This window comes from Erpetoichthys calabaricus, chromosome 7, assembly GCF_900747795.2.
Source record: "Erpetoichthys calabaricus chromosome 7, fErpCal1.3, whole genome shotgun sequence".
Lineage (NCBI taxonomy): Eukaryota > Metazoa > Chordata > Cladistia > Polypteriformes > Polypteridae > Erpetoichthys > Erpetoichthys calabaricus.
Window position 1 is genome coordinate 122,712,544 of NC_041400.2, and position 144,179 is coordinate 122,856,722.

At 38.8% G+C, this 144,179-nt stretch overlaps 2 protein-coding genes across 3 annotated transcripts; both read right to left on the reverse strand.

Moving 5' to 3' along the window:
- Positions 1-33,767: 33,767 nt before the first annotated feature.
- pdzph1 (PDZ and pleckstrin homology domains 1) lies at positions 33,768-103,080 on the reverse strand. Its single transcript, XM_051929471.1, has 14 exons — positions 102,952-103,080; positions 91,560-91,650; positions 81,524-83,050; positions 80,507-81,484; positions 77,251-77,433; positions 71,236-71,400; positions 65,692-65,793; positions 64,967-65,077; positions 61,708-61,886; positions 58,447-58,604; positions 54,480-54,522; positions 48,168-48,354; positions 40,907-41,042; positions 33,768-33,916 (listed from the first exon to the last, which is right to left on the reverse strand). The coding sequence occupies exons 2-14, from the start codon at positions 91,612-91,614 to the stop codon at positions 33,817-33,819; spliced, it is 3,924 nt and encodes a 1,307-aa protein (XP_051785431.1). The 5' UTR covers positions 91,615-91,650; positions 102,952-103,080; the 3' UTR covers positions 33,768-33,816.
- An 8,640-nt stretch (positions 103,081-111,720) lies between these two features.
- On the reverse strand, positions 111,721-121,365 carry nudt12 (nudix (nucleoside diphosphate linked moiety X)-type motif 12). 2 transcript variants are annotated; one of them, XM_028805315.2, is made up of 7 exons: positions 121,299-121,365; positions 119,343-119,558; positions 117,521-118,089; positions 115,620-115,787; positions 115,072-115,185; positions 113,766-113,965; positions 111,721-112,120 (listed from the first exon to the last, which is right to left on the reverse strand). In XM_028805315.2, exons 2-7 carry the CDS (start codon positions 119,528-119,530, stop codon positions 112,013-112,015), a joined length of 1,347 nt encoding a protein of 448 aa, XP_028661148.1. In that variant the 5' UTR covers positions 119,531-119,558; positions 121,299-121,365; the 3' UTR covers positions 111,721-112,012. The 2 variants fall into 2 exon arrangements, with proteins under 2 accessions (XP_028661148.1, XP_028661149.1); XM_028805316.2 differs by having other exon boundaries at positions 121,104-121,344.
- Positions 121,366-144,179: the final 22,814 nt, after the last annotated feature.

A 144,179-nucleotide genomic window follows, 5' to 3' on the forward strand; every position in this document is an offset into this window, starting at 1 on the left:
TAAATAGCCCTTCAGGCACCATTGGTGACGTCCCGTTCTGGGAGGATCCCGCCCGAGTACACTTTCGAGCTGCCTGAGGCCGGCTTATGGTTGCCATAACAACCGAGAGAGGCAAGGATTTTCGGCGGGAAACTTTCTCTTTTTAAGGGGAATGGCGGAACAAGAAGAAAAAGGAGAAAGTAAGGAGGAAGAACAAAGACACAATTTTCAAGGCATCGCAGCGACTATCTACGCTCTAGAACTATTTAGGATTTTACTTCACCCAGGGACGTCTGCTTTTCATGGGTGGCCACCCCGAAGAAATATTTTAAGGACGAATCCCCGAGAAGAGGCCAGGGTCTGGTGTTCTCCGGGTGCTCCCGTCTGGTGAGTCGGATTCCTGAATTTCGTTTCGTGATAGTCCGCAGAGAAGCCGTCCCGCTAAAGGACGGTTGTGTTTCCTGCTTCCAGGAGGAACTAACTGCAGGATTTCGTGTTTTCCATATCTTTGGACTCAGTGAAACTAATCGTATCAAAGAACAGTTTTTTCTTATTTATTTTTCTTTTTCTTTTGTCTGTGTCAAACCGGGGGTTAGTATACGGGGCGCCAGGGAGGGCGTCTGGGGAAGGGGTTCACTTAGGAGCACTCAAGCACCGGTTAAGTTTATGTAGCAGCACCTGTTAATATATTTTTTCTGTTCCATTTCCTGTTGTGTTTTATTGTTGCAAATTGTTAAGAAGGGGATCGTGGCGAGAGGGGACGAGGACCGAATATGGTTGTGCTCTTATGCTTTCAAACATCATCCACCCCCTGTACGGGTGGTGAAGTGTAGGAATCGCGTATCCGTGTTGTGCGGTTGCTACAACTTCCCCACAGGATAACAGTTTATTTCCTACCCCATCTTTCAAAGATTGTCCACGGCCCGCTCCTCCAATATATCCCCTTCCAGCTTATCACTAGTGACAGGAACACATCTCTGGAATGTGCAGCACAGGACTCTGTCCCGATAGGCCATATTTCTTCTGACACGTAAACAGCTTCTCTGTTATTACATTGCCACTGTGATCCTCTGCTGTAGTGGCTATTTCCTTATAAGACCCTTTGTAGGAAATGTTGTGTGGTGTGACAAGAAGAGTTGATTGATTGATGTTAATCAAACAGTTACCTAAAAAGATTGCAATATGCAAGCTTTTGGGGCAACTCAGCCCCCTTCTTCAGGCAAGATGTAATCAACATCAACATTGATCACATCTTGCCTGAAGAAGGGGCCTGAGTTGCCTCAAAAGCTTGCATATTGTAATCTTTTTAGTTAGCCAATAAAAGGTGTCATTTTGCTTGACTTCTCACTACATTCATAATGGCTAACAAGGTACAACACCCTAGTACTTTAAACAGTTAATTAATTTCCAGTGTTGCCTTTGGTAATGGCAGTAATTAATAAAGAAAAAAATTTGGAAGATGTCCACCCAGGAACGCCAAATTAATGTAGTGTGTGTGTGAGGATTTTACTGTAACTTCTGCCTACCTAATGACCTCTGTTCAACTTCCAGCCAGGCCACCGGACATATGAAGAGATGTGTACAATTTATAAATAATGTTCATAAACTGAAAGTCTACATTAATTAACTTTAACTTTCTCTTTTGTAATCCAGACGTGTTGATAAACCAAATAATACAATTTCTTCAAAACATAAAAATACATAAAAATATAAAAATATATATATTTATGTGTATATATATATATTGTGAAATATGGCCGGCCATTCATCCCGGCCAATAACCCCAGGCCACTAGATGGAGCCCTCCCTGTAGCATGGGAGTGCCCCAAAGACCAGCAGGGAATCATGGACAATGGAGTTTTTATTCCCAACCCTGCTGGACACCGTGGGGCCCACCAGGGTACGCTGCAGGGAGGCCCAAGGACTTGTATGTGCCCTATAACCTGGAAGTGCGTCACGATCATATGACCGGAGGGAACGATGTGCTTCCGGGTTGAAGAAAAGGACTTTTAATCTGACCTGGAAGTGATAGGGACTCATGGACTGCTGGGCTGGAGCCACTTCCAGGTCAGGGAGTATAAAAGGACTATGGGAAAGCCCAGACGTTGAGCTGAGCTGGGTGGAAGGGTGGCAACGCGTCTGGGAGAGGAGGATTGGCTTATTGTATTGATTATTGGTGATTATTTATGAATATTGTGGAGAGAAGGGTGCTTGGTGCACATTATTATTATAAAATAAATAATAATTGGATTTTTATCTGGTGTCTGACATCTGATCTGAGGGTTCAAGGGGACAACAGTGCCTCAATCTTTCACAGTGGCGTAGTCTCGGCAGGATTCTCTGGCCATCAGTTTGGCAGAGGACCTGAATTTAAAAAATTTCTGTGGACAGAGAACCCCAAGAAGACAGCGTCAAGACGCATAGAAAAAACCACCATACTCAGTGGGCTGCGCTACATAATAGTAAGCCTCCGTAAACATCGATACGTGATGGGGAAGAAGTCTGGGAAGAAGAATGGGGATTGCCCAAAGGAGCAGACCCTAGATGATGCCGCGCGTCTATGGACATTCCTTACGGGAAGTGAGGAAGACAGAGCAATGATTGATGCCGAGAAGACCTGGGCGTTATGGCAGTGGGAGGGCTGTCGGACTTCGGATGCACAGGACAACCTCTATGATATAAGAGGACATAATCGGAGTCCGGAGGTATGTGCCGAAAAAATGTCCTTACTTTAATTATTTTTCAGAGGCCTGTCTTCTTGATTCTGACGAGGAATCGGAGATATTCTTCCCACCTAGGCAAGATGGCCGCAATGACGAGGAGTCTAGCCCATCTAGGTGTCGAAAGCTGGGGATCCTATTCGACAAGAGTAGTCACGTGGACTATCCCGGAGCAGGCTGGGGAAACCAAAAGGACTACAAAGGATCACCTGACCAGGATGAAGTCCTTTCATTCGCCAAAACTGGACACGTGATCGCTCCCTCAGGATTGTGGGAAGGAGAAGGTCAATGTCAGTCCATAGGTGAGGTCGTCGTTTCCCCAATGGAACGAAGCTCCCTGAAAGGGAAAGGGGAGGCAAACGAAGCAGCGCCAGCCGTAAATAAATTTAATGAGGGACGGGATATGACTGATCTGTCCGCCGCTAAATTAGAAAAGGTGGACCGCAGTCGGCCAGTGGCGCCACCCCGGCCCTCTAAAATGTGAGACTCCAAGTCCCAAGAGCCTCCACGAAATCCGTCAGAGCACGTGCCGACAGTGGACGTGCTCATTGGCTCCCGGCCGGCAAGTAAGGAGAATGAGGAAGTGATCCTACCTTTGGCCGAATTAAATAACTTTGTGGACGTGCAGGCACTCGAGGAGGTAATCGAGCCCGTATGCAGTTTATTACAGATGCTGATGGGATTGAAAAGACAAGTCGAGGAGCTGGGAGTAACAGCCGAAGCGCCACTGAGAAGAATGGAGGAATACCTGCGGCAATTAGGCTGAGAAGCCCCGGTCTTGGTTAATGATGCGGTACAAGTAAGTCCAACCAGTACCGTATATAATGAAATAGGGACGCAGTGTAAACCGGGCCCGCGATTAATAAGTATCGGGTTCCAAAGCACTGTGTGCCCTACAGTAGAGTGTGGAATGATAACCGAGTGGTTGGGGGAAGGACCGATCGAGCCGGGGCAGCTGCATGAGATGGCTCCTCGGAGCGATGCCGACCTCAAGACTCCGACCCGCGCGATAAATGAGTTAATGGTGGTAATAGAAGGGGCGGGGGAAGCGCCGATCGAACCGGTGCAGCTGAAAAGTGCTGTCACCCGGAGCGATGCGGTGCTGATGACGCCGCCTCCGAAGAAACGAAGGTAAACGGGCGTGCAAACAGAAAAGGGGCTCTCTGCTTCCAATAGAGAGACCCAAGCTGTGCACAAGCCCCAGAAAAAGCAGGAGATCCCAAAAATAAAACGGAGGTCTCCTGACAAAGTAGAGCAGCGAGGCGAGAGCTCAGGGAAGGCCGTGGAACCCTCCTCAGTGGACAAAGGGGCGGAGCGGAAGTTTCCAGACTGTTTCCAGACTCGCAGAGGGATACAAACAGGAGGACGGCTGCTGTGCTACGAATGCCGTCGACCAGGCCACCTATGGCGAAGTTGTCCTTGGAGGACAGGGGATAAGATGCCTTTTTTTATATAATATTCCCCCAAGGTTCTCCCGGGAATATTTTGGACATCGCCAAGGCCCGACCAATAGCTCCTCCTGGAGGAGGACGTCCCTCGCAGGGCTGGATGCTCCGAATCATGATTCTTCGCTGGGGGTGGGGGGGGGTGGGGGGGAGTATTGTGAGATATGGCCAGCCATTCATCCCGGCCAATACCCCCAGGCCGCTAGATGGAGCCCTCCCTGTAGCATGGCAGTGCCCCAAAGACCAGCAGGGAATCATGGACAATGGAGTTTTTATTGCCAACCCTGCTGGACACCGTGGGGCCCACCAGGGTACACTGCAGGGAGGCCCAAGGACTTGTATGTGCCCTATAACCTGGAAGTGCGTCACGATCATATGACCGGAGGGAATGATGTGCTTCCGGGTTGAAGAAAAGGACTTTTAATCTAACCCGGAAGTGATAGGAACTCATGAACTGCTGGGCTGGAGCCACTTCTGGGTCAGGGAGTATAAAAGGACTATGGGAAAGCCCAGACGTTGAGCTGAGCTGGGTGGAAGGGTGGCAACGCGTCTGGGAGAGGAGGATTGGCTTATTGTATTGATTATTGGTGATTATTTATAAGTATTGTGGAGAGAAGGGTGCTTGGTGCACATTATTATTATAAAATAAATAATAATTGGATTTTTATCTGGTGTCTGACATCTGATCTGAGGGTTCAAGGGGACAACAGTGCCTCAATCTTTCACAATATAGATATATATAGATGAAAGACAACATAAAACATAAAATTACAATTGAACAAGAACTTTTTCTTTCCTATAGAAAGCATTTAATCATTTGACTTAGATAGATCTTTCTCAGCTATAGAAAGAGGCACATAACTAATGAATTTTGATCTTTCATGTCATGTATTTAAGATGGATACATTTTTTAGCTAGTTATTAAGTTTCTAGTGTCTACACTGTAGCATTCATTTGCTCACAGCTAGTCTATATTGGGTTATAAACCCATTGCAATATGTTTATGCAGGTAAACATGCAAGATGAAAGAAATAAAATTGAGTATGGTGATGACTGGGGTTCTTGGAGGACAGAGTGACCTTCTTTAAGACGGTGGCCCACAACAGGAAATTGGGGATAGGACAGCAATGTTGCCTCAATGAGAACAAGAATTTGTAGGAAGCTTTGCGTGATGCACCAAGTAGAGTGGCAACTGGTAAGAGAAAGATGAGTAAAGACAAAAAACAAATGAGGAGGAGCGGAAGAGAGTGACACACCACATGTCCTAAGAACTGACCTCAATTAAACAGAACCGAAAAACAAGAGGAAAAGATGGAGAACCTAGACCTTAATGTCACCAGGTCATCAAAAACATCCCCAAGGTGAACTGTATGAATATTTTAAATTTCCAAACTTCCTCTTAAACACATTTTTGAAACTGTCTGTCTTAAACAGTGAAACATTCTGCACAGCCTCAGAGCCTGAATAATATATGAGTTCAAATTTACCTTGAGGGACATTATTTCATGATTTATTTATGCCTTTTTGATGCTCTAAATAAAGCAAGGATTAAAATGCTACCAGTTTGAAAACAGTTAAATAAGTACCTAAATGTCCCTTGTTATAATCTGTAAATTAAGAGTTCAAACAGTTCGGGTGACATTTTAAAGAACTGTACACCTCCTGCTTTGTCTATAACAACAACACGTATGTCTATAGCCCATTTTCATACAAAGCATGTGGTTCAAAGTGCTTTAAAAGAAACTTAAGAAGAAAATTGCACTTACAAAAAATAAAGACATTAACAAGTGAAATACAAACAATCCACTTCAATAAAAGGATAAGTGTCTGTGTGTCTATCCGATTGCTACTGTACGTCTCTGTCATTCCAACAGATGGCACATCCCATACATTAACACTGTGTGACAGTGTGGCTAGGCTCCATGCTTCTGTGGCCTTCAGGGACTGTCTTGAACCTGCCGCTGCTGATAACATAACGAAGATGAGTCAGACAAATGAGAACACATACCTAGCAAGGGGTTCGATGCAAAGTGAATTGTGCATTTTTTAAAACTCCAAAAACAAACAGTGTCCAAATTGAGGTGCAGTGCTTCAAACGTTCAATAAATAAATAAATCATCCTTAAAAACAGTGATGATCTGTGACTTTAAATTCCAAAATTAAAACGAGACTAAAACCAACACAGTCACAGCTCTGTACCACATACCACAGGGACAGTGACATGGCAGAGAAAAGCGGTGCCAGATTGGAGGTCCACACATTTCGCAGGTATAAATGCAATGATCCTAAAAAAAAAAAAGTATAAACTTACAAAATATGGAAAACAAATAAGTAGTAGAAATAGTAAAGGAGTCCTTAGCTAATCCTTTTAGAACCAAATTACTAAGTTAATTTTTTAGGTCTCTAATGATTATAACAGTAAATCTGATGCTATGGTCAAATGAATAGGGAGGACTGGAAGATCCTGAAAGAGCTCAAACTGGTGAGGTGCTGGAGAAAATAAACCTGAAGGGGTTCTGAGACCAAAAAACCTCCCAACCCCCAATGGGCATCCTACTAAACATACCGTATATAGTCGCATTTAAGTTGTCCCATGGATAAGTCGGGGCTTGATTTTACCGTATAATTTCCAGTATTTTATAATGTTGGTCGTATAAATTGAATGCGTAAAACTCACGCTATTGGTCCAAGAGATTATGATATGCTAATGCCCACCTGAGAGAGTAACCATGGAGCACACTGCCTTTTTTTCTATGTATTGTGCCTACATGACCACACGGTAATACCTGAACTATTCCGAAGTGACGTTTGCACTGTTTTGTGTTTTTTGTATCTCACACCCTCATACACCATTATCATAAGAGCATCCCTTATCTACAATGGAGCGTTCGATCAGAAGAAAATATGAAGCTGGTTTTAAATTAAAAGTCATTGAAGTGGCAAAAGAAATTGGTAACTGCACTGCTGCAACAAAATTTGATGTGTCTGAGAAACTGAAGCAAGACTGGAGGAAGCAATACGATGTAAAAAAATAAAAAATAAATGTATTTTTGAACGGGCGTATAAGTCGGGGCCTGATTTTATGATCGATTTTTCGGGTTTCAAGACCCAACTTATATGCAAGTATATACGGTAAATATGCTAAAGAATTACATTGTTTGAATTAACTATTGTAGAAGCTTAGACATGGTGGGTCTCATCACAAGTTCGAGTGTCCACATCCCCTTCCACATACAAGTGGCACCAGAGTACTTTCATCAGATGGCAGTGGCACAAGATGCCACCGCAGAAAACTGAAAACAGAGATATGTAGTGGTTAGCAATGATTGTAAATCTCTGAGGTGTATGATATTGCAGTACTTATTATAATCTGTTAGAAATGGTGCCAAATAAATCAACAATGAAAAGTCAAATTAAATATATGGCATTTTAGAAGTTTTCTTTAAAATAACCCACAGTATTAGCCTGGCATATCTCTGTTGATAAAACTGTCAGTGTACTGGATGTGATGATTTTATTGCACATGTGCTGCAACTTTCATTAAACCGTTCTTAGCCCCTCTTCACTTGTGGTCACAGGTGACCGTATTCTTGATGTTCTGCTAGTAATAATTTATGACCAGAAGAGGAAAACATTTTGTGGGCATATGGTTGTGATTATAGATTGGAGACACACATGGTTTTGGCTCCCAGGAAGCAGTATTCTACGGTGAGTGACCTCGATCATTTTAGGATCGTCTACTCATTAACAAGTAAGTGACACACAACCAATCACTTGGAACCAAAAAGAAAAGTAAATGGCATCTGGGGCATCAGTGAGGATGGTTGTTGTCTGGATAAGAAACTGGAATTTATTTTTGTTCATTCTGGTTTAAATGTATGTTATATTCCACATAACAATTTAGCTATCTTCCTAATGTTGCAATTTTACCAGTCCCCTAGCAAAATACTTATTTGTACAATTTTGCAGTTTTTCCTGTTTGATCTCCTTAGCTGAGTTTATTGTATTCTAACAGATCATTTATTAAAAACTGATGGCTAGATCACAAATTCTAAATCCTTCAGGTTCCCTGATTGTAATTTAAAATGTACCATCTTTACAGAAGAGTTTGTCAGCTCCTCCATTTAGCATAAGGTGTGATCTGACATGAATTTTCTGAATTGGCTGGCTTGCCTGTCTTGAAATGCTGTACTCTCAGACATGAGCCCACTTTAACACACATACACACACGTGTCTGTTACAGAATATGTGGGAACCAGTAGAAACACTCACATCTGGGATGTTATGTTTGAGGATGTCTTCTTGGATCCCTTATAATAAATAAGCATTCATTCATTTCTCCTTTACTGATTTCAGCTGTCCAACAGAAAGCAGTGACACATGTATGTTTCAATATTTACAAATATTCATTCATTGGGACTCTTTCTGTTCAATAATTTTGTTAATCTGAGCCTGACACATTTGTATGCTGCATAATTAAAATTAATTATCACCTGCACATCTTTCTGCATCTGTATGGCACTCCAAAAAGAAAGAGAAGATGAGTTATACAAGGGAAACACATTGAAAAACACCACCGTGTATGGCTACAAGATAAATTGCTAGAATGATTTGTTTCATTGCTGTCTGTGTTGCTTCTCTTGTCGCTTGAATTATCAGAGAGCTGTCTGCCCTTTTCACATTTTCCTGGAGTGTTATAATTCATCATGGTCATTGTTTGTAATTTATCAAAACACTTAAATGTTCCACTATCCATTTGCAACAGTCACAATGTCACTCCAATGTGGAAGACAAATGTCACGGTTGCTTAAAAAGCCTGTTTATAGTCATAGAGTTTGGCGTTTAGAAGAATCACAATGCATCCCTCTGTCTCTTCAAGAAGGGACAGCTTTGTAAACCATGATCTGGGGCCTCATGCATAATGCCATGCATAGAATTTACACTTAAACATGGTGTACAGACAAAAATAGAAATATGTTCACACACAAAAAAATTCAGTTGTATAAAACTGTGTGTAGGAAAAATTCCATGCACTCCCCTTTATAAATCCCAATCGATGTGAATTTTAATGCACATGCACGTGCCTACAGCCCAACCCTAACTCCTCTCAGAATTTTGCATATTTGACTATGCAACTCTATATAAATAGCCCCTTCCATTCAGTATTTTTGTTGAAAGACAATGGTAAAAGCATGTAAAAAAAAGAAGTGGTCAGTTGTCAAAGTCAATGTGAAAAGGCGAGTATTTGAGTGTCATAAGAAAGCATATTAGGGTCACAAAGAACAAAAAAAATAGGAACACAGTAAAGAAAAAAGGTTTATGTCGAGATTAAAGTTGAAATGTTGACTTGAATCTCAAAATTTTCACAGTTACTGGACATTGTAGTAGTTGAGATGAGCTGCTCCAATTCTCACTGTTGTTAAAATGATGATCTATATCAATCAATTAACAAACAACACATATGTATAATCCCACCCAAAATCCCCTGGCGGTGATAATTATTCAACAAACACTGAAGAAATTAAATTGAATGAAACACTAGGCACTAAATGATAAACAATTAACATGATACAGTCCAAACACAGTCTAGTACAACAGGAGTGGATGACAATGGTGAGTAGAAAGAAAAACACCCTGTGAACAGCTCTTTGAATAAAATGTATAGTTTTGTCCTACCAGGTTCAGGTTGTTGCATGAAGATTTGGTGTGATTTTGGAGCACTCCACAGACGAAGACGTATCCAACTAAGATGATCAAACAAACAAGTACATAAATCCAGAAGGAACTGTAATCCACGGTAGTTGTATTTGTTGTCCAACAGAGTGTGAGGTGTAGAAACAAATATATAGATGATCGCAATTGCTTTTGGCCTCTTTCGACACTTTTTTAAAGACAGCACCTAATTGAGTAATACTACCAGGGCTGCTGGCACTGCTACAACATACAAACTTAGCAACCCAGATAACTCTCATGTGAAGGAGTAGACTATGGTTGACATTAATTACATTGGAGTCTGTTAAATGGGGGGATTTACTATACTAAAGGGTCGTTTCAGAGAACAAAATTATACCAACATTTATTTTATAACGGCTTTTGCAAAACCACATGAAGAGTGTTCATATGAGGGAAAGGTGGGTTTTGATGCTGAAAGGTATGCTGCAAGTAGCTGGGAGGGTGGGGTTGGGTAGCTAAATTCTATTAAAGAATAGATTTTAGTTACATTGTAACAATTGTCCGATATGGGACGCGATTACTACACTTCACCACCCGAGAGGGAAGCGGACGATATTTGAAGGATAAAATAGCATTCTCATATTCGATCCTCTGCCCCTCTTTTCCCTTATACGTGCCCCTAAATAATTGGCAAAAATCAGAAGGAAGTTCCGATTGGATAAGTATATTGTAATCCAATTATTTAATTTATTTGACCGGTACCTGAGTGGTCATTTGTGAACCCTTTTCTCCAGATGCCCTCCCCAGCGGCCAAATCTTAATCCCTGGTTTGAAACAGACATAAAGAAAAAAAAAAGAAAGATGAAACATAGTCCATGAACACAGTGAAGAAACCTGCAGTACAGTTCCTATTGTAGGATGGAGTGAAAAAAAAACAGTCCTCCTTCCTGGCTAGTTACCCCGAAGAAACTTAATCACGAGTCAGACTCATCAAACAGGAGCACCCAGGGAACACCAGCCCCTGGCCTCTTCTTGGGGTTTTGTCACACTGATTCAACTTCGGGGTGGCCACCCACAAATAGCAGACGTCCCTGGGTGAAGTCTGATCCTGAAGATTCTTTTAAGCGTAGATAGTCGCCTCCTTGCCTTCTGCCTTTTCCTTTTTTTTTTATCTCCTCCTCGATCCACCATTCCCCTTAAAAACAAAAGTTTCCCACCGAAACATCCTTTCCCTGTTTAGTTGTTATAGCAACATGATGCGGCAACTGGCAGCTGGAATAATTACTGGGCGGGGTCCTTCCAGCACTTGGTTGTCCACAAAAGTGCCTGAAGGGATATTCCTTAGACACCCTCCCAGCCACATTATATAGTGATGACCAGTCCAGAAGGCCAATCCACCTGACAAGTTATGTAGCCTTGCTACAACATATCACAGCAAAATGAATGAATCATGAGATCTGTCACCTCACTAGTCACTTTTGATTCTTAGGTATCCATATTCATTCACTTATTTACCTTCTGAAGCTACTGGTTCCAATTCACGATCACAGGGAGCTGAATTTTATCATGGCAGTACTGAGCACCACGCAGGTGTGCCAAGTTAATTTCAGGACACATTCACAAACACATCCCAGCTCCTTTGCAATGCATCACCTTGAAGCTGCCAATTAGTGTAGTCTAAATGCATTTGGGGTGTACAAACCAAAACCTGACTTCAGGACACTGGACATTTGAGCCAATAGCAGTTATCTCAATGCCACCATGCCTTCAAGGTATTTAAACAATGTTGAATTCCAAATTTTCCAAATCTTAAAATCTTTTACGTGTGATGCTTGGCCACCTAAAAAATATACTACAACAGACAAATATATTTGGGATGTGACATGTTTAGAACTTTATATTCAAACAAGGCTTTCAATTCAGTGGCACAGATATATTGTGTTAATGGCTCCATTTCTGAGTTAAGCTCTGGTTAGTTTGTTTACATGTCAGCATCCCTGGAGGCCTAACCCCTCATTGCAGATTCATAATACCAGGCAGGGAGATAAAATACCCAGCCACGCATTCTGCAAGATCTTGTTATGATTCCTGGGAGAAAACTGAGTGCATGAATCAGCAGCTGAGCGCCTTGAGAAAAGGATCATTAAGTGAAGGAAACAACATGAACTCTGAATCAGGCGATTTATCTGGGGAGTGGATGCACAAGGACAGATACTTTGCACATAGTGTTTTCAATATGTCTCTCAGAGGAAAATAACATACCACTTCATTTTATACATTATTAAAGACTAGTTGTTTTAGCTGATTTTTCTATATTGAAACTTAAAAACTAAGGAAAATGGCCATGTTAATGTAATACTCTTAAATGATATTTAGGGTTATCAGTTAAGCTGGAGAGTTAACAATTCTCAGAAATCAAGACTGCGAACACTTCATCTGACATTTTTGATAGATTCCATAAATAAAAGAATTGCCCATGAACGTTTACGACACAATTTTTCTATTACTAATAATTTATTATAGAATTGATTGACCAGGATAACTCGATGTATTAGCTATGCGCCTCTTTTTTCCACATAATCTTGTTCAACCTCAGCTACCTTGTGTCAGTGAGAAGCAAGAGCAGATATCTTCTTTTTATACCAGCCTGAATCCTGCACTCACAGCCCCATCTTCTTACTTTGTCACCACTCCCAAACATTTCACCACAACTGGCTCCTTAGAAGTGGAAATATGAGGAAGCAACTTCTACCATATTGGGTGGATGGAGAAATGCAGTCCACATAAGTTTCATGACTGCTTCCTCGATTTTCACACTTTCCTGTAGTTGTGTGCTGTTGTGGTAAAAAATGATTTCATCAACATTTTAGTGAAGTTGAACTCTTAAAAACATGTGCAACTTTCTTCTATGAGTGTGAGGCTTTCATCCTAAGGGTCGTAATGGGACAGCAAAACTGAACTTTGTCCAGTTTTGAGATCAAAGATTTAGCTTTCTAGAACTGAGTGTTTGTAGAGCAGGCTATTGAATATCCTAAGGCATCATTACTTTACTGTGATATCAAGTGGGGCGTTTGAAATTAAGCAGAGAATAAATTGCAGACATTTCCTGGTAATTTTGAGTGAAGTATTAAAAGTAGGCAACTTTGATATCTTGACTGAGCTACATCACTTTTATTCCAACAGTGGGTGAGCTACCTAAAATAGCCATACAAAAGATGGAGAATCCATTGGCACTCGGCATTAGCGAACATCATAGTGACACAACACTACATTGGTGTCAACAGTAGGATGAGGAAAATGCCTACAGTCCGACTTAGCAAAGCCCTGAGTGCTGAGGAGACCTAAAATGGACGTGCTGGGCACTTCTTAGGAGTTGCTGCAGAGTCTTGAGGGTAAGATCTGGCATTTGTAATGTCAGTTGCAGCATCAGTACAGGAAGGAAGACAGTTAAGTCGTTGATACCTCTGCAGCTCCGAAGCTTCTCCATCTGCTCAAGTTCATTAGTCTGGGTATGTGTCACTGGTGGAGCTTCATGCTCATGAAGCTGGGGAAAAGTGTGGGAAATGGAGTTGGTCAGAAGTAAAACTGTGCAATCAAAGGACAGGGCATATCCCAGGGGCATTAGAGAGAAGCCAAGAAACAAAAGTCTCAGAAGTGAGATCCAGAGCTAGAATGCTATTTCACTTCAGGGCAGTAGATAGCCAAAAGACAGGTACATCTGTAGCTCCACACATGCCAACATACAGTATCATGAACAGATAATCACACAGAAGTATAGCGTTTAACACCTCTCAACAGCCCTCAACATTCCTGCTGTGCCAGCTGACCAGTAAGTGTTCAAGACCACCAGTCATGTATATTTTTCACTGGCTGCAAAACTGCAGTGGAAAGGAAGATCACCATGCTGTTTCGATGAGCTTATTCACCGTTACAAGGAGTTGGAATTGGCAATTGGAATCATTGTCTTCAAAGGGAGAGATGTGTAATGACTCTTATAAGTTGCATCAGCCTGGGGATAAGTGATCACCACTATGAGCTGGCATTACATCATGTGAATAAGCAGCTTCAGTGCCAGAAATATGCCAAGTCTGTCAAAGGCGTAAAAGAATTTCAACATGTGTGGTAACCACGAGCAGTCCTTCTATGGACAAAGAGCAACCTAAAAGAGCAAAGGGAAAAAGCAAGAATCCATTGGCACCAGCAAGCACTGCAGCAGCGTGGTACTACAATATAATCAATTTTTAATGTTGACAGCTACTAGTTGCTTGTGTAATCAGTTTCTCTTTACTCTGGTGGTTTTCAATGCACAGTGTGTGAGCTTAGGTTCGCACCCAGTATGAAGTACAACTGCCTTAGACAATCGGGCCGGAGGAGAACTCCATCAGTTCATGTGACTAATCAGGCCTTGAAGTGGGAGGATATCTATATAAGTAAATTTAATAACTCAGATGATGGTTAGGTTGGACTCTAAATTGGCCACTTCTGAGTCACAAGTATGTATATGTCTGAGTGTGGGTGTGCAGGCCCTGGGATGTTAATGGCACTCTGTTGAGAGCTTGTTCTTTCCTTGTACCTGATGCTGCTGGGTTAGGCTCCAATTATCCATACAATAAAATACAATACAATACAATTTATTTTTGTATAGCCCAAAATCACACAAGAAGTGTCGCAATGGGCTTTAATAGGCCCTGCCTTTTTGACAGCCCCCCCCAGCCTCGATTCTCTAAGAAGACAAGGAAAAACTCCCAAAAAATCCTTGTAGGGAAAAAATGGAAGAAACATTGGGAAAGGCAGTTCAAAGAGAGACCCCTTTCCAGGTAGGTTGGGCGTGCAGTGGGTGTCAAAATTTGGGTCAATACAATACAACACACAGAACAGAACATACAGTAAGTATGGAGCAGAAGTTAAACCCAGCCACAGGAGATGCACAAACCAGTGTGTTTCTTTGTGCCAGTCCCAAACCCAGATAAATGGGGAGGGTTACATCAGGAAGGGCATCCAGTGTAAAATTTTGCCAAATCAATATGCGGACAACAATACAAATTTCCACACCGGATCGGTCGAGCCTCGGATAAACAACAACTGCCACCAGTACTGTTAGCCATCAGGATGCTGGTGCAAATTGGGCTACTGTTGGCTGAAGAAGAAGAAGGAGAAGAAGAGGGGGGAGATGTGTCCGGTGGAAGGAGGAGAGGAGGAAGGTAAAGAGAGTGAAACTGAGGGTAGGAACTTGGAATGTTGGCAGTATGACTGGTAAGGGGAGAGAGTTAGCAGATATGATGGAGAGAAGAAAGGTTGATATACTGTGCATGCAAGAGTCTAAATGGAAGGGGAGTAAGGCCAGGTGGATTGGAGGTGGATTTAAATTGTTCTATCATGGTGTGGATGGGAGGAGAAATGGGGCAGGAGTTATTCTGAAGGAACAGTATGTCAAGAGTGTTTTGGAGGTGAAAAGAGTGTCAGACAGAGTAATGATTATGAAGCTGGAAATTGGAGATGTGATGATGAATGTTGTTAGTGCATATGCACCGCAACTTGGGTGTGCAATGGATGAGAAAGAAGATTTTTGGAGTGAGTTGGATGAAGTGATGAACAGTGAACCCAAGGGACAGAAAGTGGTGATTGGAGCAGATTTTAATGGGCATGTTGGTGAAGGGAACAGAGGAGACAAGAAGGTGATGGGTAGGTATGGTGTCAAGGAGAGTAATGAAGAAGGTCAGAGGATAGTGGATTTTGCCAAAAGGATGGACATGGCTGTGGTGAATACATATTTTAAGAAGAGGGAGGAACATAGGGTTATGTACAAGAATGGAGGAAGATGCACACAGGTAGATTACATCCTATGCAGAAGAGTCAATCTGAAGGAGATTGAAGACTGCAAAGTGGTGGCAGGGGAAAGTGTAGTTAAGCAGCATAGGATGGTGGTCTGTAGGATGACATTGGAGATCAAGAAGAGGAAGAGAGTGAGGGCAGAGCCAAGGATCAAATGGTGGAAGTTGAAAAAGGAAGACTGCAAGGTTGAGTTTAGGGAGGAGGTGAGACAGGCACTGGGTGGTAGTGAAGAATTACCGGACGGTTGGGAAACTACAGCAGATGTAGTAAGGGTGACAGCAAGAAGGGTGCTTGGCGTAACATCTGGACAAAGGAAGGAGGAAAAGGAAACCTGGTGGTGGAATGGGGAAGTACAGGAGAGTATATAGAGGAAGAGGATGGCAAAGAAGAAGTGGGATTGTCAGAGAGATGCAGAAAGTAGACAAGAGTACAAGGAGATAATGGCAGTGGAGTTTTAAACCAGATTGATTAATGGAATCTTGGAAAGTGAGAGGATGCCTGAGGAGTGGAGAAGAAGTGTACTGGTGCTTATATTTAAAAATAAGGGGGATGTGCAGAACTGTAGTAACTACAGGGAGATAAAATTGATGAGCCACAACATGAAGTTATGGGAAAGAGTGGTGGAAGCTAGGTTAAGATGTGAGGTGATGATAAGTAAGCAGCAGTATGGTTTCATGCCAAGAAAGAGCACCACAGATGCGGTGTTTGCTCTGAGGGTGTTGATGGAGAAATTTAGAAAAGGTCAGAAGGAGTTGCATTGTGTCTTTGTGGACCTGGAGAAAGCATATGACAGAGAAAGTCGGGAGTGGCAGAGAAGTATGTAAGAGTTGTACAGGATATGTACAAGGGAAGTGTTACCGTGGTGAGGTCTGCGGTAGGAGTGACGGATGCATTCAAGTTGGAGGTGGGATTACATCAGGGATCGGCTCTGAGCCCTTTCTTATTTGCAATGGTGATGGACAGGTTGAGAGACGAGAGTAGACCAGAGTCTCTGTGGACTATGATGTTTGCTGAGAACATTGTGACCTGTAGTGATAGTAGTGAGCAGGTTGAGGAGACCCAGAGAGGTGGAGATATGCTCTAGAGAGGAGAGGAATGAAGGTCAGTAGGAACAAGACAGAATACATGTGTGTAAATGAGAGGGAGGTCAGTGGAATGGTGAGGATGCAGTGAGTAGAGTTGGCAAAGGTGGATGAGTTTAAATACCTGGAATCAACAGTACAGAGTAATAGGGACTGTGGAAGAGAGGTGAAAAAGAGAGTGCAGGAAGGGTGGAATGGGTGAAGAAGAGTGTCAGGAGTATATTGTGACAGACGGATATCAGCAAGAGTGAAAGGGAAGGTCTACAGGATGGTAGTGAGACCAGCTATGTTATATGGGTTGGAGACGGTGGCACTGACCAGAAAGCAGGAGACAGAGCTGGAGGTAGCAGAGCTAAAGATCATAAGATTTGCATTGGGTGTGACAAGGACGGATAGAATTAGAAATGAGTACATTAGAGGGTCAGCTCAAGTTGGATGGTTGGGAGACAAAGTCAGAGAGGCGAGTATGCGTTAGTTTTGACATGTGCAGCAGAGAGATGCTGAGTATATTAGGAGAAGGATGCTAAGGGTAAAGCTGCCAGGCAAGAGAAAAAGAAGAAGGCCTAAGCAAAGGTATATGGATGTAGTGAGAGAGGACATGCAGGTGATGGGTGTAAAGGAAGCAAGATGCAGAGAACAGAAAGGTATGGAAGAAGATGATCCGCTGTGGCAACCCCTAATGGGAGTAGCCAAAAGAAGAAGAAGAAGACGGAGCAGAATTTAACAGTAGATGATATTACAAAATATGATTTGGATTTGTTTAGAGTCCTGGACACCTCAGCCATCAAGCTGCCTCCCCCAATTGGCCATTCCACAGCTTAGACAGCGCTGGGCAAGTCTGAGAATGATACGGTTTCATGACTGCCTATCTGAACTTCAGAGAAAAAAACAGAATGCATAAGGTACATTCAATAACTTTTTAAACCCTCATCACGGTTTCTTTTAGTACTGTTTTGAATCAAAAGTCTATTGCCTTTTCTAGCAATCTGTTTTCTGAAACTACAAGATGCTGCACCTCCATGAGTTGTGATAGGGGTTTATTAATCCCCCTTGTGTATGCAAGTAATGGTGTATTATTGTGATTCTTTTTTTGTTTTGTTGGTTAGCTTGTTAAGGCAAATTGACATCCACTCAGAATCAGATCCTGACGAATAGGGCTTGTCTGCCGCAACATGCAGGTATTGGACCCCAAATTCCTTATAAATCAACAGATACGTGTCCAGATTAATTCTGTTAAAAATCCAACACGCTTTGCCAATTCTTGGATTTTGGTCTCCTCATGTCCTTGAGTTTATCAGTCTTCTAAACTACTTCATCACAGCCTTGTTATTTTTACTGTGATTCTTATATATTTATACTACTGAAAGACGCTGACATACAGTCCAAAAATAACATGCTACAAAAGGCTAGATATAAACAACAGTAAACTCTCTGCCTGCTGTCTATGAACGTAAGATCTTACACTTGATTATGAATTATGAACATGTATGTATCGTGTCCGGAGGGATGCTGTCATTTCAAAAAGCTTAATTGTCACAAGTAAAGTGCCCATCAGGTTGCTGCTACCTAAAATTTTTTGGATTTCTGGAACATATCAGGTCATGGAGTGGCACATTGCTACAGTAGTAGTGCTACCACCTTGCAGTAAGGAGACCAGGGTTCGTGTCCCGAGTCCTCCCTGTGTGGAGTTTGCATGTTCTCCCTGTTTCTGCATGGGTTTCCTCCAGGTGCTTCAGTTTCCTCCCACAGTTCAAACACATGCAGGTCAGGTGAATTGGTGACGCAAAATTGGCCCTGTTGTGTGTGTGTTCACCTTGCAATGGACTGGCTCCATGTCCAGGGTTTTCTCGTGCCTTGCGCCCTATTCTAGCTGGGAAAGGCTCCAGCACCACATCCACAACACTGGTCTGGATTAAGTGGGTTCGAAAATGACTTGACATATCAGATCATAAGCTTTCAAGTAAACGGACATCATCATTTTATATATTTAGATATGTTTGTTAATTATTTACATTATATTTGTCTTTTCTGCTGCTCTTTATTAATCGCTCCATATTTGTTCTTATGCTCATATATGATGTGATATTTATGTGTGTGTGTTATTAGCCATGAACCACGGTGGTAAAGGCTTTGGTCTTCAAACACTGAGATTGTTGGTTAAAATCCCAATGCTGACACCAGTTGACCGTGAGTAAGTTGCTTTACCTGCCTCTGGTTTAAATGGGAAAACAAAAGAAATGTCATCAATTTTATCACAGCTGTTTTAAGTCAACTTGGATAAAGGCATCAGTCACATAATAATAAAATAATAAAAAGAAATAAAAAATTATTTCTGTTATATTTATTTTTTCTGTCTTATTAATTTATTTTATTACTTTATATACTGTCTACATTTTTCTTATGATATAATGGAGTATACAGTATATGTCTACTATCTCCAGTCATTACTATGTTTTTTCTTGCTTTATTTTCAATCATTTACAGTATCTCTATTGTGTGTTTGTTACAGATATAGTTTGTGTTACTTTTTATGCATTTTATATTATTTCAGTTCATATAAATTCAGGAGTATTTATCTTAACACACTTGTGGTTTTTCTTGATATTCTGTGCTGCATATATATATATATATTTTACAGGTTTTGTTGCAGTACAGTTATGGCAGTTTTCTTTTTCTAGTTAATCCGCTTCATAACGATTTTCAAAGCAACTTTGTTGTCTCCAGTGATTCTTGATTTAACAGACATGTCCGCCCTAAGGAAATCCCCTTGATTCTGTTAATATGCACTGTTGTAAGTTACTACTAAATTTTTATTTCTGACAATGTAATAATTGTGAACTATATACAAAAATAAGATACTGAAAATGTGTTGCTTTTCCTGTAGTCTGTTTTTATAAGATGTGTCTCTTAACAGCTTGTAAAGGTCTCTGAGAATTTTGTTTTTTCGCTGGCATTCATCCATTTCCTGAAATTCTTTCATCCCCTACAGGTTAACGTGTGCAGTGATGTTATCTTCCTGCTAGATTCAAGGTGAGGAAGACAAAAGTTTCAAGGTAAAGCATTTCTACTTGCTAATAATGAGCGACAACATATTGTATGTTGATTTGCATATGCAAGTAAGAATTTCACTGCATTCTTTATACCTGACAATAATGAGCCTACCCAGATAGTAGATTGTTCTGGGCTAAAAGTGGCTGACTTTAGGCACTTAAGATTCAGTTATGGCAATGGGAAATATTTTGTTGTCCAGAAATTGCCCATATGTAACCAGCCACATTTCACAATTTTCATGGTATTTGGATTGTGGGCCAAACACAGCCCAGACTCAATCAACTGCATGTCAAGTATGTCTAAAATTACAATTATGGGTCAGTTATAGTCCAACTGTAACCAGCTGTATTTAATAATGTTCATGTCATTTGCATATCTAGAATTAAGGCCATGTTATATATTTTTGGCAACTTTATTTTGGGCCAAAAGCGGCCTAGCTATATTCAGCCATATGTAAGGGTTGAATGCTATTTAGATTGTGGACCAAAAACTGCTCAAATGCAAACAACCACAAGTCCAGCATGCCTGGCATTACAGTTTGGGCCAAATAAGGCCTAATAGTAAGCAGAGGCATTGAGAGGTTTTGATGGCATTTGTATCCTAGGCCAGTTGTGACGCAAATGTAATAAACCTTAAAGTAAAGTGTGTGTGTCATTTCCATTTGGGCCACCAATGGCCCAGCAATAACTAGCCACTTGTATCTCTAAAAGGCCTCTTTGGTTGGGACAGTTTCAATTCAATGTCATTGTGCTGCAATGTGCTTCAATTTTAATGTCAATGTCTAACAGTGCTGCACAAAGGTTTTAGGTACTTGAGATTAAATGCTGTCAAGTGAGGATGCTCCCAAAATAATGACATGAAGAGTTTTTGTTAATCTACACACTTCCTAGAAAGAACATTGAACAAAACATTACATTCAATGAAGATCAAGACATACGTACGTAAGGCTAGTCTGTCAATTCTGCGATCCAAATTCAAGGAGCTAGGTGCCAAGCTGAGGAGCAGAACTGACAAGGTAGTCTTCTCCGAAGTTCTGCCTGTGACATGCACCAGTCCAGGTAAGACTGAGGAGATTAGAAGGTTTAACGCATGGCTCAAATCTTGGTGCAGGGTTGAAGGGTATAGGTTTATGAGGCATTGGGACTCCTTTTGGAACAGATGGGACCTGTTCCGCCGTGACGGGTTACATCTGAACTGGAGGGGAACCAATGTATTGGGGAGGCGTATGTGTAGGCTAGTCGAGGATTGTTTAAACTAGGGAATGGGGGGGGGCAGGGAGTTTAGGCCAGGCCAGGTTTAGATCTATACATGGAAGAACAAACAGTGGCGTAGAAATAAAAATGCATAGTAATGTAAATTCTAAGCAAACATTTAAATGTAGAAGGAGTAACACATTGCCTTAATGCTAGAAGTATCAAAAATAAGGTAAGTGAGTTGGAGTTGTATGTAGCAGAGCATAATTATGATATTATAGCAATAACAGAAACGTGGCTAAATAACAAAGATGGGGATGAGTGTAACATAGAGGGATACACATTTTTTAGGAAGGATAGACAGAACAGAAAAGGAGGTGGGGTTGCTGTTTATGCCAAACAGATTTTAAATGTAAGTCCTCTTCAGTTGGATGATGAGCCCCATCTTAGTGAGGACATGTGGCTTCGCCTGGAAAATATTAGGGAAAGAGGTCTAATTTTAGGAGTGTGTTATAGACCACCCAATTCAGACAGTAATTTCAACAGACATCTTTTTAGTAATGTCAAAAAGACAAGTTTACAGGGAGATATTATAGTCATGGGGGACTTTAGTTATTCAAATATTAACTGGGATAACCTTGCAGATGGAGGAGCACAAGAGCAGGAGTTTTTAGAAGTAATCAGTGACTGTTTTTTAACACAGCATGTTAAAGCACCAACAAGGGGTGAAGCTTATCTGGATTTAGTATTTTGTAATAATCAGGATAGAATTGAGGGTGTAGAGGTAATTGAACCACTAGGGTCAAGTGACCATAATGTAATACAATTCTCAGTATTTTGTAAGAGAAGCAAAGACTAAAATTGTTAAGTTGAACTTTGGCAGGGCTAATTTTGAGCAGATGTGACAATGTCTAAGTAGGATACACTGGGATAAGCTTTTAAGTGTGGAGACAGTCGAGGAGCAGTGGAACAGGTTTAAAAATGTTTTACATGTAATGCAGAACAGATACATAACTAAATTTGGAAGTAATAGGAAACTAAAAAAAATCCATGGTGGATTAATAAAGATTTAAAAAAGAAGTTGCAAAGGAAAAAACTGCTTTATAAGGCATATAAGACTAATGACTGCAAAGTGAATCGTAGAGCGTATGAGAACATGAGGGCAACCATTAAGAAGGATATCAGGGAGGCTAAAAGACAGTTGGAGAGGAATATAGCAGATAAGGCGTAAAACGACCCTAAGAGATTCTTTCAGTATTTTAGTAGTAAAAGAACAGTCAAGGAGGAGGTCAAGTGCATCAGAAATAGTAAAGGGGAATTAAAAGATACAGACATTGATAGCGGATGCCCTAAACTTACATTTTTCTGAGATGTTTACAAGTGAGCAAGTGGATAACCTCCCAGAGGTAACAGGGACTACTAAGGAGGTACTGGGGAATTTGGAAATTGTAGAGGGAGAAGTGCTGCTCAGATTAAATAAGCTGAAATCAAAAAAATGACCAGGACCAGATAATATTTACCCTTGAGTTCTTAAGGAGGCTAGCGAGTACATATATAAACCCTTGACAGATATTTTTAAAAAGTCACTGCACACTGGAGAGATTCCGAAGGACTGGAAAATGGCAAATATCATCCCATCATATAAAAAGGGTGATAGGGCAGATCCAAGCAACTATAGGCCAGTAAGCTTAACATGCATCACAGGAAACTTAATGGAAGGAATTATTAAGGATAAGATAAGACTGAGCAACACCTGGCAAGGACAGGAGTTATTCAGAACAGTCAGCATGGGTTCAGAAGAGGGAGGTCGTGTTTTACTAACATGCTGGAATTCTATGAGGAGGCAACAAAAGGATACGATCAAAGTGGAGCATATGGCTCTGGACTTTCAGAAAGCATTTGATAAGGTGCCACATGAGAGTTTGGGCATCAAATTAAAAGAAGTGGGAGTTCAGGGTGATGTTTTTAGTTGGGTGCAGAATTGGCTCAGACACAGGAAGCAGAGGGTGATGGTGCGAGGAACCTCATCAGAACTGGCAGATGTTAAGAGTGGTGTTCCAAAGGGGTCAGTGCCAGGGCAGCTGCTATTTTTAATATATATAAATGATTTAGATAGGAATATAAGTAACAAGCTGTTTAAGTTTGCAGATGACACCAAGATAGGAGGATTAGCAGATAATTTGGAATCCATTATATCATTACAGAAGGACTTGGATAGCATACAGTCTTGTGCAGACTTGTGGCAGATTAAATTTAATGTCAGTAAATGTAAAGTATTACACATAGGAAGTAAAAATGTTAGGTTTGAATACACAATGGGCGGTCAGAAAATCGAGAGTACACCTTATGAGAAGGATTTAGGAATCATAGTGGACTCTAAGCTATCAACTTCCGACAGTGTTCAGAAGCCATTAAGAAGGGTAACAGAATGTTCTGTTATATAGCACGATGTGTACAGTAGAAGTCCAAGGAGGTTATGCTCAACCTTTATAATGCACTGGTGAGGCCTCATCTTGAGTACTGTGTGCAGTTTTGGTCTCCAGGCTACAAAAAGGACATAGCAGCACTAGAAAAGGTCCAGAGAAGAGCGACTAGGCTGAATCCAGGGCTACAGGGGATGAATTATGAGGAAAGATTAAAAGAGCTGAGCCTATACAGTTTAAGCAAAAAAAGATTAAAGAGGTGACATGATCGAAGTGTTTAAAATTATGAAGGGAATTAGTACAGTGGATTGAGACTGTTATTTAAAATGAGTTCATCAAGAACACGAGGACACAGCTGGAAACTTGTTAAGGGTAAATTTCACACAAATATTAGGAATTTTTTCTTTACACAAAGAACGATAGACACTTGGAATAAGCTACTAAGTAGTGTGGTAGACAGTAAGACGCTGGGGGCTTTCAAAACTCGACTTGATATTTTTTTGGAAGAAATAAGTGGATAGGACTGGCGAGCTTTGTTGGGCTGAATGGCCTGTTCTCGTCTAGAGTGTTCTAATTTGCTGTGACCACACAGCCTCAGTTCTGTTGCATTTTAGAGTAATCATCTTGTAGGCTGTTCCAAGCACCTTGGGGAACTTGTCACAGTTCTTCTGGAGAATTTTGGTGTCCCTCTCTTGCTTCTGCATGTAATCTCAGATTGCATGGCTTGATGATGTTGTGATCAGGGCTCTTTGGAGTCTTTCCATCTTCTGCAGAAATCCTTCTCTTGGTTTAGCCGCTGTAACTTCTCAGAAGTAAGGGAGCCACTTGACCAAATTACCAATTCCACTTTGCAGAAATGCAACCCTAAACCTGGAGGGGACCTGCAGGCACTAATCCATCTAGTGCTCCTGAGCCCTTCAGTAGACACCTGCCCTTTAAGACAGCCAAACTCTTTCAAATTTGCAACACTGCATTGCTGTCAGTGTTTTGTACCCCAGCCCATGTGTGGTGGTGAGTTGCTTTTCTTTGTTTCCAACATGGAAGAATACTATTTGGTCACACCTCTTACAGATTACTTCTGACAGGACTTTCCCAAATTGTAGATTGATTTAACAAGGTCAAATAGTTTCTGCAAGTCCAGTGGCGATAGTAATACTGGACATCTTTCGATTTCTGTTGGGTTTCTTGTTATCAGCCATTCCTGTTTGTGCTTCTGCAGAAGAGCTTGGAAAGCACACCCATAGAAGCACATGTATGCTAGGTTTTAGCTTGGGACCTTCCTGGTACTGGATGAACACCAGTGATATTTTGCCACTGTGTAGGTTTGAATGTTAGGATAAATAAAATTGTTTAGAGATAGTTACAACTAGTCTTTGATCTTTTCTTTTTTGTTGAAAGTTTAGTATACTGTAGTGTGTTTTCAGGAACATTTGTTTTGGCTCTGCTCTGGCCCATATCCTGCTTCACATATAGTCTCAGTTTCTACTGTGAGTTTGGCCAGTCAACAGTAGTCCACAGTGTGGTGAGCGTACTGGTGCAAAATTGTCTGCCATCACATCAGCTAGGTGGATGTTACATATTAGTAGTGGTTGAAGTGGCTCCCCACTCACTATGAAAAGTGCTTTTAGAAGTGAGAGAAAGTGCTATATAAATGTAAAGAATTATTATTATTATTATGATTATGGTTTGGTTGAAGCTATGCTGTGGCCCAGTTGTGCTTCACACAAGTCTTCAGAAGGCTCAGTTCTGGCTGTACTGTGGCCCAGTTCCAGGCCATAGCATACCTGAGATATGGTTTTCAAGGGCTGATTTGTGGCTCTGATCTGGAATCCACATAAGGATGAGTTTTTCACCATCCTTTCCACGGCAGTTTGAGAGCCAAAGGGAAGCAGTGAGCATGGGCCAACACTGGACTGTTCTACATTTTGAAATCTTGGTATAAACCTGAATGCAATGCTGGTCAGTGACACAGCTGCCACTTAATCTTACATGCATGTCTTCAGGATCTGGTGAAAAACTGGAGTACTGTACAGCAAAAAGCCCAAGGGGTCCATGGGGATGGTGTGAAGTCCACATACTCAGACACCAAACTGGAAAATTAAACACCAGATATTAAGCATCAGCCCTAACACCTGTGCCTTTCTGTTCATTCTTCTTAATCTGTTTTGTTTTTCTTTGAGAAGCAATGACCCTTGTCAGCCCTTTCAAACCTGGTTTCTCGCTTCAGCATCTGCAGTTGAGAACAAATGTGAAAGAAAGCGCTTTGACATTTGTGAGACACAAACTAAAAGACACGAAAGATCAGCTAGGGGTTCATCAAATGTGCAGCAGAAAATTATTACAGAGATTTGAGCGGCACAATACAAAGCAGACATCACTGGCAGACTAGATGGACTTGACTACAATAGAAGAAAGCAGCGCTTGAACTTGACTCTTTGAGGCTAAGAAGCTGCTCTTCTTTCTAAGAAGTAAAAGTCTATGTTTCTATTACATAATGCCTGCTTTTTCATCTTCTTGGGCATTAATTGTGATGACTCTTGAAACACAATAATGAACTTTCAGCTGTATACGACTATTCTATGATAGAGCTGCTTCATTTAAGATGTTTAAAGAGAATTGGGCTAAGATTACAAAGAGCACAGCTAATGTGTTCATCAGAGCAATATAAATGCAATAAAAAGCTTGCACAAAAAAATTAGACCCACCCAAATCAGCTACATTTTTTATAATAGAAATTCTACACCTACTGTGCAAATTATTAGGAACCTCTGCTTATCCTCTGCTTATACCTACCTGCTTATCCATGCCATTATCTAATCAGCCAATCACGTGGCAGCAGCAGAACAATGCATTAAATCATGCAGATACTGGTCAGATGTTCATATCAAACACCAGAATGGAAGAAAAATATGATCTCAGTGATTTTGACCATGGCGTAATTGTTGGTGTCTGATGAGCTGGTTTGAGTATTTCTGTAACTGCTGGACTCCTAGGTTTTTCAAGCACAACAATCTCCAGAGTTTACTGAGAATAGTGTGAAAAAGAATCCAGTAAGCAACAATTCTATGGCTGGAAATGCCTTGTTGATGACAGAGGTCAGAGCAGAATGACTAGGCTGGTTCAAGCTGACAGAAAGACTCAGACAACCATTTTGAATAACTGTGGTAAGCAAAAAAGTAACAATAACAGAAGATCACATTGTGTTCCACTCCTGTCATCCAAAACAGATAGCTGGGCCTGCAGTGGGCACAGGCTCACCAAAACTGGACAGTTGAACACTGAAAAAAAGTAGCCTGGTCTGATCAATCTCAATTTCTGCTGAGGCAAACAGATGGTAGGGACATGATTATGGAGCCAACAGCGTAAATCCACTCATCTGACCTGCCTTGTGTGAACAGTCCAGACTGGTGGTGGTGCTGTAATGGCATCAGGAATGTTATCATTGGATCTGTTAATACCAGTCAATCATCACTTGAGTACTATTGTCTATATGAGTATTGTTGCTGACCAAAAGCATCCCTTCATGGCCACTATTTACCCATCTTCTACATCCAGCATGACGATCCACCATGTCACAAAACAAAAGTCATCTCAAATGGTGTTCATGAAAATGACAATGAGCTCAGTGTTCTTCAGTGGTCTTCCATGTCACCAGATCTGAATCCAATAGAACATTAGAACAATCTAGATGAGACCAGGCCATTCAGCCCAACAAAGCTCACCAGTCCTATCCACTTATTTCTTCCAAGGGTAGCCTATTCCAAGTGTCTATAGTACTTTGTGTAAAGAAAAATTTCCTAATGTTTGTGCGAAATTTACCTGTAACAAGTTTCTAACTGTGTCCATGTGTTCTTGATGAACTCATTTTAAAGTCCCAGTCTCGATCCACTATACTAATTCCCTTCATAATTTTAAACACTTCAATCATGTCTCATCTTAATCTTATTTTGCTTAAACTGTATAGGCTCAACTCTTTTAATCTTTCTTCATAATTCATCTCCTGTAGCCCTGGAATTGGCCTAGTTGCTCTTCTCTGGACATTCTCTAATGCTGCTATGTCCTTTTTGTAGCCTGGAGACCAAAAATGCACACAGTACTTAAGATGAGACCTCACCAGTGTGGTATAAACCTTGAGCAGAACACCTTTGGGATGTGGTAGAATGGAGACTCACTGCTCTGCAGAAATTGTGTTGTGCAATCATGTCAATATGAAACAGAATCTCAAAGGAATGTTTCCAACATCTTGTGCAGTCCATGCCATGAAGAACTGGGGCTGTTTTGAGAGCAGGAGGAGAGCCTACCCAGTATTAGTATAGTGTTCCTAATAATCTGTTCAGTGAGTGTAGTTTCGATAGTTTATGGTGACTCCATTTTGGTGAATGTACTTTGGCTCATGGTTAAGTTTTGCTCATCTTGAAAAAGCAGTTCAGCATGTTTGAGTAGAAGACACTGTTTTGGACGACAGGTGGGGAAGATGGAATGAAAGCTGACCTGGCAAGATGGGTCCAAATCTGTGTGGCTTGTCCGTGGACCACTAGTGAGCTTTTGTGCTTCCATGATTTGTTTAAGAAGAGAGTTCCAGGAGTTGACCCCAAATTAATCACAGGATGGGGTTAAATATGTTTCATTTAATAATCTCATCACTGTTGCTACTTTCCAGCTTTCTTGTAGATTTTTCTACGTCATGCTTTCTTACAACAAAAAGAGAATAAGCTTCCATTAGAGGGTAAAGCATTACCGGAAGAATATTTTCACGTATGAATTAGGCGAACTTGAATTTCTCCACACAGTTCAAACAAATCAATATTAGGATGTTTTCAAGATGTCCTTGAGATGCCAGTAAGCTTGCCAGCTTCACTTTCTGCATCTTTTATTTCTGATCAGCTCTATTTTTACACCAACGTATGACGCTTTATTCAGCCTTTCAGTGTATTCTTTGCTGCAGTCATCAGAAAGTTTCATTTCACTTTCAGTATTTTTCTGAGCCACAAAGGATTTTATTTTGTTATTTCCAGATGATTTCTTTCTACAGTGAAGTGCCTGTGTTTTGCAGTCTGCACTCGAGACCGAGACTGAATCAGCAGACAGTAAGTAATAGCAAACCCCAAGGGAGACATGAAGCATCCATAGAAAGGGCTTCACAGCAAACATAAGAAGCACAAATGAAAAATGACAAAAAAAAAGTGCAAGCCTGAGCTGTGCAAAATAAGGCAGAAATGTTAGGCAATACTTTGTCATGCCGTGAAATCCTGCGGCCCCAGTGCACAACATAGATTAGGGCCCTTTTATTGTATAATTAAATTAGATCTAATTTTAAAATGACCACCGTCATTGACTTCTGTCAAGCATGCAAGCAACCTAAAAGGTCAAGCAGTCATATTTATGCTTTCTGGAGTTGTGGGTGTGATAACACCATTATTCTTTTCATGCCAAAGTCAATGTAGGCAAACATTAACAATATAGTCTTGTGAAAAAACAACTATGCAGTCGCTGTGGGCCCCTTCAGCCCCGTGGGCACCACAGCAACTACTTCGCCCCCACTGTCTACAGTTGCACCACAGTGCCTCGGTGAATTTATTAGTCAGTGCTGCTGTGTTACCAAACTGTAGTAAACATGTTAACTGCTCTTACCAGGACTTGATACGGTGCAGTTATGAGTCGCTCACAGCTACGTGACGCGAGCTAATCTTATATACAGTAGCAATAAGTGAGTTGTTAATGTCCCTCTTCAAAGGTTCTTGCCAAAGTTTTAATGAACTGATTTCATTTGAGGTGATCTATAAATAAATGGAGCTTTATCTTTCTACTGTAAAATTTTTCTGTGCAATACAGTGTAGCACTTTGAGCTGCCGTGTGTGATATTTAATCCTCAGTCTTTTGGCAGCCGCAAACTGTAAGTTAGCCATTAAAAAATAATGGCATGAAACAGCTTGCTGCAGCAGCACCTTAATTTTCCCATCACACAGTGTGAGAACGGCTGAGCTGGGATTTGAATCATCACTCTGCACATTTCAAGCCTTTTGAGGTTTCTTGATACACTGTTGGCATAAACACAACATAAATCACATTGAGCACACGCTTGAAGCAGTATTGATAAGCAGAGTTTCCAGTGGTTGGAGGTTATGCATCCTAAAATGCACTTTAAGTTCCCAGTCTTGGGCACTTGTGAAAAAAATTCTGTAAAGCTGGAATGCTTTCAAAGATAATGCCACAAGTAGTTTTTATTAATTAATAAACTTCCTAGAAAGTGCAATAAACAGAAAAAAAAATATTTGGTGTGACCATCCTTTTCCTGCTCTTAAGTCCCCTTGCTTGCAGATTCTGAAGGGACTCACATGGTCGGTTGTGCCAAACCTCATGGAGAACGTGCCACAGTTTCACTGGAGACTCTGGCTGTTTTATTTGCTTCTGTCTCTACAAGTGATTCCAGAATGGCTCAGTGATGTTGAGATCAGGGGGTCCGCGGGGGCCATACCATCTGTTGCAGGATTCTCTGTTGCTTTTTTTGATGCAGATAGTGTTTTTTTTGATTTTGGCCATGTATTTGGGGTCATTGTCATAGTGCAGAATGAATCTGGGACCAATCAGACCCTTTCCTGATGGTACTGCATGATGGATAAGATTCTGTCTACTTCTTCCCAGCAGTGAAGGGGCTGTCAGTTTTGATTGAACCGCCAACTCCACCCAAAACCTGTAGGGAACCGTGCATCACTATTGCCTTGCAGACATTCAACCATGTATCATTATCCAGTCCATCACTGAACAAACTGCTTTCTGTTTGAGTCAAACAATTCCAGAGTACCTGCTTCTATTTTTCTCTACCCCAGTCCATGCATTTTTGAGTGTAAGTGAGTCTTTTGGCCTTACTTCCACCTTGACTTTTTCCATGAAAACCACTTCTGATATGACTTCTCCAGAAGCTATTGAAATGATTACAAACGCCTGGACGCAAGTTAAAAAAAGCACTATAGCAACAAATACAAAATCTCATTACAATGAAATTTTCATTACAACTAATTATTTTTTAGGTTCCTGGCAGTTCGTTGTAACAGAATTTTACATATATATATTGTGGCGGATGGCCGGATGCAGGTTATCAAACACCTGGAGCGCTTCTGGGTGGGCTATAAAGGGAGCCAGCAACCACCACTCGGGGAGCCAGTTGGGAGGAGGAAGACAAGGCTGCCAAGAGGAGTGGAGGAAAAGACAAGAATAGATTTGTGTTTGCTTTTGTGTTGTGCTTGTGGGGACTGTGTTGTGTCTGTGGGTATGGGGAAGACGTAGTCTACAGACGAAGAAAATAAAAGTTTATTTATTTTATGTGTGCCTCTGGTGTCAGTCTGTGTCGGGTCGGCACTCATATAGTGCCTTTTATCTATATACAGTATATATATATATATATATATATATATATATATATATATATATATATATATATATATATTGTGATGGATGGCCGGCTAAATATTCCGGCCCACACCTCCAGGCCGTCAGGTGGAGCCCTCCCAACAGCATGGAGGTTCCCTGAATTCCAGCAGGGCCTTATGGACCTTGTAGTTTGTATACACAGCCCTGCTGGATACCTTGGGAACCACCGGGAGTCGCTGTAGGGAGGCTGTCAGACTCTTACGTGCCCTATAACCCGGAAGTGCGTCATGATCACATGACAAGAAGAAACGACGTGCTTCCGGGTTGAAGAAATGGAATTTTACCCTGACCCGGAAGTAATGAGAACTTGTGGATTGTGGGACAGGAACACCTCCGGGTCAGGGGGTATAAAAGGATTCTGGGAAAGCCCAGACATTGAGCTGAGCTGGGAGGAAGGATGGCGAAGTGTCTGGGAGAGGAGGAGTGATTATTATATTTAATTATTGATTATTCGTATTTGTATGTGTAGTGTGGAGTGGAGGGTGCTTAGTGCACTTTATTATCATAATAATAAAAAGTCTTGGACTTTTACCTGGTGTTTGGCGTACTACCTGAGGGTCCGAGAGGTCGATAACAACCTCAGCTGTTACAATATATATATATACAGTATATATACACACACACACACACACACACACGCACATATATATAAGAAAGGTATATTTAACATGCTAGTACATGCAGCTTTGAACTCCTGTATGTTGAAGATGCCATAATGAATAGACAGTCATCCCTACTGCGATGGAGGAAGAGACAGCTGCAACCCAGTCGAGATGGTCCTAATCCTAGTTGGAGAGAAAGACTAATGAATGGACTGGGGCAGTCTGTGTACCAGGGACAGTTCCTCTCTCAGTACGAAAGGTGGCAGTGCTCCTCTGGCAAGGTCTCAGTTTGGACACCTGCAGGGTTGTATGGCGCTAGTAGTTCTGAAGAGCATCCCTGCTGGGGTCCTTGAGTACTACCAGTGAGTGCTGCTGGGAGAAAACCTTCCTGTTTTGTGGTGCTTCCACATGAAGCAGAAGTGCTTCCACCTTGCAATGCTTTGGCCTTGGAAGTTCTCCTGAGTTGAACATAAAGGAAGCTGACACACCTTGATCAGGAGTTGGAGTCAGGAGGAAGTTCAATAAAGAATTGTTTCCATGACTGTATTTGTATTGTGGAAGAAGGAACCTGTTTTGTAAAATAAGAACACCTTCTTTTGAACCTGGAACTGACTTGGTACTGCAGTGTCTGGGGACTCAGTTATGCCCCCTAAAGGTCACAACTTATATTAAAAGCCAAAGGAAACCTGCCAAAATAGACAGACCAAAGACACCCCCTCTGGTCTGTGCATAGGAAAATGCCTCAGAATATTCAAAGTAAGAAATTTAAGACTATTGAACTGATCTATAGACTTCCTTTGGCCACAGCCCTAAAAGGACACATTCATCATGTGCACCTTGCAGAGTACAATATATAGCCACAACAACATGGATCTCAACATCCCAAAACCACAAGATGATTATTAACAGCCACCTTCTCATTTTCCACTAGTGCAAAGCATATTAACTCCCAAGACAGCCAAATCATTTAAGTTCCTGAGCACAGTCCTGTCACAGAACCTCAAGTACAATCAGAACATTAATTAGAATCACTAAGAGGGCCCAACAGATGAGGTTTTTCCTGTGCTTGCTGAAGAAATTCGACCTCTCAGAATCAAATTTGATTCAATTTTACACACCCATCGCTGCATCCATCCACATTAAGAACTAACTGATTCTGTGCTTCTCTGCACAGGCTAAAATCGAACTACAGCACATCATCACATTCAATGAAAAGACATCTGACTGCCATCTATCACTAATTCAAGGTCTGTATGAGTCCTGTGGTAAGGAGTGTATGGTAAAGATCTCTGCTGATTATTGCCACCCTGGGCACCACCCATTTCAAAGATGACCCTCTGGTAAACACTTTTCGATTATAAAAAAGATTTATTTCCTTCCTTATGGTGTGGCATTTATTAATCAGTTTTAATTCTTTATTAATACTTGTACATCATGTAGGACATTGCACATTCACTTATCTGGAATATCTTGCTGTCCATGTTTCGACTATTTATAATGAGAGCATTTTTTTTTATTTTTTGTTTTGAATATTCTATACTGTCCTTTTAGACATGTGCCTACCAAGACAAATGAGTAATAATAGCTGTTCCTGCCCTATAAAGTGATTCTGTTTCTGCAATCTGAATGTTTTTACCTCTGAAACTTTATTTTGGGAATATGTTTTACTGTAAAGCCTTTCATAAGCTAAGTGCATATGCACAATAAGCAAAAATACAACAAAGAAAGACAGCCACTTTCACTTACTTACTTTATTTATTTATATCTGCTCATTGCACAGTTTCTCATTTAGAAGTACAGTTGATACAAATGGATAATTTAAATAGAAAAAAACACATCAATGGCCACTGGAGTTTGCTGTTGTGCTTTCATCTGCACAGCCATTGTCTTAAATATAAAAAGTGGATATAAAGTAAGGTGTTTCATTTTTCTAAGAAGACACTTAACTCTCATTCCTCATATTTCCTAAAGTTGAAGAAAGTCAGGCGTCACACACGCGTGTATAGGAGACAACTAAAGGGCTTGAGTACATGTGATTCCACACCGGACCAGGGGGTGGCGAAGTGCATTAATTCTCCCTCTCGATCTTTTGCAGACCATTCTAGGGAAATCCTGCCCGGCTCTGGGGCAGCCAATGACGTTACTTCCGGTTCTGGTCCTGATGACATCACTTCCTCCACTGGCCTTTAAAGCTGCCACCTTGTGTATAGAGAATCAGTTTTGTTTTGGACTCGATTGTGTGAACATGGCAATGATTTTGCAACTGTTTTGCAGCCGGGAACAATTATACGGGTGGCTGCCCCAAACCTTTTCAATGTCTAAGGGTCATTCTTCTTACACAGGTTATGGTAATTGAGGGACTTCGAAGAGGCAAGCACATTAGGTCTTTCACATTCTCGTCTCCTCTAGTGGACGGCGCATGAAGTCATGGATCGCCTGATGCAGTGGCAGCCATTTGCTGATTGACATCGTAATTGCAGAGATCCATCTGGAGGAAAAAAGACAGGACATCATTTTTGATATACCTCTTCGCAATTAGGCTGCTGTAATGGGAAATAGAATGTCAGTTTAATCTGTATGACAGGACACATGCTGGATGGATCCTTATTACCTGAATAGGATGAGTGATCAGTTTGTTCTCAGCTGGGGATCCATTATTCAAGAATGTGAATCCCTCAAGTTAATAGTGGGCCTCACAACTTCCTGTAGAGGCTCTTGGGAAGTTTAGGCTAGGCATGAGCCTCTGTGGGATGGAGCTTAGAGTTGGGAGAGGAGCTGAGGAAAGAACTTGTCTGGTGAAGAGGAAGATGAGACCAATGTAGGAAGGAGAAGGCTGGGTGGTAGGAAGGAATGTACTACATCATATAGTTCACTGTGATATAGCCTAACTGTATTTAGGTGGGCCCAAAAAGGTCATACTCTTTGTTATTGTGTTTCCTTTACTGTTTTGTTTTTTATTCCATTTTACCCTCCCTTATATAGCTTAGTTTTGATTGATAAATCATCCTTCAAATCATGTACTGGACTATACTAGTGTTTTCCTGGGCACACCATCTGCTCCAGTGTACCACCATTCTGTCACATTGACAAAAATGGAACCTGAAAATAATAATAAAATGTATGAGACCGTTATTTATTTTGAAATGCTTTGCATGTAATGTATAAACTTAGACGTGTGGGTGAGTTACCTGAGTAGTTCCATTCTGTGAATAATGTAATAGACATTTCCCCTTGGGATTAATAAAGTATCTATCTATCTATCTATCTATCTATCTATCTATCTATCTATCTATCTATCTATCTATCTATCTATCTATCTATCTATCTATCTATCTATCTATCTATCTATCTATCTATCTAGACAAGGACCTCCTTACATCTGCTGTTTTCAGCTCTCTTATTGAGCGTACATAACGTAGGGTCATGTTATTAAATGTTATGCTGCCTAAGGCATAAGTTAAAAAGATCCCAAAAGTGCAGCGATTTGTGAAAGATCTTAATGTAAGAGAGTTTGCTCTATAAATATTTTACAAAGTAGGCTCAATAGAGAGCGACAGATTCTGGTTCTGGAAAAATGTAAAGTATGTTATTTCTGGTAAAAGCTAGGTTTCACTGAACCTCCAGACTCCCTGCCTATCGCGGAAGTTACGTTTCAGACCCATCAGCAATAGGTGAAAATCCGCGATATAGAATGACCATATAAATAAATATTTTTTTATAGTTTAAGCCTTAAAATACCCCTCCCACACGCTTTAAACACATGTAAACTTATTAAAACACACTTTGTAAAGACATATGATATGTGGATGTCGGGCTAAGGATATGAGTAACATAATAATAATATAATAATAATGTAGTGTACCGTTGATTCATTCAAGCCGTAATGGTGAGCGACGTCCGCGTAACTCTTTCCTTCCCAAAGCATATCCAGGAGTTTTACCTTCTCCTGAATGGTCAAGGTCTTCTTCTGGCACTTAGGCTCACTACTACCAGAAGGCTTAGAAAATGTAGGACACTTGGGAGCCATCGTAGGGCTTAAAACAAAATGAAAAGTTCACAAAAGGTTTGCTCACAAGAATCAGACCATAAGCAAGGTACGCGATACGCAGAGAACTGAGATGCGTCGGGGACCCACGCTCGCTTTTCTTCCGAGATTACACCACTTTAGCAGCAGCCAATCAGAGCCCAAGAGAATGAAAATCCCACTTTGATTGGTTGAGTCTCCTCTTTCAGCCAATAACGGGCCTTGTAAGAAATCATCTGGGTACTGTAACGCGAAACTCTTTGTCTACCATAGTGTACAATGTACGTATATTTAATGATTTACTGTATTGCTTAAATGTTAGATATGTTCCACAGAAAAATCCGCGATATAGCTGAACCGTGATATAGCGGGGTATCACTGTTCTTGTTTTTAAATTTTTGAATGGAACATCCCCATCTTAACTCTCAGAACGTCTACACTTGTATGTGTGGTCTACTAGCCAGATGCTCCTAATTGTACCGAGGTCGAGGCTGAAGCAAATGGGGCATCGGACTTTTATGGTGGCTGCTTCTTTTCTCTTCTATGGCTTGCTTTATTATATTAGGTCTGCCCCAACACTGGCCATTTTAAGTCATTATTAAAAATGTATCTTTCCTCGATGGCATTTGTCCGTGCAAGAGGTTGATATTATGTCTGTATATCTTGGCTCATGTGCATTCATGATTATAAATATGTATGCATGGGTGTGGGTATTTTGAATTTATTATGTAATGGTTGGTTATGTTTGCTGTTTTGTGTTGTGTATTTTAACTGCTTCTTTTACCTTTTCTTGTACAGCACTTTGGTTCAGTTTTGGCTGATGTTAAGGTACTTTATAAATACAGTCTGACTTGATTTGACTTGACTATAATGTACTGTTGCAAGTCTACATAGGTTGAAGGATAAATTCTGGTTGTTCTTCTTTCTGGTTGTCACCTTAACATTGCACAGAAATTTAGAGTGTTTGTAGAAGCTACGCAGGCACCATAGGCAACAGCTAAGCTTGGAGGACCCAGGTAGGTAGGACTTTCCAGCAGCCTAGGGTTAGGAGGAAATGATGCGGCATTCTAGTGTAAAATGTTTTGCTTTTAAATGACTGCTGCCACTAACTTAGGAAAAACAGAATCGAGAGAAGCAGAAACAAGCTATTGGAGCTAATAAAAGAAACCAAGGTGAACAGCACCCAAAGAAGGCCACTATTCTGAGATGGCCATCCAGAACACAGGTAAATGGATGAACACCTATAAAAGAAAGCATTTGGGCTTCTATACAAGGCTCAGTTGTTCTCAGGTTGACCCCATTTGGTCAGTTAAACAGATTTTCTTTTTGCTGCATTCTCTAGCTTCAAGACCTACACTTTACATTCAATCCTTATATCATCAAACTGCTTTTAATGTTTTTTATCCTCCTCTATGTATTAATATCTGTGTGTGCATGTTTTGTACAATGGAAATTTCAAAAGCTCATTGAGGAGAGTGGGTGTCCATTGGGAAAATTAGTCACTAATAGCATATACTGTCACTTTTTATGATAAACTAGGGGGCTTCGCCCCCTGCTTGCTTTGTTCGCCAAACCCCTGTCCTATGCTATGTGCCAGCCACTTCGCGTTTCTGTCTCTCACGTATGTGGATTTCCCTTTCACTGAACAACAAATCTTTTAATTCTCGCAGATACGCCTCTTCATTGGGAAGAAACACTACTTTTCACTGATGGCAACACAAATTAGACGATCTACAAGTCTCCGACTTAAAGTTTAAATCCGAACAATATATTCAATTTGTTTTCGCTGTTCTGTTATTTAAACGAGTAATAATTTCCATTTGTTTGCGCTGATGCGATCTTTACTATCATTTTTTTGAGACTTTCGAATTTTTGTACTTTCATTATCTATAACCTGCTCTGCATGTGTATCGCGCCAACGTTTTTGAATTCATTACAAAGTTTTACTATGTCATCTACTCTTTGTCTTTTATTTCCGTGACCCCGGGTGTGGTTAAATCTCTTGGCACAAAGTCTTGTCTCACGGGACTTGAAAGTATCTCTTTGAAAAAGTCGCGTCTTGTCCCAGGATTTTTTTTTATATAATAGAGAGATATACGTAATCATGGCTGTTTGTACAAGTATCATGACTGTTAGGAATACACTTTTTTTCCTAATTGACTGTTTTTGCTATCAATGTTTTGGGACTAGTGGCAGCAGGCACAGGGCAAAGGACTGGTATAGTCTGATGCTGGCGATCTTCTGAATAACATCCATCTCCCTAATGTGTAACTGTCACTCTTCACTGTCACAACCCTAATCAGTGGCTGATGGTAACAGTACTAAACCTGTTATGAATGAATTCATTGTGACCCTGTTTGCTTTATTAAGATTGTGTTTTTCTTTCTCATAATGGGTTTTATAGCACCATGTAACTAATGCTAATAAAAGTTTTTTTTATTTATTTAAAATGTATTTACATTAGTTACAAATATATTTACATCTTGTTCCAGTATCATTTGGTTTTCCCAGGCGCTGCCACTTTATTTACAGTTGCCATAATATCACTCAGTAAAAGATCTGGAAGAGTGCAGCCTGTGATGTCGCTGCTGCCACAGGATAAAGGATCAGCACCGGGCATTTCCAAGCCATCCAAGATTGTGGAAAACCACTTAAGATTTTGTGCGGTTTTCTTTGTGTCTAAATTTCCCAGTAATAGACGTTTTGGCTCCAACTTTTGACTTCAGTTTAAGGTTTTGTTTCTGGTTTTGACAGCTATGTTTTGCTCTCCCAGTTTTGAACTTTATGTCTATCTCACAATCCTTTTGTGCCAGATTTTTGTAGCAGGAAGTTCTGAGTTAAAAACGCAATATATTTGCCTTTGCTGTGACCCAGCGGAACTGTAAGGATTTTCTTCTGAGAATTTTTTTCCTGCTTTTTCCTTCTGGCAGAACAGAACTGAAATCATTTGGGAGATTTTCATTCTGCATTGCAGTTCTTAGGGATTTATTCTAATTTATTTTAATAGCACGTCGTGAATGGTTTCATTCATGAGGCAACAACCAGCCTTTATTTTACAGTACATATAGCAACTTTTTCTCCCAAGGCACTATACAGTTACAAAGCCATATCATGATCATTGTGCATACAGATTTTTAAAAGCATGAATACACCAGAATAAGAGACTCTGTCGGAGTCATGGATTTAATCAGCAGAGGCAACTGAGCTGGTGGCCCTGTGGTTCAAAGTCCAAAGACTGAAAATAGAATTGAAGGAAATGTATGAATGGTGAGAATATTTTAATTTACAAATAAAACATTCATGTGTCAACCAAGCCTGGTTTTTAAGTTCAGTGCTGAAGTGTCACTTGTTGTATGGCTGCACTCGGGTCCCAATCCAGGTTGTTTGACGTGTGGTGGGTGCGGTGACCTGCTGTAATCAGCACATGCTCCAAACCTACCTACCTAACTACCTAGGGGACCCCAATAGCTGCCATAATGCTGTCCAGTGTGCCATTCCTAATTTTAAATGATCTCATTGTTTTGTTATCCAGCTTATAAGTATTTCTAAGAGATTTATAAGTATTTGTGTTCTTTGCCTTGGCTTTAAATGCTTATTTCTTTTGCTGTTTTCTTTTCTATTGATGATTTTCTGTGCAATTTACTCCTTTAATTGTTTCCAAGTGCTGACAATTAGCAATGAGCAATGCACACAAAGATGTGAACAACCCTGAATAGCAAAGGGAAGCACTAACTTTACTGCTATTTTCACCATTCAGCAAATGAAGAAACATTTCATAAAAAATGAGCAGACAAGTAAATGCAATTTTGAAGTAATTGTTCCCTTTAGCATTCAGTGTTGTTAGCATTTGGATGCAATTAAGTGAGTAAATTCTATAGAAAAGGGTGAATTTAAACTTAAGCATTTATAGTTTTGGCAAAAATACAAATATTTTTGAATTTCTTGGAATAGGAGAATGAAAGAAAAACAGTTCACTAAACAGTCAGTGTGTTTACGTGCACACACATAATCGGGTTAAGGTGAATAACCTAGTTAAGGCAGAAATATGGTTGATTAATAATCCATGATTACCTCTGTAAGTAATTTTATGTTTTTTTCCTTTGGCAAAACACTCCAACATCATTAAACTGTGCAAAAAAAGAGGTAAATGTCATTATCAGCCACCGTGAATTCAAAAATAAGCATGACCACTGTGATAATTTTCCTATTTTTTAAAATATGTTTAGTCAAATTGATGCTTTATTTATAGGTTTCCATTTCTGGATTGCAGGTAGCACACCGTTTTCTGCTTGGCTGTGCGATTGAGCCCTGCAAGGGACCCAGTATATGCGTCTCTTGCCTTATACCCAATGCTGAAGGAATAATAATGCAAGTATTTTTAATTCAATAAATATTGAATGAGGTTACTCGTTTCTTTAAAAAGTAATTAGACTAGGTAACACATGTTACTTTTAACGGGTTACCCTACTGCTCTCAAGATGGTGTTGCTGAGTTTTGTACTGTACATTCGGCTCATCAACATAACTTTATCGATTTCTGAAATATTGAGACATATTATTTCAATCTGAAGAGGGAATAATGCGATCACCTGGAAATTATTTTGTGAATACTTATACTCATGGCTACTAAAAGCATATGCAAAGCCATTATATGTGCAAGCTGACAGAGTGTAATGGACATGCTCAGACTAAAAAATCCTTAACAGTAACCTGGTCAAGGGTTTACATAGCCATAAATTCATATTATTTGCAGAGCAATCTACCTTTGTTAATCAAGTTTCTCAGAGTCCACTAACCCAATTTCTATAACCAGAATTAAGAGTTTACATGACATTTTTGAAATTAGGTTTCTGTGAATAACTGGGTTATTGAATCACACTTTGAAAACTCCCTCTTAGACTCTTAGACACTCTTAACTTGAACTCTACAGCTGAGCTGCACACTGACCATGTAACATGTTTGTCTCACAGTGTTTAGAACATTTAGAACTGAGTTCTCACTTGCCCTATTGGTTTCTACTTTCCTCTCTTCTCTAGGCTGTGTCTGTCCCAGCCAGTGTTTCTCAGCTGCTGAACTCACTCAAGGAAGAAGGCTTTGTGTTCTGTTAATCTGAAGAAGGAAGCTAAAGCGGGAGAACTACCTTCGTTGTTGCTGGTTTCTTGTGTACTTGTGTGCTAACGTCTCGCCTTACTGTCATGAATTTGATACTGTAAGTAAAGAGTTAACATAATTATTTTTGTTTTGGACAGTTAGTCACACAACCAGATTAGAGAAAATGGCATAAGTAATGTGTGAGCTGTATATTGCTTTCCGTTCCATTTTGCTCTGTTAGGTCCATTATTCTTAACGTAATTGGCGTGAATGTCATCATTTATTGATGTTTTGATGCTGTTATTCAGGAGTGTAGATACACTCATCTTTTTAGGAGTCTACTGCCTTTGTTTTAATGACTTACCGTTTATTCTCTGCTGTGTTTTCAGCACTGAGGTAGAAGGTTTTGAATTCTTCAGAAGGTGGCTTCATTTCTATCACTGAGCTCTTTAACAGTGAAGACTGCTCACTTACTGAATAGCCATGCAAGTAGATGCCTCCTGGAAGAAACAAATTCAAGGGTCTTCAGTAGAAAAGCAATTAGGAAGGAAGGCAGGCTGGCTGCACTGTTAACACCACCTGCTCTCCTTGTAGAACAATAAAACCCCCAATCAATTTTCCACTTAATTTGCAGTACATGACTTCTAGCTGTGATGGTGTATGACTCATTGAATGGCGAGCTCAGTCTCTGTTTAAAATAAGAGGTCTTACTGAAAATATCCATCACTATTTTCTGACTGACTAACATGTTCAGATTCATTAACTTACACATACTTCATGACCAGCTACAGCTGTTGACAACGATGAAAGAGACAACACAGCATTCACTGGTGTGCGCTGCGTCTTGAGATGTTTCTTTTATACATTAAGATTTCAATTTATAACCAAATCCAAAGTTGCATTATGTTGCCCAGTGACCCTGGTCATATTGGCATGTCTTCCAGGAACAGATAACATTTGATCAGCTCTACTCTACTGTAGAATGTGCTCTACTCTAATGTAGAAAATAGTGATCAAAGGAACAAACTTTAAAAAATGCTATTTAATAAGTTATTCTTATTTTCCATATATACAACTGACCTGGAACCACACCACATGGGTGATGGGAGGCCTCCTGGATAATTTGGATTAGATATGTTATCTAGAAAATGTGAAATTTTGTGATGGGACAAGGGTTCCTTTAAGGGTATACTATATTAGCCTGGTGGAAAAGTTTAACATTCTGTTTGTTATAATAAACAAATAAAATCCAAACACACTACACAGTGGAATACAATTAAAATAAAACCATATCATAGCTGATCCACTGTATTATTCATCTTTTTCATTATGTCCTTCTACAGTGTTTGGTAACTTTCAGTCCATCTTATGGTGGAAGCTTTGGCTTTTTCCAGTTCACTTCTACTCACTTTAAAAGGACTTGGCTTCCATTTTTCCTTCCTTTATACTCAGCTGGTTTCTCTCTCTTTTAAGCCACAAGCCCTCAAGTGCTAGCCGTATGGTCACCCTCAAATGGAGTCACTCTGGGGCACATATACAACCAGAATTTCTTTGAACTACAGTTATTTTTTAAAGTAAAGTCCCCCCACTCCCTTGGTTAGTTGCTTAGGATTGTCTTCTTATCACTTTGACAGCAAGACAGACATATTGTAAACTCTGATTGCTCAGAATACTAGTGATAGTGAACTATTTGTAAAGCAAATTGTGTTTTGCCACAAGTGAAGTTTATGCCATGAATGCATATTTTTCTGCCTTCATATTTAAACAGCATGGGACAATTTATTCTGGAGCAGAGTGTGGAAGATGGGGCACAGATAGGGAGCATTTAACCTGCAAACACCTTGAAGGTGTTTCCCTACTGCTAAAATCAATAGGCCCGAGTCTCCAAAAGGATTCTGGGGAAAGTGGGAGTAGATGGTGTTACCTCTGACCACAAATGAGCGGTGCAAGGCAGAGCCAGAGACATGAATGGATAGATAGATAGATAGATAGATAGATAGATAGATAGATAGATAGATAGATAGATAGATAGATAGATAGATAGATAGATAGATAGATAGATAGATAGATAGATAGATAGATAGATAGATAGATAGATAGATAGATAGATAGATAGATAGATAGATATTTATTAATCCCAAGGGGAAATTCACATACTCCAAGGCAGTGCATGAAGCAGATGGGAGCGTGTAAATCCTCATGGACAGAGGTGTGAAAGATTTGAGCATTGTTGGAGGCAGGTGAGGAAGGAGATAGTGGTTTGGGTTGTAAAATAACCCTTAGGAAGCAATATTCTTTGCTTTCCACTCCAAACAACCTAAAAAGCAATTGCAATAACTTTTGCATTTTGGAATTGTAAAACACATTTTACGGGCAATTTCGCAAAAGTTTATGTGAAAAAAAACTCTGCTCTTTTGCTCATCAACATTTATGACCTTTTATAGTCCTTTTTCTTCTCTTCTTGGTATCCTTTTGTGAGACTTGCCTACACTGCCAAGCTGCTACTCTTAGGAATGGAAAGTCACACCAGGTATACTGAGTCAATATAAAGTCAAAGTATAGCTCCATTACTGGCATCGCACAATCCCTCAGGTCAAATATACTGATGTCAAGTCATTCAGAGAATCAATCAGATTCACTACTCCCAGTGGCTCCCTCATTAGTCAGTTTAGGTCCAGTGTCCTGTACAGGACCATGTGGGAAAAATTCAAAGAGGCTACTGGCCAAGAACATCTGATGTGTTTGCTTTAGGGTCTTTCTAATTTTGGGTGTAGCTTTATTTCTTTTGGCTTGGAAATACTGTTTTTTTTCCTGATATATCAATCAGGAAAAGTACAGGAGGCAAAAAATGAACCTTTGAGCCAGAAACCTAAAATTCCTTCTCAGGCAAATACTTATTCCCTATATGGTTTTCAGCAGACTGATTGAAATAAATGAATTACACATCCCAAGTAGTCTGATTATCATCTCTAGTGTGCTTTATTACCCAAGTACCCTAGTTTGACGAAGAGTTTTCTTATTTCCAGAATTTTTCAACTGTATTCCACCAGTTTCAAAAACCAACATGATTAGAAATGTAATAAAATGCTGCTGTCAGAATCAGTTTAGTATCATACAGTATTATACATATGTTTCTTTTTTATATATACTTTAATTTTCTTGGAATTAGTTTTATTTTGAATGTTTGTTTACTTTCACATTCTTCTTTTGTTTCGTATGATTTATCATGGGCGGCACGGTGGCGCAGTGGGTAGCGCTGCTGCCTTGCAGTTGGGAGACCTGGGGACCTGGGTTCGCTTCCCGGGTCCTCCCTGTGTGGAGTTTGCATGTTCTCCCTGTGTCTGCGTGGGTTTCCTCCGGGCGCTCCGGTTTCCTCCCACAGTCCAAAGACATGAAGGTTAGGTGGATTGGCGATTCTAAATTGGCCCTAGTGTGTGCTTGGTGTGTGGGTGTGTTTGTGTGTGTCCTGCGGTGGGTTGGCACCCTGCCTGGGATTGGTTCCTGCCTTGTGCCCCGTGTTGGTTGAGATTGGCTCCAGCAGACCCCCGTGACCCTGTGTTTGGATTCAGCAGGTTGGAAAATGGATGGATGTAGTGACTCTTCTGGCAAAAGCAACTGCCATGGATAGGTTTCCTTGTTAAAGTCGCAAAAAAAGAAGATTCCAGTGAGCCAACGGATAGCAGTGATTCTGTTAGTTAGAGTGAAAGTCATCCTACACAATAACTCTCCTCCTCCTCCTCTCCTCTCTCTTGTCTCCCTCACACCAGCCACGATTCTTTTCAAAGGTAAAGTGCAGGTTAATTTGTTTTATGCATTTTTACTTTATATTTTGTATTAATAATTTTTATATAAATATTTGTGATTTGTGAAACGAATTATCTGAGTGTCCATTATTTCTTATGGGGAAATTCATTTTGAGATACGAGCGTTTTGGATTACAAGCACTTTTCCGGAACGAATTATGCTCACAAACCGAGGTTCCACTGTATTTATTTATTGGACTATTTTTGTGCAATAGTTTGGTTCTTTTGCATGTTTTCTTTTTCAGCACTATGGTATTTAGGCTGTGCTCATTAGATTCTCTTTGTCTGAATGTATGCAGTGACATTTATAAGGAGGCATGAATGATAAATTCCAGTGTTGTTTTAGATGTATTGTATATGTTTGTGTGTCCATGCATTGATCTCTTTAAGGGAGAAGTCCATGAAGTACACAATAGAGCAATAGAGTTGGTAAGCAGCTAGAAGACAACCAATAGGCCTTTCTAAATTCTCCAGAAACAAATCTGCTTTGGCTTGTCCGTTGCATGTGAGAAGGATCTGTGTTAGGATAACAAAGGTGAAAAGAAAACCTTCGAAGATGACAGGACAATTCCAGGAAGAAATAAGTCACTTGGAGAAAGGGTTCCTCCAGAATTGCCAAAACTTTGCAAGGATTTTAGCAGGGCAGTGACTCCAATTCCATCCATCCATCCATTTTCCAACCTGCTGAATCCGAACACAGGGTCACGGGGGTCTGCTGGAGCCAATCCCAGCCAACACAGGGTGCAAGGCAGGAACCAATCCCGGGCAGGGCATCAACCTACCACAGGACACACACACACACCAAGTGCCAATTTAGAATCGCCAATCCACCTAACCTGCATGTGTTTGGACTGTGGGAGGAAACCGGAGCACCCGGAGAAAACCCACGCAGACATGAGGAGAAAGAAGCGAACCTGGGTCTCCTTATTGTGAGGCAGCAGCACTAGCACTGCACCACCATGCCACCCAACTCCAATTCCTTTCCTACTTAACTCATCACAGGAGCCTATGAGTAAATATTTCCTACGTTTTCTGTTAGCCTGTGGAAGACAAAACTTACAGGATACTTGCTGCCTTTCTTTTTTAAACAATTCAAAAATATTTCTAGTGTAGTAGTGATGGACGGAGTTACAAAAACAGTTACTTGCCTTTAAAGGCAACTTCATGATCCAAACTTAATATTACTCATCCACTGCCCGTTATACCAGTAAATAAATAAAACAAAAAAAGAAAATTCCAGTGAGCCAACAGATAGTACGGAATAGGAAGTAAGAGCATTGAAGGAGACATGTAAGATGGTGAGAATATTTTTGATGATAAAGTAGAGAAGCTACCTCTAGAGACAGCTCACTTAGTCCAATACTGGGGCAGTGTACAGTACTGTGCAAAAGTTTTAGGCAGGTGTGAAAAAATGCTGTAAACAAAGAATGCTTTCAAAAATGGAAGTGTTAATCATTTATTTTCATCAATAAACAAAATGCAGTGAATGAACAAAAGAGAAATCTAAATCAAATCAATATTTGGTGTGACCACCCTTTGCCTTCAAAACAGCATCAATTCTTCTAGGTACACTTGCACACAGTTTTTGAAGGAACTCGGCAGGTAGGTTGTTCCAAACATCTTGGAGAACTAACCACAGATCTTCTGTGGATGTAGGCTTCCTCACATCCTTCTGTCTCTTCATGTAATCCCAGACACACTCGATGATGTTGAGATCAGGGCTCTGTGGGGGCCATACCAATCACTTCCAGGACTTCTTGTTCTTCTTTACGCTGAAGATAGTTCTTAATGACTTTGACTATATGTTTGGGGTTGTTGTCCTGCTGCAGAATAAATTTGGGGCCAATCATACGCCTCCCTGATGGTATTGCATGATGGATAAGTATCTGCCTGTATTTCTCAGCATTGAGAACACCATTAATCCTGACCAAATCTCCAACTCCATTTGCAGAAATGCAGCCCCAAACGTTCAAGGAACCGCCACCATGCTTCACTGTTGCCTGCAGACACTCATTATTGTACCGCTCTCCAGCCCGTCAATGAACAAACTGCCTTCTGCTACAGCCAAATATTTCAAATTTTGACTCATCAGTCCAGAGCACCTGCTGCCATTTTTCTGCACCCCAGTTCCTATGTTTTCGTGCATACTTGAGTTGCTTGGCCTTGTTTCCACGTCGGAGGTATGGCTTTTTGGCTGCAACTCTTCCATGAAGACCACTTCTGGCCAGACTTCTCTGGACAGTAGATGGGTGTACCTGGGTCCCACTGGTTTCTGCCAGTTCTGAGCTGATGGCACTGCTGGACATCTTCCGATTTCGAAGGGTAATAAGCTTGATGTGTCTTTCATCTGCTGCACTAAGTTTCCTTGGCCGACCACTGCGTCTACGATCCTCAACGTTGCCCGTTTCTTGGTGCTTCTTCAAAAGAGCTTGAACAGCACATCTTGAAACCCCAGTCTGCTTTGAAATCTTTGTCTGGGAGAGACCTTGCTGATGCAGTATAACTACCTTGTGTCTTGTTGCTGTGCTCAATCTTGCCATGACATGAAACTGTCTTCCACAACCTCACCTTGGTAGCAGAGTTTGGCTGTTCCTCACCCAGTTTTAAGCCTCTTACACAGCTGTTTCTGTTTCAGTTAATGACTGTGTTTCAACCTACGTGTGACACTGATGATCATTAGCACCTGTTTGGTATAATTGGTTGATCATAGACCTGACTATAATCCTACAAAATCCCTGACTTTGTACAAGTGTACCTATAAGAATTGATGCTGGTTTGAAGGCAAAAGGTAGTAACACCAAATGTTGATTTGATTTAGATTTTTCTTTTGTTCGCTCACTTTGCATTTTGTAAATTGATAACAATAAACAATCATTATTTATATTTCTGAAAGCATTCTTTGTTTACAGCATTTTTTTACACCTGCCTAAAACTTTTGTACAGTACTGTATATCTAGGGAAGAATCATCCCTGAAATAGGTGCAAGTCTATCAAAGTAGAGAAAGATTAAAAATATCAAAATAACAAAGATACAATGAGTGGCACGGTAGCACAGTGGTATCGCTGCTGCCTCGCAGTTAGGAGACCCGGGTTCGCTTCCCGGGTCCTCCCTGTGTGGAGTTTGCATGTTCTCCCCGTGACTGTGTGGGTTTCCTCCCACAGTCCAAAGACATGCAGGTTAGGTGCATTGGTGATCCTAAATTTTCCTTTGTGTGTGTGTGCCCTGCGGTGGGCTGGCGCCCTGCCTGGTGTTTGTTCCTGCCTTGCACCCTGTGTTGGATGGGATTGGCTCCAGCAGACCCCCGTGACCCTGTGTTAAGATATAGCGGGTTGAACAATGACTGACTGACAAAGATACATAATGTAGGTAACTGAATGTTTAATTGTTTACATTTTAATGAAAATGTATTTTATATCACCTAGCAGTAGCACAGACCATTCAAATTAAAAAGCAAAAGTGCTTACACAGAGCTGGGTTGTCCATTCCCAGCCTTGGAGAGCTTTTACCACAACCATTATCTTTATGTTGATGTCTGTTCTTATTGTTAACTACTCTTTTAAACATTTCTATGTCTGCAGTCTCAGGAATTATTAATTAGATTTTTATTTCTCTCTAAACTTCAGAAACATGCAAGCTGAAATTCAAAAGTTTGTTGGAGCCTCTGTGATTCCCAATGAACCAGGATTGGCCACTACTGACCGAAAGAAATAGTTTTAGTCTACTGCATATTAAACACTCCATTTTCAGCTCATTTGCTGTAGTTCATTTCTGTTGAAATAATATTTACCAATAACAAAGTTTGAGCAAGTTGCTTTACTCACCTAAAGCATGTGTTGATCGCATTCCTGCATAAAAATACAGACATCCATCTTTTAATATGCAGTAGTGTTGCATGCAGACGTTCTTGTTCTTGTCTATCTGGTGAAGTAGGCCAAGACATTCAGGATTTTTAATTGCTAGCGGCGGCAGACTGGCATTATGTCGAGTGACATCCACCCACACATGGTTCTACAAAATAGATAAGTGTTAATTACTGTATATCTTCAATGCTGGGCTTTTAACTATTAAACAGTACAATGCTTGACACAATCCTCTGTTGTGATAATTGCTTCATCATCTTATGAGGACTTGTGTCCATATGATCCATAATGTGAGTGACAACTGGTGAAGTACAAGCATAGGTGCTTTTTATTTTTGGTGCATAGCACATGGAACCATTACTACTACTTTTTCACCTATTCCTGAAGTGTTCTCAGGAGCATCCATGACCAAATATGCTCAACAAATCCTTAAAGTGTCAACTTCAAGGAGCATTTAAATAGAGTACTTCAGACATGTCTCCCTATTGCATTAAGTCCTTTGGCCTGGAAGCATGGCTGCCATTGAGCCTCGTATTAGGCCCCAGGCCTTGGGTCGGCTCACAGAGCTGGGGGAAAGTGTGGCCATATGTGTTGCCTATAATCCTGGGTGAGTGGAGTAAAGTGAGTCCAATGGCGTGTATGTGCAGGCACTGTGATGAAGCAATCATGTAGCCACAAACAATCTGATGGGCATGGAGGAGTAGCTGATGAAGGTGTTAGCAGGTTTGGCTGCTGAAGAAACCAGCAACTGTTTTCAGGGCTGACGTGGCAGAGGTGGAATAAGGACCGACTACTGACCCAAACATGGAAGACTTGTTTAACAGTAAAGGTGGTGGAACCCTTGACCATGCTCACAAAGGCTTGCTTTAGGCTTGGCTGACCAGATCGTCTTGCACCCCTTGAACATTCCAGCAGACTGATTTCATTATACCCTGGGCAAGGGTTCTAAGAAGAGGTTATTGTAGTGCCTTGGCTCTAGACATGATAGGGACACCATCTTCAGGTAGGTAAGGATGATCAAAGGGTGTAGAGCTACTAAGGTGTGATGGTGTTGCTGACAGAGGACTTTCAGAGAAGACTTCAGATGAGTTAATTGGCCTGGGTGTGTGTCCACTCACAAGTATATGGATGTGAAACCTGGCCTTGTTTCAGTTCACAGAGCCTGAGGAAAGTGTGGCATATGGATTGCCTCTAACCCCAGGTGAACGGAGTGAAGTGAAGTCAGTGGCGTACGTGAGCAGGCACTGGGATGAAGCAGTCAGGAACAAAAGAAGATCCAAGCACCATGGAGAAGCAACCGAGGGCTACTTATAGCCAGCTTATTGATGAGTGCTGAATCCATTACTCCATCTCTTGAAACATCAAGTCATTAAAATGTATATATATAGTGATCAACAGGGGGCAACCTGAATACACTCCTGAGTTCAAAGCAAAAGTCAATAAATTGCCTTTGACAGATTTATTCAATACAGTAATATAACTCTATTCTTCTTTCTCTTACTTCTCCTAGGCAAGTGTTGCCTGTCTCCTCTCCTAGCTCTGACTTTCCTGGATGAGGCTTTGCGGTTCCTTTTACATAAGACCTGGGAGTACTTCTGGTGCCAGGGTGTTGTCTGTTGCAAGTACTTCCAGGTCATGTGGAAGACCCATAAAATAGGGATTGCAACTCCCTGAAGCACCCCCTGACAGATCCCAACAGTGTTGCCCCACTGGACTATAGTTCCCAGCATATCCTGCGGGTGTCCAAGTAGATTCTGAAACCCAGGAATGTTGACATCTAGTATGTTTGGAGAAAAGACAAACCTTGATATGGAGCCTCCCCTGATCTCTCTAGTTTATTGGCCTCCGGGCTGGTTAAGGCAATGGCACCAGTTCTGGCCCATTCGTATTGTCGTATTGTCCTTTACAATCTAGCTATCATAGCATAACATTATCAAAACTGCTTAATCTAATTCTGGGTCACAGGGCCTCAGCCTATCAGCCTATCCTAGCAGCACCAGATGCATGTCAGGCCCCAGCTCTGGATGGAATGCTAGTCCTTCTTTGGGCTCACTCACAACTCTTTTTCTCAAAAGAGAGGCTGATCCCTTAAACTTTGGAAATGCTCCTTTTACAAACTATTGCTACTCGAACTCTCAGCCTTGAGAATCAATGGGTATCGCAATACAAGTTTTAAAAACTGGATGTCTTGATTAGATAGATGTTTTGAAATACTGATATGGTTGGGTTATAGAGGTACCAGTACAGTTTTTGGGGATTTTTTGCTTTTTTTCTTTTGATTTTTTAAATGCACGGTACTGCATAAATTTACATCTTTACATTTGGCTGTCAGTGTCATACACTCATCTCATTAATAAATAACTGACAACACCAAAAAGCTAAATGTAAACAAGTAAAATGTAAATATGTTTGAAAAATTATTTACACTTAGCTGCTTGTAAAATTTAAAGCAAATCTGTGATTTTCATCTCTATTATGAGTAGAATACAAAAAAAACAAACTTTTCGTGCACAATTGCAGTCTGGCTTTCATCTCTATTTGTTACACTCTTGTGCCACCTTCTGGAAAAAAGATGTTGGTGCATCCACCATAGTCCTGTTCTCTGCTAACCCTTTCTTGAGCTCTTATTTTCTTAAAAGCTTAACCAGTGTAGTGAGCCTCCTGCTGGCAGAAGGCAGAACTTCAGGGCTAATATTGGGGAAAACGTGGTTGCTTTCAGTTTTAATGTGGAATGAAACATTAGACCATGAGAAAAATTTTGATGAGAATAAGTCATTCAGCCCAACAAGCTTGGCAATCCAATTCACTTAGTTTCTCCAAAAGTACATCAAGTAGCAGTAATTACAGGTAATAAAAATTTGTCTAAAATGTGTAAAAAGAAATGGAAAGTGACAGTTAATAAACAAAAACACGAGTTTCTTGTGTTCAAATTGTTTTCTGTTAATGTAACTGGAGAGTAAATAACATGTAACAGCAAAAAATTATATAATTAATAAGAAAACCAAAAAGATGTCTATCACTGTTGCAAGTCCTCTGCCATACAACCAGCCTTAAGTATAAGGACTACTGCATGTCACATTTGCTGCATTAAAGGGTTTAAACAATGAAGCTTCTAAACCTCATTTTGGATGGACTCACTGGATGCTTTGTTAATTCATGATGCAGATAACTTCAGGTCAAGCCAGAGTATAGAAGACCATTGACAGCCAACCCCTCTGACTAGTTCATGCAGGGGTCTTTCATAGGGAAGTAAGCTAATTTGGCACCTACTGTGTCAAGAAAATGAATTAAGGTTGATATACAGAAACACAGAGTCTGGAAAGGCCTACACAAATGTTTTGAAGTGAAGCTGATCACAAATGACAAATAAAAAGTAAATGGGAAATTAAAGGCTAAAATGCCAGAAAAAGAGGATAAAACAATAATATCAGCAATAAAACAATAAAATACATACATGTGCTGGGCACACCATGGGGGAAGAGAATGCAGAAAGAATCAGAGCAAAATGGCCCACTAACTGTTTTGTCTAAGGAGTGTGATCCTGCCTGTGGATGTATTTATATTGAATAAATTAAAGATCAGGATTCCTTGAGAAATGTGTACGATTTTGAGACTTTGAGACATGGGGAACTTACATAACAGGGAATAGAGAACTGAAATGTGCTTTCTCAGAAGGCTGTAGAACCATGCAAGTAGAAAAAAGGATGGCAGGGTAGACGAGACAGAAGAAAGAAGCCATAGATCCTTAGTGTTCAGTGCAGTGATGTATATGGATAACTTGCTTTTCAGTATTTTTGCTTACTATAAGTAGAAAAATCACAAAATAAACAAAGAAACAAATCAACACAGGGCACAAAAAAACAAACAACTGAGTGGCTGCAAGGAGTTTGTTTAAATAGTAGAGCATACCTCAGATAACTGATGTATAATTATAGTTGTCAAGCAACTCAAAATAAGAGGCATGGCTAGACACGAAAAACACAAAAAAGAGTATTGTAATCGGAGCCAAGAGCATGGCAACTAATCTGTTTGTGATTGGTTAAGCCATTCTTCTGTATCCCAAGAGGATCAAATGCATGCTTAAAAAGTATGTTCATGTTTATAAAGATATGAAGATTTGGAAATCCAGTTTAAACACCATGTGAATATTGTTGGTCAGGAGAGGATTATTTTCCCCACAACTTTTCACTGAATTGAAATGAAATGTGTGAAGTGCTCTGAGACTGAAATCGGACAAGTGTAGTAAGTCTAAAAATAATGAATAAAATAAATAAGTAGAAATTGAACTGTAATGGAGCTGATGTCATACAACGGTATTGTGTTGCCAGTAGCAGCTACACCGTGCTGGTTCCATTAGCAGTCGTAACATCTAGCCTACCCAGAACCTTAGTCAATCTAATATCATATGGATACCCTTCAAGTAATAAGTCAACCCATGAAAACTAATGAAACTTAAAATTTTAAACAAATAAACGTGAAGTGTAAATCCAAAGAAATTGACTCAACATTATTGGTGGCGCAGTGGTAGTGCTGCTGCTTTGCAGTAAGGAGACTGTTGAAGATTGTGGGTTCGCTTCCCGGTTCCTCCCTGTGTGGATAGCGCTTTGAGTACTGAGAAAAACACTATATAAATGTAATGAATTATTATTATTTATTATTAACATTATTGGTTAATATAGAAAATGTAACCTTGGCTCATCTTTCACAGACTAGAAAAAGTCAAAAGTATTACATGAAATATTTGCACTTTTCAGAATTAATGATAAAGAATGGTGAAATGTGAAAAAAAAACAACTAGAAGAACAGTTAAAGTATTGTTAAATTATTAACAAGTTAGTCCTCTTTTGCAGTTCTGGAGCCAGATTTAATGTGAGTGTTTTTTCATTTTGATTTTGCTCACTTAATTGTTCTTGGTATGCCATATAATTTCAGATTCAGAAAAAAAGGTTTGTTTCTGATCATATGGTTATCTCCCAGGTGTTTTTATTTTTATAGTTAATGTATATAATGGTCAGATTTTTTGTGGAACAATAACATTACTTTAAAAAGCACAGACCGCCTGTGTCACACCTCACCCACTCAAGTTTTGACCCCTCAAACCACCAGGTTCAACCAGGTTAAAATGCACAAGTAAATCGCATGTATGCCCAGCTTCAGAGTTGCATCTACAGCATTGTTCTCATTTGATTTCTGTATTGGACAGCAATGTCATCCATTGTAATGTGTTGCCTGTTAATTTGATGATAGGTGGCTTTAAATATTCTGTGCTATAAAATAATTATTTCCTTGTTTTGGCTAATCCCAATACTCATCCTCCTCTTTACAACATAACTGATAGGAACATGTAAAAAAAATATATATAAATGCTACTAAATAGTACTCGAGTGAGGTGGGTTGGTTTTGCAAACTATAAGAAAAACAGTTTAAATTTTTATCTTTTTATATGACTTCACAATTTTAGAATAATTATCTAAATATTAGTTGTGCGCATACCAAACAAAATTTGAAAGTACATTCATTTTCATATCAATATATCTAGAAATGACAGCAAATCTACTGATGCTTGAATTGGTAAATAGGCATGTTGCACATTTTGGATTAATTTACACCGCCAACAAAGACATTAATATGTAGCTGGCTGATTAGTCGCTACTCAGTACCACTTAGTGGCAGTGCGTGAACACAGCAGAATTGCAACTGTGTTTTTGAAAATTCTGGCCCCTTTCTTTGTCAACATTTTCCAATTAAATTGCAAAACTAATATTTTGGTGTGTGACTGTGACTGAAACTTTTCACAAGATTACATTTTATGTACACAGTATCTGATCAAACGACTGTTCTTGGTTTTTCATAATGTAACATATAACTGAAACAACCTCTTGTCATCATGAAATCAAATTAAACATCAATTCTGGCCACAAGGCAGGAGTCAACTTAGAGCACCCTCATGTGTACATTCAAGCTAAGTTAAAGGGTCTAATCAGTCTAAAGTGTGTGTATCTCTGGGCTGTAGACATAAATCAAAAAATACAGAGAAAGCCTACAGAGTATGACACTCAAAGAGTGTCCAGCATGGGAATGAACTTGAGTATCCTTGCAACCCATTAAATAAACAACAGCATAAGATGCATTAATATTCAAAGGCTTACTAGTTTTTAATTTCATACTAACAGAACACATGTATTCATTATTTTGCAATGTTTTCTTTGTTATACATGATAAACTTGATAAACTAAACATTCAGAAAATATAAGTTAACATAAAAAGACTCACCTGGGTAATTGGGTGCACTGCTTGCTGCATCGAATCCAGCCATCTATAGCAAAAATAAATTGGTTAAAATGTCAACTTTGAGCTCTAATGATGTTAGGTTTGTTATTACTGTATAGATCACATTGGTTTATGTTATACCAATTATGATAAAGTCAGTGATATTTTTGGCACTTTTACATAATGAAAAATGTTTCTTCAGACAATCTTTACATCTTGATAATATATGCACATTATATATTCTTGATAATATATATAAATTATATATAATATTACGTATATACCGGTACATATATTTAATGTTGTCAGTGTTTTTATGCAACCAGTGTTCCAGGTGCATTGCCTCATCTAAGGACCCCATTTACTATAATTGACATTTAAGGCAGAGCAGGTCACTTGTGTAACTATGTTGAATTAATGTAAGTCTAAAAGCATATTAAAGAGATAACTAAAAAGAAAATAAAGAATCTGTAGATGAGGCAGTTTAATTTAATTAAAACTATAAATAAAAATTCTGAGGTAACTCTAAACATGCAAAAAATAACACAGACGTTTAAAGATGAAGCACAAAAAACACAACTTAAGCATGTTTTACATTAAAGGATACACTTCTTTTTAATTACACAATGAAATACTAATTTTATGTTGGCTATATATACACAACTGTATATAAAAATACATGTATATACACTCAGCAGACACTTTATTAGGTACCCCTTGCTAATACTGGGTTGGATCCCCTTTTGCCTTCAGAACTGCCGTAATTCTTCATGGCTTAAATTCAACAAGGTAGTGAAAACATTCCTCAGGGACTGTGATCCATATTACCATGATAGGATCACGCAGTTGCTACAGATTTGTTGACTGCACATCCACAATACGAACCTTCCATTCCACCACATCCTAAAGGTGCTCTGTTGGACTGAGATCTGGTGACTGTGGAGCCCATTTAAGTACAGTGAAGTCATTGTCATAAGAAACCAGTTTGAGATGATTTGAGCTTTGTGACATGGTGCATTATCCTGCTGGAAGTAGCCATCAGAAGATGGGCACACTGCAGTCATAAAGGGATGGTCATGGTCAGCAACAATACTCAAGGTAGGCAGTGGCATTTACTGTAAATGATGCCCATTTGGTACTAAGGGACCCAAAGTGTAAGACAAAAATATTCCCCACACCATTACACCACTACCAACAGCCTGAAGCATTGATACAAGGCAGGATGGATCCATGCTTTCATGTTGTTGATGCCAAATTCTAACCCAACCATCTGAATGTCACAGCAGAAATTGAGACTCATTAGAACATTTTTCCAATCTACTACTGTCCAATTTTGGTGAGACAGTGTAAATTGTAGCCTCAGTTGCCTGTTCTTAGCTGACGAGAGTGATGCCCAGTTGGTATCCTGCTGGTGTAGTCCATCTGCTTCAGGGTTCAACATGTTGTGTGTTCAGAGATGCTCTTCTGCATACCTTAGATGCGATGAGTCATTGTTTGAATTGCTGTTGCCTTTGTATCAGCTCAAACCAGTCTGGCCATGCTCCTCTGACCTCCGGTCATTAACAAGGCATTTTCACACAGACAACTGCCACTCACTGGATATTTTTCCTTTTTCATACCATTCTCTGTAAACCCTAAAGAAGGTTGTGCGTGAAAATCCCAGTAGATAATCAGTTTCTGAAATACTCAGACCAGTCCATCTAGCACCAACAACGATACCACATACAAAAGCACTTAAATCATCTTTCTTTTCCATTCTGATGCTCAGTTTGAACTGCAGCAGGTTGTCTTGAGTGTGCCTGCTTGTCTAAATGCATTGAGTTGCTGCCATGCATTTGGCAGATATTTGCATTAACAAGCAGTTAATATACAGTATATTATGGGGTGCCAAACAGGCAAATACAATGATTTTCTGAATATATAAAGTCAGCATAGCAATATATAAAATCATTCCCAAATATATAAAGTAATTCCTGATTATATATACTGTATAACGTCAAAGCCTGATTATATAAAGTCAGCGTCAGAGTATATAAATTCATTCCTGAATATATAAATTTAAAGTCAGATTTTATATAAAGTTATTCCTAAATATATAAAGTCAAAGTAAAAATATATTGATTGAAATGACTCCAGCACATTTTTAGTAAACTCAATGAGTTCCTAATCTATATATATAAAATCCCTATGTGCGTCCAGGTGTCCGTGTGTGGGTGTCTTCTGGTGAAGTGTGCATGCGCGGGGCACGGTGCTATGCGCGATATTACTGTCAGAGAAAGTTAGAGGCGTTTTACGGAAATACAAACCAGTATTACTGCGAGAGGAAATTAAAGGTACACAATACAGTGACGCATATTACAGCCACATACAAGCCAGTATTACTGTCAGAGGAGATTAAAGGCATATTACCGACGCGCACGCCTGTATTACCGCCAGAGAAAATTAAAGGTATATTACGGACGTACGGACGTATATTACGGACGTACAAGCCAGCGGACGTACAAGACGGCATCCTTCAATAAGGGCGCACACAAAAAGGCGAGACTCAAAAGGACAACCTCAATTGGGCGCAGTGAATAAAGGCGCGCGTAAATAAAGATCTGCACCTGTTGCTCTTCACATATTCCAGAGCCATTTGAACTAAATTATCTATGCGCCCTTATTGAATAGAGCCGTACAAGACAGTATTACTGTCACAGAAAATTAAAGACACACAACACACGGCGGCAGCCCACGAAGAACGGTCAGCTTAGCAAGTAAACATCAACAAAAGAAAGGCTGAAAGAAAGAAAAATACGACCAACAAAAAGAATGAGGTCAAAGCCCCTTGCCATTTAATATAGAGTGTTCCTACTAATGTTTATGCACTACTGTTCTAGCGCCCGTTATTGTAATGGGCTAAATGACTAGTACAACATAACGAAATAAGTTAACAAAAACTTATTCAGAAAAATATTTAAAAAAGCACTGTTCAGTTAATATATACAAAGTGATGTATATGCCCGGCATTTTGAAAACTATATGTATTTATTCTTTTTGTATGGGTGCATTTTTGGACGAACTTCACAAGCCCGATCAACTCTGAGTGGGTTCTGTCGAAGTTTACCTTTCACTAGTACGAGTAAAATGACAAGCATGGAAATTAGAGAATATTTGATGGAACTTGACCATTTTATTTGTGAAGTGTCCTAACTTTATATATTTGGGAATGATTTTATATATTCCGATGCTGACTTTATATAATCAGGCTTTGATATTATATATAATTAGGAATGACTTTATATATTGTAGCGACCTGCGTCAGGTTTGAAAAGAAGAAAAAAATAGATGAACGAAGTAAAGCTCACAAAACGGTTTACTTGAACAATAAAGAAGAAAAAAAAACCACAGGGTTGTAACAGCAAAAAAAAAAAATGAACGTCTTTGACTTTGAACTATTTACAATCTCCTATACTTCTCTCATATTTGTGTTCCTGAGAGACGCCGTTAAAGAAAAGCAAAAACAGAAAAAAAACGCAGACTTCGTAACCCCACAACACAACCTTCTAGCTCCTTTTCCAACAAACCTCTCGACCCTCCTCCCATCCTGGGTACCGCCCCCCACTTTCCGCGTCAATTATACCCCCGCTGTACTCCGCCCTCCCTCAATCGCACCCAACAGTCACTCCAAAAGGTCTTTGACCTGGCTGGGACACTACCATATTCTGACACTGACTTTATATATTCAAGCTTTGACTTTATATATTCGGGAATGACTATATATTCCGACACTGACTTTATATATTTAGGAATGACTTTATGTATTCAGAAAATCATTGTATTTGCCTGTTTGGCACCCCATAATATTTATGTATGTATATATATATATACAGTGCGTACATATATATATATATATATATATATATATATATATATACTGTATATAGTATATGCTGTACTGGTACATTTTTGTCTACTATCAGCAACTTGCCTTTTCATTTCCTGGTTTGATGTGGCACAAAAGTAAAAAACTCGATTCCTGGAAACTGGAGCACATTTAAACACAAAGGGCTTCCCAAGGCTTGTGTCTGGACCAATTTCAGCACCTTCTAATTTCATCATCTCCAGGGGTCTGCTCTTTCCTTCATCCTGAGTTAGGGACATAACATGTTAAAGAATGAGAACTTACAAGCATTACTTTATTTTAATGAACTGGATAAGAACAGACTATAGATAACTGTGAAAAGTATATTTTTATAAAAAAAAAAGTATTTTCAATTATTCATTATTGATAAAATTAAGTTAAATGTGCTTCTTAAATGACCTGACATATTTTAGGTTTTGAGTTTTAAGAGTAACATGAGGTTCTTTGTCATGTAGCCCTTCTCAAATCACATCATCTACTAGGAGCCCCAAATCTAAATTTACAATGAAGACAGTATTGGTGACCTTGGCTTCAGCTCTGTAAAGGCTATCTCTGTTCATCCCATGAACCAAAGTGTCCCAAGGCAGAATGCAATGTGCTGAAACAGGGTGCCTTTAAATATTATGGGTTCTTTTAACCTTTCAACACACAATTTGCAGATATCGCACTGTGAAATGAAATAGTTACAATGAAAAATGAAATTGCAGCTACTGGTTTTTCAGAGTGACTTGATGACATCTGTTCTTTGCTATACATGCACCTGTATCTTTGTCAATTAATGATATAAGTTACTAATATATGGCTACATAACAACAGGATGATAAAGAATTGGAATGACATTTAGCTGCTGAATTGTAACTAAATTTAATTTCATTCAGCTGCTGACTGGGAAAGAAGTCAGAAATGAGACAGTACAGGATTGTTTAAAGCTGTAGCCATACAGTAGAAGAAAGATAGAACTTTATTTGTCTCAAGGGGACAGAACATCAAGAAGTATTGCTGCAACAACAACAACCCCCACAAACATACTGAAGAATTCAAAAAAAAAAAAAAAAAAAGGCACAAACTTGGCTAACGATAATAGAGTAGTCACAATGAAGAATTATAAAGACATGTTGTTGGTATGAAGGAGCTCCAGCAGCCTTTCTGGACAGAATTCTGCTGAGAAATTAGTTTTGCTAAAAGTACTCAATGGTAGTGTCCGAGAGAGAATGTACAGCACTGTTCATATTGGCCATCAATGTATAAACGACCTTCAGGTGATAGTTATAAACATGGATGGTGTCACACACGTGTAGTGGTCCGGTGCCGCTAAGATTTACACCGTCGAGAAGACAGTGATTTATTTATTTTTATGGTGGAGATTCCAGGGACGCACCCAGCCTTGGCCTGACCCGCACACACTCACAAACAGAGACAAAAACAAAGCAAACCAGTAATCAAACAGCAAATAAAGAATCTAATGAAAACAAATGAAATAAAAGAAAACAACAATCCCACCCCAGTTCCTTTACGGTGATGTACAATAAACACGAAAACAAACCACAACAATAAACACTCACTATAAAGTCCATGGAAATGGCAACGGATGAAATGTAATTATGTAGATAGATAGTCCAGAGATCTGCACATTGAATGGAATGTAAAGATAGTCCTACCGGTAGTTCCTGAAATGGTGAAGACGGGTAGACGGTTCAGGAGCGCACCTTTCTTCACAGGATGGCCATAAATCCACATTCAGTCCTCATGTACACAGGCAGACGCCAGACAATTCAGACCCCAACCAAGAAACGATCCGGGGCAAAAATGAATAAGCACAAGTAACCCAACGGAAGGTGGACAGACAGTAACTTTAGACACGAAACACAAAATACTTTTTTTTTTGTGGTCACCTGCCCCTTTTTAAAAGCCGCGCTGACCTCCTTTGACCCCAACAGCCCCTGCACTCTCAGCAAAAGACCAATCAGAGCCACTGCAGGGACTGCTGGGAGTTGGAGTTTTAATCCCAAGTAGCACCGCTACACATGTGCGATTGGGAGACAGCTAAAGGGCCTAAATGATTGTAATTCCATGCCAGACCAGGTGGAAGTAGGGTGTGCTGACTGTCTCTCTTAATCTCTTGCAGACCATCCATGGGAAATCCCGCAGGATTCTGGCACCACTGATGACATCACTTCCAGTGCCAGTTCCACCGATTATGTCACTTCCGGTTTTGGTCACCATCAATGACATCACTTCCTTTGTTCGGCATAAAAAAGTCGCTACCTTAACTCAGTCATTCAGTTCTGTTTTGGACTCGTGTCTGTGAACATCTCTGTTCAAACCTAACCATTTTGCAGCCAAGGAACAATATATGTGTGGCTGCCCCAAACTTTCATGATGACTTTGTGTCGCTCTTGTGACAATGGAAAGAAACATTAAGGCAAACTTGGTAGCTGCAAGAGCACAAAATGAGCCTCAAATGACAGCACCATAATTGCAAGCAGAACACAAGTAGTCACACCCTGGCAAGAGGAATGAAAAGTGAAAAGTGTAACATCATGCTAAGTTTTAATAACATTTTATTTATTTGCATTCTACAAATTATTAGACCTCTTTCATGCCAGTCTCTGTAAAGAGTCAGAATCTTATTAATATTGTCATGAGCTAACTGAACATGCTAACATTTTGCATTTTTCAGTATTTATCTACATGGGTTTGGCAAGGGGTATCTGATTTTTATACGATTCAGTACTGTATACCATAATCACTGGGAATATATGCATTGTACCAAAACCTTGAATTAAATAAACTAATAAAAAAAGAGTTGCTGAAAAATGGTGTTGGAAGCATGCGTTAAGGCAGACAACAAGCCTTAAGACTTTATATTGTCAGATGATTTATTTATATCGAAAAAAATAAATCTACAAGTACAGATGAGCAGCCACTGTTTTCACTTCTCCAACGCCACTCTCTTATCCAAAAGTGACAGCCCAACAATATGCACACAGGAAACAGGAAAACATAAATGCTATGCAACAGTTTTAAGTATTCAGTTACACTAATTAACAGACAAAGCAGTGAATAATATTTTGTTTCCTCTACAAAAATTAAGAAAATTGGTTAAAACCTTGTAATTTACATTTAATTTAACTAAGTAAACTTTCATCATAGACGGCTTTGCCTGTTGCAGTAAAGCCTTTCGTAAGTTCACTTGTCAGGTTGGTTATTTCACTGTTCATATAGTACATCTGTATGTACACCTTCAATCTGCTGGCTTTCAGTGATGCCACATACAGTAGCAGTATGGATAAAACATGTAGATGTGCTTAACAAATAAAATCTTACCTTTTTATTTTTATAATAGTAAAGGTAACCATCATGCTTCAGGACAAACCATCTCTTTCTCCAGCCCTTCAAAAGACCTGATTGGGTCCGCTTATGCAGATATCCTCGGCATGCTGGTCTGGGAGTGTTGGGGCATCGACTTATATCAGAACCAATCACTAAAGTTAGAGTTTCAGGACCTACAGGTAAAATAGTAAAGGGAAAATGAATTTCTGAAGTCAGAATATACGAAAAGCTACCACATTTAAAAGTATACATATCTTAACATTTAAATTTCATTGGAAACATGAGAAAAGGTTAAAGAAAATCTAGCCATTTTAAAAACTGTAAAGTCACAACATCAGCTTGTAATAGGTTATAGGGAATTTCTTGTTGCATGCACACTAGGAAACGTGAATGATGTCAATATATCACCTGACTTAACAAGCCCATGACCTTCCACTTTTCCTGCTTTTCTATCATTTTCTACTTTTGCTCCCAGTACTTGTGCTGGCTTTCGTGTCCCTCTCTGACATTTGCCAAGTCCCTGAGCATGCGTATCAACTTTGGACATTTTAGCAGGAGTCTTATTTACAAAGAAGTGGAGTCTTCTTTAGCGTTGTGAGACAAGAGAGGCAATGAAAGTCCTGGTGGGCAACACTGTAAAGTTTTCTTTAGCTTTTTGAATGTTAACAACAAGCTATGGCTTAATAGAAAAATCTTAACTGCTGCCCACATCTAAATTCACAAAGCGTTCTAAGATACTGGTGAAAGCAAAATGTGTCATGAAATATCCAGGAAACAGAGCGGAACAGAGTGAAACACAGGAGATGAAATAAACAAATAATAAACAAATGCCAGAAGACAAAAATAACAGTGAATAACTCAAAACAAAATGCATTTCATATGGATTTTGCCATGATCACCACCATTTTATCGTGTCTCCTGTATGGCTGTGGCCATGCTGTTTAAAGCTGCTATAACTGTTACTGGGCACATAATGTGTTTGGTGGTCATTCTTCACACATTTAAGATAGTGAACAAATTACAAAAAATAAACAAATGTTCTTTGGCATTGTTTTAGGGACAGAATTCTACTTCATTTCCTGGTCATCTCTCCAGCTTTCAAATCTATAAAAAATCTTCTCTGGCCACTTCCCAGTATTCATTACATAAATAAGATTTCTTTTATGATATCACACACCATACTATTTGCCCTAGAAGCATGAAGTGTCATAGGAACTGATTCATAAAATGGTAGTACCCACTACATCACCGATATTTACTCAATACATTAAAAATAAACAGAAATAAAAATAAAAACAAAATACCATTTGTTAATTGCAGTGTGCTATAAGCTTAGGATGATCCCTTGCTGATCTGGTCATTGTATGCATTTATGGAAATAAGCTTTTTGGAGTGTTCTGATGGAATGCTCCATCGTAGATAAGGGATGTTCTTATGATAAAGGTGTATGAGGGTGTGAGATACAAAAAACACAAATCAGTGCAAATAGTTTGGGTATTCCCGTGTGGTCACGTAGGCACAATACATAGAAAAAAAGGCAGCGTGCTCCGTGGTTACTCTCTGAGGTGGGCATTAGCATATCATAATCTCTTGGACTAATAGCGTGAGTTTTCCGTATTCGACTTATATGATCAACATTATAAAATACTGAACATTATATGGTAAAATCAAGCCTCGACTTATCCGTGGGAGAACTAAAAAGTGTGTATATACGGTATGTAGAGCACTGGTCTCCAACTCCAGTCTTGGAGCTCTACTGTGGCTGCAGGTTTTCATTCTAACACTTTTTTTAATTAGTGCTCAGTTTTTGGTGCTAACTAACCTCTTTTCCCTTCATTTTTTTTCAGATTCAGACCTTCATTTTTTCCTCTTAAATGACATCAAAAAGAAATGAGATTTGAAGTGAGCACATGACCAGCAAGTCGGCACCTCAAATTCCAACCAATTTCACTCCAACTTGTTTCTTAATTAAAAGCCAATTCTTGTTGTTAATTAAACCTGTTACTTAATCCCATGGCTTGTTGTTGCTCTCATTCTGCTGAAGCAGACATTTCCAAAACAGTTGATTTTCTTTTTTCTATGAGCACCGTCAAAAAGTTTTCTGAACCTGAGCAGATCAGTATTACTGAGACCATCATCTTTCTTTATTTTTCAGATATTGTATGATGGGCACAGGTTGCTGATGTGTTAGCTCGGTTTGTATCTCATTATTGTTTGACTGCTAATTAAAGAAAAAACTAAATAACTATTGGGTCTGAGTTTTAAAAAGTTGGTTACTTAAAATTACGTCAAAAGAGTTTGCTAATTAAGAAAACTGTTAAAGTAAAAACAGTAGCCACAGTAGCGCTCCAGGACCAGAGTTGGAGACCCCTGATATAAAGCTTATTCGTTACTTTGAAGTTATTGCTTCGATGAGTCATTCTTTTCAAATATTGACCAGTTTCTGATTAGGTACTTCATATGCCTCAATGAATGTTGGATTAATGAAAGGCATGTGTCAACTCTTCTGTTACTGTATTATGTGCATACAGTAACTGGCAAATGAGTTACATAGAGACAATTATGCCTCAGATACGATTCTACTAACGTGTACCTCTCATCTTCATTACATTCTATATACTTTCTATAGATTTTAGGGCCTTTTTATATGCTCAAAGTGAATAATGTTTAGAATAACGACAACAGCGCTCATTTCAACTTAATGTAGCTTAACAATTACAATTTTGTACTAAGTTTACATGATGATGTACTTTTTTGCTGTGTTTTGTCATTTTAAACCAAGAGGAATGTGTGTAGCTGTACTTTGTTAAATGAGACAGGGTGAAACATTAATTACTTGTGTGTCACTGTTAATGGGGAATGAGATGGCAAAAGTGAAAGCACAATGCCAAAGAAGCACAATGCCAAAACAAGACTAGGTGTGGATTAGTTAAACTTGGCACTGATCGTGACCCACTCTTCACTGAGACTGCACTTAGACCTTAGGATCATTTCCTCTTCATGCCATACTATGTAATGTGGTCTTCATATGATTCTAGGATAGGTACACTGCAAATGACCCTACACATTCTCCCTAAATCCTGTCAGCAAAGGCATCTTGAGCAGGAAAAATTAAACAAGTAAGAGGATAAAAGTGCTGTGACTTCATTATTCAAAAGGCTGTCCTCAGAGATGGAACCTGTATTAAAGAGATTAGATTAAATTCACAAGCCAAAAAAGGTTTTAAAAGCTTGTGCTATTGTTTTTGTTTTACCCTGCCGAGCCAATGCTGCTGCCTCAGAGTGTGGCACACTGGTGACATCTGTTCCATTGACAGCAAATACAGTGTCTCCAACTTGTAGACCAGCCTCATCCGCAGCTCCATCTGAAAACAGCAAAGCCAGTGGTGTGCTTAGTCAAAGTGAAATTATGTACAAGAGAGGAAGAAAAAAGTTATTGGTCAAAATTTCCACAGGTTACATTAGAAAAACAATTTCTGTAAAAGTTTAAAAATATAAAATTAAAAGAAAGGCAGATAAGATAACAATGAAGATTAAATAGAAGGAATAGATATGCTTCTAACACATAATTACATGTCTGATTTTCTGCTGTATCACCCAAAAGAACTTTTACATAACAAATAGCTGTGTACCATCCTAGATTTGCTTTTATTGTATATCAATATTTTACATTACTACAGTGTTTCTTGTGGCCTTTTCAATACAGACTACTAATTAACTGGACCATTAACCAGAGCATCTGCTAACACATAAAACTGACAGAAACTGTTTATTAGGTTATTACTAATGTTTATTGAATCTACTGTGAAGTTTTAATAAACCAAGTCAATAATTATATGATATGTTTTACTGTTTGTTGCAGTCATTACCTGTCTTAAAGATTCAGCAAATTACCTTTATTAAAGCAAAAATTAATGGTAAGAAATGGTGCTTAGGAAGGGAAGGTCTATACATAATCATAATGGGAAATGTCACTTACTTGTGTCTACCTCTGTCACTAATATAGGCTTGGAGAATTGAATTCGGAATCCCCATGGATAGTCTCCAGTGCCTTTAGTAATTCTAACAGTCCTCTCTCGAACTGCAAACAGAAGAATACATCTTGAATCAGTGTTGAAATTACTGCATTTTACATTTTTTAAAATAATATGATAGATCCAACTGCCAGCAATAAATACTTTCTTGGGTGCACCATATTTTTAAGGAAATTACTTGCAAGTACCATCTCAAGTAACATGATCTGTATTTGGAGTCATGAGGCAGAAGTTTAATAAAGCCATTTAATGAATTCAACAAATCTAAGAGAATGCTTTTGGACTATGAAAAGAAAAAGATTTACTTAGACGGAACTCCTGATATCTCAGAAATGATATCAGGTTCCAGTAGAATGAAGGCTATGGTCCTATCAGCTTCTCATTTTGGGGAAATATATGCCAATGTTTGTGGTACCTCACAATGATTACAGTAACAGAAATGGTAAAAGTTAAATGGCTTGATTAAATTACGTGTTCTTTTGCTTCCTTAAAACTATTTTTTATTGTATTTATTCTTTTTATCTATTTACATTTCCAGTGTCATTTTCTGTCTTAGCGTGGTTGCTGAGCATCTATCAGTTGATGACATATCATATGCTATCTTAGTTAAGGACAAGATAGAAATAGCCTCCTATAATTTATGTAAAAATAATAGATGACTCTAAAAGAATGAAAGTTAATTATTTTGTTTAATTCTGTGCTTTCTTGAATATGATTTTCAGTTTTGCCTATGATAACGTTTTCCTAATTGACTGTTTCTCTGTTTACGATTAAGACTTCAGTGTTTGAATTCTTAGCTTTTCCACACATGACAAAAAAATAAAGCAAGCAGTGTAATATAAAGAAGTTCTTGTTGGTTGTAATACATATCTTAGCTCACCTAGCATGAACAGGAAATTGATTCTAGCATACATTTTTGAGCTAGATGTAGAAATGTACAGAAGTATTCACCCAGTTATTAACACTGTAACGGTGGACAGTTCTAGCCAATGCTGACCCAAAATATTGTTGCTCATTTTATTGCTCTTTAAGTTAGCTTGCTATCTTTAGAAAAACCACTTGCTAATACCACATTAAGATGGTGACTGCGTGTCTGTAGCAGGGTTGCCCTTTCTATAGGCTCACTCATAGCTAGCATTGAAGATTCTTGTTTAAGCAATCCTCTTGCTGACTCAGCGCTGTTTCTCGTTTCCTGCATTAACCTTCTGTTGCAGCAGTCAGCAGAATTAACAATTAAAATGAATAATGACTCAACAAAACAGATGAAAAACTGAAAGAAAGACTTCACGTTTTAGTAAAATGTTTTGGATAAATGCAGTGCCATTTAGATAGATAGAGATAGATAGATAGATCGATTGATCTGAGGTCTTTCAGCCAATGAATCATTCAGCAGAAGTGTGTAAAGAAAAACTACTGGGTCTCCTTTATACCAACAGCAGTACACCCGTCCAATGTCTCGATTTACAGATAAGCTGTAGAACTAGCCTATGGCCTATGGATGAATTACGCTAAGACTCCAGAGATGAGAAAAATATTACCATTGTAAGTTATTAAAAACAACCAACAAGCAAAACAGTTTTGCCAAATTTCAGATAACAATCCTTTTTCTCTTGGATATTATTACGGTTTAAAAATGGTGGAAGAATAAAATAAAAAAAGAAAACTTACAAGGAAAAGACATATATAAAAGAAATGCAAAAAGAGATAATAACCTTTAGTGTGTGATCCCCTAACAGATGAACACAATATTTAGCTTTTTGATTTATCAAATTGTTCTACATGTGGATTTCTACAAAATATTTTCAAAATTTGGGTGGATGAACTGCCACTGCCTATTGGGTGTATCAACTAATAGTTTATATAAATCCATGATGCTTTATATACTTATCCATATTTTTCTGAAACCACTTTTCATGTAGACCCCAATGTTTGCTACAAATACAAGTGAAAGACTGAAATAAACGTGAACAGGATGCTCAGATCATTATTCAGGATATTTACACACATTTACTAACTCACTGATATTGGATTGATTTAGTAATCTGAACTTGTCATAAATGTTCTTCATGTTTGTGCACACAGCTTCAATTAGCTGTATATTAGAAACCTTTAGTGGGCGGCACGGTGGCGCAGTGGTTGCGCTGCTGCCTCGCAGTTAGGAGACCCGGGTTCGCTTCCCGGGTCCACCCTGCGTGGAGTTTGCATGTTCTCCCCGTGTCTGCGTGGGTTTCCTCCGGGCGCTCCGGTTTCCTCCCACAGTCCAAAGACATGCGGGTTAGGTGGATTGGCAATCCTAAATTGGCCCTAGTGTGTGCTTGGTGTGTGAGTGTGTTTGTGTGTGTCCTGCGGTGGGTTGGCACCCTGCCCGGGATTGGTTCCCTGCCTTGTGCCCTGTGTTGGCTGGGATTGGCTCCAGCAGACCGAAACCTTTAATTTCTATAAATCCTCTCTACCATAATGCATTGTTTCTTAAGTGGTGACCCACAAAGGAAGGATGGTAATAATAATAATAATAATTCATTACATTTATATAGCGCTTTTCTCAGTACTCAAAGCGCTATCCACACAGGGAGGAACCGGGATGCGAACCCACAATCTTCCACAGTCTCCTTACTGCAAAGCAGCAGCACTACCACTGCACCACCTGTGAAAACCCATAGATCTCCAGCATGGATGAGAAGAATGGCAGACCACAACACATTCGAACAGTTTTCTGCAAAGCAGCTTGTAAACTTTTACCAATAACTCTGATTTGTCTGTGTGATCTACCCTTAGCACCCTAGTTATTTTAAAATTTTATTTTTAAAAATATCTCTCTGTCCTCCATAAACCCAAACCATCAATATATTCAATGAAAATTTGTACATTGTTTATATCTTACTCCTTGCAAACATCACGCAATTATGCTGGCCAAGTTCCTCTACTGTCACTTTCATACACAGTTAGCCCTAGCCCTTGGGACTTTTACACATACATTATGGTCTAAGAGCGCCCTCCAGAGCGTGCCTTCTGGTCTGCAGTTTTCAGTTTTCTATCCCTTGTCATACTGATTAACTTTCCCCTTTTGTCATGAACCTTCCCCTTCCAGGACTTTCTCTTTCTTATTTCCTGCAGGGGCTATTCTGCTTAGCGTTAGCAGTGGTAAAAGCTTTGATAGCCTCCTGCTGGAAATCTCTGGGTTGCCTTTCATTTAGTATTAGGAAATCCTATTCTTGTAATTTAACCTTTCTTGAGCACTCCACAGCATGGATTAACAGGTCATCAGGCTCAAAAATTGGAAAGGGGCTCTGTTTGGTGCTGCTTGTTCGGAGCTGGCTAGCTGGCTAACAGTGGAAAGATAACCCTGTTCAGAGGGTATGAGTAAAGCAGATAAAAAGAGGATTAATGGGGAGGTAAGTAGAAATGCGGATTAAAAGGTGAAAGTGGGCTAACTTTCTTCTAAGGCTGAAAGGTTATTCTTCAATTTTTTGGAATGGAGAAGGTTTATAATTTTTTACATTATTATGTATGGTGTATTTTTCATAACTCTCTTGCCTGATCTTCCTTATAATTACTGTCATTTAGTAAAATGAATGCTTTCAGAAAGAACAATTATCCCCTTTGACAGACTTCCTGTACGACTTGGGATGTACAAAAACCCAGTAACATGCTGGTTAGGAAATTGCTGTACTATCATTGGTTTTATAATTACACAAGACAATATAATTACAATAACTCATGGCCTTGAGACTGCTCATTGTGAGGTCAAGCCGCAAACATGAGAACATTACTGTGCACACCAATACTCAAGTTACGTCATTATCTTGCACAAATGATTTTGTTTTCTTTTTTATTTTCTTTTACTACAAGATTCCCTCAAGTAATGTGACTAGTTTTTGAGAACACAGAGAGAATATGCCATATACGTTTATTCTGATGTATATATAGAAATATATTCCTACTTAATCTGTACATCTTGTCAGTCATTTAAATATTGTTAAGAGTTGAGTAAAGACACAGTTACTAATGAATTACCAAAAGAATACATATGTTGTTACCTGAAGTTTTGTTTTTGATCATTTTTCACAAATGTTTCATTCATCTATTTTGGAATCCATCTATCCACCATCAAAGCTGCTTAATCTGCTTCACCACCACATGCCCATCTAAGCAGTACTCGGCACTCTTGTGATTTAAAATTTTCTAGACTAAAAATAAATTTCTGTTTTAAGCTTTAGTGCTCTATTCTGAAGCATTATGACTTTTTCTTTTGTTTTGTTTGTTTTGACAGAGATGTCATATTGGTGCCATCTTGGAAGATCTCTTGCCTTCAGGTATCACCATTTGCATGTTCCTTTCTTTAACCACGCAGAAATTTGTCAAGAGTGTCATCCCAACATCAGGTACTGTTTTCACCATGGGATTTCTAATTAATTGCGCAAAACATGTATCATTATATACATCATAAACAATATCTATCTTTTTTCCTAAATTTCTGTCACTTTCCTTCTAGCATCAAAGATAACTAAAAGGCACTAGAAAGAAGGCTTTAGTGTAAGAACCTTTGCCTGGCTGTCTAAACTCTGATTTTATCTCACATTCTGGTTTAGTTGCTAAAAATTGAACGTTTCTAGCAAGAAGAACTTACGTTTTTCATATCTTGTTTCTGATTTGTTTGTTTAAGCTCATTTCTTTACTTCTTCGTTGACTGTAACTATCCTTTACTTTCAATTTCCTGACCATATTTTGTTATTGCTCTGCAGTGTGTGAACGCTCATACATACATACACTGAATTCATATTAGGCCAATTTAGAGAAACCCATTAGCCTAAAATGCACATCTATTGGATATGAGAGGTAAAACTGGAGTACCTAGAGAAAAACCCATGCCTACACAGGGAGAACATGCTAATTCAACCTAGGCAGCACCTGGGCTAGCACTCAAAGCCAGACACTGTGAGCCAGCAGTGCAGACTACTGTACCATCATCAAAACCTGTCGACTCCCCTGTGCTTTTAATTGATGTAAACGTGGCTCCATGCACTGGTTTTATTAGCTGCTGTTCTACATGGCTAGTAAAGGTTATTAAAAACAGTCTTCACAATGGCAATACCTTATATTTTACCACTGATATTTAACATTTGATGAAAACATATACAATTCTATTTTAACCAAAATCTTATATGGAAATGGCTTCACAGATTTTGCTCTGCAAAAATCAAACAGTGCCTTTTTATAGTGAAGAGCATCCCAAGACATGTTGTAAATATAAAGATATGACACAATCAAATACCTATATTTTTTGCAATCGGCACACAGATATGCTAAGTAACTTGCTCACTATTACAAAATCAGGCAGATTCAAACTGGTTAGTTTGTGGTTAAAGGTCCATTACCTTAGCCTCTATGCCTCTTTGCATCCAAAACAGTTGCTTAATTGAATTTTGTCACAAGGTCAGACTATAACTTCATTTAGTTTTATAAAATTAATATAGAATATCTCACAGTACTTGTTACAGGTCGTGGCCTCTTGCTGAGACACCGGGGGCTGTCATTTGCACTGATATCATCGCCTCTGTAGATCCAGGCGGTGGAATGGAATGTTTCTGAATAAAATCCTTTTTCTTCATTGTCTCTCAAACCAAGGTCTATGGAGCGAGTGTCTTCTGAATTTACTGCCAAAAAAACTCAGTGTTAATGTTGTGGCAAACTTTACCAAGACATTTAGCTTGTTACCAACTGATATACAAAAATACACCATATTTATTTTGACCATTTGCCATTTTTGAAAAACATCTGATAAGTATTTTTCTTAAATGCTTTTTTCTTTTTTTTTAATCTCCATTTCATTTCATACCGTGCATCTCTTACTTCTGGAAAACAAAAAACAAAAAAGACAAAAAAAGTCCAAACTATCTATCTATCTATCTATCTATCTATCTATCTATCTATCTATCTATCTATCTATCTATCTATCTATCTATCTATCTATCTATCTATCTATCTATCTATCTATCTATCTATCTATCAAGTTTACTTGACGGGTGTTTATGTATTCTTTTCCTTTATTGTTTTCTAAAGTATCCATTGCTTCAGTTAAACTGGGGGAAGGTGTCTGTTTTTCTTCTTTCTTTGCTACTGTGTTGTTATTTTCTTTGCCCTCTTCTTTATTACTTTCGTATTTGCAATATCAGACCATATCTGACAAATTATGCACCACAACATCTGGTTCAGGCTTTGGTCTTGTCACGTCTGGACTACTTCAACTCACTGCTGGCAGGAGTCACCAAGCTGCCACAGATGATTCAAAATCCAGCTGCACATCTGGTGTTCAACCAACCAAGGCAGTCATGTGTCAGTTCTCTTTTCAGATCACTACATTGGCTTCCTGTAGAAGCACATATTAAGTTTAAATCCTTGGTGCTTGCCTATAGAGTAGTCAATGGGTCAACACCTAGATATATGGAGATACTTGTGAGGTCCTATGCTCCTTCTTGACCATTGTGACGTACAGTCGGGGCCCATTCCTGGCTAGGACACCTTCATAATGGAAGGACCAGGGCAGCAGACATGCTCAGGGCACTACCTCCCCCGGAGTGCTAGATGGCAGTCCCCCTGGACTGTAGCAGTGCATCAAATTCCCTCAGGGCTCCATGGGATTTGGAGTTCGGCACAGCCCTGTTGGGTTCCATGGGAGGCGCCAGGGGGTGATGCAGGGACTGCAGAGCACTACTACATCGGGCTTCCATTGGGCTTCTGGATCATGCTGATGGGCCACCTGAAGTGCTCCCGGGTGCAGCACAAAAAGGACCACCTCACGGCCAGAGTCGGGAGAAGGAGGACAAAGCTTGCTGGTGGAGGAGTGGATGCCGGAAGAAGACAAAGAGGGGAAGAGTAGAAGAGAAGTGCTGTGTGCTACTTTGTTTGTGCTTGGTGCTTTATTGTACTGTGCTTTGGTGGGAAACGGTTTGATAAATGGTGTGTGTTGTGCTGGACTTGTGTCCATGTCTGTCTGTGTTGGGTTTAAGGAGCAGGAGTCCCCCCGGTGTCCACGTCACTTAGATATGCTAATCAACAGTGTCTTGTGATGTGTGGCTTCAAATCTCAATCCAGACTCTTTAAATGTGTAGCCTCTGGCTGGTGGAATGAGCTCCCCACCTCTATTCAAAACTCTGGCTCCCTCACTATGTTTAAGACACGTTTGAAGACTCTCTTGTTTGGTGAATTTCTGTCAGATATTAGCTGTTATGCTTTTGTAACCTGGGAATTGTAACTAGTTTGTATTTTGTTCTGAGCTCTTAACTTGTGATGGTCAATTATGTAGTTTCAATACAGTCCCCAGACTGATATTTACTCGATAATGTTAACCTCGTTTGTAAACGCATGCTAAGCAAATAATTGTAAATGTAAATTTGTTTTATGACATTTCAGAATTTCCTCTAAAAGTAAAAGAACTAAAACAGGATGCGACTGACCCAGTTTGTGATGAGTCAGCAGTTGGATGATTTGTAAACTACACAGTGCTGTCCTCAAGTGGTTACTTCTGAAAATGTCCCATTTTAATTCACCACACAAAAATGTAAATACTTTTGTGAATGCAGGTAAATATTATATATGGTAATTTTAAGTCAAGGTTCAACTGTGTAAAAAATCAACTCGTACTGCAAATTGAAACTAAATATTAAATTCACTTCTGTCTTTTCATTGACTTTTGGCAAGCATTATTAATGATTGAGAGTGTTTGTATCTGTTCTTTTTTTTTTAGCAATTTTGGCCTTATTTTCTCTATTTCCTTCCTATTTATTCACATACTACAGCAAAACTGTACAGAAACTTTCACAGCATGACCAAATACAAACCAATTATTATTAATTTTCATAGTCTTCCAAAATTATAATTTTACGTGAATAAAGAATAACAGATTAACACATTATTAAATCCATCCATCCATTTTCCAACCCGCTGAATCCGAACACAGGGTCACGGGGGTCTGCTGGAGCCAATCCATTATTAAATACAATGCATTAAGTAAAACGTCTGAATTTAGAAAATATCTGATCACGTTGGTGTTCCTACAATATATCACAACTTCACTTATTTAGCACAAATGTAACATTTTATATTTTTAAACAACAGGGCCTTTTCACATTTGAAAAGTTTTGAAATTTGCTTGAAAGTAGATTTGCCTGTTTCTGCAGAAAACAATAATCTACTGGTACAGACTCGCATTCACCTTGAATGAACATTTATGTTTTTTACCTATTTTTTGTATATGTATGTGTATATATATATATATATATATATATATATATATATATATATATATATATATATATATATATATATATATATATATATATATATATGAGATACAGTATCTGCCAAACAATACAAAGAGTACATTATTGGGGCTCGTCTGGTGTATGCACTTTTGCATCCCCTTGTTACCTGGTAGGTAACCACCTAATAATCACATTGCGATTCAGACTTAAAAAAGGATGTACAGTGATCCCTCGCTATATCACGCTTTGACTTTCGCGGCTTCACTCTATCGCGGTTTTTTCTCATACACGCTATGTCACTACACATGCGCTTTCTGAGAGATTTTATCTAAGCCCCACGATGGCTCCTAAACGTGCTGCTTTTTCTAAGAATTCTGACAATGAAACTAAGCTCCGGAAGAAGATGCTTACCATCCAGGAGAAGGTGAAACTCTTGGATATGATCAAAGATGGCAAGTGGATAAGGTAGCTAGGCTAGCCCAGATGCTGAGAGGAGAAGGTTTTGCGGATATGACCCGCGATGACATGGATGAGCTGCTGGAGACACATTTGGATCCCTTAACTGATGATGATCTGGTGGAGATGACTAAGTCTGTGAGTGAGGAGGAGGAAGAGCAGCCAGAGGTTCCTGGAGGTCAGGAGGAGGAAGCTGGCCTTACACTTGAGCGTCTCTCGCAAGTCGTGAGAACTATTAAGGTAGTACAGGACATGATTGGCGAATGGGACCCACAAATGATGCGTGCATTGCAGTTCCAGAATGCACTTGATGGAGCGATAGAACCCTATAAAAGCCTCCTCACGCATATGAAAAGACAGCGCCAGCAACTGCCTATCACGATTTTCTTCAGTCGCGCACCCAGACACCCACTGCCTACTCCTAGTACTCTTTCAGCGGAAGAAGACAACGACGCACCTGTTGAAGATACTGCACCACCTGAAGACTCTCCTACTGAGGTCGTGCCTTCATAGGTTAGTGGTTGTGTGTAAGAACTGTGTGTGTGTAATTAAATGTACAGTACAGTAATAATAATATGATATTTGTAACGTCTAATATGTCTTATTTTCTCTTATTTTGTCTAATATATTGGGTAATACAAGTGTAATGGTGACTAAAGGGTGTTATTTCATGTCTAGAGGGCTCTAATAATGTTGAAAAACGTATTTAGAAGGTCGTAAACAGGTTTTCTACACTCTAACTGCGAAAATATTCGATTTATAAATGAGGAATCTTACTTCGCGGAAATTCATTTATCGCGGTAGAGTCTGGAACGGATTAAAAGCGATAAACGAGGGTTCACTGTAATACTCTTCACCCTGCCAAAAAAACGAAACAACCGCTATGGCGCAGCATCAGAGGAATCACCAAGGTTCAATCCCTGTAAGGGGCTGCAAAAGTGCGTACACCTGACGAGCCCAATAAGGGTGAAACATGTGTTGTGTACTCTTTGTATTGTTTGGCAGATACTGTATCATGTATCTATAAGCTGCTTCTTGCAACTGAGAGGACGTGGTGGATGCAAAGTTGACTGACTCACTTACTCACTCATCAACAAAAATGCTATTTCCTGTTAAGTTAAAATGCTGAAATTTGGCCAGATTGTACATCTCAGACAGTATGTATCTGCTAAGCAAGGCCATTTTGAGATACCAATATTTAGAAGTAAAATATTCTATCATGGAAAAGCTAAAAAACAGTGAAATCTCAAAATGAATTGACAAATTTGGTTGAAATTTGATGGCATTATAGAAAAAATGTCAATGCATTTTTTTTTGTTGATGTTTATTAATGTTATTCTAATATACATACTCTATGCACTTAGAGGTGGCTTTATGCAAAAAGAGGATGCAGCAAAACGGATTGACAGCACCACTAACCAATAGGGTGGATGAATGACCTAAGAAGAGGCAGTTCCCTGGAAAGGAAAGATGTGATCACATTTGCTGTGTACAGTGAGGTGTGAAATGGAAAGAGAATATTTGGCAAAGCTCATGAAAGATGTGAAGCTTAATGGTTAGCAAGTGTACTATAAATCTTGAATGCCCATGCCAGTTACTGTGGCTGTGAGCGAAGGTGTTGCTTTGCTAGATACAAAAAGAGAGGAAAAAATAGTAATGGCAAAATTGGTATCCTCAGATCCAAGTCAAGGGGCACAGATGGTTTAAGTTTAAATCTGAAGGGTTCCTCACAAGCTACTCCATTATGATATACATTTGCATCTATGGACTTTGAAAGGGGAACCCTACCACACATTACGAAACTGTTTACACTGTCTTGCTTATGTGTGCTAACTGTCAGTGGGGCTGCCCCCCCCTTCACTGAAATTCTTTACATATACATTTGCATGATCGCTTCTGCAGACTTTTAAGACTTCAGATGATTTAAGAAACTTCCAAAACAAAGTACCAGCAGTTATTTTCTTTAGCTTTAAGCACTAGAGAAAACAACCCCAAAAGTAAAACCTTCAGTTCATTGCATAGACTACCTAATGTGCAGCCTGTAAACATCATGGTTTTTGTAATAATTTAAAGTAAAACACAAATCAATGTGAGCACTTTTATTGTCTGCAAAATAAATAAATAAATCCCTAAATATACAACTGATAAAAAACACAAAAGGAAATTCTTGAGTGAACAACATAAACAAGTAAAAATCGTAAATATCTAATAATAATAATATAATCAAATGTTACATTATTCCTACTAATTATCCATTTATGTTCAAAAGAATAGTTTCTTGCATAAATTGTGTTTTACACTGACCATAGACAAAAGCCAAGTTACAAGGAAAAGGCAGGAATTGATCTAAAGCAGGAACGTTATCCTCATGTGTAATTGGATATAGTATGTTGTAGTATGAGTAGCAGGATTTGATCCCATTACCTCGGGTTTTGAATTCCTAGGTCCAAACCCTTAACTACAACACCACACTGCCTGCCAGAAATATTAGCCTTTGGTAAAAAAAAAAAGTATTGCATATAGAAAAGTACTTAGTGACAGTACTTATGATACACCCAACTAACAGATGGCACTGTAGCCCAGGCACATTGTTTTATGAATTTTTCCTGGTGAAGGAGGATAACATGGCTAGTCTATTACTACAAACCACTACTGCTTTCTATGGCTCTATTTCATTTGATTTACTTTTTCTTTCAGTTTGCCCCACAAACTTTGAACCCTGTTTGCTACAAGTACAACTGTGACTGTATTCTCTATAAAGCAGCTGGGTTGCTATGCCTTACTTACCTGACTCCCTTTCCTCCGTTATGGTGCTTGTTATAGAACTCTCTCCAGTGGAACTCCAATGTTTACTCTCCTTAAAAAGTCTACGCCTCTTAGCCCACCGATCAGAGTCCTCCTTTTTGGCAGAATCTTTAAGTAGGCCATCTTTTTGTGCTGTATCAGTCATTAGCTTTGAATCCTGCAGGGCTGATTTTGAAAATCTTATAGTTATTTATGTCAGTTACAAAATTCTCTTTTATTACATTTCTCAGCCACAATGCTCAAGAATGTTCTAGTTACAATGTCACCATGCTTTATATATGTATATATACAGTATATATATATATATATATATATATATCAGTTATCTTTTTCAATTACATTATGTTAAAATCTTATTTACAAAGAGAAAAATCATAGGTTTTAACAATTGTGAGGTACAAATTAGCATCCCAGTCAGTGTGGACCCCACTCCCTTACCTGGCAAGGAGGCCTTCATGATGGAAGGTTAGGGAGGGAATGACAATATCTCCTTTCCGTGTCAGAACACAGAGGTGGAAGGACATTACGGTGGGTACAACAGGGCTGGCATCCTAACAGCCACTGAGCAACACCCGAGATGGACTTAGGATCCAGGAAGGACAACATAGTGGGTGACTGTTTGCTGGTGAGCACCATTATGGATACCTGTAGGGTAGCATAGGAGTTGCGGTCCCATGTGCCTGCCCTTTCAGGTTCTTTGGACGCTGCCGGGAAAATTAGTGACAATACAAGGACCACTGTAGTCCTTCTTGACCTGGAAGAACTTCCTGGAAGCAATTCATTAATTACTGGAAGTACTCCCGGGTCTGGAGTTAAAGGGAGACCTACACTCAGCTCAGGGAGTTGGAGTTGGAAGGAAGAAAACAACACTTGCCTGGAGGAGTAAAAGAGGGATTAGAAAATGAAGGAAGAATTTTATTGTTGTGACTGGACCTGGACTGTCTGTGTGTAGTTCTGTCTTGGGTTTTGGGGTTCAATGGCACCCCCTACAGGCCACACAATGCAATGGAAAGTAATGATGGGAACTTTTAATCTATATATATTAAAGTCAATGTGTGTATGTATGTATGTTCCGGCATCACATCCAAACGGCTGGAGCAATTTTCATGAAACTTGGTACACATGTTCCTCATTGGTCGACTAAAAATACTGTAGGGTAAAATCAGCCCTAACCCACCCCCTTCTGGGTAGGGTGCAGGGTGATCTTGTGGTCTTGTATGAATGTTACCATTCAGTTGACACTCGGAATGACCACCAGAAGGCAAATTGGAGGTGACTGCCAGCATTCTTTATGTTTGAGCACCATTGGGTGCCTGTTGCTTTTGAAATTAAACAGAGTTGGCTGGGTTGGCATCCCAACTCTTTTTGGGACTTATTCTGTCTTTGTGACTCGATATATAAACGTCTACACGTGGAAGTGTATGTCTCTGTCCGGCCTGGAATTGAGTGGTAAAGTTGGGGTAAGGGCTCCAGCTCCGAGATTATGCAAGCAAAGCCAGCATATCGGCAAAACGAAACCCCTGAAGAAAGACAGTCGCTTAGCTGCATGCACAAACGATGTGAGTACATCGGCAACACGAATCCTCCTAGGAGAGATATGCCCAGAGTAGTTCTGACAATTTCAATACTTTCTAGCACGGGCTTACACAGTTAGTATATATATATATAATATATATATTGTCACACACGTGCGCATGGGAGGCACCTAAAGGGCTTGAGTAAGGACAGTTCCGAGTCATACCGGGATGTGGCAGAGTGCACTGACTCTTTTTCTCCCTTTCCTGTAGACCATTCACAGGAGATTCCACCTGGCCCTCTTGACGTCACTTCCGGGACCGAGCCTATGGAAGGAGACCTTGCCGGCTCCGGCCCCTGTGATGTCATGTCTGGGCTTGAACCTATGGCTGAAGACCTTCATGAGCCTGACCTCTTTGAGCTCACTTTTATATATATATATATATATATATATATTATATATATATATATATATATATATATATATATATATATTATATATATAAGCCAAATACCACTGATTCACTCATCACAAAATCTCCCGAACCATGAGGACTTGGGAGTTGAAATTCGGAATGTAGGTTACCCTTGGCCCATAGGTGCTCACTAAGGAACGGTTTTAAAAATTTCGTGGTCTAAGCACATTCTGTCTGTATGTCTGTCCACTTTATGTCTGTCCGCTTTTCACGAGAGAATTACTTAACGGATTTAGATCTGGTTGTTTTCTATAATTTGCTTTCCGGTTGATTTTGTGACTTCTCTCATTGCGCTAATTACCATAGTTCGCTTGCAGTACCGATGTATTTATGCAAATCCAACAGAGTGGCTGTGGGCCGAGAGCAGGGGGGCAGGGCCTTCCTCATTCCCTCGCCAACCTCTGTTCGAGTTAGTCTACGTCTCACCATGTGTTGCAGTGCACCTTGCCTCCGCTTAGCCAGCGATGCCTGTTTGTTCAACAGACATTATAATCTACAGATTGTTAAGGAGTAATGTTTGACATTTTTGAGAGAGAGATCAGAGCTACATGTGTTTTACAGGGTAGCTGCTGATTGCCGGAGATATCAAGGGCATGTGTTTTTCACCCCACGCAGGGAACGCTTTCCCATCAGAGCTGAACACAATCAGATACAGTGCCAACGTCTATTGATTTTTAAACTTTGTCCTATTTCATTAAGTCAATGTATGTGTGTGTGTATATGTATGTATGTTTCAGCAACACTTCTGAATGGCTGGAGCGATTTTCATGACACTTGGTACACATGTTTCTCATTCGTCGACTTATAATACTGTAAGGTAAAATCAACCCTAACCCACCGCCTTCTGGGTGGGGTGGGGGGTGATCTTGCAGTCATGTATGTATGGTATTATCCAGTTGACAATCTGAATGACCACCAGAGGGTGACCTGGAGGTGACTGCCAGCATTCTTTATGTTTGAGCACCACCACGTCCCTGTTGGTTTTGAAATTAAATAGAGTTGGCTGGTCCTGAGTGTCAACTAGATGATAACATACATACAAGACCGCAAGACAAACACATTAGTGAGTCTTCATTGTTTGTTAATTTATTTTTATATTTAAAGTTGTGGTTTTTTTTAATTATATTTTTCTCAAACAATTACAAAAAAAAAAAACTAAACTTTTTATTTTTTTTTTATTTCAGCTAGTAGATGTTATATTAGGCAAAAATGTAAAAATTTAAAAATCTGTGCTAAATAAGACTTACATCTTGTGTCATATTCCTGTCCAACCACATTCTGAAGTAGAAAGTCAACTTCATCCTTCCCTTGAAATAGTGGATCCGAGATGGGACAACAGGTTTGATTGTCAGCACACTCAGTTTTTGTTACCCGATTACTTGCTGAATTTCCTATTGAAGGTGCATCATCATTTTCTTTTCCGTCACTTTCCAAAATAATCTTCTCCAGCTCTTCAGTATTTTCACTAATTAGCCCTTCTTCATTGTTTTTATTGCAAGCATTCACAACAATTTTCTGCTGGATTTCTTGAAGATCGTGGTTCTCATTCTTCTCCTCAGTGAAAGTGCAAATGTCATGAGAAGGAGGGGCTGCATGGAAGGATTCTTCTTCTTGACTTGGCTCTTCTGTTTCAACCACATTTAATTTCGATGACAATGGAGGTGCGTCATAAATTCTTGTAAAGCTATCTGCAGTGCACTTTCCCAGAATGTGGCTGTCATTTTGAAATAATATTCTCTGCTCTAAGTCTCCAACAATAACTGTTACCACAGAGCTTCTTCTATTTGGTATGCATGGATCAGGGGTGGTGGTCTCATGGACATGTATGTGAGCATTTTGTTCAGTCTGTTCATATCCCTGTAGCTGTTCAGATAATGAAGAACTGCTACGGACGTTCTCATCGAAATGATTATGGAAAGCTGACGAAGGTGAAATCTGACAATGCCAATCTGTGTTTGTGATGTTCCTTTCCAAGGATATCTCATTGGCATCTTCATCATTTATGATGTGCTCATCAAACCCACTCTCCATAAACTCAGGATATTGCAAACACTCAAGCTGATAGCTTTCTGGACAAGAAGATCCATTAGCTACTGTCACATCTCCATCATTCTGTGAGCTTAATGTTATGTTAAATGATTCATTTACTTTACAGGCTTCATCACATCGTGCATCGCTGGTGCTGTCCACTGATTGTGAAGTGCAGAAGGCATGATTGCTTTCAACTAGTGTAGAGGTACTTGGGAGAATAGAATAAGCTGTACTTTTTGTGTTTGCAAAGGGATCATGCTCAGTGCAATTCTCTAAAGCATTACACATACACTCACACTCCTCCTCATTATAGTCTTCCTTTGGATCATTTAAGGGAATCTTTAAAAAAAAAGAAGGAACAGTGTCAGATGAAAAAGATTCTCTATAAGGTAGGAGTTCCCTGCTAATTTTTGAAGGAATGTCTGCGGAGCTAGGAAACGTTTGTCTTCTTTGAGTTCTTTTCTCTAAATATAAGGCCGGATTAGATATGGTTTCCATCGTTACTATACTGTTATTGCGTAGTCGGGTCCTGCCATTGTGCTTGCTTATAAAATCTTTTGTGAAATTTTTTCTGCTAACTGGAACTTTATGGTCCATAAGAATTGGATCATAAAAATCACATTCTGATGAATATTCAGTGATGCTCATTGCGGTACTATTAATTTCACTTTGCAAAGATGAATACCGTCTAGTTTCAGTAAAGTGCATCCTGCTGTCAGAAAACGCTGGTTCGTACACATTTCCAGTACTCTTGTCATCTTTAATTTGACACATACTTATCTCACGAGTGACATTTTGTACACATTTATCAGCAAAATCATCTGGAGGTGGAATGTCACCCAAATCAATATGCACTGTGCTTTCCCGTAACGCATTGGTCACCTGCATATCAGACTGTGATAATGAGGAGAGACTATCAGACACATCAGTGACAGGGTAATCAACATCGCTGGAGCGTCGCCTTAGTCTTTGGTTACAAACATTGCATGCTTCATCTTTTGTTAAGTCTTCACAGCAGCTTTTGTAACAGTCTTTGTCCTCTTCACACATACCGAACATTTCACAACGTTCTTTGCATTTTCCATGAATGTTATTACCACCTGACTGGAAGAAATGTCTCTTTTGCCCTTTATGTCTCTGGTTTAAGTCGGCAGATTGCCTATTTATGTTTAACAAGTTATGATTTTCTGGGTTTTCATTGTCAGGGAAGGATGGTTGATCCCATTTTTTGTTTAAGGGATAAAAAGTCTCTTTTCTTACCTCTTCCTGGGTTTTGAATGTAAATGTAGCTTGGATAGTTGGGTCACTCACATACTGTAGCCCCTTGATTTCTACTTTCATGCCAGAAACTGAACATTTGACTATAGGTGCATTAACTGAAATTGTCATCTCTACTGGTTCATTATCTGTGTGCTGCTGATAGTGCCTGACTATTATTTTTCCTAGAGCTGACATTTCTTGATCATTTATATTCATGGTTGCGGTGATGTTCATTCCTTTGTCACTTCTGTCGGCAGGCGGTGGGTTTTTATCTCTGTTCCTAGTCCGGCATTCGGATTCAATTGTGTCTTGACTGCTTCTTTTACTTCCATTATGAAAGGGATGCTCATTCTTTCCGATTTCATTAGACTTTAGAGGGTCTTCTCTGTGTGATATGTCTGCAGTGCCTTTTTCAGATGAATTGGTGTCATTTTCATATTCAGAGGTTTTATTAATGGCATCGTTATTGTGGCATTGAAACGCAAACGTGGAGTGGCTCCCTGAAAGAAACAGAAGGATATCAAATGAAGCCTCCAAATCATTTACTAAAACCACCAAAGTAATTCTTTTCAACAGAACAGGCACATTAATTAGAAAATGTGGTTGTGCCTTCCCTCTTAGGCTTTTAACCTAGTCTGAATGTGAAGCTAAAGTTCTGTCATTATACTACTGAATTTTAAAATTGCTAATCTTAACATACAAGCTTTTATCATTTTCTTTTTGATGTACTGTTTCTTGCAGTTTTCTCTCTTTGCTGCAAATCATTGATGTATCAAATGTATTATTCCTGTACATGTTATTCATTGTTAATCCTGCTTTGCAATTTTGATCATCAAGGCCATCATTATTAAAGGTATCACCTGAAATAAAGACCAACATACTGGTTAAAGTGAAGCAAAATTCAGTTACATTTATTCCTGAATAGTACGTTTTTCATTTACAAGCACAATGCCCTATATGCAGTTATATTTAAAATACAAAATACAAGTATAAGTTTAAAAAAGACACTCCATTGTGTTGGAAAACAATTTTTAAAAACATAAAAATTCCTGTAGAAATTCTAATTACCAACACATCCAATATAAAGTTAACCACAGAGTTCATCATTACCTTAGAAAGCATTTTCTGAAAATCTCATACTGACCTTTAAGTATTTTGACACTCTTGATATCCTTCTGCTGTGAAACATTCTGACCTGTCATTGTTTACACATGTCTTAAACAACTATTATCATACACTGATAATTTCTGTATTACCTATACCTATTATTTATTTATTCATTATATTACATATCTATTTACTATATTTATGTATCTAGATTGCAAATACCATACATTGCATCAATGTTCATATTGCTTATTACACGTCAATATTGCTGCTACATCTTTGTCTTGTCTTTGCACAATGTCTTGTCTTGTTTGTGTTTTAATTTTAAATTTTTATTTTAATTCTATTTTTGAGTTATTATTTGCACTTCATATTGTTACACTGTGGACCCTGAGCTTTGTAATTTCGTCTGTCTGTTTACTTGTATATGGTTGAGATGACAATAAAGTTCGCTTTGATATCTTTGATTGATGGGTTTAGTTCCTGTTCCACTCAGTCACCAGTGTTCCCTTAACACTAGAATTACCAGAGCCTACGAAAAAACTCGTAAATCCGTCCCACCTTAAATCGCGTCTTAACACTAGAATTACCAGAGCCTACGAAAAAACTCGTAAATCCGTCCCACCTTAAATCGCGTCTTAAATCCGTTTGCACCTCTCCGCCAGAGTCCTTTGTCATCTAAATGTGCTGATAAAGCTACTAGCAGCCAGCTATTCCATCCCCCCACCGACTTAGAATGAACTTCTCTCCTAGCTCAAGCCTTGCCTTGATTTGATTACCTGGGATTGAAGTGGAGTTTTACAGTGGAAATAATTCTAGCGTTATTTGGAATACACGCATTTCATGTGTGTTCCATTTCTATAGTAGGCTGTGCAAACACATTTTTAAAACAGAAACGTTTTTCATATTCTAATAGTAAATGACAAAATGTAGGCATAAACTATATAACGTATGAAGCCTGAAGTCCATATATCACCGGGCACTTCACTTCACACGTTCTGGGAATGTCCCACTGTTGCTGTTCTTTGGGCCTGAGTTGCTTTTGCACTCTCCTCCATTATATCTGTCTCTATTCCTTGCTCTCCTATTACACTACTCTTTTTAGATTTCTCTACTCTTTCTCTCTCTGTTCATCACTAGTGCATTATTTCAATAGCTATAATGGCAGCTACTGCTCTTATAGCTTCCCAATGGAAGAACCCTGACCTTGTTACTTTGTCTGTCTAAGGGATCTTCTGTTTACAACCTTGTTCTGTTAGAACTGTCAGCCCCATGGATCAATGATGTACCAGGTCAAACTATCAGCAAGTGGAAAGGCACTATTTCCATGATTATGTCATGGATGACAATGACCCCATAATTCAACGTGATTTGTAAATTTTAAATATCTCTTGCTCAGCCGGATTTTTAGGTCTCTAGGACTTCAGTGACCAGCGTGTTATATTAATTTTAATTTTACTCTGTTCTCTTTTGTATTGCTCCAAGGTGGAGTAGTGTGGGCACATGAGGGGTGGGTGGGTGGGTTCAAATTTATATATAAAATATTTTTTACTTTATTATCCTCTTTAAATTTTTGGAGATCACATAAAAAATTGTTAAAAAAAGTCTGCCTAAATCATTATTTATATTACATTCTAAAGAAATCATGAAGGTTTACTTCATACTGGATACACTCCATTGAGTAGGAAAGCAGTATTTCAGTTCGAAGTGTAATAAGCCACATTTCCACATCACATCGCTTGTTTTCCTGACTCAGATTCAGGACTGGATGGTAATGGTTTGTTCCACTACCTAATATGTAATCTTTTTGTAAGATTTTTACATAATCTTCACTCTTTGTGACCAATAACCACCAGCATCTACTGGGTTTCCTCCTCAGTGACGTTTAATCATTTATACCTCTAAACAGAACACTTTAGTGACCACCGATCAGGGCCGTCTTACCAGCATCATAGGTCCCCGGGCAAAGTAGTGTGTTGGGGACCCTGCTTTGATAACAAAACAGAAACGTACATAAGTATCAGAAACATCGTGGACCCCTATGCTGCTGAGGTCCTTGGCCAGTGCCCATACGTCAAGAGGACCCTGCCACTGATGCCAGAACTGTTTTGTTATGCTCAAGGTTTTGATCTGTAATTCTTCTTCTTGTTTATCACAAAAAAAATTCCTCAAACAAAAATCAGAATAAAATAGATGCAAACATGTTAAGGACTTTATATAAAAACTGTTCAAATATACAATAATGCAGTGAATAAAAACAATTTATACAAATATACACACAGCTTTAAAAACACACGTGACACACTATTGAAATGATTGTTTCTTAACAGTTTTATGCAGCATAAAAATGGTAATGGAAGATAATGTCATGATAAAGGAAATATGCTGACTGAAGTCATGGCTGGTTGTGCCAGCATGGTGATGTATGTTGTGCGCCCCAAGGAACTTCTCACAAAGGGGACTTAGCATATACAAAAAAAATGCTTAATAACATGAAAAGTGCAAGTTTTCAGTAATAGTACTGAATGCAGAGCAACCCGTTATCCAGCTCACCCCTACCCCATAAACCTATCCAATCAAACCTAAATAAAAAGCTTTCAAAAGAGAAATGAGTGGTGTGGCAGGCGGCTGGGGTCCATGCCCAGCTGGGACGCCCCTGCACACTATATTCAGGGGGAGAAGCCCTGGACAGTGCAATACCTCCCCCTGGACGCTAGATGGCCGCCACCCTGGGTTGGAGCGGTGCCTCAGTTTCCTGCAGGGCTCCATGGGAATTGGAGTTGGGTGCAGCCTTGTTGGGTCCCACAGGCACCGCCAGGGGGTGCTGTAATTAGGACTCCTGAGCCCGTGTGGGCAGCATATTCGTCACACCTAGAAGTGCAGCCGGAACTCGGCGATCAAGCACCTGGAGTACTTCCGGGTGGACTATAAAAGGAGCCAGCGACCACCACTCAATGGCCAGAGTTGGGTGGAGGAGGACAAGGTTGCCTGGGAGGAGTGGTGGTGCTAGAAAGAGAAGTGCTTTGTGTTACTTGGTGTGCTGTTATTTAGGAGTGTGTATTGCAGTGAAGAAAAATAAATATTTGTTCTATTTTACACGTGCCTCCGTGTCAATCTGTGTTGGGTCTGGCACAATATAGTACCTTTCTTACAGAGGGTAGAACACGGTCGTAGCAGGTGTGTCATGGGTCACATTTTTTGAGATTGTACATTTGATGTGTTACTGCAGTGATTTCCAACCTTTTATCTTAGGCAGAACATTTTTTTTGTAACCAAAAAAATCCCCAGGCACACCAGTATTCTACTAACCACATCAATCTCATACATATGCTCAACTGTCCAGAGGGGCAGGACTACCAGAGAAACCAGCAAAAAAGCAGCTCCAAGATTGGCTTAGTGAGCACTTTGGACACGTCTCCTAGCTGTTTGGTCCCTTTGCCTGCTCTTCTCTGCCTCACTCCTCTGACCTGGGGTCAGAGGCACCTCATATGCCTACTATTATGAGACAGGCAGACACCTAAGCAGATGGACTCTAGCAACCAGAAGTGTCTGAAATGCTCTCTAAGTGTTTTGTGTGCACAATGGTGATAACAGAGCTGCTTTTATGCCAGCTTCTCCAGGTAGTCGTGTCCTTCTTGGACAGGTTTCAACCACCAGAGGAGTGTGTCCCTCCACTATTAGTCCCATGGCACACCAGCTCAATTAGTTTGTTATATTCATTTTTTTAATACACTAATGAAGAAAAAAGAAATGGGTAGTTGACCTAATATAAAATATAGGAGTTTCGCTTTGATACTTCAATGTCTGTAACTGATTCATCATTGACATTTGTGATGTTCATAATGTGTGAGTACATGCGTGTGCCTAGTGGGTGTAGTGAGATGAGTGTGCCTTTTGAGTTTCAACACCCTGTGGCCAGTGGGGGTCTTAATCCTGCCTAAAATGAATTTGAGAACAGGGTCTGAAAGAATGCTGGTCACCAATCTGCTCTTTCCTCACTGGTGGCTACTTCATAAGTTACTGAAAAACCCCATTTAATGAAAAAGGCTTAGGATTAGGAGGTGAAGAAAAATGAAAACGTCTGTACACACTATTCTTTTTTGACTCTGACTGTAATGTTTTCCCAAGATGCTTTTGTTTTTCTCTACTCTTCCACACTCTGAAAAATCCACTTTCTGTTACTATATGTATGTCTAATTTAGTATTTGTAAGAAAGTTCTTCTATATAAACACCATCTACAAACAGAGGTGTGACCAGAACATCATGTGTGGGTGGGCATTTGGCTTGTCTGGGGGGGCAAAAAATATCCATCCATCCCCATTTTTATAGGGGGGTCAAATAATAATAACAACATAGTTTTATATAACATATAAAAGCAAAAATTGTGGCATAAATCATAACCTATTGTTCAATAAAATTAACAGAGGCAATGGGACTTGTATTATTATTTTTTGTGAACAAATATAGAACTACATCTACAAAGTAAATATCAATAAAGTCAAATGTATACAACATATGAGAGCAAGAACAGAAATGTGGCTTATTGTAGTCATGGGAGGCTATATAACATCAGTTTCCAGTGTTTAACCTGGATATTATCTACAGGACCAGTCTGCGGTTACTCTTGGCAAATTCTGAAATAAATTCATTCATGTCTAGATGTTCTGTGATGTTTTTCTCATGTGCCAGAATGACTAAATTTCTTTTCCTTGAATGCAGCATTGTTCGGCGGAGTGGAGTGAGAATGCGGTTCAAAGTAGAGAAAGAGCTTTCGCATGCAGCTGAAGACACACCAATGATGAGTGCTGTGATGCAGACATGACTCTGACGTGCGGGATACTAGACGCATGTTTGTGGAAGCCGCCACCATCTTTTTCTAGAGATTTTTTCCAATTAGTGTAGCCGTGTTTGGTGAATATGTCCTCGCGATATGAATTGGAAACACTAAATTTGCGACAGGCAAAGCAAAAGCTGCCATCACGGACAACATAATATTCAAGCCATGGTCGAGACTGATACCAGCTTGCACTAAAACATCTGAGTGTCTTTCCGATTGCGCGCTTGGGATAATTAATTTAAACGGGCTGGGATGGGCTATCCATATTTAAGTCAGACTGGACTGTATATTTTGTTGAATGCAGAGGTTTGGAGTACCCGACACGGGCACAGAGCTGGAGGATTGTGTAGGCTTATCTACATCTTTTGGAATTTCAGTTCCCGACGTGGGTGCGCTGTGCTCCATGTTGGTAGCAGCGGTGCTGGTCTCAACCGTGGAGCCAGCAGCTTGCGGCGGAACAGAGGTTGAAGATGTCTGCTTTTTAATAAGCCACTTAAGCATAGCCTTTGGTGTTACCAACCAGAAAATAAAAGAAGAATGGAACGTATACGCTGTTTTAATTAAAGAATGCGGTCAACAGGTTCAAAACGTGCTGCAAAACGTGCTGCAAAATGTGCGGCGAAGTGAACTGTGAGCAGCACGGTGCCAGTCTAGTGAAGGAGGCACTGACGGATATGCCCCAAATTCAAACTGGCCGATTGGAAAGCAACTCAGTTTTGAAAATCAAATGTTATTCTTCTCCAGAGTTTTCATTGGACAGACAGAGCATTTCGCAGGGGGGGCACAGTTTGTCTCTGGGGGGGCAATGCCCACCCCAGCCCCCCCGTGGTAACGCCACTGGCTACAAAGGCCTCCATATGATAAAATGTGTGATCCCACTCTCTCATTTACTTTGGAACCACATGCTGTACAAAATGTTATGAATTTTATATTGTAATGACACTTTGGACACATTAAGGTTAGGGTTCGGGTTAGGGTTATGTAACTTTGTTACAAGCTCTTTTAGCTTTTCTGTATGTGACACTGGGAATGGACCCACCACATGAAGTGCATTCTTTTCCACCTTCTACTGAATAACATTATTTTGTGCTTATAGTGCAGACAATAACCACCATAAAGTATGATCTAGCCTTAATGAATTCCTTTTTTCCATAGCACTGACTTGAGTCCCACCACCCCAAACGTCCCCTGCCCAAATGTCGAAGAAATTGAAAGCATCATTGCTTCTCCAGGCCTTACACTTGAAATCTGAAAATGTTTGAGATATTAAGGGAAACATTAATTTAATAAATCCAAGTATTTATATGTACTTTTGGCAAGTGGATGGGAGATGACATTAGTTGTGGGTGACATGCATTGACCACTTCATCCTGAAAATGTCCATTTGTCCCAGAATCCTGGAAATGTCCCCCCATATGTGCAATACGAAAACAATATTACAGAATCTTTGCCAATTTACCAAATATGAATTTCATTCTAGAGGGAAATGAAAACGAACCCCACACTAATAGAAGGAGACCATGCAGTCTATGAACCAAAGGCCTCCTAATCAGCATTTAAACATCTGACCTAAGTGATGTGCAGCAGGAAATGCTGTTAAACCACAATGCCACACCAATTGTAATATGTTTCACAGGGTATGATAAAAACTCTTCTTATTCTAATCTTAACAGTGAATTTCTCTTTGAGAGTGTTAATTCCAAGTGCTGATTGCTTTATTTTAATTATTTAAAAAATCTGATAATTGATTATTTTCCTCTATTTATGTGTTGTGACCTGAATTTTATATATCGTAGCTATGTGCACTGACCCTACAATTCTGAAAGAGTTACCATAATCAGAAGTGAGCAGGAATACATTTATTATAGGAAGCTATTAAAAGTGACATAAGTATCAATAGAATTACATTCAAACCTAGGATGTAATCTTAAATGGTATTTCTCTGCATTATTCAAAGTGAGACACCAACTGCCTTTCTATTAAATTGATTAATTGAAAGTAAGCAATTGGCTATATAAAAAAAATCATTCATTAAAATAAAACAAGATACAAAATTATTTTTATGTCTCCTAGAAGAGCATCAAAACTGACCCCTTTCTAGAGGCCTGGAACAGCCCCATTATTCCTATTGGGTACTCTTCTTGTTTCATTCAATGGGTTGTTTCATGTTTGTTGTAATCTATAATCTAACACATTATTTTTTTTCCTAAACTGCTTTTTTTAATATCGTTAGATGATTTCCTAATACATTTTAAAAGAACTTGAAGTCCTTAAAGGAATATTTCACCGAAAACTAATACATTTTATGTTTCTTATCCCATATTATTTGTAGAGATTTTTTAATCTCTTGTTTTCATACAGAATGGAGAGGAAAAAGTTTATGATACAATAGAAGCTGATGGTGACCAATACTGTATAACAGAAAACAATATGAAAAATGGCCATGGAAAAAAGAAAAAAAAAATCTCAAAACATATGCCTGTCCTCCTCATTCATTGGTCAAGAGTCTTGGCTTCAATTCAAAAAGTCATTCCCATGAGGCTTTAGGTTTCCTGTTTTTGATGCATGCAGATAGTTCCGAGAAATATATTTAAAACGATTTTTTAACAAAAAAAGCACGTGTTGTGCACGTTTTGAGCATACACCTGGACAACCGACATGTGGACTATGCAGAATGTGTAACGAGAGACTTTTTCCCCTTTTCCTATGGATGTTTTTCACATTGCTTACCACTGAACAGCCTTGGTCACTATTGGCTTCTATTATATCATAAAAAATATTTTGTCTCAGTTCTGTGTGAAAAGATGAGATTAAACATCTTTCTCAGTCATCATTATAAAGAAAATATCATTTTTGAATGGAATATTCCTTTAATAACCAACCCCTTTAACAACCAATTAACTAGTTATTGACTATCTAAAACAATTATTTGCACACCTTCCCAGTCTTCAAAAAACAAAGCATTAAAGTGACTGATTAAAAAAAAATGAAAATCTTGTTTTGCTGAACTGTACATTTTAAAATCACATTTCAATCGATAGAGAGGAAAGACAAATGCACTCACATTTGGTGCTGCTGGAGCTTTTTCTCCTGCTGTGTCGTCTTTTTCTTCTACTCATTCTTGTTTATTTTTAATAGTCTTGTTGATTTTCAATCTGTGCTTAAAGAAAGAGATATTTAAGGGTCAAATAAAAATTATTAGTTTATGCTTTTAGTTTTTGAATATTCTTTTTCTGAAATGTATTCTGACCAACCTTAAATTATACTTTTTATACTTAGCGGTTTAATGGCACAAACAATAGGTTCCATGTGTAACAAAAATTTACCACCACTTTCAGACTGCCTTTTCTATTACAAGCTCATTGAGAACTCAAACCTATTTTAGCATCATCAGGATCACCTTGGATGGAATGTCAAACCATGAAGTGACACATTCACAAGGGGCAGGCTTAGATCTGTGAATTAGCCTGCAGTAACATGAGTGTCGTTTGGATGTGGATAGAAAACCAACATGAACATTAAGAGTTTTTTTTTCTTTACTTTATACATATCTAGAATAGGAAACATCACAGGGAGAGTATGTTAGAGAAGTGGAAGTCTATTGGTATCTACAACCTTACTGGTTACTGTCACAACGAAAATTGTGACAGGACATTTACACTGTCATGGTACATGTGTTATGATCTGGCTTTGGTACTTTTTCTGACTTTTATGTTACTTCTTTTCCATATTTCTTTTTACTGCTAAGCATTTCATTATCTACTGAGTTCATTTCTTCTGTTAGTTTTTTGGGATTCTGATGTTTTAAGGGTTGAAAAATATTTTGCCACTGTTGAGTAATTCGGGCAATCCTGGTGTCCAACATGGTGTGAGCAAAGTGGTTCAGTGGAGCGATAATAATGTTCTTAAGATTAACATTAAAAAAAGAAGAGATTGAATCACCATCTGACACTCACAAAGTGTTTATTGTTATCCATAATGAAAAAATTAAGCAGGTATGTTCATATAAATATTTGAATGTAATGAGGACATGTTATCCAGGAAAGATCACATCGAATTTGTCTGGAAAAAGACAAAGCAAAGGATTTATTTATTCGGGGCAAGTAGACAGATTTTTTTTGTTAATTTTTACTTATTTGATTATGAGTGTTTTACAGTATTGTAACACTATATAGTTGTCCTGGCTCAGCAGGAAACAGAAATAACTAAGTTTTTGAGACAAACTGGGAGATATTTGCAAAGTGACCAAAACCCAGATGTGAGGCAAAAAAGTGAAAAATCAAACATGAAGACATGAAGATTAATTAGCAAAGAGAGATTTTTATGTGATTTAAGGATTAATCCGCAGATCAGATAAAGCTTGGTGCAATCACTGACTTTTTTTGTGGAAGAGCTTGCAGTCACGACCCCAGAGACTACACCCTATAAACTCTGGTAGAAGTGTTCGTCAATTACCATAATATCAACACTGCTCCACCAGAGAAGTATATGTTCAAAGACTGTTGGCCAATCCCCAGAGAAACTTTATGAATCATCCTATCATTGTAACATTTTAAGCCTGGTAAATAACATTGTCTCTGATCCTAACCATTTCCTGAACAGTGAATATAACTTGTTACCATCAAATCAAATATATAGAGTTTCATGATTTAGTAGGGATGGACTGAGCAACTCCTTTGTGCATCAGCCAATCCTTAAACTAAATATGGAACTTAACTCCAGTTCAAATGTACATTAAATATTGTGTCTTGTGATTGTAAATGTCATGTAAATGTATTTTTTTTTATTTAATTTGAGTTATTTGGGCAGTGCTGCAAGAAAAATTTTTATAATCACAATGCAATTTCTTTTTTGCCTGGATGCCATCTATTGTGTGGTTTTGTTGTAGTGGTTGCTGTGTGTGATGTTCAGAATCATGCTATGCATGGCATGTGGAATCAAGGGTATAAAGGTCAGTTCCAACAACTTGTTGGTATCTGAGATTAGAAAATAATTTTTTCTTTTGTTCCCCCCAGTCTACTAATGCTGTAACAACTTTATTATTGACAAGAACTCCTATCGTAAGTAATTTCTTAAAGGCCATTTGTCTGCCTAGGCTCGTTTTCCCAATACTGATGGAGTAATTTTTTTTCTTTAGACTCCCCACACCAATTTAATTCTCCCTTATGTACTTTTCCATCTTTGCTTAGGAACACTATTATATCATACATATTGTTGTACACATCTGATGCAACTCAGTCTTTTGCTTTTGTAGATCTTTAACCTTCTTCTGCAATTCCTTCATATTCCAATGAACATGTCTCATCTCACAGTCACTCATATTTTTTGGATGTGAGATTTTATGATTGCCTGTGCAAGACAAGATTGCATGACCAGAAGCTGAAACATTATCAAAAGCTAAGCCTAGATTCTTTAATGAAAAGTCTGTCATATGTTTCTCCAAAGTTGAGCGTTGTAAACAAAAATCAAAAAATCAAGACAAAAGTCAGAGAACAAAGTATTCTATTAAACCAGAAAATCAAACAAAAAAAAGCATACCAAAGAGGAAATTTTGTTACCAAATCGAAGATTCCAGGAAGTGTATGGATCTAACTTTCATACCCTTGATCCCACGTGACATGTGTACCATAACCCCATACACCACCCATAGCAACCACTACAACAAAACTGCATAAAATGGCAGCAACCATGAAAAAACAAAATGGGAGAAATTAACAGAAATTAACTCAGTGGATACAAGAACCCACAAAACAAAAAGAAATATCAAAAAGAAGTGAAAATAAAACAAGAAAAAATAATTAAGGAAGCAGATCATGACAACATTTACCCTAGAACAGGGGTAGGCAACGTCGGTCCTGGTGAGCCGCAGTATGTGCAGGTTTTTGCTCCAACCCAGTTCCTTAACAAGAACTCAATTATTGCTGATGAAGCACATATTGCTTAAGTGACATTTTGATGCTTCATTTTAGTGGTCTCGCTTGTTAAGGTTCTCCAACCTTAACTGCTTATTTCAATCTTAAACTGCTGCATTCAGTGTTTTTATTGCTCCTTATTAGCAATAAGATGTAAAAGACAAAGCAGCCAGCAGTTCTCCAGCTAGCTTTTTTCCAATTACATCTGTGTGTGTTCATCATGCACGGTTTGATTTAATAAAACACTTAATAGAAAAATGTGACAGACTGAAAATGATCTGTTTTAGGCTTCAAATCATTTGGATGATATCCTTGGAAAGGAAAAAAATCTACGATATAAAAGCCTTACATTGCACAGACTAACAAGCCATAAAATTAAATAAGGTCTGAGATTGGCAATGATTGGTTTCTAATTAAGCAATTGGGTTGGAATGAAAACCTGTAGCCACTGCGGCTCACCAGGACCGACGTTGCCTACCCCTGCCCTAGAATTATTAATTTGAGCTGTTCTCAGAGCTCATTGGCACTCATAGGCAGTGCCACAATACTTGTTCTTACAACAAAGAGTCATAGTTTAAGAGGGCACTTTTATTAGGGTGATAGAGGACTGCAGTGAGTGTGAGTGGCTACAGTGATTTCTGTTTAAAAAATCATTGACATTAACTGGACTACTTGCCAGTTTGTATCTTTATTGTGCCAATTTAGAAATGCACGACAAGGCTGATTTACATTTTAAAGGAATTTAACAAGATTGATTTACCTGTACGTTTAAAAATTCTTGAGTTGTTGATCAGTTTCTGGGTAATGAGTGCAGAAGCAGAAATAACAATGAAGTAGCTGCTCCTGTTATTTGCATCTTTGTGTGCTCTTTAAACAACACCTTTTTGAAAATAGTCATACTGCCTTCTTGTGAAACTCCTCATGTGATTAACTTGCCTTTTCCTGCTCTCATTTTGAAGTTAGAAAAACAATTCAATGCAAAGTTTTTATTTTTTTTTAATAGAGTTCAATAAACAGGCATTTGTTTTTCATTTTCATTTTTTTCATCTCTAAATTGTATCCAAATAATGACAACTAAAAAACAGAGAACACTGGCACTAAATGCTAAAGAGAAGCAGCTCTTTCAATAACATTTTCACTTGTGAAATCATTTACAAATAAATATCACAGAAAATCTCACGATCTGTTGATTGTTTCCAATAAAAGACCAGTATTATTGTTATTCTTTAATGACATAATAAAGTCCAATACAGTGCATGCTTAATTAAGGTAGGAGATTCAATTTTAAAATGTCTTGGTTAGAACAAAGACTCGCACACACAGTGGCTCTCCATGGAGTTAAGTAGCCCAGGTACATCAATGATGGGGAATTGTGGACATTTTGTTCCTAGAAAATGGACAGTTGTCATTATCCAGAACGGGAAAACTGACATCGGTAGGGGCAAGTTGCATTTGTGAGAAAGAAATTTTACAAACAGGAGAAATGCTGAAAGATGGAACTGACTTGAGTTAGGTGATGAGAATGACAAATATGTGGCTCAGATCTTTGTGTAGCACACAGGTTTATGAAACACTGCATTGCATCCGTGCGAAACATGGTGTCTAAAATTTACTAGTACATATTACCTAAATACTTGACCTCTTTAGCATTTAACATTAGGGCAAGGGCTATGCACACAACGAAAGTAGTGGTCAATTCATTAATGTAGATATTAAACAGAATTAGACACTGACTCCAGTACTGTCATACTCACCAATAGTAGTGATAGGTGAAATTCACTAAAATGCAGCAAATATTTTCTGGTAACCTTGTTTGCCAAGTATTTTTCTAGAAATTCACCATACAGCTGGGTTAGGTGAACAGTTTTTTCCAAGCACCTCAGGATGCTTTGGGAGGCCAGCGTGACATCACAAAGCACTAGCAGATTGTTGTTCACATGGCCATAGATGGGTCCCAAGCGCAAGAGCCCATCCCTTTCCACCGAAGTGCTTGACAGTGTTGTGTAATATTTTTACCGGTCTCAAACCATACTCATCTCTTTCACTTGTGGTGGTTTCAACCTCCAGGGCTCTTCGACTGCTGTATGTGGTCGTTAATGAAGTTAAAAAGTTTAATATGGGCCCCAAAGCCATAAAGGTTGAGAAACACTTCCAAATTTCCATCCTGCATGCATTTAAAAAAATAAACAAAAAGTTTGCAGTATTATGAATGCTGCCACTATATAAATAACATTGATCACTGTGTGCCAGTACCACATGGCTAATTTTTGTGCAACAACTCAAATCAAGCCTTAAAGGAGCCCTCTTCCTCCTCTCATCAGAAACACAGGACATGCTGTGAAATAATTAAAACAAAAGTTGTATTACTATTTACAGGGAGCTTCTTTCTTCTTAATGGAAGAAGAAAGTGTGAGGAAAACAAAAAAGATGTTTCTGCTGTGCCCAGAGCAGTGACTCCAAACAATGGAACTATCTACTCCCTTACCGCGCTTCAATGTGTGCCGCAAGAACTCTGCTAGTTTGTTGCCATTTTTTTTTTTATTTTGTTTGTGGTATTTGTTCTGTCTGCCTCTTTGTTGTTTGAGGCGTATTGGCGCAGTGATTAACACCGCTGCCTCATGGCTCAGGTCACATTTTTGGACACAATAATCGTTCAAGCATAGTTGCCAGACTTTTCTCTACCCCTCAGGGACACTTAAAAAAAATTTCACCATTATAACTGACTCAGAACTTCCTCCTTCCCCATTGACTTCAACGCAGTTCACAGAGTTCGCGAACACTACCATGATTTCTCCAAACTCGAAGCAACGTGAATTCCAAGGGGTTCATTCATCACTACTCACCAACTCAGTCTCAAAAACATGCATCTTGGGTTATTGATTTTATACTGATCTTTTATACATAATCATTTAGTAGTGTTATAGACTTACCCCCTGCTGTCACATTCACGAAATCTGAGAAATACTGTAGCTCTGCAAAAGTGTATTAAAAACTTATTTGTGTTAACAAAAAATGCAAAAGCACCTAAATTGTTATATCTGTCTATCTGTTTGTGTATCCGTCTTGTTGGTCTGTCCACATGAAATAACTCGGCTCCCAGTTGATCAATTTTAGTCCAGAGACCTTTCTCTTCTCTCTTCACCCATTTCATGGGACGCTGTTGTCTCCAAAGTAAGGTTCTGTTCTAGAAATCCAAACTATCAGCGCACCCAGTTAAGAATTCTACAAAGACTTTATCAGCATTTGATGGTCCTCGCTGCTGATATATTCCCTTGGTTTACATGACACTTTTCTGCACATGTTCTGGCACTGTTCTCCTACCTTTTCCTTTTGGACACACATTTGTCACCAACTGTCTTCTTTTCTTTCTTCTAGTATTCCTGTATTGGCTCAATTCTTTTTTCTTTTAGACCTTTCCATGCTTCTGCTTCAACCCCCTGAACACATCGTGGATTAATGGTGCGTACAGTAATGTAATTGAAATCTGTTCTGCTGTTGTTCAATTGTGTAAGTTTTTTTATTGCTTTCATCTTTTATTTATATCTCTTGGCACAGGTTGGGTGAGAGGATGGGAGAAGGAGGTTTGGATTCTTTTGTATTGGATGGTTGTTTATTGTTTATATCCTGTCATTTTGTCTTTATTTAGTAAAAAGTTGAACATTTTGTTGACATTTTATACACATATTCTTCAAGGATGTTTATTAGAAAAATGTAAATTTCATTTAGATATCTCAAATTGAGTGGGGAGTACACATTTTTTGAAATTTCTAAAACTCCCATTTTAAAAAACACTGGCAAATTTTCAAAATTGTATGTCTTTGAAAACATGAAATATTCTGTGCAACCTCAGTTTCTGTTCAACTTACTCTTTCAAATTTACTTTGAGAGATGTTATTTCAAGTTGTGTCTTTTCATATTTTACAAGTGCAATTGCTGCTTCTGATGGCAAAACAAATCATCAATGCAAGTTACTGAAACCCCTGAGGGCAACTATAACTCTTCATCGGGTACTTACTTTAAAAAAATTAACTTTAAAATATGGACTACAATTAGACAAAGACCTTACGCGGTCAACAACTAATATTAGTACATCAATCAATTTAATTTTTATATTCCTTGAGTTGAAATCTGGTGTCTATGAAAGAAACTTCAGTCAACACAAGTCTATTTGGGTTCAGTTTTTCAGTACACAATATTGTTAAATGATATTAAAATCATGTATTATGTGTGCTCAACTAATGCATCTAATTAAATTCTATCATCACTGTTTTTGAATAAAATTATTTAATAAACTTAAATGTGCTATTTCTGTCTTTGATAAAAAAAATAAACTGAAGCCTAAAATGGTCCAGCTTTCATAACAGTCAACAAAGAACTCAAATACAAACAAATGCTATGCAAGTATACATGTTCTAAATTATTACAATTTAAAAAGGTAGCAAATATTTTTAAGTGGTATTTTATTAGTGTTTAAGAAATATTTAGTGTAAGAATGTGTGAGTCATTCTGAACACTGGCATCTTCAACCACGCAACTTTGGATCTAATGGCATGTTCCATTTGTGGACACAGAAAGGTGGACCTGCTGTATTCAAATGGTAAGGCCTTTAAATGTAAACCTGTGGTACATCTGGACAGGTCAAGTGGGTAATGGTTAGCACTACTGCTTTACAGCTTCACTTTGGGATTTGAAGCCTGTCAAGGCAGCATCAAGTGCTAGACAGGAACAAAACTAATGGGGGCTTCTGGTTTGTCACATTTTCCTAAGAAACCATAATTTTCCTGAACAACAGTATAAAACACCATCTACCAATGAAGAAACAGAATGTATTTCATTGTTTGTTTAAATGCTATTTTTCATACTTGGTGATCTTTAGGTCCTACTGGATGTAAGCTTGGCACAGAAAAGCTTATACTGTGCACTTCTGAAACATTTCAAAATGTGTTGTAACAAAGGAAAAACTATCAGTGGTTAACATAACTCTTCAATTTTAAATTTTTAACTGTTAACAAAACTAAATTAAAAAACGATATTCACAAACCTGGATACAGAGAGAAAATAACAGTGAACAGAATGCAATAATGAAACCCATCTTGGCTGGAGGACAAAGTCTCAAAAAGCCATTAGAAGGCTTAGTCAATATCAAAATGGTTACTAAACAGATGAACATGATGAATAAATGAATAAAGATTTCTATTTAACCTTAATTTAAAAAGATTATTTAATTACAAAAGCTAGAGGTACAACTTCCATGAAACTTTTATTTTTAGAAACACCAGGGGCCTCATGTATAAACGGTGTGTATGCACAAAAATGTTGCATACACCCGTTTCCACGTTCACATTGTGATGTAGAAAAAACCACACACATTTTCACGGCAGCACACCCTCCCTTGCATACACACGTTTCTGCTCGGTTTGGCAAACTGGAGGCACCAGGCATCAAAGCAGTGCTACTGTTCCTGTGTGGTTTCCCTTTCTTTTGTGGATTCACATTTATGACGCAGCTTTATCAAATACACTAAAATTGACCGCATATTGTTTAAATTTAAGGTACCTGATTGTAATCAACCTGTAACAATATAATGGGGGGAATGCCCAAGCTATTCCAAATACCACAGATGCTTTAACGTTGCTACTCTCAATGCACCACTCAAGAGTATTTTAACCCATTGTATTTGAATGTGGAATCACAGCACGACAGCAGCTGATCAGAAAGCTCTATGGTGGGTTGTGTTGAAACCATACAGGATCATCAGGATACAGCTTCAGGCCCTGGAGGGCATTTATAACACACGCTTAGCCTTTCCTGTACGGACCTCGAGGCTCAGAAACAGCTTCATCCCAAGAACTACTGACACACTCAATCAGTCCATCAAGTGCTCCTGGTAGTACTGTTTGCACGTATAATTTCTATTACCTCACTGTAAACTTGCACTGCAGCTGTAATATTGCACAACCTGAGCCACTTCATGAACCATTTGTATTATCTCCACAATATGTACATGTATATTGTACTTATGCTTTAATACTGTATATTTTTCATTGTTTTTATTGTATTATTACTATTACTATTTTACTATTTAATAGGAAAATAAGCTTATTGAGGATTTGCATATTGAATCTCATTATACCATACGATGACAATAAAGGAATTTAATTCAATTCAATAGAAGAGAGCCTGTATTTACAGATGATAATCCCTGGCTTCTAAGTCGATTTAGATTTCTAAGAGCAATCCTTGTTGAGCTCTGTGCTGTTAAAATACCAGGATGTGTATACTTGAAATCATTTTTGAGATGAAACGCATTAAAGTATATGATGGCTAGATTGATGGAATAATTAAACATGTATTACGAAGATTTTTCAATATTCTTTAAAAGTTATGGAGAATTGGCTTTCTATGCTTATAGTTGGTTTGACATTTATTACAGAGCTTATATTGTGGCGATTGGTTACGTGGAGAAAGAAAAAGGAAGGACAGGAACTGAGGTTGGTATGTTTGACAGAGACAGTGCTGCTGCAATAAATTATTTAATCGAGGGTCGTGCACATCTTAGCAAGTATCTTGCAAGGATGCAGAGACAATCCCTGGATGGGGCGCCAGCTCATCGCTACCAGTGTGCCACCGTTGTCCCATGTTTAATATGTGCTTTAATGCATTTCATCATGAAAATGATATCAAGTATATACCTTAGTATTCTAAAATTTTCAGAGAGCTGTAATATCATGAATGTAATATATTCTGCGTGGAAAAGAGTGCCTGTGCGTTCCTGTCTATATGAAAGAGAAAGCCCATTTAAGAAGCATGTAGTGATTCACAAACATAGAACACATAAAATATGAAGCATTTAACATGCTACTTTAGTCACGATGGGATTTGAGAAACTGTAGAAAATTAAAAATCAATTTCAAGATAAAGTTTACAATATTCCACTTTAATGACTAAATAAACTACAAGATTAAAGTGGAAATTTCGAGATTAAAGTTAACATTTCAACCTCTTTTTCTTCACTGTGTCCCTATTTTTTCTTTTCTCTGTACCCTAATACACTTCCATATGACAAGCAGACGGTGGGCTCAGATGTTCTCCGCCACTCTGTATCACTCGATAAACTTCCTTTTGTTGTTTATACCAGTACTTAAGCCAACAAATAGTACATTTTTCTTTGCCTCCACTTCACATTCACTGAAACTCTTCTTTTTTCCACGTGCTGTTGCCATTGTCTTTTCATCAAATGCTGAACCTAAGGGGATATTTATATTGATTTGTATATTCAAAGGGTTGTAATTCTGGGAGGAGTCAGGGTGGAGCGGCAGGTGCGTGCACGTGTGTTACATTTCATGCTGACTGGGATTTATGGAGCAGAAGTGTGTGGAAGTTGGCTTATGCATGGTTTTGTGCATCTGAAGCAGCCCAACAAGCTTGCCCACCCTTTTCACCTAGATTGTCCAAAATAGCATCAGTTTGAGATATGAAGGTCCCTACAGTCCTGCACTCCACCACATCACTTGGGAATTTATTCAGTATGTCTGTGGTTCTTTTTGTGAAGAAAAACTTTTAAACATATGCGTGGAATATGGTCATATATTAATGGTGTAAATTACATATATATAAGATTTATTTAGTTAATGTATTGACAAATAAAGAAGTAACACAGAACTTTGCAACTGGAACATAGTAATTAACAGATGCTCTTTTAGTTGAGCACTCAAACACTGCTGTTTGGGGATGCAAGCCATACATTTACTAGCATAAAAGTTATTTCCTTCCATCCCCTACTCTCACTACTTCTATATTATCCTCACTCCCCATTACATCTTCTTTATTCCCACTTTTCTCCTTCTACCACACTTTCTTCTGCCAGCTCCCTTTCCTACCCTTCTCTCCTCTCTACAGTAATTAACCAACCATGACACCTCTACTAAAAGATGTCTGATGCAGCCAGCTAACCTCCAGTTGTTATCCTATGCTAAATCCCTAAACGTTTAGCTTCAAGACGTCACAGTATAAATGGATGATGACTTATCTACAGTATATGGAATTAGATGATGCGAATACCAAAAATGGCTTGGAGCCTATGCATCAGGATAAACTATCACACTGTAATGAACAATAGCTAGATTACAGGTCAGAAAATCATAAACAAACAAAGAAAAAAACAAATAAATAAATACACACAATTTACATAAAGCATTTTTTATAATATAAATCATATTCAGGGATTATTTATTAACATCACCTAACCTTAAAACAGAACAGTAAAATATCGCACATCTACTACACTGTACATCATTTCTTTTCATGTTTGTCTCAGTCAAAAATATGTGCCCTTGGTAAATCAATTCATGCAATTGACTTCATGTAATAATATTGTAATGTCATTGAATATATTCTGTTTTAAGCATATAGGATAATGCATACATATTATAAAATGCCAAAACCTACAGTGACAATGTTCCATTTAATAATAATGATGTATCAGTAAAATGAACTTAAAATCATATTAAAAGAAAGATGAAAGTAGAAAGAAACACCATTTACCTTTAGCAATACCTGAGGCTCCTGTTCCATTAACCAGCAGAGGACTAGCACACTTGACAATAAGGCTTATGTGACTATCTGTTACAGTGAAGACACAGCACTGTTTAGCTGACTTTGTCTGCTCCACTTCTTAATGTTGCTATTTTTGATCTAAATCTCCGAAGCTGATTATTAGATGTAATCCTGCCTAGCACTACTGCTGTACTACCTGTTGCTAAAAAGAAATTTTAGATTTTTATTCAGACATCTATTTAGAGCTAAACATTTCAATGCAAAAAAAGAATTTTTAAACCACATAACTGAGGGAGGTGCAGTCTCAGAAAAATGCTCAGAATAATTAGACATGAATTCAGTCAAAGACGTGGGGCACAGCAGAAAACGTTACAACATGACAACTTTGTCACATTGAGATACAAAAAAATAATTTGATTCATTTGGGATTGTGCGCAAAATATATGTTTATATTTGCTTTATCTGACCAGTTTGCTTCAATTTTATATCATCTTCAACAAATTCTAATCAAGATAGATTAAATACTTCAGTCTCAAATTTCAGGTTTAAAACTGTTTTCATTCTATTAGTCAGAATTGTCTTCTACATTTGATACTAGATACCTTGACTCCTGAGATGTAGCTTTTTGTACAAGTCAGATCTCCATTGCAAGACCACAAAACCAATTTCATGATTAAGGACCAGCTAGTTTAAAAATCAGGTCTGCTCTGGTTGTGCTGTCAGTAGCAGAAAGAAATGTTAAATATATGTGAACTAAGATAGGCCTATGATGTACTCTCTGCTGTTCTCAGCCATTTTATTTAACTAGATGTTTTACTGTATACAAAGAGAAAACTTTAGACAGGGCGCTCTATTAACGATCTTGTTGGGTCAGCGTTAAATACTGATTTTACATAACTACTATGCTATTCTCTTTTTTAAATTGATTTGTGTTTTACTATGTTTTGCTTCTAAATAAAAGGAATTATTAACAAAAAAAGGAATCCTTGCCTTTTGATGTTTGGAACTCTGCTATTGAAGTTTTACAATCATGAAGATCATTATTAAAGGCAAATTGAGAGTAAATTATAGATTAATCTGTTTTTATTAGACGATTCTTATCTATCTATTGTGCATAAAAGAGATGATCACAGAAACAGGTTTGGTGTAGCTGCCCCATATACTCGGAGATTTGGAAAAAGAAAAAGCAAAAAAAATCCTCAATATGTCTTTACAGACAGAACTGATTTATTGATAACAAGATGGCATTTTTATAGTTGAGCGGAGGAAGTGACATCATCAGGCTCAGAACCAGAAGTGATGTCATTGGGCCCCCAGAACTGGAAGTGATGTTAACAAGACCAGGCTGGATTTCCCTTGGGTGGTCTGCAGGAGACAGAAAGGGTTAGTGCACACTGACACTCCCTGGTCTAGCATGGGATTATCATCTTTCATGTCCTTTAGCTGCCTACCATGCACTTGTGTGTAACGCTATCTATCTACTTTACAAAAACTTTCACATTCATCAGTAATCACACATTATTGAACAGGCAGGTAAAGTGACACTTATTTAAGCAGGCAAGCAATATAGTGTAGTGGGCATTGCACTGGGCTTTAAATCCAAAAGGTTGTTAGTTTGATTGTCATCTTTGACCCATTTGTGTGAAACTTATTTAACCTGCATGTAAATCCCTTACTGTAAAATTGCAAACTACAGTATATAATGATAATTTACAAAGGCTACCACACTTGAAGGGCAACATATAACATGGCAGTCTAGAACTCCCTTTATCCAACTCAGAGTGGTAATGGGCCACAGCCTATTCCAGCAGCACTGGACATAAGTCCGACAGAAACCTCTGAGTCCACTCACACACAAATTAACCTAAAAATGTCTTTCAGATGAAAAATCCACTTTGACACAAGAAGAATATGTTAACTGTATACAGAAATTGAATGCCTGTAAGATCCAAACCCACTGCATGATGTACCATCCAGTAACGATAGTGCGTCTAAAAAAATCAGAATACATTCTATAAACAGAAATTTACAAGCATAATTATTTTTGGGGTCATAATGTATTTTACCTACAAAGGTTGTAATCTATACAGTTCTGATAAAGACAATTACATTTGTTTATATTCTAACCCTCAGGGTTACTGTCAACAAGAGCCAGTGCCCATCTCAGCAACATTCTGTCACCAGGTCCTCTCACGCTCAACACTGGGCAGGAGGAGACAACAATAAAACTAATATAAGCGTCTTTGGGTTGAGTTGAAAAAACAGATTATTGTGCATCAACTTTATATAATCACAAATTATAAAAATGAAAGTTACATTATAAGAAATTATTACAGTTTGTGATTTCTGCATTTATTTTGTCTTTAAAAGTTTGAAAAATAAACAGCATTTCACCTATAAATCAATATTCAATTCATTCATTCATTTTATAGACCTGGCTAGACTATAATTAGTTTGTGATTAAAACAAAATAAATGATATGAAATATAAACATAAAATAAGTGAAAAGCATATATAAAACATGCTGAGTCAGCATGGATGCGGATTACAATTTTCTTTGCCAGTCTTGTGGTTTAAACAGTACACACATGCACAGTCCAAAGCCGCTATGAGTATGTGGTTGAAATCACAAAAATCTAAACGTATTCTTAAGTCGTATACTTTGAAAACATATTTTCATTGTTCAGTAAAATGGTGTATTGAGCTTTATATAATGCCACCTCAAAATATCAGGGTGGGCTGAATATGCTTAAGCTTAAAATAACATGGTGTCTAGACAAGAGTGACAAGGATGATTCCAGGACTGAGAGGTTTGAGCTATGAAGAAAGCAGGAACTGAACCTTTAAAGTTTAAACAAATGGAGATTAAGAGATGACATTAATTGAAGTTTTTTAAATTATTAAACAAATTACTACAGTGGATCCTGGTTATTACTTCAAATTAAGTTGTTCAATAACAACATGGGAACAGAGATGGAAACTTCTTAAATGAACATTTTTCACAAACACTGTGCTTCTCTACATTAAGAAAAACTTGCTAGACGCATGGAACAAATTACCAAGTAATGCGGTGAGGAGCGGGACTTTAGGGACCTTCACATCTCAACCTGATGTTATTTTGGAAAATTTAACAGCTAGGATTGGCAATCTATTGGGATAAATGACCTGCTCTGCTTAAAATTGTTTTGATGCCATTATCTATTCATTCTTCATTGAATGCACTTAATCCAGTTTAAGGTTACTAGAAGAAGATTGCAAAGAAAGAGCCAGCCATGGATTGAGCATCAGTTCTTGGCAGGAATCACTCATGCATACACCCACATGGAGCTAATTTAGAGTTGCTAGTTAGTGTACATCTATTTCGGACGTGACAACACAACCAGAGCTCATGGAGATTAACATGCGCAAACAATGTGCACACTCTACACATACACTGACCGTGTCAGAATATCCCTAAATGTATAGGCAAATGCATTAACCATAGTGCACTATGCTATCCTCAAGATAATACAAATTCCTCTATTTATTTTAAAGCTATAGCATGAATATAATCTATTGGTCAGGCTTTTCTCAACTTGCATGGGTCACAGTCAAATTTGCAGATCTAGTTTACTTCACTGTTGATACAGGTGGGACATTCTAATTTCTTATTTAAGGCAGATACACTCAATCAACCACCTAGTTAAACTTCAATTTATATGCTGTTTTTGCTCAAAGCACAATCGCCACAGGCAACCCTTTTCCATTACAAGTATGGATAAGTAGCTGGAAACTTACAAGTAACATCAAGCTCATCTGGACAGCCACAAGACACTCTCATGCACATACCCTCACTCTCAGACGGGCATCTTTGACTGCCAATTGCCATTACAAGTAAATCTTTGAGACTTTAAAAACAACCTTGTAGACACTGAGATAATGACCAAACTTGAACCCATGTCCCTGGGGCCGTGAGCCAATAGTGATGAAGTTTAAGCCATCTCTCCAAATTCATGTTAAGCTATTAAAATCAATTACTGATTGCATTCATGGGGCTCATTTAATCATAAATGAATATTTACTTTCTCATATTTTTCATTCAATGATGCTGCTAAAATAAACATTTTACACTGAAGCATAGCAATCAGACTTTAAAACATGGCAGAGCAATACCTCATTACATTCCATAAAAACACTTTAACACCTTCTTGAATGAGAACACTCTAAAAAAAGTAATGACTGGACACAATCTGTCACTGCAAGCTCTTGACTCACGTGACATAGTAAAGTAAGGAGAATAACAGGGCAGGCAGCAGAGGGCTAAGCCACTTACAAAATTGAGAAGGCTTCACTGGGATTACTTTACAGCACAGCAACTTCAGTTACTGCAAAGTAACCTAATATATATATTTTTATATATAAACTTTACTTATAAGTTCCATTTTTTTAATAATATTGCTAAATTGTTGATATCCCTGAAAAAAGATGGTCTCCTCCATGGTGTGCTCTTTCCCTAGTTAGATTTACTTTACAATAACCTAACCTAACCCTTCCATTGACCAATCACTTCTATATGCATTTTGTCAAATTGACAACCAGACTGTAAATCCATTCAGGAATTTTCATCTTTCATTGCAGTAGCCCCTAAACAAAAGGTAGGTGGGTAGCAAAAATCCAAGAGCAGAAAGTAATATTTTGTATTCACAAAAATAATGCTCATACTGCAAATTTAACTTACCAATGTCAAACCTGTCAAATAATGGAGGTGCCATAGTTAATATACGGTACTGTATACTGTACATCCATTCACACCAGCCTATCCGGGTAGTATTGGTCACAAACAAGAGCCAATGCTGTATACTGCAGTGTATTGCACTAACACATCTAATCAATTTACTCAACATGTATGTTTTCAAAGGCTGAGAGGAAACCAACACAAAAACCAGTGGTAGAACTGGGAAACAAACCATCATCCCAGCTAAATAATGTGTGACAGTGGCACTAGATGATGTTAAAAAAGGGCCACTGGAATCAGACAGCTGTGAAGTACTTCAGAGAAGGAGAACAAAAAGACCCATATGAAAAATCTTCCCAGGCTGAGACTAACAGCTACACGCCTGATCTGTTGGGTTTGCTCCAGCTATTTTCCGTGATGGGGCTGTACTGGGTTGGACTGCTTTGTTCAGGTACTTGTATGCTCAGCTTGGATCATTATGACTTGTGGCTGCTTTCTTTTACTACTGTAGGGACAGCAACTACTAAACAGAAATGTGTCTCAACAACACAGTATGTAGTATATGAAATAAAGTAATGAAAAACAGATAACAAGAATGTGCCTGTAAGGCTACAGAGTGCCAATCAGTTTTTATATTTCTGTTATGCAAAAAGAGAAAGCTCAATGCCTACTGTGTAATAAATGAGGATGTCAACAGTTAGGGATGGCAGTATTGTCTTCCTGATTTTTGTAGTAGGTAGTCATCACAAATTAAACATACTTCTATCTAAGCCAAAGCAAAGTATTCAACAAAGATACAGAAAACAATGCAAAACCAGACAGTTATCACAGCAGAATTCCAATGTAAATGATTACTGGAAGTACTGGAGTCTATTCTGGCAGCATCAAGTAAAAGGCAGGAAAATCCACCACAAACCACAATCATGTACTGCACATCCCCATCTTCAAACTTACAATTCATTATACTACAAAGGCTAAGGAAATAGGTGTACGGATGGAAATACTATCTAATACAACTCTAGAGTAAGGGTTAGTTGCTGTAATTTTGTTTACAAAATAGACTTTAAAATATTTTAGGGCAGTTTAATCATACATGTAGTGCCTCACCTTTGCCTAAATTATTAATTACACAGGACAGGATAAACTGTTGTATTTTCCCTTTATATAACAGAAAAAAAACCAAACATTAAAATATCTTACATTCAAAATAGGATTTTCATCAAAACGGTTAAATGTGCTTTATTGACAAATTTTAACACTATTTTTTCCAGCTGGTCTTTAGGTTGAATATGACATAGTATGAGATATCAATGCTTACATCTGTAACAAGCACCCAAATCCCACCACTGATTACATGTTTGACTCGAGAAGTCAAACACTCGATTACATTTTGGTCCCACAGCCTCTTCCCCTACTTTGACCCACATACTAGTCAAATCCAACCATTTAAAGATAAAGTGATAAACATAATATACATAGTGAGACACACTCAAGTTTAAAATTTTTATTTACAAAGCCCCTTGCTGCAGTGTACCCTCCCAGACACACACACACACAGCCCTTATCTATACAACAATATGCAACACAACTGAGACACAACTATAAGAGATATAAATGTGTAAAATAAAAGTCCTAATGAAAGATTGCACTATCCTAAGTGAATAACTGAATGCAGAGAATATCAGAGGATGGCGGCTAAATAACAAATAAACCTGTAAATGTCATGAATTCTGTGACACCTTTTTCATCAGCCTGGTCAAAATTAATAGACCAAGATGAAGGTGTGAAAAAGACTGAAAATGAAAGGAGCACCAAATAAGGGGATCTACTGCAAAACCGCCAATTTACTGGTGTCAATTTACTTCTTTTCCTCATTCAAAAAAAGTTGGTTTTAAGGTAGGGCTGGGCGATTTGGGCTAAAATCAAAATCTCGATTAATTGAACATTTTAACTCGATTACGATTAATGAACGATTATTTTATTTATTTTTTTTTTTTTTTGCCCTCATAGTTCACTGACAAGTTTTGTACAGTAAATATGCTCACATATTACAAGTGAGAGATTTTTGAATGAAGGGTGCATTACTTGATTTTAAAATAATTGAAGGAAACACACTATCCACTATCTGTGATTATTTATTGAACATCAATGTTGAACAACTGAAATTAAAGCACACATTGCCTAAAACGAAGTCACTTTGTTCTTATAAAAAAAGTCAAAATAAATAACTTGCACTTTTGGAAACAAAATAAATTATTTTCAATGTTTTTCTTATTAAAAGTAGAAAATAAGCAGTATCTCTTCTAAATAAAATAACTCTTATATATCCTGTAAATAATATTTTAAACAGTGCATTTCTTGCATCTTCTGTAAACAAATATTTTAATGTTGTAATGAAAATAGAACTCTCTAAACACTGTTGCATGACGTGATCTTGGCGATCTTGTCATGTCACTATATGAACATTAATTTACTCTAAGTTCTTACTAAGAAACACGAGCATGTTAACCTTTTCAGGTTTCAGGCAGGACCTGAAGCATGTAACAATGTTTCCGCCCGAACTGAAAACCCACTCTGAAGGGGAGCTAGTAGCTGATATGCAGAGATACTTTTTTGCCACCTTACTTAGAGTAGGAAAGTGTACATGATGCTTCCTCCACCAGTCCAGTGGATTTGCCTCACTATCCAGCATGGGGGACACCAAATAGCTGCTCATCTCTGCTTCTAGCGATTGCTGAAGTGACAGAGTGGGTGTAGCTGAACTTGCTGAAGGTGTTGCCTCACTCCCTTTAACAAAGCTTCCTAATGACCTCTTTTGCTTTTATGCTATTATATTTAATTAAGCTGACGTGTACTTACCAATTGCAAGGTGAAGGCGGTGTCCAAAACACTGCTGCCGTAACCATCCATTAAGCGCAGCAGCTTTGACAACATTAGCACCGTTGTATGTCGTAATGGCTGAAAGTTTTTCTTCCGCGAGATCCCATTCAGAAAACTTATCTTTCAGACCTTGCGCAATCATATCTGCCGTGTGATCGGCTGGAAAATATGCCGTCTCAAGGCATCTCTGGCGCAGCTTCCAATCGTCGTCAATGTAGTGCAAAGTAAGGCTCAAGAATGGGTCCATCATCCTACTTGACCAGAGATCAGATGTGGCTGCAAAGTGTTGAACATTTTTCAGTTCAGCAGCTACATTTTTACAACATGTCTTGTACATGTCTGGCAGCGCAGTTTTAGAAAAATGTGATCGCGATGGCACAGTGTATCTTCTGTCGAGAGTTTTAACGAGGTGTTTAAACCCGCTTCGCTCCACTGTAGCCAAGGGAGTCATATCCTTTGCGATGTAATAACAAATAGCGTCAGTTATTTCTTTCCATCTTCTTGAACTCTTCTCATACTGTGTGGCATTTGTGAACGCTTGTGTTATCGACATCTGCTTTGCGGAGGCACTTTTTGCTGGGCGCTTGTCAGTCTCTTTTTGTTTTTTTTGAGCCATGCACTGTTCATATTCAGTAACGTGATTGTGCTTCAAGTGTTGAAACAAATTGGTGGTGTTACCTTTGGGCGTCGAAACTGTTTTTCTACAGTGTCTACATCTGACTTCATTTTGTTCGATGTCATCCTTACTGAAGCCAAAATGTGTCCAAATGACGGAGACTGCGTTTTTCTTTGGTACAAGCTGCTCTTGTTGCTCAGTTGTGTCAGTGTTTAAGCTCTTCATGCTCGACATGTCGGTGGAATAACTTAACGTAACGGAGCGGGTTCACGTGACTCCACACGCGGTAGTGTTTTTAAAGGGAAAGTAATCGAAATAATCGACCTGGAAAAATTTGATCGATTATAGGTTCTGAATGTTGATTTCGATTACTTTTCGATTAATCGCCCAGCCCTATTTTAAGGCTTACTTCCCGGACTAAACAGAAAGTCCTCTTTTGCTTGATTGGTCAGTAAGCCAATTTGGAAAACTCCCTTGAAGTAATACTTTAAAAAAAATAAAACTAACAATAAATAAAATATGTAGAGACATGGAAATTGCTACACAATACGAGTTACAAAAATATAAAAAATATTATTATAATGAACATTTAAGATGATACAAATATAGTAATCTGATTAGTAAAATAAAATGAATTAGCAGTACTTATAATTAATACTACAATTAAATAATTTTATTTAAAATATAAATTTTCTTTCAAATCATTAAAGATATTTCTAAATTTTATGTGAATATTTCATTGAAATTATGAAATAAATGAACAAATTAAGAGTACATTTGATTTATATACCAATCAAACCAGATTCAGGTGTGATCAGTTTGAGTTCTGATGGCAAAGTTCATAAATTAGAATGCTTGCTTATCCAGTGTTTTATGAGTTGATATGCAATAGCTTGTTGAGGCGGTACAAAGAAGGAACTGTCGCTGTTGCTGAGAACTTCTGCAACCTGCAAAATGCAAGGTGAGTTGTTACTGAATAAAGATTTTCTTGTATAAGTGCAATAATATATAACAAACCTCTAAAAACTGAGCTAGCCAATAGTTTTTTTTTAAACTTTTATTGAATTATTTAAAGCATGTAACATTCCATACAACCAAGTCAAACTTAACAAAACTAAATTCAATTCAAACAATAGTTTAAACATGAAACTGAAAAAAAAAACTGATAGCAGAGGACCACTACATATATACCTAATCAAAATGCCAGCTAAATTTAGTAAAGTAAAAAAATGAGATATAATGATCAATTATTATTCTGTAAGTGCCTTGAGCATGGGAAAGGTGCTACAAAATTTCATTTATTATTATTATTAAGTATTAAAGTGTTTTCAGGTTGCCAAGAAAGGAATATATTTATCATTTCTAACCTTATATACAGTATATATACACAAACCTTAAATGAGTGTAGTAGAACATATTTTTGTATAAATTGCATTAGAGCTGTAGAAGTTTACAAATACAGGATCAGAACACACAAAAATAACTGTAATATATTCCAAAGTATGTAACCGTTCTACACACTAATACATGTATGTTTGTATTTAATGTGCCTTTGTATGCTTAATAATTATTATTATTTTTTTTTTGCATTTGGTGCATCTGCACAGCATGCAATGCTTATGACTTGTGAACTGACCCTCCTTCGCAAAGTTGAGGCATGGCGTGTCTATTTGTGTTTCACAAAAGGAGTTACTAAATGTTGCATTGTGATGTTCCTTTAGTATTCCCTCCGTATATGTTTTATTTGGCAAACATTTTCATTAACATCAACTTAAAAATTCTGCTTCTTGCTAATACATGGCAAAAATTTAAAGCAAATCACAAGAAGCATAGCTTCTGGAAAGTAGATCATGTAGATCAATTTTGTCCAGAGCAACTTAATTCGATGAGTCTGTAGAGAGGATAACATTCAACTAAATGGGATTCTTTTTTCCTTTTACAGATGGAGGAAAAATATAACACATGTAACCGTATTACTTATTTATCTTTTTTGCCTTTGTTTTACCAATTAGGTGTCAAGCCAGCAGCCTCCAAAAGATATGCGTTGGTTGAGGTAGCTTTCTTGGCAATTAAAATGCTCCTTAAAATGATTTTAAAGCTGTAATAATACTAAAAGGAAAATCAAGATATGGCACTTATTTCCCATCATTTTAATGAGAAACAATATCAAGTTTTGTTTGCCATGATTAATGCTTAACAATTTTAATGTAAAATTTAATATAAAAAGAACAGAAAATAAGGGATCTCGAGTTCAAGTGCAAAAAGGAAGAGAATCAAGAACAAAACAATACTTTAAGGGCATTGGACAAGTGTTTAAAATCTGTTGTTAGTACACCTGTTAAAAAAATGCAATGTTTTATAAATGGCAAAAGACAATAACAACTAAAAATTATACAAACGCTGATGCAAAATTAGAAGTATTGAAGCACAATGCATCTGGAGTAACACAATGTTGCAATTAGTGTTAGGTATTCAAAAAAATTCAAATGTCAGTAGTTGCCTTCAAATAAGAATTATTTCATATAGATTCAAATTACATTTGAATAGTGATGTTCATTCTGACCACACTAAACTGGAGTGGAGTTTACTTACTTGCTGTCTTGAGAACCAATGGGCTTCCTCAATTTCTGTTTTATCAACTTTAATTTCTGTGGAAACAGCTATTGCCAGACAGCCAATCATAAGAGAGGAAGGCATTGGCCATGGCTGACAGGCAATGTATTGAACATGGCCAACTTTTATACCACTCTCTTCTTCAACTTCCCTCCTTACTGCATCCTCAATGGTTTCTCCTTAAAAAAAGATAAACTACTAATAATGTAATAACAAACACTAAAAAATTACTAATACCTTCTAACATTTGATTTGAAAAAGTAAACAAAATTATGAAGTAAAACAAAACTAAAAAGAAATGTGTCATTACAAAAAATATGAAAATATAATTAAGATTGAACTGTTTTTCTTATTTATTATCTAGTTATATGTTTCAAGGTCATGAGGAGGTAAAAAATATCCCAGCAGAATTAGGTTCCTTGTTTCGTTATGTTAAATATTCTTCAGCAAGGGTAAAAACAGTCAGAAGAGGGTGATGCAAATAACAAGGGTCCACAAACAGGAAGTGACAAACTGTGTGCCAATCAAATTAATTAAATAAACTTAACAAAAATAAAATTAAATCTTAACAAGTAAATTTTGCAAAATGAATTCCCATGATTTTTTTAAACTATATTTCTCCAAACACAAATGAAATATAGTTTGAATTTCAAACTGTCACTTTCACTCATCAAAGCTGATAGGGTGGGCTGTAGCGAGCATTGTTTTTGATTGGTGACTCGTCCGCAGGATGGATATATGCACTTTGCTTGATTTGTATTCCCATGGCTCAGGTGCACACTTAAAAGTTGTGACTGTGCACATTGGATATAAGTACATGAAAATGTTGCCCAGAATGATTGTGCAAAGTAGCTATTTTAATTCTGTAAACTGCTAATTCAACATTGGAAACCAGGATCTGAATTGTCTGCTGTAAATATGGCATTTAATGGCCGAAGGTTTAAGTCCGGGGTACCTACAATTCACCAATTAAAACAGAGCACTCACTAGAGCCGCCCTTTCAGCTTTGAAGAGTGCAAGTGGCAGTTTTAAATTCAAGCTATATTTCATATTGTGTTTAGAGGAATACCACACACAAAATTAATTAATTAAATACATAAATAAATAAGCAACAAATAACATATTCCGCAACATATTTGTTTATTTACACTCATATTTCATGCTATTTTTTTTATTTACTGTCACATCTCATAGTATGTTTATGTGCATATTTATTTATTTGTTTAATTTTAACATTCCTCCATACAGCTGTAATACAGTATATTTATTTAAATACTATACATACCTGGCTCAATAAACCCTGCAAGACAAGAAAACATCTTAGAAGGAAATCTTTTTTGCCGTCCCAAAAGACACTGATTTCCATCAGGATGAATGACCAACATTATTACTACTGGATCTAAAATAAATATTGTAGACATCACAAATGTATTCTAAAGTTAACTGAATTCTAATGAAACCATTACTTCACAAAATTATTTTTTCAAATTTCTTCTTTTAAGGTTATTCAAGGTAATATTTGCATATATATATAAGTACAAGTATAATTTGGGGTCTGATTTTATGACCGATTTTTCGGGTTTCAAGACCCAATTTATACACGAGTATATACGGTATATAAATGTTTTTAATACTACTAAAGCAACATTTAAAACTATTAATGTGAGAAAAACACAGAAAGATGGCTCTAAACTGTACAGATAAAGAATTTTAAACAATGTTTTTAAATAATACTTTTCTTTTATGGTACCATATATTTATTGCAGAACACTGCCACAATCCCACAATAAACTTTCAAATTAGTAATCAGAAATTAGAACAAGTAGGTCTTACCAACACGGGGATAAGATGTATTATGAATTCCCCGCAAACTAGGGCAGTCTGTTTTCAAACAGGTCCTCTTATATCCAGCTTCTTCAATTTTAGTTTCACTTCCACATGTGGGGCAGAAGCTATATCTAGTATGCCATGCAAAAACTGACCGTGCCTGTGCAACAATACCTTTGAAAAACATAATTCTGAATTTACCAACTGTTACAGTATAGCACTTATTATTTAGATAGATAGATAGATAGATAGATAGATAGATAGATAGATAGATAGATAGATAGATAGATAGATAGATAGATACTTTATTAATCCCAAGGGGAAATTCACATACTCCAGCAGCAGCATACTGATACAAAAAAACAATATTAAAGATTGATAATAATGCAGGTAAAAATAGTATATATAGGTATATATTTAACATATATAGTTAATATGTCATACAGTATGTCAGACATTACAATAAAAATTCTGAAAGAGTGAAAATACTAAATAATTTTCACATGCAAAAACGAGAACTAGAAAAATACTCTTTGCATAATTAATCATTTACTGCACTGTATAATTCCATTATGAAAAACATCTAAAAGGTCACTGTGTGCATGCATACAATGTTTATTAAGTTTAGTGCTCTATTTTGTTGACATTGAATGTAACACTGTAAAAGTTGCAGTGACCTCATAACTGCTCTTCGCGCTAGTCTGCAATTTCATTAAAACGTGTTTACTGCCCAAAGGTAGCATACTAGAGAGGAAAGCTTAAAGGTTAATTGGTAGCATTCTACCTCTACATCTCTTTCATAAAGGCAATTAACACAAGAGCCCGTTAAGATAAAAGTTGTAAAGTGAAACAAAAAAGATTTGCTGGGAAAAGAGAATAGCCGAAAGGATGAGAAGGGCTAGTTGAGAGAACAGTATTAGTTCCTTGTTCAATCTTAATATTAAAGGTATATGGTAAGACAAGGAACCACCTAGAAAACATAGACGTCCGGCGTTTTAGATTAGCTAAACATTATTCATGAAAAAAAAGAAAAACAAAGATACAGACTCACAGGACAAATAACGGCAAAATGAACTTAAAGAGTATAAACATTTCATCTGGGACTTCAGTAGGAAGCACTGAATTGCCTGATATCAGGGGTCAGAAAAGATCCTCAATAGAGTGCCTCCTGGAAGGGATGGAAAAGATTCTTCATGATAATATCTGATTTTGCCACCATCCTCTTTTCCACAACAGCTTCCAGAGTGTCCAGGGATAGCCCTGTGATGGAGCAGGCTCTCCTTATAGGTTTCTTTAGGTATTGTGCATCTTTTAACTTCACAACATAAAACAATACACTGGCTACTACAGAGTGATATAACATGCGCAGCAGCCTGCTGCACACATCAAAAGACTCAAGTCTCCTCAGGAAGTACAGTCTGCTCTGGCCCTTCTTGTGCAGTGTCATTGTGTTCTCAGACATGTCCAATTTTCTGTTTATGTGAAACCCTAGGTACTTGTATCTCCACAGAAAATCCACGTTCTCCCCCTTAATGGTGACTGGACTCAGAGGCTTTTTAGCACACCGAAAGTCCACCACCAACTCTTTTGTCTTGCTAATGTCGAGTAGCAGGTGGTTCTTCCTGCACCACAAGACAAAGTCCTCCACAAACTTCCTGTACTCTGACTCATCTGCATTAGTACTGCAGCAATGATGGAGGAGTCATCTGAAAATTTCTGTAGGTACTTTGTCATGGTACTGTACATGTTAACAACATGGGAATAAAACACTGGTTAGCTCCACCAACAGTTCTACATACTGTATAATCTGAAGTGATGTAATATTTCCTGAATATGAATTTTCTGTTAATTATGTCATTATCTAACTAATCAAATCACCATTCAAAATAAGAAAAACATTTACTAACCTGCTTCCTCTTCAGCCAGCTGCAGAAGTCCAGGCATTGCTGACACAACAAAGTAGCACTCTGCAAATTTAGATCTGAACTTTTCTATTGATACATCACTGCTATTTAGAGCAAACCACACAATCTGTTCATCAAAAATATTATTTCCCTTCAGATATTCTTGTGGAGGTTTACTTTCAGCCCCAAGAAAAATCAAAACTGTTTCTGGATTTGCCAGAAGTTCTTTAACATCCTCTATCCCAAACCTACAAAGTTTAATGAGATGTTTCTCTGGATCATGTTCATCTGCAACTGGAGTGACTAATGGACTTAAATCAGAAAATACTATGTACACAGTTGAAGGGTGAAGTTGTTTGGATTTAAGCCATTCTGAGTCTGTCCTCTTTTGACTCATTTTGTCCAAAAATGTTCTGGAGAAATAGCAGGCAAGATCTTCAGAAGTACTTGAAGGAGAAGAAGGGCTACACATTTTGGAATAGGCCAGCAAATTTACTATATGAGTATGTCCCCAAAATTTAGCAATATCAAGGGCTGTCTGTCCGGCTTCATTGGCTAAAGACTTGTCACACCTGGAAAAAAAAAAAACGACTAGCATGTGTATAGATAACTTCAGGAAATCCTTTTAAAAAGGTTGATTTTTTAAAAAAATTTCTATATACTTAATAAACTATATTATGTTTTGAATTTATTTCTTGACTTATCCTGTCTGAAAACTTTCTTATGCATAAAGTGTGCACCTTCCTCAAATGTCCATTACAGGAAAGAAATACATTCATATCAATATCATATACACTAGATGAGGTGAGTCAAGTATGTAAATACTTGAGAGCCATAGTAATAATAATAATAATAATAAATTTTATTTATATTGCAATGTTAGTGGCATGGAATCCAAGATGAACTAAACAAAATGTGAAACTTTCAAACTTTCAAATCAGTTAACTAAGTCCCTGAACACACTTGAATGTTACATTATGTATACATTTTCTAAATTGTCTGAATCTGCTCCAGCTATATTAAGGCAAGGTAGGGCCATCTTCTGGATGGGGCATCAGTTCAAACTGATCTAACACTCACTTATACTTTTTAGGTTTAGATTTGCCAGTTAACCCACTATGCTTAGGTCTCTGAGAGGAAATTAAGGTGCCATGCACATGCAAATGCCACACTGACAGTGCCTGGTCCTATGAGACAGCAGTCAAACCATTGTACATTAACCCTTCTGTAAAATGATCTCATAATTTCTTATAATTTAAAGATATGCACACACATATATATCTTATATATCATATACAGCATATGTGAAATTAATAATTTCATGACCCCAGCAAACCTTCACTTGATTACATATGCCTGATGATCTGTGGATAAAGGAATTTAAAATAAAAAAAAATAACTGGTTACTAAAAATAAAGCTATTTTATTGATTTAAATAAATTACATGTTAGATGCTTTGATTAAAAATAATACAGATTGCAGGTTTTATAATGTGTCTAAAAATAAAATATTCCAGCCTAATGACTAATTAGAAAAAGATGTCAAAAACAATAGCTTGCTACTGCCACTCACTGTGACCATGCATGAGTCACTTAGCCTAGTATTGTTATACTATATGATTGTATAACCATATTCTTTAGCAATATATATTTTATATCACATATATTTGTACTGTACACTTTGTGATTCAGTTCATAATTAAAGAATTTAAAGTGCTATATAAAATAGAATCTGATTTCTTCCACACATTAATGGAAAATACACCAAAACATTACTGAAAACAAACAAGTAAAGAAAAATAGGATCAAGAACAAATACACCTTACCCTGTTTCTAACAGATATTCGACTATGTTGCAATGCCCATTCCGTGCACCATGCATTAATGCAGTCCAACCGTTTTCCCCATGTTCATTTATCAAAAAATCATATTGACATACCAGGGCTGTTAATTTGTTCAGATCTCCCCTGGCAGCAGCATCAAGAAACTGGGCTATTTGAATATCTGTTGCCATTGCTTTTTCCGGGCGTAAAACTGAGAAGCTGTTACATAAAAAAGCAAAACATATAAAGATATTACATAGATACAACCCTACATATTTTATCTAAATGAAAAGCTTTTTAATCACAAAATATACAGGGATATGTACAAATACACAAAAATTAATTTTGTAAGAATTCTGAATTGCTAGATCTATCCTAGCAAAAATGCATGGTGGGAAACAAACCTCGAAGTGGCTCTCTTGTACTAATCACAAGGTACGTTCATTCACACACAATCCTGCACTTACAGATACCAGGCCAATTAAGTTAGCAGTTATCCAAATATGCAAGTCTCAGATACTACCTACCAAAGGCACTTTTATCAAAACCAGAAGTGCAATAAACTGAATATATTCATATACACATACACAGACCACCGCACATATAAGACAATAATCACATCCAGCATCCTGTGTTTGAACACTTTGCCCAGTTGCCTGCATGAAATCTGTGTTTTCTCCCTGTGTCTGCACTTAGTTTCCTCTGGCTTTCCAATGACATGCATTTTAATTTAACTGAAAATTATAAACTGGCTTTGTGAAAGTTTGTGCCCTGTGGCGAACTGGCAATCTGTCTAGTGCTAATTCCAGCCTAATAAGTAAGTTTCTGAATGTTCTGTCCCATTATTTTTTATTTAATTTATAACTGATATTAATAGAATGTGTGTATTAAACAAGTACTTTAGAATACCTATTAATGTGTGGATAGCGCTTTGAGTACTGAGAAAAGCGCTATATAAATGTAATGAATTATTATTATTATTATTATAATTAAAGTAATAACATCACAACCTCATTTCATCTGTTAAACATGCAACATGCAACAAGTATACATCAATTATGTAACTCTTTTAGACAAGTTCTGGTTTGAGGGAGCCAATACCTATCCTGGCAGCACTAGGTGTAATGAGGAAAGCAATCGTGCCAGACCACCACTGGACACATTCACACAAGGATATACACACAGTCAGTCGCATGGACTGGATCGTGTTATAGTCATCAATTGTACCAAATACATACGCGTTTATGATATGGAAAGAAACCCACACGTACAAATCCCCGGGCAACAGCAAAGAATACATGAACTCGAAGCCTACGAACCTATCGTTCGCAATAAACCTTTACATTATCGTATTTATTTAAGCGGGTAAATATGCTGTACTATATACATCATAAGCAAAAAAATAACGAAAAATATTACTTCATAATATCATGTAAATGCAAGCTGCTTGTCACTAGATACGTGAATTTCGTAAATAACGAAATCAGCACGTAACACTATCGCAGAAACAAAAACACAATGAGCGATAGAGTGACGAACACTTTAACGCGTGTATTGATTTGAAAATGCTTTATTCGATTTACTCCGAAAATTAAATGGAAAATCGAGCATTTTGCAACGGTAGCTTCCCGTCGCGCATTTTTAGTAAAAGATCGCGTTGGGCGCACCTTGACAGCTGTCACGTTTCATACACACGTGTGCAGGTGTCTAACACAAGAATAATACAAACGGCAGGCTCTTTAAACCTTGGATTAAACCACTGACCCTTTTACAAAGTAAATTCTCACGCGTTACGCTTTCAAAACGCATTTGATCCCTTGCATTTTTTCTTAGCTGTGGTTAATCTGTATTCTTCCAAACGATATAAAGTGACGTTCACTAATGCACCATGCGGCGAAACTTTTGAAAAATAAAATGTGACATAAAAACTTGAAATAACTAATTACGGATACTATTTACAGAGATATCAGCTTAGTCCACAGTTTCAAAGTTCAATATTGAGAACGAGGCCGGATTCTTTGACGTTATGACGAAGTGCGTTTCGCTAAGCAGTATGGGAATTGCAGTTTTCTATTCTCTCGCAAAGGCAGTACTCGATCGGCGCTGAAACAACGCGTCTTTTACGTTTCAGTTCCCTAAGTGGAAAGTTGAGTGATGTCTGCGTAGGACCACAGCTTAAAACGGTAACAGTATTAGGGGCTAAAGATGTTCAGAGTAGGTACACCAGAACGCGGGTGCTTTATTCCTGTCCAACAGAAAATGCCATTGGATCGATTAAACAGGTTACATGACATGAAGTGGTGGAGGTCTGAACAAGTGCGGAAAGACTGGAGGTGATGGATTTGTGTAAAGGATGCAGGGTAGGAGAGGACATGTTCAACCGATACAATATGGGTTAGAGCAGATCGTGAGGAAATTGCAGATTTGTTTCTTTAGAGTCTCATGTGGCCCTTGTGACAAATCTGGACAGGAATAGAAATGAGTACGTTAGAGGGTCTGCTCAGGTTGGAAGGTTGGGAGACAAGGCCAGAGAGGCGAGCTTGCGTTGGTTTGGACATGTGCAGAGGAGGGATGCTGGGTATACTGGGAAAAGGATGTTAACGAAAGAGCTGCCAGGCAAGAGGAAAAGAGGAAGGCCTAAGAGGAGGTTTATGGGTGTGGTGAGAAAGGACTTGCAGGTGATGGGTGAAACAGAAAAAGATGGAGAGGAGAGGAAGATATGGAAAAAGATGATCTGCTGTAGCAACCCTTAACAGGAGCAACCGAAAAAAGAAGAAGAAAAGTCTGATGTGGCCCTAACAGGAGTTGGAGCGCAAGATATCATGAATGCTGGAGAAGTAAATATGTGCCCTTGTGTTGTACCTGCAGAAGACCAGTGTATTACAATATTCTGTCAAAGATGCAGTGTCTGTTCCTTTGTCAGGCTGCTGTATACTGTTTGTACAGGTAATACAGTTGTGGGGGTGAGGATTTTGCAAGTGTCTCTTCTGTGTATTTCCCTTTACCAGACTGAGAGTGTCCCATCCCCTCACCACTGTGTTTTGTCAATGTTTATATGGTTTACAGCATGTGGGAAAACAACCGTTTTATTTGAATGGCTGCAGCTGACTTTTGGAGATTGGACCAGTACTCCAACTTTGACTGTAAATAAATACCAGTTTGCCTTCATTCTCACTGTCTCCAAATTCTAGCTTTTTTGGTTACCCTGGAGTGAAAGTGTGACAGAGGACAAGTATATGGGTGCTCGGAGGAAATAGCCTGTTCATTTGAAGATACTAAAAGCCAACTGTATGCTTTCAAGACGCTGAAAGAAGTGACAAGAAAGCTCTGTTAGGGTTTCCACAAAATGATGCTGTCTCAACATGGGGGGCTTATGAAATTCAAGGTGATCACATGTTTAAACTGCTTTTCATGGGAAGAGAGAGCACTCCATCTGGCATTTGCATCGAGAAGACCACTTAGGTATTTTGTGATATTCCAGCTGATTTATAGACCTTGGAAGAATTGATGACGAAAATAGAGGTATAGCAGAGACAAGGGTGTGAAGAGAAGGAAATGAAAAATGTTTTACCTTCAGCAGACAATGCCACAGCCACAAACCAGGAGGAGTACAGCTTCATGACAGAAAGCTAAGAGACATGGTGCATACTGTATGTGAAACTGTTGACTGAAAGTCACTGGAATATGTGTCAGCAAAAGACTGTCGCACTCAACTAGAAGGTAGAAGGACTGCAAATACAGGCCATGATGTATACAACTAGGGTGAGAGAGCTGCTGTAGTCCTATACAAAGGACTGCTCAACATTTGCTACTTTACTGTCAGCCAAAACTGCTATTCTTGTGAAATGTATTTTAGCCAGAAAATCCTGAGAAGATGACCATGATCATTTAAAAGAGGTTGGCAAACCACAGATGGAAAGGTAGTGAGATATATAAGTAAGGATCAGAGGAAAGAATGAACAAACTTATTCCTTGTAGTTTTGTACAGTTTTCTTTGCAATAAATACTTCCTAATGTCTGTGCAAACTTCACAATTACAGTAAGTAGCATCAATTTTTGAAAAGTGTTCTTGTTGAACAACTAATTTTAAAGTAATAATGGGCATCTGTCCTATTAGTTCCCTCCTGTTTTACCATCACTTAAATTCTATTAACATATGATGACATAATTCAACTCCTTCAGTCATACCCCAAATCATATATCCTGTAGTCTTGGAATTAGTTTAGCGGCTTCCCTCTGGACATTATGTAAGTCCTTTATGTTCTTTTCTAATATGGGAACCAGAAATTGCACAGAGTATTTGAAATTTAAGCCTCACTAGTCTGTTTAACAGAGCTTAAGCATAACACCTCTTGACTTGCAATTAACACTGCATGCCACTGTATGTAACCTGTCTTCTTAATCACAACTGTGCATATTTTAAATTGAGTCAGATTTGCTATGATTCAAGAGGGTAGAAATAAAAGAGCCATTCTTCCTCATTTCTGAGTGCAAGTCATCTGATTGGCCTTGCCCCAGATGCATAACAAAAAGTCCTACTTGTAGCTAATTAGAGTTTCTACTCTTTGAAGTAAGGGACTATTAAACTCACTTCAGGGAATGGCAATTAGAAGTTCATGGTCATTATTGAGCACAATGTGGTTGTTTTGTCGTGGTGGGGTCGTAGGGTTAACCCTACTTTCTCTTTCAGTCTCTTTACTATGTAGAACTTAACAGAATGCCTAAAATCCAAGTCTCTTACCACACATGTCAGGATTGATTGCTTTTTTAGTTTCAAGTTATAATTCCTCCTTCCTTTTACATCTGTAACCCCACACAATTAGAGTTCCAGAACAGGCAAGAGAGAAAGCTACACATTTATTGAATGTGTAGCCCGGGATTGGTTCCTGCCTTGTGCCCTGTGTTGGCTGGGATTGGCTCTAGCAGACCCCCGTGACCCTGTGTTCGGATTCAGCGGGTTGGAAAATGGATGGATGGATGGATAATATATAGAGAATATGCCCAAAATAGCAGAGTACAATGAATGATGGCTTAATAATACATACATTCTAATACAGTAATCCATCGCTATATCGCGCTTCGCCTTTCGCGGCTTCACTCCATCGCGGATTTTATATGTAAGCATATTTAAATATATATCGCAGATTTTTTGCTGGTTCGCGGATTTCTGCGGACAATGGGTCTTTTAATTTCTGGTACATGCTTCCTCAGTTGGTTTGCCCAGTTGATTTCATACAAGGGACGCTATTGGCAGATGGCTGAGAAGCTACCCAACTAACTTTTCTCTCTCTCTCTCTTGCGCTGACTTTCTCTGATCCTGACGTAGGGGGATTGAGCAGGGGGGCTGTTCGCACACCTAGATGATACGGACGCTCGTCTAAAAATGCTTAAAGATTATCTTCACGTTGCTACCTTCTGTGCAGCTGCTTCCTGAAGCGACATGCTGCACGGTGCTTCGCATACTTAAAAGCTCGAAGGGCACGTATTGATTTTTGATTGAAAAACAAAGTCTGTCTCTCTCTCTCTTTGTCTGCTCCTGACGGAGGGGGTGTGAGCTGCCGCCTTCAACAGCTTTGTGCCGCGGTGCTTCGCATACTTAAAAGCCAAACAGCCCTATTGATTTGTTTGCTTTTCTCTATCTCTCTGACATGCTCTGCTCCTGACGCGCACTCCTTTGAAGAGGAAGATATGTTTGCATTCTTTTAATTGTGAGACGGAACTGTCATCTCTGTCTTGTCATGGAGCACAATTTAAACTTTTGAAAAAGAGACAAATGTTTGTTTGCAGTGTTTGAATAACGTTCCTGTCTCTCTACAACCTCCTGTGTTTCTGCACAAATCTGTGACCCAAGCATGACAATATAAAAATAACCATATAAACATATGGTTTCTACTTCGCAGATTTTCTTATTTCGCGGGTGGCTCTGGAACGCAACCCCCGCGATGGAGGAGGGATTACTGTAATAAGTAATTCATCTTCCATCCAATATGCTTATTGCCAAGTGGCTCTCTGTCTTAGTATGTTGACGGTCTCTTGTTCAGCCTGGTCTTTGTTACTGCATGGCCTTTGAATGGAGAGGGAATTTTCCCATGGATGGAACAGTGGGGAGACCTCTCTTCAGGAAGGGAAATGCCAGAGAAGGATCAGCCTGCAAGCCTCCACATATTATGACTCTGTAGCCCATAATTCGCCTTCATCAGTGTGGGATGCAACATTCACCAATGAAACAGCTCGAGCACAAGTCGACCTCCAGTTTAGCTGCTTTATTCCTGTATGTAAGCATCTTCTCCAATTTCAGATCAACAAGAAAGAAATAATACTCTGGCAATTAGGTCAGAAAACAAACACTGGCCTACTCCAGCCAATTCTTCCCCTCTCCATCACAGATGGTGCTCTTGTTATCAATAATCATATTCCTGAAAATCTTGTGGTGGTTAATTATAATGGCTTACCTTCAGAAGGCTGCTTCTATCTTTTTAATCAACCAATTTAAACTCATCCTTAAATGACATTATAATATACAAGTATCATTATACGAAATATTACAAATGGACAGCAAAGGGGAAACAAGAACAATACAACTTTAACAAAGGAAAGTTTCAGAAGACAATTGCAATTTTGTTCAATCATTTAATTCATCTCATTTCTCCACAGCATATTTTTATTTCTAAGCATATTTTAAATCCAAAAACAGTGGTGCACCCTTTCCTAGGATGCAAGCTGGGGTTCTAACTCCACAGTTCTTGGGAGCTTGGAGCATACACAGTGAAGGAAATAGTAAAGAACCTTAAATAAAGACCTTAATTGACTCCCAAATAGCGCAAGCATTGTCTACAGAGCCTAGAATGAAAACAAGAAGCTTGTCTCAAATGACAAGTACTGTATTTTCCAAAAGAGTGCAGAAAGGAGGCGTTGAATCTGCACCTTGGGTCATGGGGTGTGAGAAATGGTTGGTGCAACTACAAGTATCAAAATCTGTAATCAGAAAAAGACAGAAGCTAACTGTTTGATATTACCTTAATGCATGAATTAGGTACAGTATTCTGAATTGAATCAGTCTCATACAGTACATGTTGCTTCTCACACCATTCTGACATCTTGATTTATTTCCAATCACATCCAATAATAATCAAACCACAGCATTACTTATAGTAACATACACTTTCTTAGAACATGACATTAACCATCCATCCATCCATCCATTTTCCAACCCGCTGAATCCGAACACAGGGTCACAGGGGTCTGCTGGAGCCAATCCCAGCCAACACAGGGCAGGCATCTAATATTAAGGACAAATGAAAATTAAATTATTAAGTGACTACAATTTGTGATAAGGATAAAAAATTAGAATTATCTGACTGAGTGATGCATCATCTGAAAGAATCAATTAAACTGTGGTCTGGAGTAAATATGAATAAAGAAAGTGCAGAATGAGGAGAGTGCCTGCCTTAAGAAGGGGAGATGTGTCTAACAGCAGATTCACTGCAGCATACGCTGATACTCAAGACAACTTATGACTCCCTAGCTCTTTCTTCAAGTAACAAAGCAAACCCAGGTCATCATTGCTCAAATCATCAATCATAAATCTGCATGTTACATTTAAGAGAGAAAATGAACACTTTCAAAACAAGAAGAAGAGAAAGCCACAACCACATACTGTTTACTGCAGCGATAGTTGACATTAGTGGGCAAAATGTGCAATTCTAGAATTATATCCACATGAAAATTTTGAACATGGTGACGATGCACAAATGCTGAAGATCTGAATTCAGATGAGAGACTGTCCCAGGATGTATTGCAAAGTAGGAGTGCCAATACAATGCACATAATTCTGAGTTTGAGTTTCTTAATCTAAATGGTACATAGTAAAACTGTTAGAAAGGCAGACATATCAGTCTTAAACAAGACATCTAATCTGCAACCCATTTTTACAATGCTCTTTGCAGAATAGAAACTTTTGATAATTTCAGGGTCTGTCTGCTGCTGAAAAACATAGCATGTTCAAAAAAACATTTTCTATTTGCTGGCTATCGTAGTTTCAAGTGTTATGTGTTATCATGAATTCAATGCCCACAGGTAAAGAATCAAAGATAATGAATTATATATACTTTACATATATATTGTGGTGGACAGCTGGTGCTCATGTCCAGCTGGGATGCCTTCTTAATGGAAGGACCAGGGAGAGAACATACACAGGGCAGTATCTCCCCCAGAGTGCTAGATGGCAGCCCACCTGCAGTGGTGCCTCAGATTCCCACAGGGCTTCGTGGGAGTTAGAGTTCGGCACAGCCCTGTTGGATTCTGTGGGTGTCACCAGGGGGTGCTACAGTGACTGTGGAGCCCTACTATGTTGAGCTTCTGTCTCACTCGGAACTGCAGTGGAACTGGCAGTACTCCTGGATAAGATAAAAAAAAAAGCCTGCTGCCACTGCTCCAGTAGCCAGAGTCAGGAGGTGGAGGACAAAGCTTGCTGTCTCCACTTCTGCGTGGAGACAGGAGAGACACAGACAGAATGAAAGACAAAGTAAAGAAGAGAAAGGCATTGCTATGTGCTTTATTGTGCTTTGTACGGTGACTGTGCTGAGGAAAATGATTTGGGAATCATTTCCCACTGAACAAAAGCCTGTGTTTGTGCTGGACTTATGACTTTTGTCTGTTTGTATTGGGTCTGGGGAGCTGATGAGGCCCCTGCAGACTACAATGTGCACACACACACAACACACAAAACATGTATATACATCCATCCATCCATTATCCAACCCGCTATAGCCTAACTACAGGGTCATGGGGGTCTGCTGGAGCTAATCCCAGCCAACACAGAGCGCAAGGCAGGAAACAAACCCTGGGCAGAGCGCTAGCCCACTGCAGGGCACACACACCCACACACCAAGCACACACTAGGGACAATTTCGGATCACCAGTGCACCTAACTTACATGTCTTTGAACTGTGGGAGGAAACCGGAGCACCTGGAGGAAACCCATGTAGACATGGGGAGAACATGCAGATGTTTTTATTATTTTTTATTTACCACGTGGGAAACGCCTTCCCCGTTTCCCACAGGCACAACTCAGTCTCACCAAAAGAAAAGTACACAGTACAATAAATCCTCTTCTCTTTCTCCTCCACTCCTCATCGGCAAGCTTCATCCACCTTCCACCCAACTCTGGCTCTCCAAGTACTGTTCACTGGTCCCTTATATAAGGCCCCCGGAAGTGCTTCAGGTGTTCGTTGCCCTACTTCTGGCAGCACTTCCGGGTGTGGCAGAAGTACCGCCCACACAGGCTCAGAAACAGCTGCATCGCCCCTGGATCCCAACAGGGCTGTATCGGACTCCCATCTCCCATGAAGCCCTGCAGGAGTCCGAGGTATGGCTGCCACCCAGAGGGACTGCCATCTAGTGTTTCGGGGGAGGTAGTGTTCTGTCCACACTGGCTCCCCCAGTCCCTCCATAGCATCGGTGTCCTGGCCGGGCCCATATACACGTACGCTTAGGAGGCAGTCAACAAGCCCTAAGGTGATTGAAACATCGCAAGATAAAGGGTTGATTTATGGTACTAATGACTCTCTCTCTCTTTTTCATCAGATCCAAAGAAGAAAAATAACCCCATTCACTTACCATCACAGCTTCCGGATTCACAAAATGGCCACCCAACATCACTTCCTCTCCCAACTCCAGATGATGATGTCACTTCCGTCTCCTGATGATAATGTATTTTCCGGTCTCCCGGTGATGATGTCACTTCCGTCGCAACCACAATAACATCACTTACGGTCTCCCAATGATGATGTCACTTCTGTCCAACAGTTCTGACATCATCTCCTGCCACATCACTTCTGTCAGCCATGTTTTTGTATAAATATTGCCATATTCCTGATATATACTGTCAAATACTTTTGTTTTGATCATTTTCAATTGCTTTTTTTCATTACGTCTACTGGACATTATAGGGGGTCATTCCCCAACTGTGTTTTTATTTGTCCATCCATCCATCCATCCATCCTCTTCCGCTTATCCGAGGTTGGGTCGCAGGGGCAGCAGCTTGAGCAGAGATGCCCAGACTTCCCTCTCTCCAGCCACTTCTTCTAGCTCTTCCGGGATAATCCCAAGGCGTTCCCAGGCCAGCCGTGAGACATAGTCCCTCCAGTGTGTCCTGGGTGTTCCCCGAGGCCTCCTCCCGGTTGGACGTGCCCGGAATGCCTCACCAGGGAGGCATCCTGATCACATGCCCGAGCCACCTCATCTGACTCCTCTCGATGCGGAGGAGCAGCGGCTCTACTCTGAGCCCCTCCCAGATGACTGAGCTTCTCACCCTATCTTTAAGGGAGAGCCCAAACACCCTGTGGAGGAAACTCATTTCAGCCGCTTGTATTCACAGTCTCGTTCTTTCGGTCACTACCCATAGCTCATGACCATAGGTGAGGGTAGGAACATAGATCGACTGGTAAATTGAGAGCTTTGCCTTATGGCTGAAATGTTTTTATTTGTGGTTATCATTTATTTTCTATGACAATGTGTGTATATATATATATATATATATATATTGTGGAAAGCATACCCCCGGACACAGACAGACAGACACCAGAATGTCCAAAACACACTTCTTTATTTTTCCTTTCAGCACCACAATGCCTTCATCCACCAACTCTCTTCCTTTCTCTCTTTCTCTTTCTCTTTCTCTTTACAATGACCTCCTCTCCCCTCCTCACAAGCTTTGTCTCCTTCCTCCCAACTCTGGCTCTGCTTCTGGAGGGAGGCGGTCCCTTATATACCGACCCGGATGAGCTCCAGGTGCTCCCCCTGACAACACTTCCTGGTGTGGTGGAAGTGTCAAGAGAGCCCCCGGAAGCACTCCGGGTGCCCCTGGGAATTCTTCTGGCAGCACTTCCTGGTGTGGTGGAAGTGCTGCCATCCAGGACCTCACAGCTGTCTGGGCGCCCCCTGGTGGTGGCCACATCCTCCGGTAGGGATGAGTGTCCCAGCTCCGGTCCAGTGGCCCATAAGCAGACCCGGGCGGCTGCCCCCTCGTGGCCCAGGGGAGGTATTGTCCATCACGGGGACCATCCAGGCGTCCCGGCTGGGTAGGGTCCCCATCCATCTGGGACAATTATATATATATATATTGTGGAAAGCAGCCCGGACACAGACAGGCAGACGCCGATGGTTTACACCCAAGCACACATTTATTCATATTTTCTATTATTTAAAGTGTACACACAACCCAGTGCCCCTGCACCAATCACCCTCAGTCCAGGATTTTCCAATAATGCCTCTCTCCCCCTGACTGCCTCCATTCCTCTCCTCTGAGCCCCGTCCTCTTCCACCCAACTCCAGCTATCTAATGGATTGAGACAGGCCCTTTTATGCTTACCCGGACGTGCTCCAGGTGCCTACCGATGAACTTCTGCCGGCACTTCCTGGTGTGGTGGAAGTGCCGGCTGAGCACCTGGAAGCATTCCGAGTGTCCCTGGTATTCCTTCCGCCAGCACCTCTGGGTGTGGCGGAAGTGCTGACAACCAGGGCTCTTTAGGCATATGGGCGCCCCCTGGCGGTGACCACTGGCCCCTATAGGGTTGAGCTTCCATGATCTGTTCCCATGGTCCCCATACCAACCAGGGTGGTGTATATATGTATATATATATATATATATATATATATATATATATATATATATATAGATATATATATATATATATATATATATATATTTTAAGAGAAGCACCTGACAAATATAAAGGGTTGGAACACCAGATGTGAACCCTATTTAATCTGCAGATCTTTCACTGAAAGAAAAGGAACAAAAGTATGGTGTTTCTCAACACATCCACGATGAATGTGTCCTATGCAGACATGAGTCTAAAGCTGACTGGCTTCTTCTGGTGCAGCCAAGTAACAGGTCCAAATTCTAAATGTCATTGGTTAGCTGCATTCTGAAAATGACTCCTTTGGCGAACAATAACAGATTTATTCAGACCTTTGAAGACTAGAAATTGATTCCATTGTACTGTATGTGGTGAAAAATCCATTCCCGACAGCCAAAGTGCCACCACAAACACCAAAAGAGAAAGAGAATGAAAACAACTTGGCAATGACAAATCAAAACAATTACTACAATTAATTTTAAAAAATAAGACAAAACCTCAGACAGCAGTAAGTAAATATTAAGTGAAAATCTCAATTTGCCGCCATGAAAAACCCAAAGAATTTCCTGCCAGGATCCTTCAGATATTTCTTGCATTTAACTAGTTGGCAGAACAAACTGGATTAAATGGGTTAGAGAATATTTTGTTATCTTATTAATATAATGTAGGAAAGGAGCAGAATTAGTGGTTAGGAGAATTTTCCAGACAATTGTAACTGCTGTTTCAGCTTGATATTTCTTTATTCTCAAACTAAATGATTTTATTTTCACCTGAAATAACTGCTTTCAGCAAAAGGTGATATTGAATTCTTTACCAGTTGGAGATCAAACAATGATGTATACAGATTCTGAAATAAAAGTGCAAGTGTTTACAAGAATGCCATGATGTTGCTTTTATGACACAGCTCTCGAGTATGGGGCCTTCTGTCTGTAGTGTGCATGTGAGTTTCCGCTGAGGCCTTAGGTTTCCTCCTTCCTCAATGGTCTTTTAATTGATCCAGCATGAATGTAGCTACATTGGTTTTCCAATAAACTGCAATCTTATCCATTACTGGTTCCTGCCTTGTGATGGATTTATTTCCAGTACAGTAATCCCTCCTCCATCGCGGGGGTTGCGTTCCAGAGCCACCCGCGAAATAGGAAAATCCGCGAAGTAGAAACCATATGTTTATATGGTTATTTTTATATTGTCATGCTTGGGTCACAGATTTGCGCAGAAACACAGGAGGTTGTAGAGAGACAGGAACGTTATTCAAACACTGCAAACAAACATTTGTCTCTTTTTCAAAAGTTTAAACTGTGCTCCATGACAAGACAGAGATGACAGTTCTGTCTCACAATTAAAAGAATGCAAACATATCTTCCTTTTCAAAGGAGTGCAAAGCAAGCAGTCAAAAAAAAAATCAATAGGGCTTTTTGGCTTTTAAGTATGCGAAGCACCGCCGGTACAAAGCTGTTGAAGGCGGCAGCTCACACCCCCTCTGTCAGGAGCAGGAAGAGAGAGAGCCACAGAAAAAGTCAAAAATCAATACGTGCCCTTTGAGCTTTTAAATATGCGAAGCACCGTGCAGCATGTCCTACAGGAAGCAGCTGCACACAGCCCCCCTGCTCACACCCCCCTACGTCAGCGCAAGAGAGAGAGAGAGAGAGAGAGAGAGAGAGAGAGAGAAGTAAGCTGGGTAGCTTCTCAGCCATCTGCCAATAGCGTCCCTTGTATGAAATCAACTGGGCAAACCAACTGAGGAAGCATGTACCAGAAATTAAAAGACCCATTGTCCGCAGAAACCCGCGAAGCAGCGAAAAATCCGCGATATATATTTAAATATGCTTACATATAAAATCCGCGATGGAGTGAAGCCGCGAAAGGCGAAGCGCGATATAGCGAGGGATCACTGTACTCCTAAATGAGATATTGTGGGTAAGAAAATTGGTGGATAGAAATATTTTACGTTTTCCTGATTATTATACAGTATTAGTTTAACAATAAGAACAATTACCAACAAGTGTTTTTGGAAAGTCATACGTATTTCACTTCTATGAGCTCACCAAATAGGATTTAAAATAAATAAGATTCCTTTTGTTTTAATAGCATATAATCATAGTGTTAAGCACTGTTTTACAGTTATTTCTAAACAGATCAGTAATTCTCGAATTGATGTGAAAAAAATCAGAAGCCATCTCAAAATCTGATAAATAATCTTTTCAATTTATCCTCTTCGGCAGTATCGCCCTGTGCATTCAGCATTTTAAAAGAATGGACTGAGCAACATGAATTAAAAACTTAAACCGCAAAAAAATTCCATTACTGTGGCAAACAAATCCTTATTTTCTAAATATGTATTTATATAACATTTTTTTATACAATGTGCAGAAAAATCCATTAATGGTTACCCACTGTGCAGAGTGCTCATTTTTTGTCCCCTGGGGTGTAACAGGAGGCTTCATGCTGAGCTGTAGCAGGATAAGTTTTCCTTCACATACTTTCATAACTAAAGCATAATTTTTCAGGAGTAATTCATGGTAAAAATAAATAAGAACGCATTTGTTTTGTGTATAGGTATATCTTGCAATTAACCACTAATTAAGAAGGTACTGATGAATATCTAGCCAATTTTTTTTTTTAAGTTATCGCTTTTAATTTGGCATGTAGTATACTGCATTTGTGATAATTACAAATATACAGAAAAATGTTGGTCTATTTTGTAAGAAGGAAAAGCAGTAGCATGGTTAGTGAAAGGCCAGGACTTTAATGGGTACCGGTTACAAGAAAAGAGTAAATATTTTCAACTGAATCAAATGCAGTATTTTAATAGACGAGCTAGATTATTTTTTTCGTAATTTATTCAAGGAATACATAAAGGCAATATTAGCTGTTACTTTAACATAATGTCCTTAAAAATTGGATACGTTCTTAATTAAAGAACGATTGAAGTACAGACCTTTTGCCAGAAAAAAATTAAACTGCTTTACCATAATTACAAGATATTAATTTGAGTTGATGCCTGTGTGAAGCCTAAGGGCACATACAGCTGCCCTAACCCAACACAGACAGGCAGGACACGAGTTTATACAATACAGTTACAATACAGTTTATTTTTGTATAGCCCAAAATCACACAAGAAGTGCCGCAATGGGCTTTAACAGGCCCTGCCTCTTGACAGCCCCCCAGCCTTGACTCTCTAAGAAGACAAGGAAAAACTCCCCAAAAAAAACCTTGTAGGGAAAAAATGGAAGAAACCTTGGGAAAGGCAGTTCAAAGAGAGACCCCTTTCCAGGTAGGTTGGGCGTGCAGTGGGTGTCAAAAGAAGGGGGTCAATACAATACAATGCAGTACACAGAACAGAACAATTCCTCAATATAGTAAGAAATAAAAAATATAAATTTTAGAAGTACAGAGCAGAATTTAACAGTAGATGATATATCCCATAATAACATTTGGATTTGTGTAGAGTCCTGGAGACCTCATCCTTCAAGCTGCCTCCCCCATTTGGCCATTCCACGGCTGAAACAGTGCTGGCCCAGCCAATCCGATGAAAGGACCCCTCTTTCCCATGATTCCTGCGATCCTCCATCTGGGATGACTTTTCCTTAGGCAGGCAAAACAACTTGGCAGGTGGGCCATGGCACCAAGTGCCACATTTGAGTACCGAGAAGAAAAACAGAATAAGTGAGGGTTATTATACAATTCTAACTATCATGTTACTTATGTTTAAGTGCTAATGACTAACAACAGAGATGCAGTCTGTACAGTTAATCAGCAGCTCTAGTCAGGATATGCTAAACTGAAGTAGTGAGTCTTCAGCCGGGATTTAAAAGCTGAGACCGAAGGGGCATCTCTTATAGTGGCAGGCAGACCATTCCACAGTTTAGGGGCCCTGTAACTAAAAGCTCGACCTCCCACCATTATTTTATTAATCCTTGGAATCATAAGCAGACTGGCATCTTGAGATCTTAATGTGCGCTCAGGTTTGTAAGTCATGATAAGTTCAGACAAGTAAGCCGGACCTCGACCATTTAATGCTTTATATGTTAAAAGAAGGATTTTGAAATCTGCCCTAAACTTAACCGGGAGCCAGTGTAAGGATTTAAGAATTGGAGTTATGTGTTCGTATTTTCTTGTTCTTGTAATAATTCTTGCAGCCGCATTTTGGATTAACTGGAGGCTGTATAAAGAACAGTTTGAACATCCAGTGAACACCGCATTGCAGTAGTCAATCCTACTAGAGATAAATGCATGAATTAGTTTCTCAGAATCCTGTTTATTTAAAAAGCGCCTTAATTTCCTAACATTTTTAAGATGGAAGAAAAATGTTTTGGACAACTTTGTTATATGCGCTTTAAATGACATGCTAGAGTCAAAGATAACTCCTAGATTGCGGGCTGATTCAGTAAAATTGGCTGGGATTCCAACTGAGTTAAATGATGACAATGATGTGCTGTTTGCCACGCAGCACACGGTTTATTTAAATGGAGCAGCTCTTTTACTTCGCTCCCCACTACAAAGCAAAGCACAAAAGCACCAAAGTACAAATATGCAGTCCAGTCCAGAAGCCTTTCTTTCTCCTTCTCCTTCTTCTTCTCACACCACTCCACTCCACTCCACTCCACACCACACCACACCACACCACACCACACCATACCACACTACACCACACCACACCACACCACACCACACCACACCACACCACACCACACCACACCAGCTTCATCCACCTCCTCCCAACTCTGGCTCTCTGAATGAAGGGAGGCGGCCCCTTTTGGCCCTTTTATGTTGCTCCTGGGAGTGCTCCAGGTGGTTCATTAGTGTTACCTGGTATCACTCTCAGGTGTGATGGAAGTTCAAGAAAAGACTCTGCAGCTCCCCCTAACAGCCCCCATGGAACCCAACAGGGCTGCACTAAACTGTCAGCGTGCCCTGTGGGAGGGCTGCCCTCTAGCTTCCCAGGGGAGGTGGTGCCTCGCAAATGCTGTCTCCCCTGGTCCTTCCATCACAGGGGCGTCCCGGCCAGGCAAGGGCACCGACCATCTGCCACATCTGATAAACAGTGGTCAAACCTGCAGCACAGGAACAAAGCAAATAAAGGGTTAATTTAAGGGAATATGAAACCAAGCACAGATCTGATATTAGAGCATTCACAGTTTTGGCCTTTTATTGATAATCGTTTTTGAGTCTTACTACCCTCTCTTTACTTGACTTCCTGTCTGTTCATATTCATCTTTATACAGAACTTATAGGTTGATAGGGTACTGTCGCATGTACAGAGTACAGTGAAATTCTTGCTTGCATGTCTAATTCACATGCAACATTTGCCATGATTAGTAAGTATAGCTGCCTTAACTTGAAACTTCTGTCTTCCTTACCTGGAACGTCTTAAAACACATTTGTTATACCATGGAAGCATGCAGACCTCCGGTCCAGTGCTGCTTTTGTTTTTGCTATGCCACTGTGTTGGCCACTGCACTTTCCTATTATAGAGTTGTTCATCAACACTGTTTGTTCTGCCATGGCATTTTGTCAGTCATTGCACGTTTCTATTACAGAGTTGCTTATCACCATTGTTCTTTCAGCCAGATCATTTTGTCAATTAATATCAGTATCAGATGCTTCACAGAGTTGTCCCTGGTTGTTTTCCACACTGTGCTTCTGCACCATTGGTTGTCATGAGGTGTGCAACCAAGTCACAACCTGCTATGAGAAGGCTCCGAAGGAGAATTCCATGGCCATGGTGGCCTATCTGACCAATTCACAGGTATGAGTATAAGCTCTCGACTGAGACTGAGATCAAGCTTCAAAGCTCAGGGGTGAACAAGGTTTTGGAGGGTACAAAGACAACCCTTAGCATTATATATATATATATATATATATATATATATATATATATATATATATATATATATATATACAGTATATATATATATATATATATATATATATATATATATATATATATATATATATATATATATAAATAAATATATATATATATATATATAAATATATATATATATATATATATAACAGTATAGATAGATAGATAGATAGATAGATAGATAGATAGATAGATAGATAGATAGATAGATAGATAGATAGATAGATAGAATATTACAATTCTATATTCTCTTCATAAAGATAATGAAATCCAGACACCTGGGGCCTCATACATAACGCGTGCGTAGAATTCACACTAAAACATGGCGTACGGACAAAAGTCGAAATGTGCATACGCACAAAAAAATTCAGATGCAGAAAGCCGTGCGTAAGCCAACTTCCACGCACTTCCGCTACATAAAATTTCTGCATGAAATTTAAAAAAAGAAGTGGTCAGATATGAAAGTCGTCGTGAAAAGGCGAGTCATAGCCCAATGTCTGTGTGTCATATGGACGCTTATTAGGGTACAGAGAAAAGAAAAAAAATAGGGACACAGTGGGGAAAAAAGCTCAAAATGTCAACTTTAATCTCAAAATTTCCACTTAATCATGTAGTTTATTTTGTCATAAAAGTAGAATGTCATAAACTTAATCTTAAAATCTTTTAATTTCCTTGTTTCTCAAATCCCTTCATAACTAAAGTAGCACGTTAAATGCTTCATATTCTGTGTGTTCTTCTATGTACTCTGTGTTTGAATCACTACTTGCTTCTTAAACAGGCTTTCTTTTATGCCGACAGGACACAGAATACATTACATTCATGATATTACAGCTCTCTGAACAATTTAAATAATAAGATGTATACTTGAAATCATTTTCATGATGAAATGAATTAAACCATGTATTAAACATGGTACAATGTTAGCAATGAGCTGGTGCCCTGTCCAGAGATTGTTCCTGCCTCCTGTAAGATGCTTTCTGCACCGTGCCCGACCCTCAATGAAATTATTTATTGCAACAGTACTGTCTCTTTCAAACGTACTAACCCCCCAATTCCTTTTCTTTCTCCAACTAACCAATTACCACACAATCAGTTCTTTAATAAATGTCAAGCCATCTGTAAGCTTAGAACACCGATTCTTCAAAACGTTTAAGGAGCATTTAAATATCTTCATAGTACATGTTGAATTATTCCATCCATCAATCCATCCAGGGTCATGCCAGTCCTAGCAAGCATACAATCCCTGAACTGGGCGCCAGTTCATTGCTACCGCTGTCCACCATGTCCGCACGTTTAATAACAGTATACATTATTTAAATGAAGTTAAAAAAGTATTTGTATAATGTAATATATATACTTTACTGAATTTCATCTGAAAAATGATATCAAGAGTTCCAAGAAGACAGCACCTGGAAAAGAAGCCAGTCATCATCATCTGTAAATACGCACTGTCTTCTATTGAATTGAATTGAATTCCTTTATTATTATTGTATGGTGCACTGAGATTCAATATGCAAATTCTCCATAAACTTATTTTCCTATAAAATGGTAAAATAACAACAAAAACAATAATAATAATAACACAATTAAAAACAATTAAAAATATATAATATGAAAGCATAAGTAGCTCAGCTTGTGCAATATTACAACTGTAATGCAAGTTTACAGTGAGGTAATTGTATTTATAAGTACAAACAGTTCTACCAGGAGCACTTAATGGACTGATTGAGTGCGTTTATATCTCTTGGGATAAAACTGTTTCTGAACAGCAAGGTTTGTGCAGGAAAGGCTCTGAAGCGTTTGCCGAGTGGGAGAAGTTCAAATAGACTGTACGCATGGCTGAGGCAGTGTTTGCTAGAAGCTGTACCCTGACGATTCTCTCCGTTCTTGACACAATCTGCGGTAGAGCTTTATGATCAGCTGCTGTAGAGCTGTGGTTCCACTCTCAGATATGTTGGGTTAAAATATCCAGTGGTGCACTGAGAGTAACAATGTTAAAGCAACTATAGTATTTGGAATAGTTTGGCCATTCCATGCACCATTATATAGTTGCAGGTTGATTACAATCAGATGCCTTAAGCTAAAATACAATATGGGGTTAATGTCAGTTTATTTGATAAAGCCACGTCAGGGATGTGAATCTAAAAAATAAAGGTAAACCACACTGGAATAGTGGCACTGCTTTGACACAGGGTGTCACCAGTTTGTAAAACCAAGCTGAAAACTTGTGTACACTATGGTTTGAGCTGGTGTAAGAATGTGCGTGGCTTTACAGCAAGTTTACTTTTTATACATCGCAATGTGATCGTGGAAATGTACGTAGACACCGTTTATATATGAGGCCCCTGGAGAGGTCAGGAAAGTTCACATGATGGACTAACTTGCCTTTAGTTTTGGTAAACTTTATTAATATAAAAGGAAGCATAGCTTGGAGTAGAAAAGTTCCTTTATTAGATGTAGTTTCAGGAATTTGGAAATTTATATATATATAAAAATGCTGACGTCTGTCTGACTGTCACTTGATTACCCATAAACTACTGGGATCAGAATCTTGATCTTGGTCTTGATCAAAAGCTTATGAACTAACACATTCCAGTAAGTCAAAAAGTCTGATGTAGTGGCAAACTCACCAAACTGACCTGCACTCGTAGGTTTCTTATAGCCAAGTGATAGGCAAATAAAGTGAAATGGGGAAAAGAAAAAGAAGACACCTGCTGGCCAATGAAATGACAAAAAACACCATAGTAGGAAAAAGAGGAAGAACAGCTGCATCTGCTAAGTGTCAATTGTGGGATGTAGAATGTTAGATTGACAAAGATGGAGAAATGCATTTGGCCAGTGGTGAGCTTGTTTTACTAGTGTTTTCATAATGTGTCATTCAATTTGGGCTTTGAAATTCTATTGGAAACTTCACAAGTAAGCATAAGTTTTCTTGTGTAGTAGCATCATTTATTTTTAACAAATCATTCACTGATCTATCCATATGTACTTTAAATCTGTTCTATTAAACAGCTTTATCCAATACAGTAGGTGCAGAGGGGGCTTCAACTGATCATTTGACCAAAACTTGAGAACTTTTTAAAAGTATATGAATAAAATAACAGGACAAAATAACCATTAGTTAACAAAGCAAAGTAAATGGACCAAATGGTCTCATCTTGTTTGTCAGACCTCTTATTTTCAATTAATGGCAGAAATGAGTGTAAGATTATAATGAACCCTAAATGGAATATCAGCACCAAGGAATATTGTTCTAATAAATTCATAACCAATGTACCTCTATGTTTCAAGAAAGACATTCAATGATACAATGGCTTATTTTATTTTCTTTGGCCTGACACCTGTTAATGCGGACTGATTTTTAAAGGGTGCTTATATTTACTATGGCACTTCTTTGAACTTTCATATTCATAAAGGGTACAGTAACATTTATGAAGGATTTTGCTGTACAGCAATCCCTCCTCCATCGCGGGGGTTGCGTTCCAGACCCCCCCGCGAAAGGTGAAAATCCGTGAAGTAGAAACCATATGTTTATATGGTTATTTTTATATTGTCATGCTTGGGTCACAGATTTGCACAGAAACACAGGAGGTTGTAGAGAGGCAGGAACTTTATTCAAACACTGCAAACAAACATTTGTCTCTTTTTCAAAAGTTTAAACTGTGCTCCATGACAAGACAGAGATGACAGTTCCGTCTCACAATTAAAAGAATGCAAACATATCTTCCTCTTCAAAGGAGTGCGCGTCAGGAGCAGATAATGTCAGAGAGATAGAGAAAAGCAAACAAATCAATCGGGCTGTTTGGCTTTTAAGTATGCGAAGCACTGCGGCACAAAGCTGTTGAAGGTGGCAGCTCACACCCCCTCCTTCAGGAGCAGAGAAAGAGAGAGAGAGACAGATAAAAACAAACAACCAAAAATCAATATGTGCCCTTCGTGCTTTTAAGTATGCGAAGCACCGTGCAGCATGTCGCTTCAGGAAGCAGCTGCACAGAAGGGAGCAAAGTGAAGATAATCTTTCAGCATTTTTTGACGAGCGTCCGTATCGTCTAGGTGTGCGAACAGCCCCCCTGCTCAATCCCCCTACGTCAGGATCAGAGAAAGTCAGCGCAAGAGAGAGAGAGAGAAAAGTAAGTTGGGTAGCTTCTCAGCTATCTGCCAATAGCGTCCCTTGTATGAAATCAACTGGGCAAACCAACTGAGGAAGCATGTACCAGAAATTAAAAGACCCATTGTCCGCAGAAATCCGCGAACCAGCAAAAAATCCGCGATATATATTTAAATATGCTTACATATAAAATCCGCGATAGAGTGAAGCCGCGAAAGGCGAAGCGTGATATAGCGAGGGATTACTGTAATCCAATAACTGATGAGTCCTGAACTCATCCCTTCATTTACAGCCTTCTTGTTAACATTAATCATAAATAGTGCCAGAAGTGGTAGTAGTAGTAGTAGTAGTAGTAGTAATAGTATTGCCATTTGTACTGACAAGAATACAGTGTATGTATCTGCATTCTCGAAAAATGGAAGGTCTCAACAATACATTCATTAGACACTGTTTCAGTGTAAGTAATAGCAGAAGCCCTGCCGCATGCATCTTTGCTGAAGTTCACATTATAGACTCCATCCATCCATCCATCCTCTTCCGCTTATCCAAGGTTGGTTCGCGGGGGCAGCAGCTTGAGCAGAGATGCCCAGACTTCCCTCTCCCCGGCCACTTCTTCTAGCTCTTTCAGGAGAATCCCAAGGCGTTCCCAGGCCAGCCGAGAGACATAGTCCCTCCAGCGTGTCCTGGGTCTTCCCCGGGGCCTCCTCCTGGTTAGACGTGCCCGGAACACCTCACCAGGGAGGCGTCCAGGAGGCATCCTGATCAGATGTCCGAGCCACCTCATCTGACTCCTCTCGATGCGGATGAGCAGCGGCTCTACTCTGAGCCCCTCCCGGATGACTGAGCTTATCACCCTATCTTTAAGGGAAATCCCAGACACCCTGCGGAGGAAACTCATTTCAGCCGCTTGTATTCGCGATCTCGTTCTTTCGGTCACTACCCATAGCTCATGACCATAGGTGAGGGTAGGAACATAGATCGACTGGTAAATTGAGAGCTTCGCCTTGCGGCTCAGCTCCTTTTTCACCACGACAGACCGATGCAGAGCCCGCATCACTGCGGATGCCGCACCGATCCGCCTGTCGATCTCACGCTCCATTCTTCCCTCACTTGTGAACAAGACCCCGAGATACTTGAACTCCTCCACTTGGGGCATGATCTCGCTACCAACCCTGAGAGGGCACTCCGCCCTTTTCCGGCCGAGGACCATGGTCTCTTACACTCTCTACTTATTATTATAGACTCCATCATTAAATATTTTACTCTGGTGTATTGCTCCTCTATGGCATAGAACTATAATGATGAGATGAGACCAGTTAGCTATGTTCACATTTCATTCTAAAAAGCAATTAATATTGATTTGTGGTGGAAGCTTCACATTTTTACACATAATGTGGTAGACATTGAAAAAACCTATCCAGTGATATTTCAGAATTGGTGCAGCTCCCATCTTGAAATGTATAAAAAAATAAATTCATTCACTCATTCACTCATTTCTTAATTAATTTTCTGTCAGTTCCGTAATTCACTTCATCCAGTGTCATAAAGTGCTGGAGCCAGTCCTGGCAGCACTGTATGCAATGCAGGAACTACTTCATATTGATTTTCCAAACCTGTATACAGTGATCCCTCGCTATATCGCGCTTCACCTTTCGCGGCTTCACTCCATCGCGGATTTTATATGTAAGCATATTTAAATATATATCGCGGATTTTTTGCTGGTTCGCGGATTTCTGCGGACAATGGGTCTTTTAATTTCTGGTACATGCTTCCTCAGTTGGTTTGCCCAGTTGATTTCATACAAGGGACGCTATTGGCAGATGGCTGAGAAGCTAGATTGCTTACTTTTCTCTCTCTCTTGCGCTGACTTTCTCTGATCCTGACGTATGGGGATTGAGCAGGGGGGCTGTTCGCACACCTAGACGATACGGATGCTCGTCTAAAAATGCTGAAAGATTATCTTCACGTTGCTATCTTTTGTGCAGCTGCTTCCTGGAACGACATGCTGCACGGTGCTTCGCATACTTAAAAGCTCGAAGGGCACGTATTGATTTTTGACTGAAAAACAAACTCTGTCTCTCTCTCTCTCTCTATCTCTCTCTCTCTCTCTCCCTGCTCCTGACAGAGGGGGTGTGAGCTGCCGCCTTCAACAGCTTTGTGCCGCGGTGCTTCGCATACTTAAAAGCCAAACAGCCCTATTGATTTGTTTGCTAGAGATTGTTTTCTCTATCTATGTGACATTCTGTGCTCCTGACACGCACTCCTTTGAAGAGGAAGATATGTTTGCATTCTTTTAATTGTGAGACAGAACTGTCATCTCTGTCTTGTCATGGAGCACAGTTTAAACTTTTGAAAAAGAGACAAATGTTTGTTTGCATTGTTTGAATAACGTTCCTGTCTCTCTACAACCTCCTGTGTTTCTGCGCAAATCTGTGACCCAAGCATGACAATATAAAAATAACCATATAAACATATGGTTTCTACTTCGCGGATTTTCTTATTTCGCGGGTGGCTCTGGAACGCAACCCCCGCGATGGAGGAGGGATTACTGTATTCTGTTACATGGTCACAAACTAAGTCCATAGCATCAGATTCAAGAGAGAAGACAAAAAAAAGAGTTGATATAATTATTTCTTGAGTCTTCAAACAAAGCAAAGATAGATCAAATGATCTCCACTGAACCACCTACTACACTAACACAATGTTCTTTTGCATTGTTGATGGATTCATCTTTTTAGCAGATGAATGATTTAAACTGCTAGTCTTGCATTGAAATAATACAACAAATATTTTAATATCTGCGGTGGGCTGGCGCCCTGCCCGGGGTTTGTTTCCTGCCTTGTGCCCTGTGGTGGCTGGGATTGGCTCCAGCAGACCCCCGTGACCCGGTAGTTAGGATATAGCGGGTTGGATAATGGATGGATGGATGAATATTTTAATATGTAGTGAGTTAGTTAGCCATGACTATTGTCATAGTGTTACTGAAATGAAAAATAAACATTTAAAATTATGGACAGATTTACAGACTGCATTTAAAATGTATATAGCAGAATGAAATTTGTTTAATATTTACACTGGCTTCACTGTATATGACATCATTAGACCCTGCTGTCTCTGCTGTCTGCTCTCATCAGTTCATTCATATCACCTTTTCTAAAAAGGCCTCCAGAGGACATCAATTATTTTATGAAGCACACACTGACGTGAATGATAACTTAATT

Coding starts and splice junctions, on each gene's coding strand:
- pdzph1 (XM_051929471.1), bottom strand. CDS start 91,614: ATGAGTAGAAGAAAAAGACGACACAGCAGGAGAAAAAGCTCCAGCAGC. Junction 81,485..81,523: donor TCCCTTTGCAAACACAAAAA/GTACAGCTTATT, acceptor CCTCTACACTAG/TTGAAAGCAATCATGCCTTC. Junction 58,605..61,707: donor ACTATTATAAAAATAAAAAG/GTAAGATTTTAT, acceptor TCCCTAACTCAG/GATGAAGGAAAGAGCAGACC.
- nudt12 (XM_028805315.2), bottom strand. CDS start 119,530: ATGGCAACAGATATTCAAATAGCCCAGTTTCTTGATGCTGCTGCCAGG. Junction 115,788..117,520: donor GCTGGCTGAAGAGGAAGCAG/GTTAGTAAATGT, acceptor TGTTTTTCAAAG/GTATTGTTGCACAGGCACGG. Junction 113,966..115,071: donor TGCAGGGTTTATTGAGCCAG/GTATGTATAGTA, acceptor TCTTTTTTTAAG/GAGAAACCATTGAGGATGCA.